General features: G+C 40.6%; 4 protein-coding genes across 5 annotated transcripts; 2 read left to right on the top strand and 2 right to left on the bottom strand.

Moving 5' to 3' along the window:
* Nucleotides 1–12,621: 12,621 nt before the first annotated feature.
* On the top strand, nt 12,622–27,845 carry mars1 (methionyl-tRNA synthetase 1). 2 transcript variants are annotated; one of them, XM_083892192.1, is made up of 22 exons: nt 12,622–12,821; nt 14,248–14,338; nt 14,500–14,578; nt 14,765–14,896; nt 15,643–15,718; nt 15,834–16,021; nt 17,050–17,159; nt 17,284–17,400; nt 17,619–17,822; nt 18,904–19,105; nt 19,252–19,326; nt 19,423–19,593; nt 20,016–20,111; nt 20,922–21,039; nt 21,229–21,442; nt 23,030–23,161; nt 23,372–23,476; nt 24,000–24,195; nt 25,745–25,816; nt 26,056–26,082; nt 26,354–26,506; nt 27,348–27,845. In XM_083892192.1, exons 1-22 carry the CDS (start codon nt 12,701–12,703, stop codon nt 27,498–27,500), a joined length of 2,832 nt encoding a protein of 943 aa, XP_083748318.1. In that variant the 5' UTR covers nt 12,622–12,700; the 3' UTR covers nt 27,501–27,845. The 2 variants fall into 2 exon arrangements, with proteins under 2 accessions (XP_083748318.1, XP_083748319.1); XM_083892193.1 differs by lacking the exon at nt 26,056–26,082.
* Nucleotides 27,846–28,028: 183 nt separating this feature from the next.
* ddit3 (DNA-damage-inducible transcript 3) lies at nt 28,029–32,047 on the bottom strand. Its single transcript, XM_083892194.1, has 4 exons — nt 31,943–32,047; nt 30,602–30,664; nt 30,010–30,218; nt 28,029–29,814 (listed from the first exon to the last, which is right to left on the bottom strand). Exons 3-4 carry the CDS (start codon nt 30,163–30,165, stop codon nt 29,032–29,034), a joined length of 939 nt encoding a protein of 312 aa, XP_083748320.1. The 5' UTR covers nt 30,166–30,218; nt 30,602–30,664; nt 31,943–32,047; the 3' UTR covers nt 28,029–29,031.
* Nucleotides 32,048–38,071: 6,024 nt separating this feature from the next.
* Nucleotides 38,072–48,823, bottom strand: dctn2 (dynactin 2 (p50)). The gene is made up of 14 exons (XM_083892831.1): nt 48,640–48,823; nt 48,247–48,315; nt 45,255–45,351; nt 44,885–44,946; nt 44,603–44,701; nt 43,489–43,649; nt 42,841–43,000; nt 42,507–42,572; nt 42,185–42,223; nt 41,144–41,221; nt 40,781–40,852; nt 40,065–40,167; nt 39,093–39,184; nt 38,072–38,906 (listed from the first exon to the last, which is right to left on the bottom strand). The coding sequence occupies exons 1-14, from the start codon at nt 48,673–48,675 to the stop codon at nt 38,820–38,822; spliced, it is 1,221 nt and encodes a 406-aa protein (XP_083748957.1). The 5' UTR covers nt 48,676–48,823; the 3' UTR covers nt 38,072–38,819.
* A 2,320-nt stretch (nt 48,824–51,143) lies between these two features.
* Nucleotides 51,144–105,802, top strand: kif5ab (kinesin family member 5A, b; the record flags this gene model as incomplete). The annotated part of the gene is made up of 28 exons (XM_083892205.1): nt 51,144–51,272; nt 72,175–72,262; nt 73,611–73,684; nt 74,028–74,132; nt 74,502–74,550; nt 75,987–76,042; nt 76,465–76,552; nt 76,705–76,829; nt 78,187–78,291; nt 79,085–79,233; nt 81,286–81,434; nt 83,492–83,715; nt 84,577–84,645; nt 86,019–86,225; nt 89,469–89,615; nt 90,248–90,436; nt 90,760–90,877; nt 92,593–92,657; nt 94,477–94,586; nt 95,444–95,545; nt 96,003–96,063; nt 96,181–96,252; nt 96,415–96,519; nt 98,454–98,670; nt 100,056–100,320; nt 101,376–101,440; nt 104,506–104,533; nt 105,703–105,802. The coding sequence occupies 28 exons, from the start codon at nt 51,144–51,146 to the stop codon at nt 105,800–105,802; spliced, it is 3,261 nt and encodes a 1,086-aa protein (XP_083748331.1).
* Between the last annotated feature and the right edge of the window lie 4,504 nt (nt 105,803–110,306).

Here is a 110,306-nt window from a genome sequence, read left to right as displayed (position 1 = left end):
AACAGACACACAGCGTAACTAAAAACAATACTTTACTCCCACTCCGTGGGGTGAAGTCATAATAATAATACGGTCATACGGTGCGGTACGGTTGGGGAAGACACCATGATCCGGTTCTCCAGGTCTTCCACTTTCCTCCCACAGTCAAAAAACATGCAGAGGATAATTGGACACTCTAGATTTAATGTGACTGTTAGAGTGGTTTGTTTTGTTTCGTGGAGGATAATAATAATATTACATTGGATTCAGCTCCTAAAATTGGAGGATTTGTTCTCTTTTTCCATTTTGCACAACTGAAAACTGAATAGTTTTGGTTTTTGGACTGTTGACCTTCACTTTTTAACATTAAATCCCCTTAAACTTCCCTTAAATTTGTGTTACTGCACTAATGGGAAATGCCATTGCAGTAATTTGAACACAGCTGCAGTAGACAATATTACTCTTGTTCTTATATCGTAGTAATACTAGGAAACATATGAGTAACAACATAACCTGTGTTTACAGTTGTAAGTGCACTATAACTAAGACAAAACCTTTTCCGTCTCTCTCTACCTTAGCCGGCACTACGTAGCTAAGACCTGACATATAGTAATATTGCTATAGACAGCATGTGCACCCACATACTCACACATACACACACTTATAAATACACGCAAGCATATACACAGAATGCAAAACATCTGAGGAACCTAGCGAGTCAGCTTCAGTCACACTCAAGCCCAACCCAACTTAGTCTAGTGATTAGAGGACATGCAGCAAACATGAGCGATTCCAGAGAATTAATATAAACATCCATGTCATCGCGGAGGCTGGTATACAGACAGGCAGGAATTAGACACTGTGGAAAAAAAGAGGATGGATGCCTTTGGCATATCAAACAGTGCAAAAACACTATATAGTTTATGAGTATATGATACTAGAATAAAAAAAAAGCTGTGGGCCACGCAATGACATTGGAAGCGAGGGCTGCATTAGCTGGCTGAACCTTGATAATCCCACTGTTATTAAGGCAAAGGAGAGAATCTGTGACCCACACAGCTACAGAGAATTACAGTAAAACCCCTTCTGACCAGCATATGGCCTGGTCAGGAGGGGGGTCTGCCTCTGCCTGTGTGCCTGGCTGGCTCACTAACACTAGCAGGAAGATCACTGCGAGGCATACGCAAGCATTTCCAGTGTTTGTTTAACAGTTGACAGGAGCCACACGAGCTAGATAAAACCTCTCAGTGCAAGGCAGCATGTTATTATTTTCTAATAAATTGTTAATGATAAAGGCCATGCCATGATGTTCAAATCAGCACCAGCTTCTCTTCCCACCATCCACTGTCCTGCACCCACAGATACAGTCTTGCCCGGTTTCCTTGGTGAAGTCAATCAGGGGGTGAGTATATTTGGGCTCGCCACCAGAGGGCGACTCTGCTGGTTTCAAAAAGAAGACTTTTTGAATGGAAATATATGGGCAATGCTTTCCAGCTCCTCCAGTGGGATCCCAACGTTTTTGTTAAGACCACAAGGCCAGATAAGATGGACCTATATAATGGTCTGGGTCGACTCATGAGCCTCCTCACACAAACAGTTGTTTAGGGTGTGCCAGAAATATCTTGTTGGACAAGTAAGTGTATGCTGATTTATTTGAGCTTGTTTTTCCAGTTTAATCTAATCTTAGCTAATCTTAAATATATGACAAGGAATTTATTCTAATAAAAACATAAGAATAAATGAAGGAAACATGTTTTTTTGTGTTAATGAGCTGACGTTGCATAACTTTTAGTGCACAAATACATTCCTCTGTGAGTGACAGAGGTACGAGGTGAGCGCGCAAGCAGGAAACCGCACTGAGTTCTTATGTTCAACCATAGTTTGGGTCATATCCTCTCCATCTTGTCATTTGTTTTTCCCTGACTTGAAACAGTTTAGTTACAGGCTGCAACGGCTAATGTAGTCTGCTTTTTCTTTGCTTCAAACAATGAATGAGGTGAAGCTCTGCTGACATATGACTGCAGCATCTGTGAGTCATTCTTAAAAAGCTGCAGAGCCCTGAAACATAAAAGTTATCATTTATTTCTTTGTTTGGCTCAAAACTTCACTCCATGGCTACATCAGTCATGAATTGCAACAAACCCCAGGTCAAACAGAACAATGAGCTTTCATATAACCTGTCAGTTCTTCCTGTCCGCCCACAGACAGGAAGGACTCTTCTGACACTGCTAGTTTCTTTTCACGTGTCTTAACTGTTCAAAAACAAATGGATATTAAAAAAAATGCTGATACTAATAATAGTAATACCTAAATAAGTATTAGGATTTGCTGTATTTAACCAACAGATTGAAAGATATAGAAAAGCTGGGTATCGCACACAATCCCCTCTTAGACACAGAATGCCTCATTGTGTCAAATTAGGTTATTAGAGCAAGTTCCAATCCCAGGTTTTTAGGTTATTATTCAGCACTTGGACATGTTAATCATGACCCAAAAAAGAAAACCAAGTGGGAACAGATAAAGACAAATGTGGCAACTACTTTTAACAATGGTCTGATTTAACCCACCAGGCCAAAGTATATACCCTGCATTTTGCCCTATAAGGAGGATAAAGCGGTAGACAATGGATGGATGGATACACATAACATTAAAAATAGGCCAAACTATGTTTGTATTTGCAGGTGGGTTAGGGTTAGGGTTAGGGTTTAGGGTTAGGATTGGGGCTCGGGTTAGGGTTAGAATTAGGGTTAGGCTTTAGGGTTGGGCTAGGGTTAGGGCCAGTCAAGTACCATACCATTTTACTTTTTGCAAGAAGAGGAAATCCATTCACCCAAACACACACAGAGGCCCATATGGTGTCAGAGACTGGTACAGACATACTGTTACTGCTGCTGATAGGCAGTTTGTGCCAATGGCTGTGGACACAGGGCTTCTGGCACTGTACCAACAACACAATAACACAATTAAAAAAAAAAGTGCAAATGAATTAGATTGAATGCTAACAACGATTTGTCTGTCTGCCTTTGCTTGAGCACAGCCTGTGTGTGTGTGTGTGTGTGTGTGTGCATGCAAGTGAAATTGAGAAGAACTGGTTATCGCATGAAGCAGGAGAGAGAGAGACATAAACAGAGAAAGAGAACAAGAGCGACTCACCACAGGTCCTGCAGAGAGTCAACAAGGCCACCAGCTCACTCTACAGTCACATCCATGTACGTGATGAGCCTGAAACACAAACGAGAGAACCTTTTTAAAACACGTTCAAACAACTGCCTTCGAGCACAAATGGAAGAGGCACTGCTGACTTTGATCAAATTTAGAGCACAAAAACAGAGACGGGATATGAAGAAGGTGGGGCAGAAAACCATTAAAATGAACCCAAGCTAGAAGCTCCCTCCTGCAGAAAAAACACTCACAACAATCTCTCTCTCTCTCTTGCACACACACACACACACACACACACACACACACACACACATACACACACACACACACACACACACACACACACACACACACACACACACACACACACACACACACACACACACAGTTAATCCTATGCTCCAAATGATTCTGCCTCTCCTCCCTGAACCCCATCTGACCCACCTTCCTCCATTCAGCCAGCATTTTGTCCGGGAGATAAAACACAGAGGGAGCGACAGCGGTGGCAAGAGCTTCAGCTGGCTGCTGCTCATTCATACTAATAAACCATATTTGCAACATTTACACAGAGAGAATAATAATAATAATTGCTGCAGAGAATAAGAGAGAGCACTTGCGTGCAGACAAAACAGAAGCAACAGCAGACCCATTTGATTATTGAGATATCGATCCACACGCAGGGCTGACTGGTCAACAGTGTCACTGCACGTCCAAATATCCACAACACAGTTACATAATCGACAGCATGGGACGCTTTGCATCAGCAATTCATATTTTCACAAAAATGTTCATTGTTTTACTTCAGCATTTTTCAAAATCATGCATCAATTTGTAGTAAAGAGGCCACTAAAGTCTGACACTGATTATCCATCACAATAAAAATAAATGGTTGCCTCCCCAAATCGCATGTTGATAAATAGATGGATGTGGGCTCTTCCCTGGCCCATTACCCATTACTCCAACAAATGTGGCACAAATAGTTTAGTGGTTTTTGAAAGCACTCAGGGAGTAAAATGCAAACCTCTGCTATGACCACTCAGTTACTAACAGTCTGATTACACTCCCTTATCTTGCAAGGTTGACAACAGTGATTTGAAATAGGACTAGAATAGAATAGAATAGAATGCCTTTATTGGCATAACGTTGTGCACAACAAGATTTAAAAGAGCTTTAAACGTGTAGATCGTGATCATTTATACAAGAGCTGCAACTAACGACTATTTTCCTAATCGATTAATCTCTCGATTATTTTTGAGCAATCGTTTCGTTCATAAAATGTCAGAAAAAACATTAAAAAAAGGGTTGATCAGTGTTTGTCAAACTTGGAAATGATGATGTTCTTGAATGTCTTGTTTTGTAAAACAATCACAAATCTTGTTTTAATAATGAAAAAAGCAAAATAGTTGACTATTAATTTAGTAATTGTTTAATTATTGATTAATCAAGTAATTGTGTCAGCTCTAATTTGTACCAAAAAAACCTGATTCCGGGTCTGTATGCAGATCACCACCTAAACTGAATCAGTGCACCGGGTTAGGGTAGGTTAACCCTAACTATCAGACCATCTAACCGTAGCAGACCCTCTAACCCTAGCCCAATCAGACCTTCGAACCCTAACCCTTAACCCTAGCCCAATCAGAACCTCTAACCCTAGCCCAATCAGAACCTCTAACCCTAGCCCAATCAGACCCTCTAACCCTAACCCTAGCCCAATCAGCACCTCTAACCCTTAACCCTAGCCATAACCCAATCAGACCCTCTAACCCTAACCCTAGCCCAATCAACACCTCTAACCCTTAACCCTAGCCATAACCCTATCAAACCCTCTAACCCTAACCCTAGCCCAATCAGCACCTCTAACCTTTAATCCTAGTCCTAGCCCTAACCCTATCAGACCCTCTAACCCTAGCAGACCCTCTAACCCTAGCCCAATCAGACCCTTGAACCCTAACCCTAACCCTAGCCCAATCAGAACCTCTAACCCCAACCCCAACCCTAACCCATTGATGAGGTAACAAACAAACCAAAACACAGGTACAAACACAACACTTTGGCAGACTTAAATAACCCCGACTTCTACGACAAACCAGCGTAGGACCAGCTTGGCTCCCACGGAGAGAGTTTTGAACTTTTCAAACTTCACCACACACAGACGCACCACACTTGGGGCGGGAGCGAAGGGTGTTGGTGCAAAATTTAGTGTCATATCATATCCATATTCAGCCCATATGTTTGAAGTTGAAAGAGAGCAGCTTTAAAAATGATAGTTATGTCTTCAAAGAGAGATGAAACATGGGGAAGCTCGGTATAGGATGAATGAGGAACTTCAAACGGCTCTCTGCATGCTCTTCCACATCCGTATACACGAACACACACATACATACATACATGTGTACGAAAAACTGTACTGCTCTCACATAATGTATGTCTCTTACCAGAGGGTAAACAAAAGAGGAGAGGAAGTAACTGAACTTTAAGCACTGCCAAAAAGGTTTTAAAGTAGCCAGGACAGTCAAACAACTGCTCATATCCAAGTTCTTCTCTGTGACATGAGCCATGCTGCTTGTGCATAATCTCCAGTGCAAACAAGCATCATATTTTCTGTCTGCTCAGTGGGTTCACCCTGCTGCTTGAATCCCAGCTTGTAGTATAAGTGTGAGATGAAGTATTGCATCACATCACACAGTCATACATTATGGGTAAAGGAGTTGTAACCCAGTAGTATAAAATATTTTGGCATTGGCACAGAAGTAGTGCCTTGAAATTTCCCTTAAAACCCACGCAGAAGCAAAACTACAGCTGCACCTGAAAGAGATTAAAACACCACACAGCCATTAATATTTATTTCTGGCTATTTATTGACAGTATATGTGCTATAAAAGCATCCGCCCTTAGATGTTCAGTTCAGACAACAACTGTTAAAAAACAAAAACACACTTTCTTCTTTCTGCATAGACCAATTATTCTATCAATTAGTCTGAAATCAGTCCAGCACCAGACTGAGAGGACTGAGGACAGGCGTGTGAAGGAACCCTTACTTTGTCTGTGGACGTACACAGCGCTGATGTCTCTTTCTCCATATGAGACACATGCCTCAAGCAGAAAACAGCCTTTCATCCTCCCAAAGCCATGCATTATTGATGATTAGGATAGAGAGAGAAAGAGAGAGAGACACTGCAACACACACTTTTCCCTGTGTGATGCTGCCTTTGTTAGTGTGTGTGTGTGTGTTTTTGGATTTGTTGCCTCTTTAGGACAATTTTTCTGGCATAAACACTGACCTTGTCAGGACCAGTAGCCTTCCGGGAGAGCACAACCTGGTCCTTATGAGGGAGAACCTCATTTCTGAGGGGACTGGGCTTCAGATTTTAATAGTGGGTGAAGGTTAAGGTTAGGGTTAGATATAACCTAGTTTGGATTGAGATTAGGGATGACACTTTCTTTAGGCTGTCCCAATGATGGTCAATGCAATGACCTAAGACAAAGAGCTGCACAAACCTCACACACACACAGATTGAGAGAGAGAGAGAGAGAGAGACAAAAGCAGGTGGGTTGGGTTCTCTCAGCAATTAGCTGTGTCAGTTGTCAGCGACCCAATCAAACAGCAGATGACGACAGAAAAGCAGCCATTGGCTCATTCCCGCCGCTATCATTATGTCAACAACTTCCCGTGACCGACTACCATCTCCAGCTCGTCTCAAGTATGTGTGTGTGTGAGTGTTGCTGGTGTGTGTGTGTGTGTGTTTTTTTTTATGTTGCGTATAACAATATTTCATATGTGTGTGATGCCATCATTTCAAGTGTTTGCTGATGCAACGCTTGTGTTTACAATGAACCCTGCAGCCTTCATCGACGCAGCAAACTTCCTCAGAGAGCTCACTTTTTCAGAAGCGGTGGCTGGCACTTAGGCAAAGTAGTTGTGGGATTGCTCAGGGGGCCCGATTTAAACACTTGAAAGAATTCATTCAAACGTCGTATTTCATAATTAGCGCGTGCATTTTCATCCAAAAACATTAAAAAGTGCAGCCACGTTCGTTTTAGTTTAAGAATAACGTGCTTTCTTTTAGCAAGAGAAATAAGCTGATGAGAAAAACGTGTTGTTCCAATACACAACGTAAAATATGATTTCACGGTAACACTTTAGATTAGGGAACACATATTCACCATTGACTAGGTGCTTACTAATATAAGTAGCATACTAGCCCTTTATTAGTAATCATTAAGCACGTATTAACACCGTATTCTACCTCTATTATGTCTTGAATTAAGATTTTTCCTACATAAGGTGTTAATATGTGCTTAATATTTACTAATAAAGGGCTACTATACTACTTATATGCATGTTAGTAAGCACCTAGTTAACGGTGAATATGTGTTCCCTAATCTAAAGTGTTACCGATTTTACTTTACTATAACATAGCAGTGATTCATAAACCTAAATGGAATTAGAGAAAATGTAGGAATCCAGCTCATCTACACGCCTATGGTGTCCGATTTGCTTAATCTCCTAATCCAACTGTGGGAGGAAACTGGAAAACCTGAAGAAAACCCACGCACACATGGGGAGAACATGCAAAATCCACACAGAAAGGCCCTTGTTCCGACTGGGTCATAAATCCAGGTCTTCTTGTTCATCAACCATGGACATGGAATTATTTCACCTTTAATGTAACAAAAAAAATCATAAATCAACTGCTCTTTTAAACCCTACATGGATATTTCAAAAGTCTACCTTTCATACTTTTCTCTGAAGAAGAACTACACTGTAGCACTGAAAATCCAACAGAACAACAATGACTTACTTTCTGAATATTAGACTAATGGTTGCTGAGATACGGATTTTGTGCAGTGCATTGATTTTTGTCTGGAGCAGTCAGAGAGAATAAGACGCGTTACCATTATTTGCTATTATATGTGATATAAATCAAAATCAACATCATACTTTGTTCACATGCAATCGTTATATTTGAATGTTGTGTATTTCACTGCTTAAACTCATCTATTCCCTACTTATTAATGACAAACAACAGTCATCTCTCACTGTACATTGAAATCAAGAAATATCTGTTTTCGTGAATAAAAGTAAGTAAATCCTTCCACTCTCTGACCGGGCTCTGGTGAGTAATAGTGCTGAACCTGTGGGAATGTGCCGTACATTGATGTTTCTGATGAAGAGCGCTGAGCTCCATTGATCCACCGGGGATGAGAGTGAGCCGTCAATAGCTATCAGTCAAAGTCAAAGCCCCCACTTTCAGCCTTGCACACAGCTAAAGTGAGCAGCTAAACCTCTGGAGGCAGACGCCGTAGAGACGAGGCACACGTGCAGACACGGCTCTGATGCCTGCAGAGGGTTAAAGTGCTTATTTGTTCAATGACTAGGAACATTAGACAATTAACAATACAGGTTTGGTGCATGGCAAACACTGAAGGAGTGTTAAAGTATTTACAAATGTTATTCTCATAATCTTCTTCAGTGGATGTACTGTATGAGGGCTATGTCTAACGGGTTTTAAGTAAAAAGTATTGCTTTTATCAATCAAAACTATATGAATTCAAATCACAGTGAAAACCAGGCAAAATGTAGCATTATTTCTGTTTAGAAAAATATAACTGAGGCGAGAAAACTATTTTTAAGGTTGTTTCCCTGCAACGTTTCCATCGAGTGAACAACTATTCAAAGTAAACTCTTAGAAATAAGACTTCCAAAAGGGTCCTTCTACAAGGGCTGAGGTTCTACTTGGAACCATTTGCTTCTGAAAAACCTTTTCCCAAAGAAATGGTTTTTCAAGGGTTTTTGGTAACACTAATGGTTCCAATAAGGACCATTCTGATCCACAGAACCCTTTAAAACACCTTTCCCGAATAAAGGGTTTTAAAAGGGTTCTCGGTGGAAACCTCCAAAAGGGGTCCAGGTGGAACTTTTATAAATAGGTTCTACTTGGAGAGTGTAGAGGAGATCGATCGATTGTAGGAGTAAAAACATCATTGTTTATATTTGTAGAATATAAAGTGTAACTTTAAATAAGCAGCTTTTTTAAAAGGAAACTCTGAGTACACTCTTAGAAATAAAGCGCTAAGTATAACCATATAAGGTTCTTCGGCTTGTCCTCATAGGAGAACCCTTTTTGGCTCCAGGTAGAACCTTTTTATAAAGGTTCCACCTGAAACCCTTTTGGAGAACCCATTTGGAACCCTTATTTCTAAGAGTGTACAGTGATGTCTATGCATACAATGCATAATCACAACCTGGTGAAATCATTGCACAAATAAATTAAATGCAGGATTAAAGTGGATTACAACAGAGCTCATATGGGGGAGGGTGTGTGTGGTATACTGTAAATACAACAGGAAGCCTGTTTTGTTGTTGTAATAGGAGCAATTCTGCTATAATGACCAATGAAATATTCTTTACTCAATTATGTAACACTATGTAAACCACAGCCGTCAAATTAATGTGAACTATGAATGTATTTTAAATATGTGTTAAAGGTCACATAGAGTGGTCCTGTTGCACATATATGTGAGTTATGGAGGTCTACTTACATATATTAAGTTGTTTTTATGGTCAAAATCCTCCTAGTTGATGTAAACGAGCCAATTGAAATCTGTCCTTTTCGAAGCGCTTGTCAGTCGCGCTATTTCAGCCATGAATCTCGCCCGAGAAGACAGAGTGTGTTGTGATTGGCCAGCCAGCGTAGAGCCTTCCCACCTGTGTTGTGATTGGCCAGGTATCTGGAAGTGACGTAATCTATCACGTCAGCTCTCAGAAGCGCAGCTCCCTCTCTGGAGCGGCGGATGCACTGCTACTCATTATCAAAACATTGTTTTAACAGTGTTTAAAAATAGCTTCATCACGACTCCTCGCCGCAGTCCCTTTATGACTTTAAACCGGAGTCAGACCCAGAGTCAGAAGACACTGTTGCTCGTGAAACACCTCCACAACGGACGTTATTCTTCTTCTGCGGTTCAATGTACGTAACCGGATGTGCCCGGACTACCGCCCGGAGCAGGACGATCGGTTGTTCAGGAGAACCGCTGCTTACGTAACTAGTACGGGATTTTCAGTGATCTCGTTGAGCCCCGAGATTACAATAAAACACAACGTTCTCAGCAATGGCTGAACTGTTTGTTTCAAACCGTCGGGCTTCATAAACAAGGTAATGACGCAGATACACACCAAAAAAAACAGCGATAATAGGAACTTCCGGTCTAGTTCCGCTTTAATAAGCGTTGGAGCCGGTCCCTGCTCTTAAAAGTGTTCCTGGTAAAATCACATGATAACCTTGGCATCATGAGAATCGTTTAAGTCAGAGAAATGGGGTCATGGGTTAGAAAAAGTGGAGAAAGCGTGTAGTGAGACCATTATTTCAAGAGCATTTTCCACACAATAATGTCATCTGAAGAGCCAAACCACCCTCAACTGCTGAAGTGTTTTAAGTGCCAGATGTCACAAAACAACATGTAGTTGTGGCTTCCAGTTGGTCTGCACAGTACAACGCAAACAACACACACAAAAAAAGGTAAGACGGATTTCATCGGTGCACTTTGATCTAACACAGTTTACGTAAACTGCGTTACACAAATCGCAATCAGAAAAAGGCTACAGAGCAGCAGAAATAATATGACTAATAATAACAAACCACAATGCGAAAGGCCCATTCTCTGAGTCTCACATCCACAACAGCGACAGCAGTAATCACAGCCACCTCGTAACCCTCCTCTGCTAATACTGCACATGGTACAAAGCACATTTAATCAAGCAAAACTTGCAACTGGAGAATAATCTTCCAAGCTTGTGTCGTCACAGGCTGGTGAAAAGGGGAGCAAATCTCCTGCTTTGCATGGACTTAAGACAGATTATGAAAAAGCAAAAATGCAATGCGTCAGTCAAACAGTATCCATCACACACACACACACACACACACACACATGCTGTGGTTAACCCATGCATCCACTTTCTGTGAAACATGTTAGAGAGACAACTCGCATGCAGAAGCACGCAAATATTTCCACACCTAGAGCGGTTTGTGTTAAGATAAGCATTTATTATTTTATTTTTTTGAATCAACGTGACATTCACAGAGATGACAACAATGAGGTCATTGAGTCAGCATCGCTACGGTGATGATGTTTTGTGAGTGGATTATAGTCAGGGTGGACTGTCCTAAAGTCTGACAAAACTTATATTGGAAGACGTAGAAGAGAGAATTCAAAGGCTTTATATCTGCAAGGAAATTCTTCTTTTTCTGGCACTGTGTGTATATATATATATATATACTGTATATGTAGACATACATATATGCTGTATAAACAGAACGTTACATTGATTTGTTCCACAGGAAATAGTAGGTTGACGGGTTTCAAGAGCACGTTTGAGTCTAAACGTTTCCTATTTGTCGCTCGAACTGAGCTGTGGTTTTGACAGAAATAGGTTACATAAAGTTTGACACTGCGGCGTGGAAAAAACATGTTGTTTTGTCAAAGATGGGCTTCTAATTTTAGTCACTGCACAATGCACCACCACACGTTTTGTATCTGCAAAGCTAATATATAGTACTTTGAGACTTGTTTACAAATGTAAAGTGCTTTATATACAGTATATACATACAACACAAAAGAAGGAGTTAGAGCCAGCACACAGCCTACAACTTTTGATGCACAACTTTTTCAACTGTTCATATATCACACAGGTACATTTGTGCAGCTCTAATGATTTTGAATGCATTTGCATGACTTCCACAGTATCTTTAAATATGTTTTATTTTATTTCATTTTATGATCCTGCTCTGCTCTTAAATATTCGTGCAGGAGAACTAACAGGAGTTAACCTCACTGACAGGTCAGACGAGCTCAAGTATTTGTATACGAGGGCCACAGCATCACTTACCTCGCAGCGATGAGATGACAGCTCACTTGCGTTTTTGAAGTGTCTTGAGTTGCTAGGTTAGCTTGAAGAGTTACAACTTCACATACAATGACGAAAATAAAGCACATAGTAATAATAAAATACTCTATCGTGGACTTTTTACAAATAAACAGTCATACAATAGCATTAGGTTGCTCGACACAGTCCTTGTTGGCGGTACCTCCGGTCTCTTTAAGCGGATAAAAAAAAAATGCCAGCAATGAACAGGTTAGATTGGCTAAGATGTGATGTTACACGGAACCAATCGGAGCAGGCGGTGCTGTGGTGCGCACGTTTCGCTACAACGCATCGCCCGCAAAGAAAATGAAGAAACGTGACAGACACATCCCGCTCGGTGGCGCTACGATGAGATTAAAAACAAGTGCGACCACTGTGCGGCGAATCCACGCTCCGGGTGAGGCTTTTGTGGTAGATGTAGTTCTTAAAACATACCGCTGTAGTTTGCGTCAACAACACGAACACGCCACCAAAACTACAACTCCGCCATTTGTACCCGAGCCGCCATTGCTTGCATCAGCTAGTGAGGAGTCGGCATTCGCCGGGAAGTTACTACGAACAGCTGCTGGACTTTTCTCGTAGTGAAATTGCTGCCTTCACACACCGTAGTCTCTCATTCTGTCCCAACACGGCGAAATGGCTTCAAACGGCCAAATAAGGCTCTTCGTGAGTGAAGGTAACCCGCATTGTCTGAAGGTGCTAGCTGCGCTAGAAGAGACTGGAGTTCAGTGTGACGTTCAGTGTGTCAACCACGAAGGTAAGAAAGCAGGGTTAGTCAGCACCACATTTTCTCATGTCAGTCACACAGAAATGACAGATAACAACTGTCCTTAGCTAACGATATTTGAGTTATAGCTGAATTCGGCGAGGGTTAGTACTGTGGTATAGCGCGTTAGCTGTAGGTAATAGTGTAGGTAAGAGTGAATGAACTCTGTGTACAATACACTTATGTTTGAGAGGCAACTAGAAAAGTCTCTCATTTAGGAATCTAACAAACGAGAATTATTTCTGTCAATTAAGCTGTCAAATGTTCTCGATTAACCGGTATGTTGTTTTGTTCGTAAAAATGTTTAAATGGTTGGTTTGTGTTTTTCAAACCCTTTTCAAATATCAAAACTATTTAGCCTCGTGACTTACTTGTAGCTGCTTTGGTATAGCATGCTAGCTACAAGTGACAGTGTATGTAACACAGTTGCACCATGCACCTACCTAGTCATTATCATATAAAATCATTTCTATCAATGATAATAATAATAATAATAAATAATAAAATGTTTATCTGTTTTCCCAATCCTCAAAATAAAATCATCCTTAAAGGTATTTTTCAAAAAAAACATTCTGTATACTATCATGAAAGATAAATGAAACCAGAACATAAAATCACATTTTTAGAAGCGGAGTCAGAAGCTGTACTCATAACAAACCCTCTTTAAATAATTAGGCAGGTATCAAAAGTAATTGTAGATAAATGTAGTAATCGTGTAATAAGTAGGCACCTTACAGCCCTGCTCCAAGTGCCCAGATTCTCATGTATTTATCATAAGGGACATACCTACATCATCTTCCTTACCTTGTATAGTTGGAGACCTAGTAATCCCTTCACAGAAATAAATAATTAGTAATGTGTTCTCAGAACTACACCAATAGGGGTTGCCAAAGTATTGAAGGTAGATCATACAAGTCACAAATGTCCCTTGTTTTTTGACATTTTTCACATTTATTACAGAGAATATCTTTAAAAACGAGTGTTATTTCTGCTGCAAAGGTGCGTTTAATCCTTGAGGCACCATAAAACCAGTCAATTGAACATCAAAGTAAAGGCATCTAAAAGAAAATGCAATTCAGATTGATTATGTGTTCTTCATGGACCATTGAAGTATCTTTTCTGACAAGTATTGTGACTGAGAATTTGGTCACAGGATTATCCTCTAAGTTTTTAAGCACTGGCAGTGTGGTGTTATTAATTTTCTTTGACTGTACAATGTTATGTTTTAAAACAAATAAAACCGTATGTACTGCTAACAACTGTAGATATGAGTTCCCTTTTAAGACAACGCTGTTAGAAAAGGATTTTCTTTTCCAGAATATTCATAACTCCATAGCAGTCTTGTCTGCAGTTGTCTGTTTTATGTAGAATAATTTACACAAACTCACAATCTGTCTTTTTTTTGTTGTGTTTTCAGAGAGAGTGGTGCCCTTTCTTAGCCGTCCAGCTTTGCCAGCCCTCCTCCTGCCCAGTGGTCTGCACATTTTCAGCTCGAATGCAATCTGCCAGTCAGTAGATCATTTCACCCTTTACAATTTTATTCAATTCATAGGACATTTTATTGATTGAATTTGCATTCAGAGATTCATTTTCCTGCTTGTTTTCTTGCTGTGAGCCCTAAAAACTACTTTTTTCCCCCCCACTTTCTTTCTTCCCAACAACACCTCAGATACCTGTTTGAAGTAAAAGGACAAGAATCCAATCCACTTTGCAATCAGTGGCTTGAATGGGAGGCCGCAGAACTTCAGGTAAATGCTACATAAAATAAAAGTCACGCTTTTGTACACAATCCATTTACACTGCTTGAGTGTGTTGCATACCTGTACTTTCTTTGTAGTGCCTAAAGAGAAATCTTACCCTCGTTTGATTTACTGCTTGACTGAATGTCATTAATCAATTCTTAATTAACCTTTTGTTTTGACCTCGTCACACAGCCTGCACTGCTTCAGGCTCTTCACATGGCTGTGGTGCAAGGAAAAGGTTCAGACGGGTTTAAAGTCCTCCAGGCGTCCCTAAACTACCTGGACCAAGGCTTGAGCAAGCAAAACTTGCCATATTTAACCGGGGTACAGTATCAGCCGTTTCATTTGTTTATTTTCCATTGGCCGATCTGCTGCAATAGATAATCAAACGACTTAAGATTAATACAAACATAGGCTGTCAAATTGAATTTTTAATCTGTATGATTTTCATAATGGAGTCACATGTGTCAAGGAGTGTGCATATTTGCACCTCTTGCAACAAGTCATCTGTTTATGTCATGTATTGCACTTGTTCAGAACAACGTGGCTTGAGGGTACTTTCTTCTAATAATTTCCATCAGGCTGTACACTGACAGGTGCAATACTGTCACTTTATATTCTCACAATATGTGAGAATATGCAACTGGTAATATTGCATTAGCACCGTTGCATAAAGAAATGCTTTAAACTGCTTTAATTACAATGTTATGATTCTTCTCAACAATGGAAATTAATTGAAAGGGAAAACATGAAATCCTCAGGTGAGCCAGTTCACTAAACAATAGGTGTCGTACATGACAATAAAGCATGTTCAATTATCTCTGGAAGTCCACAATATTACAGTTTATGTGGGTATTGTTTTATAATTTTTAGATAGCTGGCAAATCTGCTGGCTAATGCCCCAATCTCAGTCTAGTTGAGACAATTTAGGAATAGTGATGGTTTAATTAATGTCACAGAGTTTCCAATTAACCTTTGCATGTTTTTGGACTGTGGGAGGTTTAATTGAATTAAAATTAACTTTTTTTTAAATGTAATTAATTCATATTCTTCAAATGTGTATCGTTTAGGAAGCCATTTCAGTTGCTGATATTGTTTTGTCGTCTGCGCTCTACCCGTTTTTATCGGACTCTTCACTTGCACTGGGTAAGTGACAATAAACGTAAAAGTAATCTGTTGTTGGTCAACCAGTGAACTTGTTTGCATTTTTAAATCTAAATTTTGTACAATTCATTCCTACTGCAATTCTTACTTCACACAGGTGAGTACAAGTCTTTGAAGGCCTGGTTTGACCGTGTGGCTGCCCGGCACAGTTTCCAGTCTGCTGCTCAGAAAGTGCTGCAGGGAAAAGGCCTGCAGGGCATGAAGAGCTACATGCAGAGGCAGCCTCTCCCCCAGAGCAGCGTGTGCCGAGACTCACAACCGACTAACAACGGCACCCCTGCTGAGGTATGTGCCAGATCATCAGGATAACCATTCGACTTACAGCCTTCATACTACACAAAAGGCATTTGGGGTGGTAACTACGTTTGCCTCAGGAAAGCTCCTTTGAAGTTTTCAGGAAAATTCATTGTGTGTGTTTCTCTATTTTTCTTTTTTCTTGAAATTATACTTGCACAAAGAAAACACTTAACAAGACAAGCATTGTTGCTCATGTGTTTATATATATATGTATATGTATATATATATATATATATATATATATATATATACATATATCTTAGCAAAGCACTGTGTTGAAGATGAAACAATATTTCTTGTTTTATGCAAGGAAGGATTCAACAGATGTTCATTACATTTTGCAGCATGAGGTGTGATCTCAGATTGGCAAGTGCCTATACACTTTTGCGCTCTTTTTTTGGTGCTCTATAATTAAATTTTTAATTGGTGTGCTCTTTCTTGTACTTTCTTCTGTAAGTTATTGAGTCTGATATGGAGCAACTGTAACAACATTTTCCAGGATAATAAGATTCTGATTCTGATCAAAAAAGACTTAGCTTTGTCTTTTTGATGGGATGATTCAGTATAAATATTAATTTTGATGACAGTATGTAAGACAAGACAAGTCTTACGAGTTATAAATGTCAAAACAACTGAAGGCAGCTTCCTGTGTGGCTTCTCAATTGTCTGCATGATTTTGAAAATGAATCTGTTTTTAAATTATGGTCAGATTTGGTAAACCCCCAATGACGGTTTGCTCTGAACCATTAAAAACAGACAGATTCAGGTTAGTATTTGGGTCCGTCTTAAAAGATTTTAAAGGTTTTTTGTTTTTTAAGGAAAAGTAGGCATCGTTTTTTTGTCATTTTTGACCATTTATTTTTTCACAGTGTTATAATCTTGCACCGATTAAAACTGGTAAAATGTCATGATTAATGTACAAACACTTTGGTAAAAAAAAAAAAAAAATCTGCTTCATAGACCACAAAACTTACATGAATCACTAAATATTTTCTTTATATCTTTATTATGTTCAGTGTGACGATGGCGAGCGTATGGTTTCTGAGGAGGAGATGGAGGCTGCTGCCCTCACCTGGAGCAAAGGTTTGATCTCCAGCCCGCTGGTTCAAGAGCGACAACACCCAATGTAAGTGCTATTTTCCAATCGAGACGTCAAGCACATACTAATGTTTACTGCATGTTGTTGTTGTTTAGAACCGTTTTCTGGACCAGATTCAAATAAATCCAGCCCTGTTTTTGTTGTTTCTCAGTTTGCCACAGGAGGACAAGAAAAACATCCTGGTTACCAGTGCCTTACCTTATGTCAACAATGTTCCCCACCTGGGTAACATTATTGGATGCGTCCTGAGTGCTGACGTCTTCTCCAGGTAGGGGTTTCTTTCTTTTATCCACACAGGTGCTAGAAAAGTAGCGGTAATTGTGAGTGTAATTTTCTTACTCACAAACATGTTGTCCTTTTATCTCATTTCCACATCAATGTTTTATGAACCATGTGCTTTTTAATTTTAAATTTCCTTGTTTTTATGCTTTGCATATGTCTGCCTCGTCGTCTCACCCGCTCCATCTGTCCGTTATCTGTTTTTAGGTACGGCCGCCTGCGAGGCTGGAACCTGCTGTATGTGTGTGGCACAGATGAGTACGGCACAGCCACGGAAAACAAGGCCAGAGAGGAGGGCCTGACGCCACAGCAGATCTGTGACAAGTATCACGCTGTCCATGCCAGCATTTACAAGTGGTTCCAGATTGACTTTGACTTTTTCGGCAGAACCACCACTGAGAAGCAGACAGAGTGAGTAGAGGTGGGGAAGAAGTCTAATATGTGAAAAAAATTAAAACATGATTTTTCAACAAAGCAAAAAATTAAGATGAAATTACAGACATCTGCTATAATTATTGTTGGTTGAATATGGTTCTGACATTGTTTGGCATTGGTATGGAGAAACAAACAATTACTATACACTGACTGCGCTGTAAAATTACACAACACAGGATTACTATAATCTCACACTAGATACTGGCCGTCTAGCCCTCGCAACCATAAATTCTGCTTTATTTAATCTCGGAGATTATCAAGGATGATTGTGGAATGTAGGTTGTTGCTTACTTTTCAGTTTATCAAGTAAAGAAAAGAAAATCCTATTAAATTACATTTGTCTGTCCTGCTTCTGTAAACACTTTTTAGTTTATTAGTTTGCACAAATATAGTTTTAAGACATATTTTAAAGTAGGCAACGTAAAAGTAGTTAATCCAGTTATTCAGGTATGACTCTCACTGTCCCTAATGAATAAGTCACATATTTGTATATCAAATGTGAACGAAACCAAGGGTTTTTTGTAAGTAAATTTGAACAGTAGCAAGTAGGCAATAAATTATATATTTGTGTGTCTATTTAACCCTTTCTTTTTTCTTTAATGCTGGGCTTACCTTACAAAAGGATATTAAAATCAAAATTGAGGAACTTAATTAAAAAATAGTATTAAACCTTTGAGCTTGTACATTTTTCACTAGCACCACATTCTTAGAAAATCGAAAAACGCCCATAGATTAAATACTTTATACTGGATTCAACTAAAGAATACTCAGTGGTGCTTTTTTTTAGTTAATCAATAACTCAAACTCTAACCTCCATCTTCTTTTGATGGGATACTCGCTCTGCTTCCTGTATTGCTGTATTGACACAGAAAGTTTACATCATTTTCTTTCTTGGGAGGCATAAATGTGGTCAGGTTTAATTATTTATCCTCCACATTCATCAACAACCCTTTTTTGAGACAGGGCGAAAGCAAAAGTAGAAAAATGAAACGTGGACTCGGACTCTTTTAACCAGCTCATCTCTTTTTCTTTTTTTTTTACATTGTTTTGTGTTCAGGATCGCCCAGGACATATTTTGGCGACTCCACAAGCACGGATTCCTCATGGAAGACACCGTGGAGCAGCTACGATGTGAGAGCTGTCAGCGTTTCCTGGCTGACCGATTTGTTGAAGGCATCTGCCCTTTCTGCAACTACCCAGAAGCTCGTGGTGATCAGTGTGACAAATGTGGGCGACTTATTAATGCAGTGGAACTCAGGGTGAGTGAAGAGAGCAGCTTGAATAGCTTAAGTTATTATATAGAACTATTTAATTAGCTAATTTACAGTTGTGGCATTGTAGCTGCACTTGAAAGGCCTTTGCACACCAGATAAAGATCCTCATTTTGTCATTTTTGTCCTCTCAGGAACCTCAGTGTAAAGTCTGCAGGCAGACTCCAAACATTCGCTCGTCCAAACATCTTTTCCTGGACCTGCCAAAGGTATGGAGTTCACGCTAAATATCTATTTACTCTTCTCTAGAGCTGTGATTTAGAGTAAAGACATAAGACATCTCATTCTCTCTTCCTCTCATGCAGCTAGAGACTCAGTTGGAGCAGTGGCTGGACAAGTCGACCAGCGCAGGAGACTGGACGGCAAATGCCAAACAGATCACTCGCTCCTGGCTTAGAGACGGACTCAAACCTCGCTGCATCACCAGGGACCTGCTCTGGGGAACTCCAGTACCTCATCCTGACTTTAAAGAGAAGGTCTGATGCTGTCATATAGAGTAAAATATAATTTCCATCCTACATTACAGATGTTGCTGTTGGATTGCATGTGCTTGTTTTTTTTTCAGGGTGGGTATTTCTGCATTCTTTGGAAGATATTTTCAACCCATATTAATGAAATATACATCTTAACCACTCGGCTGTGTAACGTGTTACATAGATAATGAATAGACACGTTAAATCGAAGGTCAAGTTCCTAATTAAACTTTGAAAATGACTAGGCACTTCATTAAGTGCTACATTGACTGATGACACCACGGTGTTCCCCATTGCCTCACTTGTTCTACTTGGGGAATGTTCTTTTTTTCCACTCATACTGCTACTAATCATTGTACATTAATTAACTTAATGTGATTAAGAAGTATTTTCTGTAACACAAAGCAATCTTTCTGCCTTTGCAGGTGTTCTACGTGTGGTTCGATGCCCCAATTGGTTATCTGTCCATTACGGCCAACTATACCGACCAGTGGCAGAAGTGGTGGAAGAATCCTCATCAGGTACACCACCTCCCACCATACACGTGTTGTCACATTTATTAGCCACACTGAATGTCAAGCATCACACCGATGCTGTCCTCTTTACAACACAGAATGGGGCTGATTACTTAATTCATCTGGAAACTGTGAATTCCCCCAGCCACGCACAAATCTAATGGGAAATATAAGGAATAACCTATTTGATAATGGATAATAAATATACTATACTGTGTGTGTGTGTGTGTATATATACATATATGTATATATGTATATATATATGTGTGTATATGTATATGTATATGTATATGTATGTATATGTATGTATATATATATATATATATATATATATATATACACATACACACACACATATATATATATATATACATACACATATATATATACGAATCTATATTTCAGTTTCCATTCCTCCTTCCATTCTACCGCAGGCTTTCTTGTTTTTGTTGTCCATGATGCGTTTATCATCGTAACACAGACAAGTGGAATTATTGGACATTTTGTTTGTGCATGTCATTTTCATCATTTAAAAAAAAATGTCGCTCCAAACATGCTAGTTTGCTTTTATCACTCGGCTAGACGCACTTTTAAATGCAGCGTGATTTAAAAAGACCCAACATCTGCTTCACTCTCACTGACTCCTCACGTCTCTCCATTTAAATCACCAGGATTGAGCTTGTGAGTGTGTGTGTGAGAGAGAGAGAGAGATGGGGGGTTGGGGGAGAGCTGATAAGTCCTTTTTGAACTGGATGATCTCATGATGATCTAATATGATGTCATCCTCACGGTACGTTGCTGTGTCTCTGCCACTAGGTGGAGCTGTATAACTTCATGGCCAAAGACAATGTGCCCTTCCACAGCGTTGTATTCCCCTGCTCCCTGCTGGGTGCTCAAGACAACTACACTCTGGTCAACCACCTCGTCGCCACTGGTGATCACTTATTCTAACTGACTGCTTGATTTCTTATCTTTTATTCATATTATAAGTGTAACACAGCAGGTCTTACAAAGGCTGTAAAGACTATTTGTTTCTGTTTGACAGTTGATTAATAATCACATGATGACGATGATCTCTGGAAATTGAGCTTTGACGCTAACTTGTGCTCTACCTTACTCTCAGAATATCTGAATTACGAGGACACCAAGTTCTCCAAGAGCCGGGGTGTCGGTGTGTTTGGAGACATGGCAAAAGACACCGGGATCCCATCTGACGTGTGGCGATTTTACCTGTTGTATGTGCGTCCGGAAGGCCAGGACTCTGCCTTCTCCTGGGCTGACATGGCTTTGAAGAACAACTCCGAGCTGCTCAACAACTTGGGCAACTTCATCAACAGGTTGGTAATTATTCAAATATGGATTAAGTTCAGTTCAGTCACCAGTAAAATGAAAAATGGGCCAGTTCACCTGAAGTTGCTCACATTTTCTTCACTTCTTCACAGCGAACTCATCCAGTCCAATTACCAAGTTTAAATGGTTCACTCCAATTTTCTACATTTGTTTGTGGATGGCGCAATTTAGCCCCAATTTCATTGCCTGAAATGATTTTTATAAGATCGGGGGGTTAAATCCCACATCAAAGAATTTTCTCAGCAGTTAAAAGTACCTTGATCTTCAAAATTGGTCTGGGGCAGCAGCGTTGACGCCTAATTGGTTCAAAAATATCTTGTAGATTGCATCCAGCCTAAGGTGTCGGAGGTAAAAAAAAAAAAATGTTCTGCTTCAGAAAAGGAATTCTGTTCTTGTCTGATCCAGTCACTATCACTGCATCATTCACAGCAGTGCATCCATTTTATTTCATTAAAAAAAACCCTGCTATGTTTTATTCCAGCTTATTGCTGTTCATTCTTAACTTTTCGTTGACAATTTCACACATGATCAGCTTCATAATCATTATAGCAGCAAACACTCCATTTTCACAGCGACAATAAATAGCTTAATTTTCCCAGGATTAAGTAAGAGATCTCACTGAGACCAAAACAACAATACTTCGCGTGATGTCGTCAGACTGCCGTCCACTGATTGGTCAGAGACGTCCGACACAAGAATCAAACCGAACAATGCAGAACTGTAGATCAGTTAAAAAGACTAAACAATCCTGAATAACGTGGGGTAATCTCCAACACTTAGCAAGCAAATGTCTAAAATGATCATCGTTTAACAGAGGAGTCTGGTTGTATTTAGCGACGGCACTGCTGAAAGCCGGCGATCAACATCACAAGCCCTGCCACTGAATTTAATTTCGTCAGAGTCTGTGCTCCGGTCATGGAGGAAGTGCAATACTGAACAAGTCTTTTTAATTAACTGATTCTAATGATTCAGCACATCAAAAATAACTGCTTTACAAGTCGTTAGTTTGTGTGTTGTCGTGTATGTTATTATCCATGTGGATTTGTCTTTTTTTGTCATACTGTTTACAGTATGCTGTAAGTGTATGTGTTGTATGTGATGTTTTTAAGCTACTGGGACCTTGAATTTCCCCTTGGGGATATAATCTATCTATCAATCAATCAATAGAACGAAGTCACAGCAGTTTCATGCTATATTATAATGGAAAACCTTCATCAAAAGTTCATTCTCAAACACTAAAATTACAGTTTATTGTAAATTGTACCGGCTTGTCAAAGCGTTGTTGTTTGTTGTATCAGACTGTCACATGACTAAATGTTTTCCACTACAAACATCCCCCTGATTTAGGCAGACTCAGCTCATTTCAATGACGGAACACTCGTATTACATTAAATAACAATATTTATCATTTATAAACAATTAGTCAACGCAACATGACCTTCCCTCATTATCTGACTCCATGTTTCTCTTGCTGTCTTTCTTCTGTTTACACATTTTCCCCCCTGACAGCTCCACTCCACTCTTTATGATCTGTCTCAATCATGTCTCCCTCTCTCTCTCTCTCTCTCCTGCAGAGCTGGTATGTTTGTTACCAGGTTCTTTGAGGGCTGCGTGCCTGCGATGGAGCTGCTGCAGGAAGACAAGAAGCTGCTGGCCGTGGTGAGCTGGGAGCTGCAGCAGTACGTCCAGCTCATGGACAAAGTCAGGTAAGAGCAGTTATTTGTCAAAAGCACTGATGGAGGATACGGTTGAGATTTAGAGGGACATTTACCAATTGAATTGAAATAATTTTTAAGAATTTATTATTAATGGATATAGAAATATCATCATGCATCTTCACATTAAAGTTAAAACGGTAGATGAACACAGATTTCGATACAAATGCATTGTAATGCCAACATTTAATGTTTCGCCAGAATCCGCGACGCTCTCAAGCACATCCTGAACATCTCACGTCATGGCAACCAGTACATTCAAGTCAATGAACCATGGAAGAAGATCAAGGGAGGAGAAACAGACAGGTGAGATGCCATTTGATTGATATTTGTCTTTGCATTTCTATGACCGGTAGATGTATTTCAGTGTCAAAGTGGAAGTAATCATTCTGTATTAAAGCAGAGACCGACCCCATACGATTTGGAAAATGACTAATTGGCTGCAACTAATGATTATTTTTTCATAATCGATTAATGTTTGGTTCATAAAATGTTAACAAACGTTGATCAGTGTTTGTCCAACCTGGAAATGACGTTGTTGTCGAATGTCTTGTTTTGTCCACAAACCAAAATGATCCAGTTTTAATTTGTTTCAGTTTCTTTGTTATATGGAGCAAAGAAACGTTCACATTTAAGAAGCTAGAACAATCAGAAATCTTGTTTTAATCATGAAAAAAGCTACAAAGCGATTAATCGATTATCAAAGTAGTTGAAGATTAATTTAGTAGATTAGTAGATTAAATTAATTGCCTTAAGTTTTAGAAGACGTGTATATATTGGTGATCGGAGCAAACTCGGATAACGATCCGTCTCTGTTTGTCCTCCTCAGGCAGCGTGCAGGCACAGTCACTGGCGTCTCGGTGAACATCGCCTGCTTGCTCTCAGTGATGCTGTCGCCTTACATGCCGACAGTCAGCCAAACCATCAGGGATCAACTCAACGCCCCGCAGTCTTGTATCAGCACCATGTTTCAAGGCAGTGGCACCTTTGTTTGTTCGCTGAGCGCGGGCCACCGCATCGGCGCTGTGAGTATGACCAGTGAACGCCTTACATATGTTGATGCTGGGTGACCCAATGAGGATGCAACAGTCTGTCAATATTTCAGCACACTGGGGGATATTGGAGTCATGTTTACTGACATGGACATGTTTAAGGATAAATAGCCTAAACTGTTTTTCTAAGCTCCAGCTTCTTCCTCTCAGGCCACTTGTCCCTTCAGGCCTAATTGTGGTGGACTGTGTCTGCAGCAGCCTGCCAATGATGCAGTCACTCAGTCACCAATGTCATGTCTCCAAACAAGGAGTAGAAAACAGTGTTCTAATGTCACACCAAGTTTATATACGTGCTTATAAGCTCTCGGATAAATGCCATCCTTGATCGTCAGTGTAATCTCTCATTGTAGAGTGGTAATCAAGATCAAACCTGCAACGTTTTTATAGATATTTGTTCAAAGATCTACACAGAGCGTTCAGCTACATTGGCCTACACTGGGTTAGATTAACAGTTGTTAAGTATTTTCTGCATGTATCTTTTTTTTTTCTTCATTCCCCCCAACATCTTTGTTTGGAAAAAACTGTTTTTATCTAAAAAAAATAACTGCATAAATGTGCAATACTGTGTCTTTTTAAAAAACGGGAGTCTCTAACTCGCGGCCCAGGGGCCACATACGGCCCGCCTGTCGATGTCCTGTGGCCCTACACTTAGTTTAAATGATTAAATTCCACATTTAATTATATATAAGCCTGTCTAGTGTTTTAATTGCAATTGTCTAGATTTAATGTGACGTAATGTTTCACGTCGTTTTGTAAAATTAGTCTCTAAAGTAGCGCTAAACTTTAAAAACAGAGACACACATACGCAGTACACGGGTACGCTGGTTATTTGTAGCGCTGCTCTTTTTTCGTTTAATAAACAGACTGCTCCAGTTCGACTGTAGGCATGCTAACGGCGCTAAAAGGAGCTAATGCAGCTAACGGAGCCAACTGGTAAACGGTGCCTGGACTCCGGTGTCGCGGCACGTAAACATGTCACGCCCGTCTTTTTCCGGTCAGTCATCATGGAAACGTGCCATGCGTTAACCTAGTGCCCAGCACTAATTTTAATACTGAGTGAAGGAGTGAAGTTTTAATACTGTTTTATTTCCGTCTGTTTTTGGTATTTACAGATTCATTTTGTGTCATAAATGTTTGGGGGTTTTTTTGTCTTCCATGAACTATCCATCAAAACAAACACTTTTACTTTGAAATTAAATGGTGTGCAATGTCATCCTAAATATTTGTAATTGCAACATCATAATGATATATCAAGATATAATTCTAATTTCTAATCACCTGACTCGTGGCCCCTCGTGACCAGACGAGAAGTTCACTGGCCCCTAGGTCATTTTGAGTTTGAGGCCCCTGCTTTAAAAGATCTATTGTTTTTTTTTATATACAGTTGTTATCTTATGTAATTTATACTGTGCCTGTTGTCTCTTGTCTCTTGTACATTTATGCACTGATGTGAGGGTTTCTACCTCAATTTCGTTGTACTATGCAATGACAATTAAATATATTCTATTCTATTCTATCACAGGTCAGTCCTTTGTTCCAGAAACTGGAGATGGACCAGATTGAGGCTTTGAAGAAGAAATTTGGTGGACAGCAGGTATATACATATATATATTTGTAATAATAAGGTTGTGTTATAGGTAGACCACTTATAAAGAAGAATTGAAAATACCAAGCCGTGCACTGGCCTCTCTCATGAGGAATAAGAAATTATACTTAATTCCAGTCTTTGTCTAGTGAAGCATGACACAGAGAAAGCACTAATAATGTATCAAGTGTCCCCTCCTATAAATGTAGAATAACTTCTAAACCTTCCCCTCAATTGTCTGCCTTTAGCCTGAAGATGAACCACCAAAGAAAAAGGTATTGAGTAATTTGTGTGTGTGTGTGTGTGCTGTGTCAAACACGCCATCACTAACACTAAGCAGCTCATTTGTGCGTCCTCACACTTTTGGATTTCCTTAGCCGTCTGCGTGTCCTATGTGATTCATTGTCCGTTCACACACGTCGTGTCTCATAAAATCTGGTTTGACATTTGAAGCGATGAGTGTTATTGTCTGAAATTAGGCGAGAGACAACAACCATCAAATCTCCCTCTGTTTCAAAAACATCCTGTGTCTGCTTCTACCCTCAGATGACGGCTCAGCACGCTGCCAGCAGTTCGCCTGCTGCTGCTGCTGCTGCTGCTGTACCAGCCACCGCTGCTCCTGCTGCGGAGGTGGCGACGGCGGTGAACGGCGTGGACCCAGAGAAAGCTAAGCTTCTCACTCAGGCTGTGACGGAGCAGGTGAGACTGCTGGCTGGTGGCAATGCTGTTGCAACTAAAAAAAAACCAACCTGTACAGTTTCTGTCCATCAAATAATACTACAGTTAAAATATTTTAATTCCCTGGCTCTGTTAAATGCGTTTGAGCAATTGATGTACACATAAACAATATAATTCCACAATTTACACAACAAGCGACCAGTCACAGAAATAAACGTCTAATTGTATTAGTGTAATATTCCATTTGTTATTAGTGTAAATAAGTTTAAAAATGTGTACAATTTGTGACTAATGCATCAAAAATGGTCAATGTATAAATATATTTGAATTACACATTCTTTTGTACGCTAAATGTAGTGATAAAATTGGATGTACAGTTTTAAACGCTACTCTAAATGTGTAAAAATTGTAAGTAATCCATCAAAAAACGGTTTGTGTATGAACACATTTGAATTATAATTATTTTTTTTTACATTAAATGCAGTGATTAAATTGGACAGCGTTAAACTCCAAAGGTGTAAAATTTGGAAGTAATGCATCAAAAACAGTTAATGTATATAAACACATTTGAATTATACGTTCTTTTTTACGTTAAATGCAGAGATTAAATCGGACGTACAGTTTTAAACGCTCTAAATGTGTAAATTGTGCGAGTAGTGCATCAAAAACGGTTTGTGTATAAACACATTAGTATTATACATTCTTGTTCAATACAGTGATGAATTTGGACATAGCATTAAACCCTAAACATCTCCAGACCCAGACAGATGTACGTAATTACTTAAAGACTAACTGCTGTTTTGTTTTTTTTGAGATTTGACCAAGCAAATCAGATGAACCGTGTCTTTGTGTGTTGTCGCAGGGGGACAAAGTGCGAACACTCAAAGGCCAGAAGGCCGAGAAGGCGGTGATCACAGCAGAAGTGGCTAAATTGTTGGACCTTAAGAAGCAGCTGGCTGTGGCTGAGGGGAAGAGCCTGGAGCCTGCTGCACCTCAGAAGAACAAGAAGAAGTGAGACTGAAACAAAAGGAGAACAAAACGATGGAGGATCGTCGGAGGAAGGGAGGAAAAAGATGGTTTGAGGTATGAGAGAGAGCAGAATTGGAACAAGATGTACACCAAGAGATGAGGGTATTAGCTTACGGCAAAGCCGTGACAGGATCTAAGACAATGTGGTATTGGCACAGAGGACTAATGAAATGCTGTATAGGCCGACAGGGAAATGAAAACACACAGACTGAGTCAAATGAATGCAGCTACAGAATGGAGGGATTCTGCCAAATCCCTACACCAAAAGAAACTGATTTTATACTCTCCCTGTGATAGAGTCGGCATACGATATTAGCATTGGAAGGTGTGTTGCGCATTTTAAGATTTTTTTTTCTATCATGTGGATTTTTTTTTGCCATTTACAAGTACCCTTTGGAATCAGGTAATAAATTGAGCAGATCTTAAAATTTAATTTCCCCCGTTTTCACTTCTATCAGTCATTCATAAGACAAACAAACATAACGCAACGCCAAAAAATTACATCTGTTATTTTTATTGCAAATTGGAGATAACAATAAAATAAATGGTACTGATGCCATTTATGATAAAACCATGCACATTAGTCTATGATTAACAGCTTATGTAACTACAATGAGGAAAATAACAGGTGATATGTCGGCATATTACAACATGAGCCATTACAGTAAAACTGTATATATTACAGTATCGTATAAAAATAGTATATCAGGGTAGAAGAGGATAATAATTCCACCACAAAATCCCGTATTGATAGAAAAAAGGTCAGCTTAGAAAGTATAGCTGGGTCCTACTTGCTTTTTTTTTTATCTAAATACAGTTGCACATACACACACACACACACAAGCCACGACTTAGAAAAGTAAGAAAGGGTATGAATTTTCTCACGAAAAAATAATTCTCTCATTTTCACACTGCAGTGGGCACTTTCAAACTTTTCCTGAGCTCCTAAACTCTCCACAAATTGGGGGGCAAATAATCTCATTCTCTGCTCGCCAGATTTGCCAGCCCTTTAAAAGTAGGAGTTACAATTTATTGCAAAATGGTGGGAATGGAGGACAATGAAACGCCATCTCTCAATTAACATCCTTCCTGTCCAACATACAAATCATCAAATGCTCACTTCCTAAAATTCCGATCATCCTATGTGACGAAATTCAGGCATTCTTAAACATGACAAACGTTCATCAACACCGCTCTGTATGATATGCACTTGGAGCCGTCCTGTTCTTCTTCCTTTATACATGCTGTGGCTTTTTTTTCCCCCCTCATTTGCCGCAATGCTGTTGCAGCCATTTCTCTCTGTGCCTATTGTCATGACTTTAATCACTTTCCGTCTTCTTGACATCTTTCACTATTTTTTCCCAAAAAAAACCCTCTTATAAAATAGTATCTTTGGTTTCCTTCCTTTCCTGTCTACAGGGCATTTCATCACCACCATGTAACACTTTCCCCCCCACCACTGCGTATTCCAATTCTGTAGGCCCTGTCAACTTTAATTCTCCTCTTCCATTCTATCCTCATTTCCTGGTGTTGACTAGTCTCTCTATCAGAGCTCTACGTGTCCTCTGCACCTCCTCTCCCAACCTTTCAATCTCCGCTTTCAAGCGCTCATTCTGCTCCGTCAGCTCTTGCACCTTCCTTTCATTCTCATGCTCTCTTTCTTTGCGACTCTTTTTGGCAGACGAGTAGGACGAGGGCGTGTGCTGTGTGGAGGAGGCGAAAGAGGACAAGGCACTGTTGTCCCTCTCGCTGGTGGTCCTCTTGCGTTTCCCCAGGCGGGAGGACGGGTAAACGGAAGGAGAGGAGACGGACGAGGAGGGAGAAGAACAATTTTGAGATGGCGACTGGGAAGCTGAGGAGGAGCAGGATGGAGAATCGGGTACACAGGGCAGTTCCTCCTCACTGGCTGAGGGTGAGGCAGGAGGGGCATTATTAGCCTGTTGATGGTGGTGGTGGTAATAATAGCCACCACTGATGACCACTCCGCTCGCGTCCACCATTCCCACTCCTCCTTCACTCAGCAACTCGAAGAACTCTGGAGGCAGCAGGTCACTGCCTCCTCCTGCTGTGCTATCTCCACTTCTCCCACTTTCGCCTTCTCCCCGCCGCTCTTCTGCAACAGCTGGACTCATGCAGGAGGAGGAAGAAGATGAGGATGATGATGATGAGGTGTGATGCAGGGGCTGCGTGATGTGGATCTCCTCCGTTGCTCTCTGGACACCTTCGCCCCACGCCTGGCTTCCGTCCGTCAGCCATGTCAGAGAACAACTCTCCAGAACATCCAGAAACTCCGGCTCTTTCTATAAAACAGAAAATAGAGAAGTCAGCACCTGTCGAAGCATATCAATTATTGAAGTACGAGTACATTTTACCCACACGTGTCTGAAAACGTTAAAATTAAACCTAAAAATGTAGTCGAAATTAAAAACGCTATGGGTGAGGACACTCACACTCATTGTGGGTGTTAAAGTCTTTTCCCTCTTTCAGCTACTGACCTCGGTGCAAGTCGGGGCACGTGCAAGTTTTGCCCCTCCCGTGTCGGAGCCCAGAATATCCTGCAGGTCCTCATACCACGCCTCCAACTCTGCACCACACAACGGCCCCACACCAGGGGGGTACGGCGGGGGCAGGTGAAGCCACTCGGCAGTCATCTCGCCAGTCAGTCGCAGTGCACAGGTACTCGGCCACACGGTTCTCACTGGACCTGAGGGGGGTTAGCAGTCACACAGGACGCTTTAGAAGATGACTGACACTTCACAGTAAGGAAGGACTGCGTGCAAGTCATTGTGAATGTTGCAAGAAACCATCATCTGTATAATTATTTACTCCATTATGAAACATACTAGGCCAAAGTACAGAACATAGTTCAAATCCAGCTAAGTGTGAAATGGAATAACAGTGACACTAAGTGAGGAAATGGCTGTACTGCAGTAACGTTGGAAAAATACAATTATATAGATTTATTAAAAATAAAAAAAAATAAAAGGAAAAGGGAGTTCCGAGACAATTAAAATACAGATATAATCACAATCATAACTTCACAGATGTGCAACATTCAGAATGATAAATATAAGAAAACCAATTTACCTTTGAGAAAGTCTCTGTTAATCAAGTATGCCAATATGTCGGTGATAACTTGTCCCAGCAATTCTGAAAGGAAAAATTTATTTATTAGTCTTAAATTAAAAAAAAAAAAAATCTTAATAGAATTTTATTAAGGCTTCACAATCAAAATGATCAATAAACAAGGCACCTAAAAGGATGACTCTTAAAAATACAGAAATAAATTTTAACTAATAATAACGAAACGAATAAACAAAGAGAAAATGTTAAAATGATCTAATACGGAATTCATCTCACTCCATTCCTGTAAACAAAAGACCCTAACGTTCTCCACTGCGCCCCCTGCTTTCCCCATTCCATAAAACACGCAGGGATCAATAAACAAGTGGTTTGGGGGGGAAACCGACCAGTAAATCCTGATCTTCACGGGGATGACAGTCCAACTAAAACCATCAGAATAACTCAGATTATTCCATTTAAAATCCTAGGAAATATTCTATCTTTAGTGGACACTGTTATTGTAGAGAGAATTAAACCGTATAATTGCTGTGGGGAACTACAAAGGAAAATCCTCAATGAGTAACCAGGCCGACACTGACGTTGAATTCTGACAGGTAGAACGCACATGCACGTGATTTCTTTTTGGAAGGGCTATTTTCGTGTTTTATATAAAAATATAAGACTATGTCATTTTCTTATTTTCTTTTTAAAATGGGGCTCCATGTCCACACTGAGCCAAGACAATTACGTCATGGAAACATAAGTCCAGCAGGAAGAGTGGGGCGAAACAAAAGGAGGCAACACAGACGAGAAAAACAGTGGAGGAAGACAAATAAATAACTGACATAATGTGACTTTATTTAGTCCGTGGAAATGTTTAGTTCACGTGGAAATGACACGAACACGCCGAGCTGTCAGAAACGAAAAAAGCCGTTGGAGAAGTGTCACGCGCCACTCACGGAGGAGAGTAAAAAACCGTGGACACGCGTTCACGTGAAATGACACCGGGGGGAAACTAACAGAATGGTCGTAACTAATGAACAAAAACAGAAATTATTTAAAAAAAAAAAAAAAAACGTGCCGCACTTTGAACAAAAACATCCAAAGTTCCTAATCCAAGTCCGTGTGACCTGAACAAGTTGGCAAACGAAGTAGACAACTCAGAAAAAGCACAAATTGTGATTGATTAAGACAGCTGTTTGTCTAAAAATGACACTGGGATATCTGCCAGAAACATGCCCGGCTCTTTCTTTTTTTTTTTTCCCGTAGTTCCAGGTCAACGCACCGTTTCAAGTAAAAAGTAAAAGAGTCGTTCAGCCAAACACCGACAGACTCCGAGACAAAGCCGTTTTTAACTCCACTTACCCTTTTTCGTTTATTCGCTCGCCTTCTCGACTGTCTTGAGCTTGAATGTGGATAGTTTAGTAAAAATTGTCGATAGCTCATGTTAACCATTGTTCAGTCTTGACGTCTGAATAAGATTTTCGGAAACTCCCGGCGGTGTTTATATTGAGAGCGCGGCCAACCGAACTAGGCACGGGGAGGCGACTTCATCACAACCTAACAGAGACGTCACAGACCGACGCTGCGGTTGTCCAATCAGGAGAGCGCAGGCGAGATCTTCTCCTTGGCGACATCCAATGAGGTGGCGTAGAATCGCGCCGGGGGCGGGCCGTCTGGCTTCGTCTCCGCTGGTTGTTTCATCGCTCCAGTCTGTATAGTTTGTACGAGCAGCAATTGTGATGCAGTCATAAGACGGCCAGGACGAATTTGGGGCGTATGGGAGTCACATGAAAGGAATGATGCAATGCTTGGCAACCGATTTCTAGCTGGGGATAACACCAGCAGAATCAGAACATGTTTTATTAAACACTGTTGGCTCGAACAAAAATCTAAAAATATACATATATGCATGGATTGGATATCTAATGTCGAAGAATTGTTTGTTTCCGGAACACAAATAAGACGAGTCGATTTTTTTTTGTTCTCTCCCGTGAGTCGTTTCATGAAATGTTGCCACCAATTTTATTTGATTACACCCCGATTTTTTATTTGTTTTATTTATTTTAATTACGGGTGGTAATTTGGAATGTAGCGCAAACACCTGACTTCACACACCTCATTTACCCCCCAAACACTGCGGGGCGGGGAGTATAGTTAAAATAACAACCAGCTCCAAGTGGCACATTTCTGCCAGAGCGATGCGCGACTGTGCAGGACAGATGTCTGTTTTATTTGTCCAGGCGTTTGTTTGTAAAAAAAAAAAAATGCCGCACACTTAAAAAGCGCACGTGCTTTGTAAAAGTCGTTTCATAGCGCGCGCCTCGCTGCAGCTCCGCGAGATATGAAAACACCACAGCACGCAGCCCCCGTGGAGCGTCTGTGGATGATATGCTGGGTGGGTTCCAACAACACAGACTACCCCTCCTCCTCCTCCTCCTCCTCCTCCACCACCCTCACCCTCATTCCTCCATCCACACCCCTCTATTATGATGTCCAGTTAAATTGTCAGCTGTTAATGATGAAATTCAGCAGATTTCCTCATTAGTGCGCTTTTATTTCCCCTCTAATTCCCTGTAGAATATACTTTTTTTTTTTTACAAAAAAAGAAAGAAAATGTTTATCAGCATCCACTGATTTATGTGTCTCCTTTTACTGCACCTGCTACAAATACAAGGCTGAAAGAACAATGTCCACATGACACCAAAAAAACAACAATTCCATGTACTGTATATATAACTTTTTATGTCAAGTTTCAGCTCAGTGTTTACTGTCATATAGATCTAAAATAAGCCGGAGCATCACCAAGAAAATATCTGCATTTCTTTTAATTGGCATTAAATACAAATCAATTGAAACACATAATTATGAATGTGTCTCTATATAATACAATATATTGTCTATATAAATGAATTCACTATAAAGTATAAACATATAACATTAAGCATCATGGTGTGTATAGAAAACAGTGTTGTATAGATGTATTGTTGTCTTGATCAGGTGTCTTAAATAAGTACAAACACACAAAGACACAGACACACACATCTATATAACAATAGGTCACCACTGAATTGTTATTCTTCCTTATGTTGCTGACCTATATAGCGCCTATAGCATGACGTGTACATACTGTATATGAATAGTCTTATTATTATTATTATTATTATAATGTCATAATGTTTTATAATATAATATAATAATAAAAGAAAGCGGAAGTCTATGATGATGATGATGATGATGTAACATGGCATCAAAAGCATCGAGTTCAACAAGGTCACCCACTCTCTCTCTGAGACACACGCCCGTCTCACACTGCGTGTTTTTCCTCATCCTGCTTATTGTGTAGAATCACTAGCACGCGGGATGTAAACAAACTGCGTCTGCTGCTGTTGCTGTGGCAGCGACCACAACAACAACAACAACAACAACGACAACACAAAACCAAAGCACCTTTCAGTCAGTCAGTGTCACAGTAAATGTGGTTATCTGCGCCTCACACACTCCTGACACTTTCTCTCTTTTTTTTCTCTTTTTCTTTTTTAAACCCTGCCCTAATCCCAAACTCTGCTCGCGTGAAACTGTTTTCCATGCACTGCGTCTGCATGGCTCGACACGCGCAGCCCCATAGCAACAGCGCCAAGCAGCGAATAGAAAGCTCAAATACTGTCTCTAGGATCCGGGTTAAAGCGCTGCAGGAAGCACCGTGAACGCGTCACCACTTGAGTGGCTGTTGCTGAGTAGTTCAGTACACTTTCTCTCTACACCCGTCCTTCCCTCCTTCCCTCCTTTCCTCCCTCCCTCCCTCCTTGCCGTCTGTTTACTTTGTCAGTCCCATCGTCTGTGTGTGTGTTTGTGTTGTGTTCAGCACAAAAACACCGTTAACAAACTCACATTTAGGTTTTCTCTTGTTTCTAGCCCTGTTTTTCTGTGTCACTTTGTGGTTAAATTAGAATTATATGACCTTATAATATTCTATTGTCTCCTATTTATCATGTGTTTCTTCCCTCTGTGTGTGTTTCCCTCTCTATTGTCTCTTATTTATCTTTGATCTAATTTGATTCAGTCATTACTAATGGTGGTGTTTAACTCCCTTGCATTGTTTTTCCTGCTCGGAGCCTCTTTTAATAACCACATAATTATGACATTTATTACATCACACGTATATTTATACAATACCAGCTGGATCTTTGTAGCATAAAAGCACATTTATATAATATAAATGGCAATGACTAATTTAAAAAAACAAACAAACTCTGAAGGAATTATATTTAATTGGATGTTTAATTATTGTCCTTTATTTCATACAACAAACAGAAAGTCACCATCCATCCTTTCAAGTTCAAATCTTTCATTTTGTTATTGTTCTTTTTGTTTTTCACAGACAGACAGAGTCTGGGGGGAAATTCCAGCCACGACCATGCGTACCCTCGTCTTTCTGTGTTCTGTGCCCTTGGTCAAGGCTCCACACCCAGTTACACACACACACACACACACACACACACACACACACACACACACACACACACACACACACACACACACACACACACACACACACACACACACACACACACACACACCAGCTGTCGGAAATCTTCCCCTTGCTGAACTGAGACCAATTGATACAGCTGTTAACATGTCCCGGTGATACAGTAGAGCCTGTTTTGTCTCTTGCTTCTCGTCCTCTTGCCGCTCTCACTCTGTGTTTCAGCTTCTTTTCTCCGTCTTTTTTTTTTTTTATCCGACACCTCGTCATACCTTATCAAAAATTCTGGCTAATTGTCAGATCTGGGAGACAAAAAACATCCTCTAGAATCTGTGGCAGCGTGTCGAATTAGTGTAGCATCATGGCAGCGACTGTTGTTACTACATTCATCTCTTTTTGTCGACGCCAAAGCCAATTTCTTTAAGTTGTCTATTGTCTCCTGATGCCTCCATTGATCCATTTTATTTCCCATCTATCATTTCCTATACAGCAAAAAAAAAACATCCATTGTTCTCACAACAACAACATTTTCAGTGTGTGTAAAGTTAGACAATCAGTTTATTTATCCTCTCAGAATGTTAATCTAACGGATTAAACGGCTGAATGTCACGTCCACTTGTTGAGATTTCCGTGTTAGGAGCTTTGGAAAAAGAACGACTTTGCCCCAACAATCTTCTTACATTATTAGGTTAAAGCCCGGACTCATCTGTGAGCGTCATCTATCGTTACCCTGCCGTCTCCGTCTTCCCTAGTTTGTCATTCGCTGCAAGCTTCTTTCTGCCCCACAACGGTCTCTCCCGTCTTATTCTACTGCACTTACACCTTCCATCCTCTCTCCTTCTGTCTGTCCCTGTCTCTCTGCTTCTCCTGTCCACAATCACTCAGTGACACCTGAGAGGACTGATGTCGAGGCCTTTGTGCCATTTGCTTTCCAATGTCAGCCTTTATTTCATTTTCTACACCCATTTTCCTTTGTTATTTTCACGATTGTGCTCACGTGCACCACCTAAAACCACTGTAAGTGTCTTGTTTTGTCTTTTATTTTCATACAGGACAGACAGAAAACAAGAATCTACCAGAGGTTGCGAGACCTTAAAGGGCATTAAACTTTAAAAAGCCTGTCTGAACAGGTGAGTTTACTCACAGCGAGACACACACACACACACACACACACCAGGGCTTAGTTTTCCACACATCAGTATACCAGAAACAAAGATTTTAGAGAAATCGTTGCTCTCTACATCCTTTTTTGTTCACTCGTTGCCTGAGGACTGAGGCGTTTGCCCAGTGGAGTAAAGGTTGCTGGATATACAGTACATACACACATGAGTATTTGTATTTTTGACACTGAAATTAAACCTGTGTATATTATTTTTAGAATTTATATATATATACATATCCACCTGTTCACAATTGGCTTTATTTCCTGTCCAGATTTCGTCAATTATTTACTGCATGTTTGTATTCACGGCCACAGTCTGAGACAAAACTCTTAATACTTAACCCCTGTTGTTCACAACATTTTGAGCTGAACCCCTCAGTGAATTCTCAGCTGGTCACTCACTGATGGGCCCTGCACTGACTGACCCAGTCCTGTACACCCCCCCCCCCCCCCCCAAAATAGCAGGACAAATGCAAGTATAACTTGATATACAGTACACACAGTATGTCTCTCTCTGTGCATGTCCGGCTGGAGCAGGGGGCATTCCCTTCTAAGTTGGAGCTCTGGATCTAATTCCCCTGTAAGCCATACTCGATATGTCCTGTCTGAGCAGAAGGTGGGCTTCCTAACCACGGACCGATCCTGTTTTAAATTGAAGGAACATGTCATATTCTCTGCAAACACCAAACTATCCAACACGTCCAAAAACATGTCCATCTAAAGGGGCCGAGATAGGAAATCTGTGGTTCTGCTCTTATTGTCCCACAGTGAACTGAAATGACTTAACCCCGGAGAAGTTTGCTGTTTCCTGGATGACTCATCAGAAACACCTGATCCTTATAAACCTGACGCCGGCGTGTTATCAGTCAGCCTTGGACACCAATACAAACACTTTGTCTGTGTCACCTGACTGCAAACCTGACAGATGGGTTTGGGTTTGAGTCCACAGAGCAAATCACTGATACGTCACACTGAGTGTGTTAGATTAGCCCTGATTCATTTTAAAACCAACTCTTTGGTCATATTGAACTGAGAGTTTTATTATATCTGAGATGTTGTTTTTGGGTTGGAAGGATTTGAATGACTTTAAATCATCTTTCTGGGACATTTGCTTGCTGTTATTGAAGAGCTGACAGTGGAGACTGTAATTGTTCCTACAGTGATGCAATTCATGGTTGTTTTTTCCCCCCAAAAAATGTGATATTATTCATGAAATAATCATTTCATTCATTCGAATTCTGACCGTTTTTAAACATATTTAAAGGCCCACTTAATATATTTTTTAGAGGAGGGGTTAATGAATCAGATAATGTATAAATATCACTATTCTTTTTTCAAATAGTATAATAAACAGTTTGCTTCATTATCCTAGAAAGCTCACAATCAGTGTGTGGCAGTGTGTTTTAATGGCCTTTGTTTTAGTCCATGCTGTGCTGACACCTACTGTTCATAATTGGGCATAACACTTCCTTTATCTTTAAGAGAGGTTTTTATTTTTGTCAAGTTTCCGGGATGTTAGTGTACCGTCATATACTTTAGTTTTGTTTTATTACTTTTTAAATCTCTTTTTGTGGTCCTGATGAACTGTCCAGGTTGTACCACACCTGTCACTCAAAGTCCAATGGAGACGGGCTTTAAATGATAAGCAGTAGATAATGGATACATGGAAGACTGTGTTGGCTGTTGACGTACATAGATTTGCCAGGAATCCATACTGGAGGAATCCTGGGATTAGAGGAATGAGATTGAGTTTGATGGGTTTTTTTTCCATTTGTGAGATTGTTACTGTAACTGCTAAGTCTACACTTTTGTTGTGAGCAATGACACAAAACGAGCGGAGAGCGTATTCACGTCGTTATTTATTTATTGATCGGTTTCCATGACCACAGATGGAGCAGTTACAGTTCACTTGTCGGTAATGATGAAGCAGATTAAAAGTGTCTGTGTCTGTGGGATCTGCGTCTCAGTCATAATAATATAGTTACAAGCGACTGTGCGTGAAAATTAGGTTCACAAGCATTTTTTATTTTTTTATTTACAACCTTTCTGTTTGTGTGTGTGTGTGACTTGGCCCTGACACTTGACAGAAAACAACAGATTTTTTTCTCTTTTTGTACACACCAGGCCACATTTTACTGTGTCAACCATCAATCCAACGCTAACCGTGATCCATTTAATTTTAACAGTACAAATCTAACAATGTAGTAAGGGTCCAGAGGAATGGTTGAATTTGTCTCTTAAGTTTAACACTAATAATTATAAAATCAACCCAGTCTAAAATGCAGTAAGCATGGCGCCTGCTCTCAGCGAGTGGTATATGTATAAAGTGGAGAAATGTGTTTACACTTGCTATCAATTTGACGCGAAAGAAAAGGACGAGAAAGAGGAGGGTGGACAAAAAAACATTTGGTCTCCTTTTTTTTTTGTGATTCCTTCAAACTTTTTCCAAACTAACAGCCGACTCTGTGAGATCCAGAGAGGGATAGTCAGAAAGGACAAAAAAAACAAACAATCCTCTCTCAGTGCCACGAGCCAGCTTTTGTTTGTCCATATTTTCCTCTCTCTCCTGGACCATGCCCAAACTCTGCCATCTCTTATTTAGAGAGCTTCTTCATCCGCTGATCTAGTGAAGCAAAGTTCTCTTCAATAGCCACCAGGTTTTCCTTCATCGTCTGCTGGACCTTGAGGGAAAGAGGAGGGTGAAAAGTTAGCAAAGTTGTGACAGAGACTGAGAGGAGAGAGGAAAGTTGCCTGTAAAAGTGAAAAGTTTTTGATGAGGCAGACCCAACTTAACTACCTTAAGACAATTTCACAGTCCAAAATCTACACTTATTCTCCACTGAGCAATTAAGTATTCTGTTTTTTACCTGTGTTAGCATGGTGTTGTTGTCCTTCAGAGAGTTGTTGATCATCTGCTGAGTGGTGTCCAGGTGGGTCAGCAACTGGCCAAACTGCATGGCTGTGGAACGCGTGGACGAGAGGAGGAGAAAGTAAGTAAGACACAATATCGCTTGTGAAATTTCAACATTTATGGTTGCAAAAAGTGTGCAAACTTGGAATGTTTGAGACGAGGTTTGACTTTATAAAAAAAAACAAAACAGCTTTATCGATGAAAGTGAAGTTCATTGAGCCGAAGGAGACTTTAGGTGCAGACGATGACAGATCGGTGCAAAGGCGAGAGGCTGCGTGATGAACGACCTCGTTCAGCTCTCAGTAAAGCAACGTAATCCATTAGTGCCAAGGTTCTGCTTTCATGTGCTAAATGATAAAAATATGATCGTATACAGTAGAATATAATGCATCTTTGTCCTGCAAGACTGAGTTTAATTCATTACCATTTTGAGCTACTATTTTTCCCTTTGTTATAATATAATGGCTTGATAAAGATGATGATCCATTTGAATCCTTTTTATTTTGCCTAGTTTTTATTTCTTGTCATGAACAGACATTCACGCCCTGTGACGTTTATTTCCTGTATCCGACATATCTGGAGTCTCTTATCCTTTGCCCCTCCCCCACTAACCTAGATATACACAGTCTCTCCTTGAACTCTCATGGGTGTCATTGCAAGGTTATTATCCACCCCCTCACATAAAAGAGAAGCTCATAAATCCTCCGTGTTTTCATTGTTAGTATCCTTACTCGGGTGGAATCTTCTCCGCCCCCCAGAGAAGCATTAGTACAATATTTACTTGTATCGTCCAATAACGCTACTCGTGCATTTATTTAATGACACTGGGTCACGTTACGAGACTGTGAATGTCTCGTTATTTTCACGAGTTATGCGAGGACACAAAAGTCTTAACCTTTCAACGGCCATTCCAGTTGCCGTGCGTTACCTTGCTCGTGCAACTCCTTGACGGCGACGAGTCTCTGCACCACCTGAGGCACAGAGGTGGACATGGCGTCCCACTTCTGCATCACATCGTAGAGCTGCGAGACCTGACGAGACAACATCAGGCGTTTGATATCGAGGCCTACGTTTGTACAGTGTGTTGATTACACTGTTGATACTGCTTTTATACCTATTTTCTTATAATTGCAGTATTTTTTGAACACTATAATCAAAATCTATTTTAAAAACTCATTCTAATCAAATTACTTTGTCCTTCACAATCATGATGTAACCGAAATAGTCTGCCCTCATCTGGTTAAAACTGTTATTTCATATACACCTATATATAAAATATACCATCTCAAAATGGCCAAACTAACAAAAAGATGATACAATCTTGTCCCTAACTTTCACAGGGCTGCATTAGCCATCTATTTAAGACATTATGCTGTGACTCTTCATCATTTAGTCTGACTGCTACAGGTCAGACTCTATAAAATGTAGTCAATAGGAGAAAAGTGGGGACGATTATTTCCCATGAGGCCACAAAATTAATGGATATATTATACAACTTCTGACCAAAACATATCAGCTTTACGTCTACCCTCTTTAAGTACTTTACAATAAAGGAATCGTAGTGTGACTGTGATTAATAAGTGCATAAATACATACGAGATTATTCCAACATTAAAATTCTATGGATGTCTAAGGAGTACAAACCTTGTTCTGTGTATCAGCATCCTCGATTGTTGCCTTGTGTTTTGCAATCTCATTCATCTTCCCAAGGACACTCTGCATGCAGAGGGGAAAAAAAGTCATTTTTCTCACATATTGCAAAGGAGGCATCACTTTAGAAAGCGATAGGAAAAAAGTCAATAGTGTAGTCAACACAAAGTGTTTCACAGCAAGCTGGCACCACACGCAACCCGATCGCCTCGCATATTTCAAAAGTTAAGAAGCTGGGGCTTCTTACTGAAATCTCCATCACGCAGAAAAACAAATTTATCCTTCAAAATATTTCAGTTTCCTTTAGGAACAAAACACATCAGGCACCTATAAGGCCCCTATTCCCCAATAAGTTACCTGCAGTCTCGCCTCCACTTGATCCAGAGTACCAGAGTCCAGTGCATTGACCCTCGCCTGCATCAGGTCGATGGTGTCCTGATACAAACAAACAAACACACACATTGTAAGCTTGGAAACTCCCTTTAAGTGTCTTACTCTAACTGCTGGCACAGCAAATATGAACAACCTTTGCCAACCTAATGAAGCGTGACCCACTTTTATCGCACTACACATGAGATACACAGAGTGGCCCTCATTTATCAAACACGCGCACACGAGAAAAGTGAGCTTACGCTCATTTCCTGTTGGCATAGTGTACGATCACATCTCGGGCCAAGCTCGGACCAGGTGTACCCAAGTTTGAAATCACTGTGGACCCAATGTTTTACCCACTGTAAAAATAATGATGATAGAATAAACTACAGCGATATATTCAGCACTTTGTCGACAGACTGCGTGACATAATTACAGGCATTAATTCAGTGCGCAATTATACACATGGGTGAGATGAGAGTGGAGCTGCATCCGGCTGCTAAAGAGGTGCTGTGTCTGTCAGCAGTGGGGGGAGAAAGTTGCTGTAAACACCTGAGAAGGTGTTTGGCATTATTTTTGGCATGTGAGATTCTGTACAAAGGTGAGGACAGAAGATAAAGTGCAGGAAAGCCACGCTGCACAAGACTGATTTCATTTTTGTATTTATTTGATGTTTGTGTCAAGATTTGTCATCAATCTCTTATAGTGTGTCATTTATTGCAAACGGAGATCGATTTATGTCGGTAATAAACCGACAAATTTCCGTCTGTTTTTTTCAGGACTGCAGTGAGAATCCAGGATATTGGATGTAGATGCGGAGAACTTGAAGAAAGAAATGTCTACCGTATATATATATCTTGAGGGGCTGTGAACTCTACAGACATGCATTTGGTACGAATTTGGCACGTTCAAAAATGTACCATTATCTGGCTCAGACACAGGTACTGCAGATGTTTTGAATCGTACGGTGACATTTTCACCTGAATCTGCAGTTTCTACGCAAGTTTGATAAATGTTTCTTCTTACCACCAAACTGGCTCCTTGTACACCAGCACTCAAAGGTCCCTGCGATAACAACACACAGACAGAAAGCACATTGTCAAAAAGATAATGGCGCCACACTCCATAATTTACATAATTCAAATTTTTCAGATTTTGTTTTAATTAAGTATGTGGATGGCGACACTGCGACATGAGGCATGAATATTCAGCTGGTGCGAGTGTAAAGGAGAAACGGGGATAAATGGAATTAGAGTGAATGAGGCAGAGAAGCATTTAGGAGGGAATGTGTTTGTGTGTGTGTGTGTGTGTGAGTGAGTGAAAAGACTGAATGGTGCTCGCCGTTTACCTGCTTGTCTGATCCTGAGCCAACAGCAGTCTCAAGCTCAGCGAGACGCTTCTCCAGCTCTGCCATCTACAGGGACAGAGCAAGATGACAAATTGCTGTAGTGACAAGAGCATCCCACAAGACATGTGGAAAAAAAACAAAAACTATCCATGCACATAGCGCCGTCTCACTGCTATCCTATTTATAGTCATTAAATACTCCTCTTAACATTCCTTTCCCAACAATGCAAACAAAAAAAACACACTGAGGGGGATTACACCACTGCAACATATGCTCTTTTCATAAGTGCATTCATCCAATACTCTGCCGCCTCTGCCTCCCTTTCCCACTTTACCTTGGCAGACTCATTGAATTTCTCCTGCTCTGGTCTGCTGTGGAGCTCGTAGAGCACGACTCCATCTGGGCCCTTAGCTGCTGCTGCCGTCGCCTTGCCGTCTCCTGCAGCGCCTCCTCCGCGGCTGCCCTTGGCCACTTCCAGCTGAGTGAGCAGACGCCTGCGGGAAGAAAGGAAAGGGGCTCAGAAAAGTTTATATGTTCAATATTTATATAAGGCCTCGTGTTGTGCGGTCTTTGTTCCCCCCCCACCCACCCTCTCGATTGCTTGTGGTCTTTTCAAGCTCTGTTGAAAGCCGGAGGGTCAAAGTGAGCTTGGCTCTTTGCAGAACAGTTTCCCTTCCTTTCTTTCACTATTTACTTGTGTCTCTATTCTCAGCTCTTCATGCTCAGTTGGGTTCCGACATGTTGCAATTCTGTCTTCTCACCTTCTTCAGTATTTATCGCCTTTACTCAATCATCCATCCACTGGTTCTTGTGCTCCCCAGGTAGAGCTTTACTGAGATTGGTGGGGTTTATGTCTGCATCTGATTAATTTTTGTCCAGGGCTCAGTTAACAAAATCTTCAATCATATTTAACTAAATCCAGTTCCTGACTACTAACTCATCACTCCATCATTGTTTTGTTGCGCCCTCCTTTTTAGCTCACCTAGCCAGAGCTCCATCTGGATCGGCCAGGTTGATGTGTGCCTGCGGCCCCAGCAGTGAGTCGAGATGGGCAGAAACCAGCTGCTGTTTGAGTTGAGCTGCCTGCTGAGCAAGCACCACTGGGGTCAGGCGCTCTTCTACATTGCTTTCCTTTGTGGCAGCCTGCAGGTGGAAAAGAAAACAGCAAGGTAACAGCCATGACAGTTTTTTTTCTTTTCTTTTTTGTTTTGGCACAGCATGGAAGAGGTTGATGAAACCTTCAACTAAGAAGCATATCTGGGCCAAACAGGTAAGGAAACTACACGTACCAAGTTAGAAATATAAACTTCATTACTTTTTCATTAGACATGTAAATATCCATCATTTGACATTGTACTTCATATATAGCAGAATAAAGAGGGAATTCCAGTATTTCATAGTTCTATATGTATTAGATTTTTGAAACCAACTACATCAGTAATTATTACTGTTTTGATCCAAGAGTGTTGGAAACACCTTACATAAAGTAGGACAAATAAGGCCTAGAATAATATTTTATGTCATTGAAGTCTGTACTTTAGCAGTATCACAGTATTGTCCAATGATACGTTTAATTAAAGGCGCCATATGTAAGAATGTGGCCAAAAACGATTATTACACTCAAATTCAAAATACCGAGGTCTTTTAGGTTTTCTTTTTCTCCGCCATTGTAGCTCAGGCATAACTGGCAATCCGTGGTTGCTCGGCAGCTGAGACTCTACTGACTGGTAGACGGCGGTAGGTGGCGCCACATATGAAAACATGATTTCAAAACATAAACATGATTTGCGGTCTGCAAAAACAAATGTATGTGAATATTTTGGCTGTACTGTTGTTGTTGGTGAGTTCAGTTTGTTATATAAATATTATTCCTCTGAGTCTCTCTGACATATTAGGAGGATTTTATGGCCAGTTACTTTAGATTTATTACATAATCCACCTTTAAACTGTGAGAAAAACATAGTACCAATATATACACCGACGAGAAAGAGAAAATATTCCACACTTAAAATTTTGTTGGTTAAATTGTATTTTTGTATTCAATTTTCTCTCCAAGTCTTGTGTGTGTGTGTGAGTGAGTTTGTGCATCACTTCACCTGGATTGTATCTACATCCTGAATGAGTTCCTGGATCTCGTTCACCAGGCGCTGGTACTTCTGCTGAGGTGTCTCTTTCACCCCACAGCCCTCTCCGAGCTAAACAGAGACAAAAAGAGGTTGAAAAGGTTCTGAATACAGAGAGTCTCCCAAGACGAGTGCTCATAAAATTGCACCTTAAACTCTGCACCCTTAAGTGTTGTTATGCCCACAATTAAACACCTTCTAAAAATATATATATAAAGTGAAGTAATAAAATTCTGCTTAATTGGATATACTCACAATTTCAAAGTCACCTGATTCATAGCCAACTCTTCTGCTTTTACTAATTCTGTCTGAGAAGTCTGTGAACGGGAAACAAATGGGTGTTGTAATGTTTTGTATTAAATTCAAGTAACTAATAATTCCCCTATACATGTGATAAAATACATAGATGATAAGGAAACAGCAATGGTGCACTTAGAATTAGTATGTGATACAGACTTAAAATAATGTTTAAAAATAGCTAAAAAGTTATATTTTGATTTAGACACACAGACAATGCATTGTAGGACAGCATGGAGACAGCAAAACATCAGATTTAGCACTTTTATTAAAAAGTTAACAAGCACAGACGAGGCAAAAAATGATTTTCCATCCACCACATACTGACCAAGTCCTTTGGTGGCGACATGCTTGTCTTTGAACTTGTCGTAGGCCGCGTTGGGGTTGACCACAATCCTCTCTACGCTGTCACTGCAAAGCTCCTCCTGTCATCGGAAACACCGGGAAATGAAGTAAGATCAACGCAACCGATATCACACAGGGGTATGTAAAAGACTGGTGTAGACGGCAACCCAACCACTTCAAAATGACCCTTGAATTATTGTCAGAAGATTATATCGAAAGCAAAGTTGAAATATGTTGGCAGATTGGTACGATTTGGAAGGAAATCCTACACTTGTTCAGTGCCCAGGAGATAATGCATTGATAATTAATCACACGTGTATTATCACACATCAAGGTCACACACCCAAAGAAACTAAAAAACCATTGAAACCAAAAAAAAAATCATGAAAATCTGCAGGATATTCACAGCGATTACTCAAAGTGGTGTTCAAGTAAACCATTTTGACGTAAATCAGAGCAGCATGCAGGATGACTCAAATGAATTATCACAACTATGTCATCTGGAGACAAATATTTCAAAATGTGCACTAAATTAGAAAAAGATATACTTAATGTGGCATGATTATATAATCGTTCTAAATTCTAAATGATGGTTATTTGATTAGTCATTCTGGGGAGTAAACAAGACTTGTTGCTTTATCAACAACATGTGGTGGTCAAAAATGATGCACTATAGAGGCTATGGGTATGATTACACCACCATACGGAGAGATGACATGAGTCCAGGCGATTTGGATAGAGACACGACACAGAAACAACACAGTTACACAAATGTCAGAATGGAGAGAGGGGGTGGTGGAGGGGGAAGGGGGTTAGTTTGGCTCTTACCAGCTCCTTGGGTTCCCAAAGAGAGTTAGAGAAAAAGTAGTGGAAGAGCAAAGGGAGAGAAAAAAAATAGGGAGGAGAGAGAGAGAGAGAGAGAGAGACAACACATATTAATGTGGTTATCACATGCCATGCACATAATAGGCACAGTTGGCCAGGGTGGGGGCACAATAAGAAAGAAAGCAATGTTCTGAGAGTTGCTGCTGAAAAAACCCTGGAGACACTGCTCACCACATACAGCCTGTGGTGTCTACTGCATACAGTTCTTTCTCTTTGTCCCGATTTACTGTGGTGTAATGACCCAATAATGGAGCAAAGTTACTTTCTCTTTCCAGTCAATACTGCACTTCAGTACTGACGATATGTTCTCATGGAGTGCATTTTCAATAACACAGGGATTGACATTTAGAAATAAATAAAACTCAATCAATGAGTCAGACAGTCTGTTACAGCAACTGGTATCCATTGTAATACTTTCATTAAAACATGCAGTTAACCAAAAATAATCTGCAAGGGCAAACTCCTTCTTCTTTCTCTACAGTAACATGACACCAGGACTAGCTATGGCACGAATAAGAGAAGCACAACATTTGCAATGATAACAAAATATGGACTGATCACATCTGGCCCAATACCTGATCCACTTAGTAAGCTCAATACTGGTGCAGACACCTATCCACAGCTTCCCTACATAAAATAATTAGGCATAAACCAAAAATATTGTGGGCCACACCATGGCCAAATTCAACATTATTCTCTTTTTTTCCATTAAACAATGTGGCATGCAATGACCCAGAAAGATGTTATCACACACATTGAAAACACAGGCCTTTAATATGTTCAGTGAGTAGAAACATTGGGGTTAGTCCATAAGCATTAGTAAGAAAAATGGTGCCAGGTCAAAAAAAGAACATCTCTGAAACAAATAAACAAACACTTGTGATTCTGTTAAAGCTTCAAAACAGACACACATTAAAAGGAGCCTCGACTACGTCGACAAAGCATTACAGAATGGATGAGAGAATTAAAATGTGCCAAAGACCCATCAACATCATTACACCCGTGAAACGTTTGAATAAGCAACAAAAGCAGGAGGAAAAGAATCAATCTCTTGCACTTCAAAACAGTTACAAAAATAGACAAAAAAAAGAGGTCACTCCATTAATCTGATTTCATCCCAGTAAATAGAGGTAGGAAAGTGGATATGAGATTAAAAACATGCATAAAAAGCATGGCATTAAGCTCACTGAGAGTAAAATGTAGCCAGTCTTACTTGTACAAACTAGAGTCCCGGGAAGGGTGGGGAAGAGTCAAAAACAAGGGCAAGGGTATGGGAGGAATGAATGTGGACACACAGAAGGGAGAATGCCATTAGGAATCTCTCAGCTGGTCAGTAAATAAAAGCCAAGAAATATAAATCAAAGTGAGATCAGCATCCCTGGACTGTTTACAAACCGCTTCCCAGTAGCACTGATGGGAAAAAAGACTGAGCGCTAACAACAAAATTCACTCTCGTAAGAAAAGACACTGAACTGACCTCACAAAACAATCAAGTAAGAGCTTTTGAAACCCAGCTCTTTTTATTTTTAAACTTGCGCCTAGATTCTACACTGAGATAACGTTTTATTTGTTCCCTATATTAAGTTTGTGAAAGTAAATTATTAAGTGTTGAGCATATTGATCTTAAAAGGTGATTACATTTTATACTCACTTGTCAGTGTGTAACAGGTGGGCTGAATAAAACCTCCATTAGGTTGAGACTGCAGAGCTTATGCAGCAACCTATATTTATTTAAATTAATGTATAAGCACATAGGAGCTTGATGATGCTCAGAGATTAGATGAGTATTTTTTTATATATATATATAATTTCTTAACCTACAAATTTGAGAAGGACAAAACAAATTAAGGGACAGTTGTTAATATTTGCATGAACTAAAACTACCCCAGTAATTACCATTACCAACTGTTCAGCCATATAAGTAGAAATAGCATGGTTAGGCATTTAATCACGATCAGAAATGATGCACACTGAGCAAAAATGAAGAAGTCAGTGATTGATCAGGTATAAACATGTATTAGCTAATCGTGTTAGCGTGTTAGACACGTCTGCTGATTGTCACATTCAGAGAATATAAAATGTCCACTTACCGACTCAAACTGAGCCTGGTCATCTTCTGGAAGGTCTCCAGTCTCGTAGACGTCCGGCTCGTTAAAGGCCTATTGAAAACATTGAAGTAAACCATGCATCAAACGAGCAGATGACCCGGTTATTGTTAGCCAGGCCAACGCCCCGGCCCATAACACAACACGTACTCAAACAAGCTAACCATTCTGCTATAACGGACTGCATTACACCACGTTACATTGTAAATGTCAGGGAAGTATGTGGAGTTACAAGCTGCATCGTAGCTGCAGACGAGAACAACAAAACATACAACAGGCACAACAGCAGCGATGCAAGGGAATATATCTGTCACAGCTCGTAGCTAGCACTGGAAAGTAGCTGTAAAGCTAACCTGTCTGCTAGCATTAGGTACTTACAATTCCTGGCAAGTTTGCGTATTTAGGATCAGCCATTGTCAGTGGGCGGTGAAGACGAGGCCAACAATTCACGACAGAATATCACGACAGTTCTTAAAACGTGCGAATTGTCGATGGACAAAAGCTAGCAGTAGATGAGCCAGCAGTCTCACAGCCGGCGAACCTTTGCAGGCTGATGTGGTCACTCGCTTGGTTTGACAGCTTGTGCGTTGGGTTTATGTCACGGGTACAGGCGAACGGGCGGTGTTGTGTTCGCTCAAGTGATAGCTAAGGTGGCGGATAGCTCGACGGCCAACCAATGCCAACATAACAAACACCCCAAATGTGACGCATGCGCACCACGTCACTGACACCCACTCCTTTTCTGTTGTTTCTGTCACTTTGTTTGATTTCCCCTTACAATGTAATGTAAGTTTCTTTGTTACACACTGAGTTTACTAAAAAAATACACAACAAATTATTTTATGTAGGTTATTTTTTTTATCGTTCAAGGTTGAAATGAAACATGACCAAGGTAACACAGCAGGGTGGCCACGCGGTGGCGCTCCAGGCACGAGCAAACAACTCAATTAATGGGCCGAAGATACTTAAGACGATGATATACTTAGAAAATCTTAAATGTATTCACTTTGAACGCCTTCTTTCAAAGTGTTGGTGTATTAATGTATTCTTGCATGCAGTTGTGATCGTTTTAAATCTCGAGGTCTAGCAACAAAAAAGAAAAAAGGAGGCTTTGGTGATGATCCAATGGAGAATTGCTATGTCCAGCAAAGAACATGACTCTGCAAACATAAACACATCATGTAGGTCTCTGAAGTTGAATTCTCAGAGCACCTCCCTTAATCCACTTGTAGTCTGTGCATGCCATCTTTCCCAAATTGCATTGCCATGGCGACCACTCTGGTGCCGACTGAATAAAGAGGAGATGCTCTCCTCAACTATAATAAGCCGCAGACATACTGTACATTCACCAGCCACTTTATTAACTTCTTTTTCCACATAAATACCTTTTCAGATTGCATTCTGGCGCGTGGATATGGTCAAGACTTGAGCTGCTGAAGTTCAAACTGAGGATGGAGAATGGAGGAGATTAAAGTGACTTTGAACGTGGCTGGTGCCAGACAGGTTTCAGAAACTGCTGATCTACAGGGATTGGAGAGAATGGTCCAAAATATCCAGTGAGTAGAAGTTCTCTGTGGGGAAAAAAGGCCTTCTTGATTCCAGAGGTCAGGGGTCAGCGGGGTTTGAGATGATGGAACTTCAACAATAACTTTTAATACTACTACTACTACTACTTCTATTCCTACTACTACTGATAACAATAATAGAAAATATAAGAAGGAAAATTAAATAATAAATCAGTCCTTTTAAAGAATTGGGAGCAGTGAGCAGCCACTGAGCAGCGCCATGGGGAGCAATGAGGATTGGGTACCTTGCTCAGGGGTACCCCAGCAACCTTTTTTTAACTGGTGGGGACTCGAACAGGCAACCCTCCAGTTACAAGCTAAGTTCCCTTTCCTAATATATATAAATATATATAAAAATCAAGAAGAAGACCTTTTATATGTATTGCAACTTTCAAAACATAGTTGCAAAGTGATGTAGATTTAAAACCAAAAATATAAAGTATAGGGGAAAACACAACAACAAAATACTGTTAAAAAGCCATCTTCAAAATGTAAAAACGACAACATACCATACAGAAAAATAATCATTTTGCGTAAAGATGGGCAACAATAATACAAAACCACAGCAGGTGCCTCTCCTGCCACTTTATCAAGTGTCTTGTGTCCCTAATAAAGTGGCCAGTGAGTGTATTATCTCAACACCTCATGGTTTGTGCTTTCATACAAGTTGTTTCAATGCGCTCTAAAAACCAAATGTGCCCCACATTTACAGTCAGTCATGTATATGTTGTGGTTGGATGAGGAGGCAGAGTCGGTGCTCGTCATCATCCTCATCCTCTTCTCCTCTCCTCCTCAGTGATGCTGATGAGAGGAGAGGATGCGAGTCGCCGCTCTCACCACGCCCCGCCTCCAGTGAAGGGAGCAAGGGATGGATGATGCGCGCTTGTGACTGTGAGGAGGCTGCAGCCTATCCAGACTCTGCCGACCGGACCAGTGTGTGGAGCGGACTCCTCTGCACATTTTACAACTCTGCATTTGTTGCTCTCCGCTCAGCTGCTGCTGCTGCTGCTGCCTCGAGTTTAGTTTGAAAGAAGGAAAGCCTCTGTGGTTAAATGCAGGTTTTTTTTGTTTTTTTTCACCATTTCTTTCAATGAGTAAATTTGGACGTGGTCTCCTTTAAAACTCGTAGTAGTCCATCCATTCTTCCAAAATGCCTCGCCTGCCAGTGTCGCTTCGCATGTGGGCATAAGCCGATGGTTTCAGCCCGCGTTCAGGTGGTTTTACAGGAAGAGTCTGCACGGGGATATTTCTTAAACACCTCTTTGAATTTTTGGAAACGTGTGCTCGGGGTTTTTTTCTTCTCACGCTCCCTTCACGATGGCTGATGCAAATGCAGAATGCAACATCAAGGTGTTGTGTCGATTTCGGCCCCTGAACCGATCTGAAATCGTGCGCGGAGATAAGTTCATCCCAATATTCCAAGGAGAAGACACTGTCATCTTCGGGGTAAGTTCTTCATTTATTTATTTATTTTTTATTATTTTTAATTATTTATTTATTATCACATTTCCATGCAGTCCATGATCAATAACGCTGGAGGTTACACTTTTCATTTCACATTACTAACACTGACCAGACAAGACTGGAATCTCAGAGGTTTCTATCAATGATCAAACTAAGTATATATATGTTATATATACATATATAAATATTCTATATAATTCAGGTGTGAGCTGCTGCTGCTGCTGCTGCTGCTGCTAAAGAGGCTTCTCTAAATCTGTCAATGGACCTAGTCATCAGCCACAGATGAAAAAAAAAAAAAAAAAGCTCAGTTTGATTTGTCATGTCAAAAAAACAAAAAACATCTCCTCAAATACAAAAAAAATCCAGAGTTTTAGCTAAAATAAGAATTCAAAAACTCACCATTGACTCCACCTTTTGGACTCCCCTCCAGTGTCAGTATTCTGGATATTCGGGGCGTGATTGATGTGAGATAATCCCACAGGATTGATTGACGCCGGCTGCTGAGAGCCTCTAAACGGACACCAGTGGCGTCCTCAGTGGCTGCAGATCTAACACACAGGAGTCATAATTGTGAGTGTGCTCTCTCTCTGTGTGCGGTTTGTTTCAAGTCCACTCAATTTGATCTTTGCTTTTGTGTCATCGCAAATTGAAAAAGCACACGCTGGTGCTGATTATATTGTCACAGACACTTTGAAATTGGACCAAACTATCACGTTTGACAGATGCATTCTGGAGGCTGAGGCTGGGAGGGGGGGGGGGGGGGTTAACGTGGTGATTGCAATCCCTTCATCACTGACACTGTAACAGGATTACTGGACTGCAGGAGGAATATTAGAAAGGCTCTAATGCAAATGCTCTTGTTGCTTAGAGATGTAAAGCACATCTGGGCCAAAGCGAACACATAGCTTTATAGCGTGCATACAGAAACAGACATGCATATACATGTATGTGCACATGTATGAACTCTTATTCACACGTGCATGGAAAGACAGATCCACACCCATTTGGCCTGTCGGGGTTGACTTCAGCACAGCAGGGGAAAAACCTCCCATCAGCTCACTCTCTGCTGCTGTCACATACCTGCAGACACACACATCACACACACACACACACACACACATTGAAATGCAAGACAACATTTCTGTGGTAGATATCCTCACGTGACCGTCTGCTGTAGCAGCAGCAGGACGTCTTCCACAGAGCAGATTGAATTGTCATTATCACATCAGTCTGATGCTATTTGAGAATGGCAGGTTTGGCATTAGGACTGTTTGAAATCATGCATTCTGGCAGCTGTGGTTTACTGTAAATATGTTTTTTGTTTTGTTTTTTCGTTTTCAAAGACTGCAGCATAATCTACATTAAAGGGGTCATATTATACCCTATTTCTCCAAGTTAAACTAGTTCTCTGGTGTCCTAATGAACATGTCTGTGACATGCTTTGGTCAAAATACCATAAGGATGAAGCACCACAGCAGTTCAATCACCCTGCCAAAACAGCCCTGTTCAGAACGCTCTGTTTAGTAGTATCTCTTTAGGTCCACCTTAAAAAAAAAAGTAAAACGAAGCTTAAGGGACACATCAGCCACAGAAGCTACTGGGAGCTAACAGCAGTTAGCATTTGGAAAAGTGATCATTTGCAGGCTCTAGCAGGCACATTGCCGTCATATGTAACATGTACCCACCGGACAGATAAATCCTCTGAGGCTGGAAGTTTGTGTAGAACTCTGTGCTGCACTGTGGAACCAAGAATAGAACATTTTGCGGACTTTGCGGACTTCCGGTTTTCGGGATACCGTTGCCCTCGCCAGCACTCTCGTGTGTTTTACGACTGGTAGGGCCTCCAGAGTCCCAAATATAAGCATTTAAATGATTAAAAGTTGATTTTGCATAATATGTCCCTCTTTAAAAAGGGGTAATTTCTGTAGATTATGCCCGTAAAATCAGTTCAAAATGTAACAGAATATCTTGGAATATCACATTCCTGACATTGCTTCCGCTGTTCCCTGTTTGTTGTTGTCTGGAAGGTTCATATTGGGAGAGTTTGAAAATGATGGAACTCAAGTGAACTCATTCTAGAGGGGAAAGGGAAACGTTAACGCTGCACTTCTGTTGTTTGCTAACAACACTTGTAAGGCAGCAGGAGCCTTCAGAACCGATCATGTCTGGAAACAAACCGTGTGCAGTACTGTGCTTCAACATCCAGACGTGCACTAATCACCCCTCAGTTTCCGCCTGTTTCCGATTAATGCTATCACAAAAGCCGATGTGCACTCGTTTCCCTGTGAATGTAACTCCTCTGGAGGCCTGTTGGATGTCATCTGCTTCTTTTTTTTCTTTCTGGTGTGCAAATTTATTCTGCTTGTGTGTTTTTCGCTGTTTTGCGACTGTGAAATGCTCTCGGAGGAAGTTGTAAAAAAAAAATATATATTTCTCCCGAGAGCTGAAATGCTGCAGACGCCAGATTGAATTATGATTTAAAATATCAGGCTGATCGGCGAGCAGGCGTGCCGCAGCAGCACTGTAGAAACAACTAAGGGCTCACATTCTGACCGGTGATAAAAAACAATTTGGCTCTGGGCAGCGCTGATGGCCCCACATTCATCTGCTCTTTCTCCTCCAGGACTTGTTAACTGACAGAGTCGATGATTTGTGTTGCTGACTGATGGGTCGTCCGTCTGCAGCGGGGGGGGGGGCAGCAGGCGGGAGCAGATTTGGGGGAAAGTACAGATAAAGAAATTGTTTTTGGTGTGTTCTGAATTGATGGTGGAGCGTTGGGTTTCCTGTGGCCTCAGCAGATGGAGAAGGGGACAGTTCTTGGATGTAAAATTTGATTATAGAAACTTGGATCTGCGTTTGCGCTTGGCATGTAAACGTAAATATGAGCTGTGCGTTCTGGTAAGCATCTGAGTCAGGGTTTCTCACTCCTGGTTCCTGGGGAGCCACTATCCTGCATGTTTCCAACACATCTGATTCAAATAAATGGGTCGTTATCAGGCTTCAGCAGAGCTTAGTGACAAGCTGACCATTTGAATCAGGTGTGTTTGAGCAGGGAAAACATCTAAAACATGCAGGACAGTGGCTCTCCAGGACCAGGAGTGAGAAACCCTGCTCTAAGTAAACGTCTCCATGCGAAACCTACTGTTTTAAGTCATTCATTTTTGTTTCTGCGGGAAGAAAAACGCCATAAAATCGTCACATATTCTACTCGGGACGACTTGTTTTGCTCACGACAGAGACAGCGACAGGCTAACGATGCACTGACCCACCTTCGTTATCACAGTCGCAGTCATTCCCCCACATTTTCATTAGTTCATATTTGACAGGCTAAAACACAGTGTATCAGCAGCACACATAGACAAACAGAGAGAGCCATGAAGTCTGTCAACTCTTGCGAAGTTTGCTGCAGCAAAGTCTCCCCAGTTGGATTCAACAGAGCGGAGAAGTTTAATTTCCAACCTTATCTTTTTCACTTTTCATCTGTGTAAGAGAAGAAATGTCATCTTTCTTCTTTCAAAGATGAACTCGGTTTTGGCTTCAAAAACTGCATGAATTGTATAGCAGAGGTGAGTTTTTCCATCGCTTGTGTGATTTCCTCTCCACCGTCTTCTTCTTTGGGAAATATTTGTCTCCTTTGCTGTTGTCGCAAGCCCGTCGTCCTTTCCTAGCAAATGGTCGGACGGAGCGTTTTCTTCTACAGCTGCTGCAGCAATGAGCTCAGAATGAATCGAGAGTGTAATGGCCCACGATTTTATTTGTTTGTTTAAACGGGATTTAATCGGGAAATCCGTTGGAATCACCATACAGACTTTTGTAACGGAACAAATCAAAAGGACACATTTAAAAATCGACAAAGAGCAACAAAGACACACGCACGTCTCCGGCTTATGTTCCACTGTTTTGCAATCATGAAAGTGTTCTGAAGGTTATCTGGTAGCAGCATAAAACACAACAGTGAACTTAAAAAAAAGAGCTAATTTTCTCCATAGAGTGTCAGAGAACATAAATTTGGTTAATAATTCTGTTTAATACTCAAGTTCTTCACTCAGACATTGCAAATAAATCCATTTGAATCATTGACAACTCAGTGACTGAGGTATAAGAAAAAGTGAGGCTTCCAAAGGGTAAAATGAAAAGTAAGCCTTTCTTCCAATAGTAAGCAGTAAGACAGTTCCCAATGAACCTTTCGAATCACCGGCCATCACAATGAATGCCGAACTACCACTGCTTAAAGGTGCCATATGTAAGAATGTGGCCAAAAACGGTTACTACATTCAAATTCAAAATATCGAGGTCTTTTAGGTTTCGTTTTCTGACGTAACTGGCAACCCGTGGTTGCTCGGCAGCTGAGACTCTACTGACTGCAATGATTGGTAGACGGCGGTAGGTGGCGCCACATGCCAAAACATGATTTCAAAACATAAATATGATTTGCAGTCTGCAAAATATTTTTTTTTAATGCAAATATTTTGTCTGTACTGTTGTTGTTGGTGAGTTCAGTTTGTTATATGAACATTATTCCTGAGTCTCTGTGACATATTAGGAGGATTTTATGGCCAGTTGCTTTAGATTTATTACATAATGCACCTTTAATATACAACATTTCATCAATGAGTACCTTTGTCTGTCGGTCTGAGACTGAGCCTCTTCCTTCATCGTTCTCATCATGCCACCTCATATTAATCATCAGGGCTACCCACTGCATGCCCGTTTATGCCGCCGTTGTGCCTTGACGGAGTGGCGGACACTTTTGTGCAGCCGTAGACGATGGAGAAGCTCTCCGACAGGGTCTCCGTCGACGTAGAGGGGTCACCGTAACCTACGTAGAGCACTTTGCGCAGGAGTATAAAATTGGGCTTTACAATTGATAGTAGTCGTTGACTCCCTTCGTATTCTAGAGACTCTTGCAGCAGAAGGCAAAGGGCAGCTCATGGGAAACCCGAAGGCGAGATATGATTTTGACATCCAGAGTCGTGTAAGCTTGAGGTTTGCTGGGGTTCACCCTACTGTAGCATAAGCTCTCGTATATGCTTTATCCTCCTGACATCAGTAGAGGGGTGAATCCATCTCTGGAGCAGCAGTGCAGTATAGTTGTACAGTGAAATCGCTACAAGCACCAGCAGCACAAACACAAATCACTCAGTCAACCCTGAAACCCTGAAGTAGAGCAATCTGATCATAAATGCGGGGGAAGAAGAAAAAAAAAAGCATTTGTGTTGAAATAATACACAAGAAGAAAAGCTCTGCTGCACATCCAGGCAGTTCAGATATTGTGTGACCTGTGTGGCATAAAAAATGCACGTCTATTATTATTATCACAACTATTGTTATTTGTTTCCTCAAGAAATTGACAGCTCGGGCCACCTGTGGAGCCCCGCAGCTCTCTTGCTATGTGACAGTAATAACCACACACTTTTGTTTGCTTTACATTTGAGTGACACATGCTGTCTACGGTCTTTTACTGCCTGGGATAATGCAGAGTCACAGGGGTCATATTGTCCCCCACCCCCCACCCCCTAAAAGGAACCGCCGTGATGAATCACACTCTGGATTCTGCAGATAAATAAATGATCGCCGCTGTACCTCCACGACAGGGAGATAATGGAATGATTGCCCTTTTTGCGCTCACGGGCGATGACATAAAGATATCGCATGTGGACGGTACAGAGGCAGGGCTATTCAAAATAGATTGTATTCACATATGCATCATACCATGTGGCAGCACATGATGATAAGGCATGAATTCAGTGTGCCGTATGGAATGGCTTTCATTCAAAGCAGTGCCTGTTTATTTTCACTTATTATTCTTGTGCTGCAGGAGCTTTTAGACCCTCCCTGATAAACAATCTAATTTTTCCTTTCCCTTTGTCCAAAATAAATCTTAATAATAAATCCTTAATTTTATACTGCTGCAAAACCCTTGTGATTATTTTTAGCCATGCGCGCTCGCCTCTCCGTCCATAAGCGCAGCGATTTTTTAAACGAGCAAAGAACAGACTCTTCCCAGTGTTTCTTACACTGTAGGTCATTGTGTCACCAAAACTGTGGCTCCCTTTTATCGTTGGCCAGTACTTCTAAAAGATTTGAGGCAATTTTTTTAATGAGCCTGGCACTCCAGAGCGGGCCAAGCTGATTTCCTTTTAGACAAAAACATGAGAGCAAAAAAACACGCATCTCCTTCATGTTTGTTAGTCAAGATTTCAGTGAATGACTCGGCTTTGTTTATGAGCGACTGTATATGCTGAGTTTGGAAAGTCTGGTGCAGGGTTATTATACAGTACTGTGCAAAAGTTTCAGGCACAAACCAGCTCTGTTGTTTTTTTTTCTGTCTGTCAAATTCTGTGATCGTTGATGTTTGGAATGAAGTGATGCGACTTGAAGCTGCTCTTATATATTAGCGAGCTGTCAATGAACTGTCAATGGAACATGTGTATGTAACGCTCAAGCATGTCTTGAATAAACCTGGCGTAATAGACTTTATTTTTTTTTACAGCAGATATTTCTTGAAATGAAATAATAGGACAAACACAGGATTTACCAGTAACATTAATGAAGGTTCCACTCCAGTATTAACAGAGCTGTGTTATTTTTCAAGTGTAACGGTGGATCACGCTATAAATAATTGACAAAATAATGGCCACATGCCGCCCCCCAATCGATTACATGCGGCCCCCCCACTCAATATCATGTTATAATGAAAGCATGGCCCACGACATCACCGTCTTTTAAACACAGTGTGTCGCTGAGGCACAGCTGCCAGCGAGGTGATAGAATATAATATATGTTTGCTAGCAATGTTTATTATAACAGTAATAATAAGACATTTTGGTCATAATTATGCCATTATTAAATGTATCATATACAACATTCAATTCCATATAGAAATACGCTTGTTAGGGCCTGAACCATGACTCTAGGCCAGCCTCCTAGATGCTCATTGGCCCCAAGGTTTTTTGTTTTTTTTAAACGACAAAACACTGCATACATATTTTCTGGATGTGTTCCAGTAAAGTGAAATAGAAATAATGATCCTCTATTGTCGTTATAGCATTGCTAAAACAACAAATCTAATGGTCGCCTAAGACTTCTGCACAGTGCTGTAGTTAAAGAAAACTAAGTCTAAAACTAAAATAAAAACAATTAAAAATGAAATATAAACAACAATGAACTAAAACGAAACTGAATTGTAGATAAATTCAGCTACGTCTTCGTTTTTTCCACAACTTCATTCTGGAAGATGCAGGTGTTAAAGGTTAAAGACTGTAATGAAAGGATTTGATCATCCATACTTAGTGTCACACATTCTTTCATTCTTTCAAATTGAAAAACTAAATAAAAATAAAAACGACAAAAAAAAATTCAAAACAACAATAACCTTGGTGCATTCTTAACATGTTTGCAATGAAACTGGTCCCTCGCCTGATGTTAGAGGACCCGTTTGAAATGTGCAGAATAAAGGACTATTGATCCTGTATTTTCTAAACACCATTTATAATTCTATGGATTACCTCTCTCTGGCTGCTGTTTACAAATCTTCTATGGAAACACCAGGGTGTTAAAGGTTATTTATGTTATTCATGGCTGTGACATACACGCAGTTTTTCCAGAATGACCTTTTTTTACTCAAAAGCTTTCCTCTTTTCACCAGAAAGCATGTAAATTCCCCCCTTTTGAGATTTATAATCCTGAACTTAAGCATGCCATGATCGCAGCAAATAGCTTTGTAATGCTGTAAAAATTAACCCATTATTCATCGGCGGCCACTTAGTTCCTGAGATCGCCGTCTGATTTACGGCGCATCTGCTGCAACTCTACCGGAGCTGAGAGATCATCCCCCTATTCTTCACCTCATCTCTTTATCCTAAGTAGGCAGTAGTAAAACAAGAGCTGGAACAAGTAGTTGGCAGTGCACACATGAAGTCATCTACCTGTCTTGCACCTTTTGTTATTTATAGTTCTGCCTCGAGCCGTTTTCTCCTTGAGGATGTGTCTTTACAGTGTCTGTAAAGCAGGCAGAGTTTGAAATGGATGTGCAATGTGCTCTGCTGGCCCGCTACCCTGTGTGCACTTAAATGCTCTAATTCTATCACCGCGGTACACATACCCTATCCAATTAGCCGCTGTAATTGGATTCCTGCAAAAGGGTCAAGATCTGCACTTATTCTTCCTGCTGACACCCTCGTCTGAGCTCATGCCTCAATACAAACCTCACTGTACGTATATGTTTCTGCGTCTGACTGTATCTCCACGGCGGGATTATCTTGCCGCTCATTTCCTTGTTACCCGGCAGCGGTTTATAAATATGAGAGAAGATGTTGACTTTTATATCTCATTAAAGTCAGCGAAGGGTTAGTGCTGCATATATTTTTAATGGCGTCAGGATGGGAAAGCTCCTCCTGACTGTCTGAATATTAGAGGATCAGGTGACTTTTGGTGTGGCTAACGTCATGCTAAAGAGAAATAATTCATCGGCTTTATTTCAAGAGAGGAATTTGATGTTTTCTTTACAACACAGAGCATTTTGGCTGCTTTTTTTTCTCCATTAAACATGCAGTATATACAGAGGCTATAAGCATGTGCAACACAGAGTGTCTTCTTATATCCTTTTTTCCATTCCAACCTTGAGGCAATCTGATGAAAAAGAATGTTCATTTTCACCAAGACACCTGAGCAAAAAGAACTCAAAATGTTTAAGGCTCCAATAGAGTGATCCTATCACACATATATGTGAGTTATGGAGGTCTACTTACATACATTTAACCTGTACCATACATGTACCATAACTTGTTTTTATGGTCAAAAACCTCCTAATTGCTGGAAACGAGCCGATAGAAATCTCTCCTCACTGAAGCTCTCGTCAGTCGCGCTGTTTCAGACTAAAATCTCACCTCCAGGAGACAGAACTGTGTTGTGATTGGCCAGCCAACGACAGCTTTCCCAACTGTCTTGTGATTGGCCAATACCTGGAAGTGACGTAATTAGCACACCAGCTCTCAGAAGCACAGCTCCCCCCTCTATCTGGAACGGTGGCTGCACTGCTACTCATTATCAAAACATTGTTTTAACAATGTTAATAAATAGCTTCGTCCCGACTCCCCTCCGCAGTCCCTTTTTACGACTTTGACCCAGCGTCAGAAGACACTGCAGCTCGTGAAACACCTCCACAACGGACGTTCTTCTTCTGCGGTTCAATATACGCAACCCGATGTGCCCGGACTAGTGCCCGGAGCAGGAGGATCCGCTGTTCAGGAGAAATGCTGTTTACGTAACCGAACTGGGTTTTTTCAGAGATCTTGCTGAGCCCGAGATTACAATACAACACAGCGTTCTCAGCAGTGGCTGAACTGTTTTTTTTTTTTTTTAAACCTTCAGGGCTTCATAAACGAGTTAATGTCGCAGATACACACTAAAAAAACAGCGTTAATTGGAACTTCCGTTCTAGGTCAGCTTTAACATCGGATTTAATTTGTGAACGTCCCGGTTCAAAATTTATTAAAAAGGTCTAATCTAACGCGTTTTTTTAAAGCTTGAATATGTGACCTATAAACACACACCCCCCAGGATGTCCTTATAAGGAGTTGTGTGTTATTTCCACTTCAAATTAGGGTTAAAATCTTTACCAAACCTAAAATCTACCAACAATCCATACCAAGAAGGTCAGTCGAGTCTGCAGCCACAGTCAACGTGATGAGCTGTCATTTCTTTCAGCCCTTCTTCTTATTATTATTTTTTTCTTTTTTTTACTCAGTGTGCATTGGTGCGAGGGTTAGATAAGCTGCTGTCAGTCTTTCTCTGTACTTGCATTATACACGCACATGCCTTTCCCTTTACAACAGAAGTGGTATGTGTGTGTGTGTGACAACCATGCAGGCTTTTAGCTATAGAGAGAGCATTAATGAAGCATCCTCTCCTCATTAAGCACGGCCCTGCCCAGGATGCTGTTTGATCCCCACGGCTAACCCGACCGCACATGGTCTCGCACGTGTACGCACATGTGTCACAACTAAACCCCCCCGAGCTGTTGGTATTGTACCCGCTCTGTTTAAAGAGCAAGCAGGGAAATCTCTCAAGGAGAGCAAAAGATCACACGCTTGTGTGTTTCTTTCAATTAATCACAGATGAGCTTATGGAATCGACACTTTGACACCAACGTATTGACATCTACCTTATTTCGCTGCTTTCCTCCCACTCCCTCATGGGAATTCACGCTGCCAAGCCACTTCCCCTTTACTGGTTAATTTCATTTCCCTACGATTTTTAGGATTTTATTCAAACAACATTACATTAAAGAGAGACTTGCAGATCCTTGGCAAACATATTTCTTCAGGGTTTTTTTTTTTTTACTCCCTCCATCTTGCTGTGGTTCCAATCCAGACTCCACTTCAGGCAAAAGCACTATGAGGTTGCTCCGTGGTGGCTCCCAGTAAAGTCCACTGATAATATCGATATGTTCATGTTTTTTTCCTTCCTTTACTCAATCTCTCACCCTCTTTCGGATTTTCTAATTAATTCAGCTGCATGAAAAAAAGATGTCCTCCTATCTAAATGACCTCTCTGCATGGCTCTGCCATTAGCTGGAGCTGAAAAAGAATCCCATGTTGTTGATTTTTTACCCCTCTCACCTCCAGAGCCCTTTCTTGCTATATGCTGACTATGCATCTGCATAGGGCCCCACAGCCACTAGGGGGCCGCCAAACTGCAAGTTCAGACTCATATTTTATTATATTTTTGAGAATGAAAAGTACCTGTCTTTATTTGCATATATTGGATGCATTCATTATGCAAATATTTGCAAAGCATGCAAGTGTTTGTGGGGTAATCAGAAAAAGTTAGGAATCTCTACCTCGAGTTTGAAAAAATAGGGGCCCCCAAATAGTATCTCGCATAAGGCCCCCAAACAGCTAGAAACGGCCCTGCTCACCTCTCTGGGTTTAGTAATTGCAGCCATCATTTGTATATAATGATAGAAGTGTGTGATTCCATACCCCTTTTATGGTCTGTTCTATTATTCATTCTCTGCTACATGTGGTCATGAACAGGTCTTCTTATGCGTGTGGTGCAATGCATTTTGTCAGCATATAGCCGGTGGATTACTGCACACTCTCCTTTTTTTTCTGGATTACATTTTATTCCTTCCGCAGGCACTTGTGCTTACGAGGATCAGTCACAGTGTCATGACTCAGGATTCCGATTATATTGGCACTGCGGGACCAGGATCTCGCAAATCCCTGTTTCAGTTTGGCACAGCGGTGGAGACGATATCTGCTGCTGTTTGCATTAAAAGCCTCCGATCATTTCATCAAAGCATATTGCTGTATTAGTGAGTTCAGTTGGCTCAGTTTTTATGCACTAATTTAATTGTTGGTCAAGATGGATCGATAGCTCCGGTAAGAGCCGCTCTCTCGAAAAGATCGGGGGCAAAGGATTTGTTTGAAATCATTATTTTCATTTCATAAATGGAACAGTAGGTCCCGTTTGTGATGAGGAAACCTTGCTGATGAAATGATACTTGTGATAAATTGGTGCATTTACCACAAGTGTTGATTGGATTACTTCACACATTCAGGGCTATAACAGGCATGAGGCTTTTTTGAAGTAAGGTTCCTATCCGGGGGAAAAAAAGGGGGATCTCTTCAGCATTAAATGCTAAATGTGTTTGGTTCCTCCCCGTTGTGCGGGAGCAATAGACAAAGCTGCTGTCAGAAATAACCGTGAATCCCGTGTGAATTACGTTTGACTAATGCAAAAATTAATAAACGACTGCAAATTTACCTCAGACCTCAGATATTTCCTTTGACATTAAATATTCCAGTATAACAGCTCAGTTCCCTGACTCTCTCCCGTTCTGATCCAAGCTCGTCGGCCCCCGGGCTAAGGTCGCGGATCCCATTCACGTAATAAGACAACTCTCTTTTTCAGGGTGAATTTCTATATTTGTGTGTGGAGTAAAATTCCGTAAAACCTATAACATAAATAACTATAGCGGGATGCTCGAATGCTGTAGGCTGTAGTCAAATGTGACACCGCAGGCAAGCACAGGAACAAACTGTCACTTACAGGATGAGGTGTCTTTGTCATCGCCTGTCAAGCGTTTCTGTCCTTCTCTTGCTATGACCCTCCCCCCCTCTGTTATTATTCCCCCCTGTGTCTCTGCAGTATATAAACTGCCAGTCCATTTGGGTATAATTTGCTGTGTTCTTTGCAGTCAGTGGATGCTCAGGCCTCTCCTGGGTGTTTATGTGTCTGGTGCTTTTTTCCACTCAGGCACAACAGGGTAGAGCTGGATATTAAATTACATTTTTGGCGATAATGGAGCTGATGCATCACGTTATTCATGGACATTTTTGGTACAGTGTGTAACATTTAGGAGGTTTTAGAGTGAATATACTACCTATAAATATGTTTTTTATATAGCAGTGTATACTAACTTTAGAATAACAGTCATGTGCTTTCCATAGCCTGAGAGGAAGTACTTCAGGCAAGGGCCTTACCTTTATGGAAGCTGTTGATCCCCGCATTTTTATGCACTCCCATGTTTTTTATAGCAGCCAAAAATGGACAAACCCGCCAGAGTGTGTATGTTGTGTTTTGGAACAGAATCTTACTGTACAAATTAAGAAAATCATCATCTTTTTTAGTATGCGGAGGCCACCGTAATTCTGGTTGATCGACTGTTTCTAATTCTGGACATTAAAGTAGGCTGATACTTATTTCATGTATGTATGGCATGAAAGACTACAAATGTATATGTCAATGTAGAGTGTCCAAGTTTCCTTATCCCCATATTGCATATTCTTGGACTGTAGGAGGCAGTGGCGGCCCGCCGTCCATAGAGGGCGCTAGGGCGCCGCCCCACCACACTCACATGAAGAAGAATCTAAAATAGTTTTTAAAAACATGAACAATTTAAATAATTACGCTACACGTTGTACATTTCTGCGACTACCGTATATAATACGCATTAAAATGTAGTTTAAAAACGTTAACTTCGCTCACTCGTTTACAGCGCGTGCCGGTCAAGTGACGTATTTCCGGTTTTCGGGCGCACAAGTAAGTTTTGCTAACTTTACCAGCGCTTAATTGCCGGTTTCGTCATGGAAAAAGAAGCACCAAATTCCTTCTTCTCGCTGCGAAATAAGCCGTTTCGTAGAAGAAAAGCTTCGGCTTATAGAACTTGGACTCTAACCCAGCGGAACGTCGCCATAAAGCAGCAAACGAAAGACGGAGGGAGGAATTACATTCGTGAGCTGGTATGAGAAGAAGCACTGGCTAACTGGTTACCCTGAGACCAGTGCCGTGTTTAGTTTCCACTACCTCCTGTTTAAGAAGCCGGACACCGAACAAGCCTGGATTCAGACAGGTATGACTGACCTAAAACACAAAAAATACGAATCTTTAATCTTTAAAAAATAATGGTATCAGGCATGAGAACGGTGCTTTGGCGTGTCCTAGTGGTGATATGCGGTAACTGCATATCGCCACAATTAAAACGGAGAACACTGAGAAAACCCACGCGCACACGGGGAAACACAGTGCAAAACCATTGAAGACAAAAATCTTTCTAAGTTTTTAATACTTGAATCTTGAACAACATTAAACCTATAATGTATTAATGAGTGCCGCTGGAGATGCTCGTAGCTGGATGATGTTTCTATTAGACACAGAAGCACCACTAAAGGTGTTGGCAGAATAGAGTGGTGTCATTTTTCCAGGTACACTTTATTGTTTAACGTGTTTATAAGTATGTGTGTTTTCAAATGTCTGGGTCTTTCTCTGTCTTCACTGCCCTGAAGTATAACCGTGTTTATGACATGACATGGACCAAATCTCTCCTCTTTTTCCTCCACTCTCATCTTAATGAATTATTTCCAATGAGTAATTCATTTTGATGGGGGATCCACTCATAGATTGCTCCACGTGCATGTGTGTATCTTAAACTTGGTGTGTAATGTTGTGTGGTGAACTTTGGTTACCTTAAGTGAGTGAATTATTCTCAAAGAAATTGCTCTGATAAGTACACGTTAGCCGGAGGAGAGGGAAAAAAAATAAAACCACCACTGCATCCTGGCATTAAATCTTCACTGCTGTATATCTGAGGCACTGAGAGCTGTTTAGCCCTGGGGGCACTGTGCCAGTTGATTCTGCTTAGTCTTGTCGCTAGAGTGAATTAGGAAATATTGTAATATTTTAGTAAGACTCTGTGACCGTAGCTTTTGCACTTGTGAGTGGGTTTCTTTTGCCTCTAATGATGTTGATATCTCGGGCTTGAAGCCTGATTAACTTGAAGGATGCAGCAGACATTTGCAGCCTCTCACTTTGCCTGTGTATGAATGTGAGGATAGAGAGGAGACTTGATGCATTTGCGGGATAGACTGACAGAGACCACAGCACACACACACACACACACACACAGATCCAACACTCAGACACTCTCAGAGTCTGATAATAGGACCCCTCCTGTTTCCTCCTCCTTCTCTGACATCAATTGAGCTCAGACGACATTATCAAACCACTGCAAATGAGCTGAGGAGCAGAAATTGAGCAGCTGACTGTCAGACCACCAATGTGTTGGGAGAAGGAGGAGCACATGTCTAATCTTTTTCTCATTATTATCTCATACAACTCTGCCTCTTACTGCAAGTGGCTGTGCAGCCTTTTGTTGTGGGTCTTCATCATAGAACTGAAGGCATTGGTCATGGTCACCACCTCAGACACTTAAATCAAGTTTGTTTTTATTTCCCCTGACTTTACGTGTTGTGACTCGATAAATGATGCCAGTCAGAAGTAGATTTAGCAGGGTGTAATGATAGTGCTGTGACACCTCACAGGGCTGGAATTAGAAAGACGACAAAGAGCAATGTCGGTGTCGGTTTTACATCCTTTCGCCATGACAACAATCCTTCCTTGAACGTTGAGATGCCACATTCATTTTTATGAAATGAAACAAAGTTTTGACATTCTGTTTTGCTTTAGTGTAATTCATTAGGATTCCTGTTGCACTAGGCAACGGCTGCTCTTCGCATTTATCAATGCGATACAATTAAAAATATCCACAATGCCATAACTAATCACAAGTTTCTCACTTAAAGTGTCTTGTGAGCATCATGATTAAAAAAACAAAATCAACAACAGCATGCAGTAAATCATCAAGACAAGTCATTTGCCTTGAGTGATTGTCCAGGTTTTTCCAACGCTGTTGTGTGCACTGTGAACACAAAGCCATCAGCGAGTCAAAATGGTCATTTGTCAAATAATTTGATTTATGACCAAATATCCGTTAGACTACCAATGCTACAATGCTTCCGTGATGCTTTTGTTTGTTATAGTATTGTGCATTTAAACATCCTATGAGGCATCTTGTCGGTGCCTTCATGGCAAGTGATTGGTGCCATACTGACATGAGGTGACTGTAACTGTAAACTGTACTGTCTGTGAACGCTGTGTGTATGTGTCTGTGAGACACATGGCAAGCCATCTGGTCAGAGAGGAGAATCTTTGGTCCCCCTTTGGTTTGAAACCCTGTCTCCCAGCAGAGCCCACCTGAATTCAAAAGCTGCTGCTGCAACTCTTCTTCCCTGATTTTGCATTTCCTTGTCTTCACTCAGTTGTCCCTGTTGTCTTGTGTTGTCAATCTCCCTTACCTGTCATTATTTGACTACCTGTGCCTTGATCTTTCCACGACCATCACTTCTCACTGCTCCCTGTGCTTGTTTGGTTCAGCTTGGTCTAGTTTTTTCGGCGATTATACAACCAACCCTGATGATTAGCACACTTTCTGTTGATTATTGCAGTTTTTAATTCTGCCTCACTCACTCCCTCTGTCTCTTCCCCTCTCGCTCCTTGCAAAGCTCTCTCCCTCTTTGTCTGGCAGACAGCAGCAGATTGCAGGCTGGACAGGAAATGTTGGTGTTTGACATCGCGCACACACAAAGCTGAGTGCCATGAGCAATGTCTGCATGTACAACATAATTATATTATTTTTATATGGACACATGCACTTTTCATTCCTGCTTCTGCATCAATGTGCTTTCGCATAATTGAAAAGATTTGCATTAAATTATGCAAGCGGAACAAACAACTGGCTCCATACCTGACCAGATGCAGATAGAGCTTACAGGATGTCAATTAAATTAACGCCATTATCATTTGTATGCAGCAGCAACAACAACAAATCAGTACATAAATGGTTGAGCCGGCGGAGCTGTTTCCAATCTACCTTACATAACTGACTCATTTTATTTATTTCAATGGAGACCACGTCACGATGCCACCCCTCCCACTTATTTGCATTCATTTACCATGCAGCATAAGCAGGGACTCATTGGGAACAGAGTCAGCCTTAATCAGCGTGATGGCCTACTTGTTTGTAGCTGCAGCTGTGACTATAGCAGTGTTTGGGGGCAACCTGGAAGTAATACGATACAAAAACTAATGCAGTGCTGTAATTTTATGTGTGTCACGTCCCGCACATCCCCAGTCGAGCTGAAGTAAAATACCGTAGTGAAAACACCTGTGCTGTTCTTGTCGTGGTTGTCTGCCTGTGCAGATATGAGGCTGAATATATCCTCCAATCACCCAAAAGTGAAAGAATGATGAATGAGCAAAAAGTACAAAACGGTAAGGATGAGCATTTTAATGGTCTTTCGGTTTCACACTGCTGATTTTGCGAGGGATAAAACATTGATTGATTTATAAGTCGATTCTCTAGATTACACATGGTCAAACATTTCAATAAAATGAGTTTATCCCTTTCCCATTATCAGTTTATTAGTGGTTATCATGTAAAATGTGTTTGAAAAGGTCTGCACATTAAAATGACATAAATGACTTAACTCGTGTATTTACCCCATTAGTTTTATCCCGATCACTGAAACAGCATGTCTGTGTTGATAATAGTAATATCACATTTTTAAAGTAACTTACCCAACACTATAGACTACAGTTCAATGTATTAAGAAGAAGAAGAGAGAGAAGAGAAATCTACAAAATTGCAACTTTGATCCTGCCAAAATGTCTCCACCCACTGTCACAAACAAATTACATGCATTTTATGCAAAGATAGTGGTAACTGTGGGCAGTCGGTTTGGAAAAGTTCCCACTCTGTGTCTAACTATGGAGGAACAAAAACCTGATGGAGAGCTGGGAGCACTTCGAGTTGCATAAAATTCTATTTCTTTTCAGTGTTTTTTTTAAAAAAAAGCATTACAATACAGAAGCACTAAGTGGCAAGAGAGGACGTTAAATTCACAAGGCTGGATGGATTTTTTTGTTGGTGCATGTGACTTGAAATGTTTAAACGCTGTAGTAGCAGCATTTTATAGTATGGCCAACTTTAAAACAAGACGAGAAAGGGATACGAAATAAAATCGCCATGTTATTTAAAACCAGAATTTGATTATCGGTATAGGTTTAATTATTTTTTTTTATGTCACACTGGTTGTGCTTTCAAGGGACTTTGTGGGCCCTAGGCAAAAAGGACATGAGGCTTCCTACATCAAACATCAAACCAAACACAACACTGCAAACTGAAAGCGATAGCCTTCACTCTCTGTATTTTTGCATGAGACAGAAAGTCTACAGACAAAAGCTGTCATCGACTGACAATCGTACTGTTGTTAGCTTTAAAATGTGAGCCAAATATCTTTTGTCTGCAATGTAAACCCCTGGTATAACTGTCTTGTCCTCCTTTTGCCTTCACTTTCTTGTTTGACCCTGAAACAGTGGCAACATTTAAAGCTCTTAAGTGCACCACTGGACAGATGAATGCAAACTCTTAAATTGAATGTGACATGGAAAAGGCGGCATAATAGGTGTGGTTTTTGGCTTTAAGAAAGGAAACATTTACATTTTGAATTATTATACAAATCACCCATCCTTTACAGTGTGGCACAGAGCCTATTATTCATGCCACTGACAAAATGTGTCTGTGTGCATTGGGATTTCGTGTCTCGCATGTTGTTAACTGTGTCGTTTCAAATAAGAGGCAGAGAAGCAGCACACGGCGCATATGTAATACTGAGAGGTGGAAGAGATTATTGGTTTGTTACAGTATGTGCATTTTTATGTAATGGACTGACTACAATATCATCTTCTTTGTGATTATATAACACAAAAAGGCTGCTACTCAATTGTTGAGTAGCAGCAGAGTCTCATTATTGAATGTTTTAAGTCCTGAATTTCTTTAATTCCCCTGAGGGATAAGCAACGTTTATTTTATCCTCATAATTAAAGCACTAGTCATGGATCTTTTCTTTCCCTGTATAGGGGCAAGGATAGACCAGAACTCATGGAAACTATGGATTTAATGCCCTGCTCATGTAACACGACACTCCCACTAATGCTCACTATATAACCCTCACAAAAGTACAGTATAGAACTGTGTCTGCAACACAAATCCTTTCCATTACACGCCTCATTCTTATTAAAAATGAACTCCTGTTCTATAAAAGGTTGAGATAATACAAATTATACACATTAAAAGATTCAGTAGAGTGTGAAGAGTGTTAATTGGTTTAAGCTAACGAGAAAAAAAGTAAATTTAGTCATGTCATTCACTAGAAAACTGTGCATGGGATGTACAATCTGGTTACTTTCTAAATATATCCATCTGTGTGATTGACTTAATGTCCTGGGTGACTGGCTTTTCTGCAAAAATTATTCTCGATTCATAATGAATTGGCCGACTGGCGATCCAAACCTGTTGAATTAGCGTGCCTCCAGTTGGCAGCGTGATTTGTCTGCTGGGTGGCAGACTTGTTTGTTTCCTTACTGATGAACAGGCTGGTTTTCTGGTCGACCGCCTCGTCGATTGACAACATACCACCTGCTTTAGCCATGAATGCAGAAGACACAATTTTCCTTCCTTTTCCATCATGTGTGTTTTTTTTCCCCTCACGTGTAGACATTGCTTTCAGGTCACGGTCTCAAGCCTTTTCACTCCTCTGCTCTGCTTCTCCAATCCATTATCACTCTTCACTCCATCACTCTGAGTCTTCGAAATTCTCCCTCTAATGGCTTCACCCAAGACGTGATAGCCCTCCCTTTCTCTCTCCCTCTCTCTCGGGGTCACCCAGTCTTTTGCCCAAGGTTTTCATGCTGCACTGCACTCATTCAAAATATTCACTGCCTTTCAATAGCACAGAATATATACTTAAAGCTTACAGTAATGTTCAAAAGAAAAACAGACGAGCCTCTTGAAGGGATTCATGCACTGCTGTTCGAGCTGATATAAAACCAGATGGACATAGCATCTATACAGCATGTTCACTCTGCATAAACAAAATATTGATGTGGTGCTTTTTTTATAGTGGCAATACGGCGTTACATAAGGTTTTAGTGATAAACATGATGAGTGAGGGCAAGTTGCGCCCCATCTGTGGCACACACTCGTACACAAACAGGACTGTGATTCCCTTCTACCGCTTACAACGCTGCTGCTTTTTTCCATTACTAAGTTTAAACATACAGTAAATACAGAGAAGTATGTGCAATATAGAGTGTGTTATATTCTTTTTTTCAGCACAACCTATAGGTAATCTTATGAAACATTCCTTGCATGTTCACATGAGCAAAAGTACTGAAAAAAATTAAAATCGGATTGAATTTGTGAAATTTTGAAATATGTCACAGTTCTCAGAAAAACTAATTTATATCACTAATAAAAATGCGGTGTAAAATGTATCATCAATTTGACTCAACAACACATAAGAAGATCTGAATATGCCTGAATATGTGACCTATAAACACACACACCCGGGGTGTCCATATAAGGAGTTGTATATTATTCCCAAATTAGCCATGGATGCAGCACAGCAACCTTATTAAAGCCTCAACCCTGACTTTAACTATAACCAGTTAATGTCCAACTCTAACCTTAACCTAACCAGCTATTAGCCCAAAGGTTGGCCATTCAGAAGTGGTTAAGTTGAGGAGTACAGGAGCATTAAAAACTGTTTTTATCTCCTGGGCGATTAGAGTCGTTGTCTCATGCACACATAGAGGACAAACCAAGCGCAACAGACAATCTGTGATTATGTGCACTGCAGTCTGTAACTTAATGGTGTGGGGTTTATGTATATCTGTCGTTTTTTACTTCTCCTTTTTATGTGCATTTGTCGCATTTTACTTGCCATACTTGTTTATTAATTAACTTTTACAATGCACTTATCTGGCAACACGTCTGGAATATTGTGCTACACTGGCTGCACAATGGCAAAGGATTTCTATTCCACTGTATTCTATTCTAAATGAAGTTCTGCCTCATTAGGACCAGGTTTTGGTTCCCATTAGGGATATTTGTTATGAAATATTTGGGTTATTTTCCAGGAAAGGTTGTTCAGGGGTAACAAAATTACTAAATGCAGACACACACATTTGTGCAGCATTTGTACATAATGTGTTCCCCAGCACCTAACCTAAACCCAATTCTAACCCTAACCCTAAAACTAGGTCTAAACCCTGAAAAAGCTGTTTTTTGGGGTGATGGAATGTGTGGACCAGTCAAAATGTCCTCACTCATACAAGAACACACACAGACTTCTTGGACAACATTCTTATTGAGGCCACTTATAGACATAATAAAGCCCATTATTAGCCCAATATAAACATAACCATCATAACAAAATGCTTAATCCTAACCCTTAACATAACCTTAGCATAAGTGACCTAAAACCCTAACCCTAAAACCAGGTCTAAACCCATAAACTGATATGTGACGGACCATGAGGATCCCTTTTTCGGACCACTTGTTTTTGCTTCCTCACACTCATAATCCTCCATATGCCGATATTCTATCTATTCTATGAGTCACAGGAGAGCTCCAGGTGTTGACAATAATCTCCTCCGTGTCTTTGCTGTGCTGACTGTTTGTGTTTCGCCTTCACAGGGGAAGTCATATGTGTTTGACCAGGTTTTCCCCACGAACACCACCCAGGAGCAAGTCTACAACACCTGCGCCAAACAGATTGTCAAAGGTGAGTCACACTCACAGCTTATGTCACATGACAGAGAAATTGAGCAAGAAGCTTGTTCACCTCCATGTCACAATAATCATAGGATCTCATCTTATCATTGTCAGATTGCTCTGCGTTTACTAAGTTAATAGCAGCGTCACATGTTCCATGTAAGGCAGGAACCAGTTTTCATGACATGATGCAGTCATGCATAGATAAACATCACTTGTGTTAGAACAAGTCACAGAGGGATTGACAAATCCCCAAATCTCTAGATCAAATCAAACCCATCCTCCCGAGTGTCAAATCCAGTTTCCTTCACGCCTCCTTCCATCTGTATCTGTGTCCACCTTTTTCTCCCACTCTTCGGGGTTGCATATTTCTACCAACCTTCAAAGAGACTCCTCTGAGAGATTTCTCGTGGGATGCGAAAATGAGATTGATTTGGCAGGAGAGGGAACTTATACAGTGTGAGATTACCATATAGACAGAGGAAAGAGAAAGAAAAATAGTGCGATAAGATAAATCATACAGTGCACAGGGGGCTTGGTGATGATGACCTAATGAGAGATGAAGCGAGATTTGAGACCCGTCTCTAAAGGTCTAAAAGGAATTGAGAGGTAAAGCCAGGTCAGTGAATGCAGATTTGGAGAGCCAAGTCTGTTTTCTCACTCTTTTGTCTTCTCTGGCTAGACACTCTGCTATGTAGTGATACAATCTCCTGCTGTCTTTATACACTGTTCTCAAATGTGTTGTGCTCTGTTTTGGTCTCACTGAGGCCAGACCAGTGTAGTGGCAGTGTAAGACAAGTGAGCTGTGACAGTGGACACGGCAAGAGTAGAAAAGAGGAGGAGAGAGGATGAGGGTGTCTCATGGCTTCATCTGGAAAAACCTCCGGGATTAGTCACCAGTCAGGTAACCTGTGGCTTTTGGCCTTTCAGGGTGATGTGGTTGTCTTTATATGCGTTTGACTGTTACCATGAGTGTTTATCAGACTGTCTGCAATGAGGCATTCAGCACTTTGCTGCTTTATGAACTCAACTTGCCAAGTTGCTGTTGTTGTCCTCACCTTAGCAACTACCAGAGGAATGGAATCTATACATGGGTTGGTCCTTCAGTCAATGTCGTGTGGTGACGCTGCAGGTGGGTATTGTTTATTGTGCGCAGCCACAGAGGTCATTCGGCTTCTTAACCGAGTACACCTTGGTGTTTATATAAAGCACCGTTTGATTGTTCCTTTGGAGCAAAGTTGATAGACATTCATCTTGGTTATTTCTCTGCTTTGTTGTTTTATAATCTATCTATAAGACAACTTGAACTTATGTCAGATTATTTTTGTCTGTTCATTTAAAGTGCATGTCTATTTCAGATGTACTGGGTGGATACAATGGGACGATCTTTGCCTACGGGCAGACTTCCTCCGGAAAGACACACACCATGGAGGTACAGTATCACTGTGTAATTTAGGAGGTAAACCTTCTGCTGTGGCACACGTATGCAGTCGTATTTTTCTTCTTTATCCTCTGTAGCATATTCCCCCTCTGCTCTCCCTGACAGCACATCTACCTCCATCACGTTCATCACTCTTTATCTTACTTTCCCAGTCTTCTGTGGCCTGTAACCTCCTTTACAACTCTCTCTGGGAAACCAACCAGTTCCTCTTTAAAGCCAAAAGCTGATCCTCTCTTCTTTTCTTTCACCATTATCTCATCTTTATTCATCCCAGGGTCTTCATTCATCCTACTTCACTCCTCTTCTCTTATTTCATCTCTTTTTTACCTCATAGGGGAGCCTTCACGACGCACAGGGAATGGGAATCATTCCTCGGATCGCTGAGGATATTTTTGAACATATATTTGCCATGGACGAGAACCTAGAATTCCATATCAAGGTGACTGTGCGTTTCAATTTGTGCTTGTTCATGTGTGCAGCTCTGCAGTCACTTACATGTCTGAGTCATGATGCATCCAGTGGGAATTCAACCAGAACGTCTGACATAATCCTCGCATGGATAGGCTCAATAAATTATGATATGTAAACCACAATGATCAGGCCTTGTCAGTTGTGCTTTTCTCCCTTTTTCTACCAGTTTTATAAACGAAGATAATAGCTTGCCAAGCCCATGGAGGGCAGATTACTGCAATCACCTTGTAGCACAATACAATGAGCATTAATCTTTTTTTTTGCCTCATTTATTTGTATCAGTTTTCTCCTTTTATTGAACGATCTAACGTGTCATCGTGTACTTGTTTTGTTGCAGGTGTCCTACTTTGAGATCTACATGGATAAAATCCGGGACCTGCTTGATGGTGAGTCTATATACTGTCAAAATTAAAAACAACATACATGCATATTATAGCCATATATCCTTCTTCTAACACTTCTAATTGGCTGCGCCAATCTTAGCTGACATAGGGCGATAGGCAGGGTACACCCTGGAGAAAACACATGCACACACAGGGAGAACATGCAAAGTCCATGCAGAAAGGCTCTTGTTCTTCTTGCTGCAAAGGCAAGAGTGCTAACTAGAGCTGCAGCTAACAATTACTTTCATAAACCATCTGTCGATTATTTTCTTGATTAATCGAGTAATTGTCCATAAGATGTCCGAAAACTTTAAAAATAGTTAATCAGTGTTTGTCAAACCTGGAAATGATGATGTTCTCAAATGTCTTGTTTTGTCCACAAACCAAAATGAGTCAGTTTTTAGTGATTTTGTTGTTATGTGGAGCAAAATAATTAAGAATATTGACAATCATAAACCATGTTTTAATAATTGATTAATCGAGTAATAGTTTTAGCTCTAGTGCTAACCACTACACCAATTGTGTGGCCCATGCATATCATATGTACAGTATATCCATTATAAAGCACTAAACATAATCTATAAAAAAGTTACAGGCCTCTTACCAGGAAACTATAAATTATATTAATGATGTTGCACCCTTCACTTCTGAAATGATATACCTTCGGTTGCAATGATTGTGAGATATCGTAACAGCGTTTGAATCGATAAAAGCAAATTGAAAAACTTGGAACAATATGCTGAGATCTGTTGTAAGTTTGCTTATCTTCTTCAGAAAATAAAGGGGTCGTGGTTTTCATGACGCGACGGTGCCGTTACAGAAGCTCATAGAATCTTAGAGATAGCACTGTATTATAGCCCCGTCCTGCGTCCTATCAGTTCACTGCAAAAATTAGGGAGAAGCCTTCAGGGAGAACTATAGGCAGCATCACTGTGATTACATCTTAAATGGAGCGAGGAACAGTGGTGAAAGTTCACATCTGTATGCAGCAGAGGTCTCAGCAGTGGCAGAGGACAATTTATACGTACAGGAGAGACAAAAAAGAGTCTAAAACAAGTGAGATGAATTGATTGCAACACTGAATGGAAGTGTTTTCCAAGAGAAAAAGTGACCCTGGGATGCTGAAACACACAACAGTCTCCACAGCACAACAGTCCACGGAAATTCTATTACCATCAAAAAGATAGGAATCTGAAATGACCAATGTTGGAATTTGAGCCAACAAATGACTTGCCAGAAATGAGTATTTTGTGTTTGTTGACATAAGCAGAAGCGCGTATTTGCTTAACCTCTCTGTGACTTTGGCAAAAAAGTTTTTTATAACAGCACATCAGCCAAGTGCGACTGTCAAACATTCTAGTCAGGTGTGATTATTGTTGTCAAGCACACACATTATGCAAACACACACACACTGACAATGACTTTTTTTGCTCTCACAGTGACAAAAAACAACCTTTCAGTGCATGAAGACAAATACAGGGTTCCTTATGTGAAGGTGAGTCAGTCACTGAACATTTTAAATCACTTTTAAACACCCAGCTCTTCTCCTTGGCCTTCACTTCAGGTTAAGAATAGTCAACCCGGACACTTCAGACACACTACTACAGATGTAGTTTTTTTTTTTTACCATCTTAATGTTTTATTATGACACTATTTTACTGTTTTACTTCTGTTGTTATTGATTTTATAACTTTTATGTTGCTGCGGCTTTAAATCTTTAAAGCACTTTGGTCAACCTTGGTTTTTTTTTTTTTTTTTAATGTGCTCTAGAAATAAAGTTGACTTGCCTTGATATAAGTTAAATTTTTTCAAGTTTCTCACAACTTTCCTCTGCTTTCAGCGGCTCGCACACAAAGATTTGTTGGTTTGGCATTTTGTTTTTTCTGTGTGTGTTTGAACGTGTGTTCTTTCATTCAGGGCTGCACCGAGCGCTTTGTCACAAGTCCTGAGGACGTGATGGATGTGATAGATGAAGGAAAGGCCAACCGTCACGTTGCTGTCACCAGTGAGTCACACTGTTTTGTCTTGTCTGGTGTACATTCATGTCAGACCTTTCTTTAAAGTGAGTAAAACAAAAATAAATGTGCATGATATTGTTCTTCACAACTCCTTTCTATCTCTCTCCTCTTTCGTTGTATTATCATTTTGCTCTTTAAGACATGAATGAGCACAGTTCCCGCAGCCACTGCATCTTCCTAATAAACATCAAACAGGAGAATGTGGAGACGGAACAGAAGCTGAGTGGGAAGCTGTACCTGGTTGACCTTGCTGGTAGTGAGAAGGTAGGGCAAATAGAAACGGTTTAAAAACATTAAAATTGCTTTTCACTGCCGCTCACCATGTGTTTCCTCAGTCATGGTGTTATATCGAAGAAGCAGATAAATAATGTAATAAACTTTTGCCCATCAGCTCATTCAAATGATGGTACTGGTTTCCAAATGTCTGCTTTAGAGATTTTAGAGAATTCATTTTTCAGGTGTTGCCTTGGCTTAGTCACCCACTGATTTAAATATAAGGGGTTCAGTGTTTGCTCATTTTTAATACAAAAAACTAATTTCCATGTGTTCTCATTCAGATCAGGGTTTAAATGAGATTTCCGCTGAGACGGAGGTCACACTGAGGGGAACCCACAAACAAATTGTTCTCCTGTTTCAAGGCCTTGTAGGTGAAATCTGAGTCAGCGCCGCTGTGCTCGAAAACAATTTGCACCTGGGGCATAGGTCATACTCTGAGAGGCACACAGGAGAGGCTGAGGGTGGCCATCAGCTCTTTGTTTTGATGTTTACTCATGCAAAATGTAAATTAGGGTATACGTGCAGGTGTGGATTAGTGGTAGGAAGACAGGGGGGTTTGATCCCAGGCTCTGTTTGTCTACATACCCTGAGCAAGTACTTTGAGTGGTCATCAAGACCAGAAAGGCCCTCTATAAACCAATACAGACCATTTATCATTTATAACACAAGCGTAGATGGTCGTAGTATAGGTGAATGCTGATGTATGTAGTTGGATGCTTATAAGTGCTGATGCAGCATCTGTATACTGTGTTGGTTCATCCCCAGGGAGTGAAGAAGGAAATGCTTCAGACTTCCTTCAGACGTGTGTGCAAAAACATTAAGATGGAACAAGAAGTTGTAAAAGGTCGTTGATAGAACAACTTGTTCTCCTCCATAATTAAGCTCCTAGTTATCTCGCTGTAAATAATTGTATCCCGTGGCAATTTTCCTTTCGAGCAGAAACCCTCTGAGCAGTGCGTTTGTAAAAAGTTCAATTTTCTTGGTAAGAACAAAGAGAAATATAGGGAAAATCTAAACGATCCATACATGATTTATGGTGTGTCTGCTAGTGTTTGTCTATAAACAGGTCTAAAATGTTGTTGCTGTTTCACCTAGTATAGAGATTATGTGGAAGTGATTAATTCAGTGTCCACCAACAGAACACTGTCAGCATTCTACCTACAATTAAAACCAAATTACGTTGTCATTTCCAGGGCTCCTCTTACAAATAAATTTACTTTTCAGAAATTATAATAAACTAAGATGCAGCATCCCTAAGAATAAACAATTACAGGAGAATAAACCCAGTGTTTCCTACTGACATTTTTATGCTGACAGTGTTCTTGTGTGTGTTTTTGTGTGTCAGGTCAGTAAGACAGGGGCAGAGGGAGCGGTGTTGGATGAGGCTAAGAACATCAACAAGTCTCTGTCGGCCCTGGGGAACGTCATCTCAGCCTTGGCTGAGGGAACGGTATGTCGGAGAAGCTTGTTTTTTTCTTTTCAACATATGCATAAATCATGCTGTCAAAACAATGGGGGTTTGTTAAGTACCCTAATGACACTAACAGTCAGTCAAAGCCGAATTACAGAGGCACAGGAGCTCAGTAATGGTGTAACTACGCCGGCTGGCTCAGTGTAGCATGAAGAGCAGAAACGGTATGAAATATTTAACAGTAATAAAACCCTTTTTCATAAATTTTTTTTTTTTTTTTCTAGAGGTTTTTGTAGAATCCTTTTGTATGGACAATATCATGTTGTTGGATTAATGCTGTGAGAAATCAGCCACCACGGCTGATAACATTATTACTATTTACTTTTTTATTTTTTCATAATTCAACCAGCAAACTCACCCTCTGTCTGAGCTCCATCATCATTATTAAACCTTTTGCTATCTAGTTTCATATAGCGCTGAAGGCTTGGGGGGGGTGGGGGCTCTTCATAAAGTTAATGGAAAGGCTCACAGGCTGTAAATGACTCGCAAATCTTTCATAAATCTAATGGCATTCATTCTTTATTCGTGCACAAGGACTATCTTTATGAAGGCAAACCAATGGTTAAAAGGTAATTCCGTGAATGATGCAGCAGATGCAGAAAAGCCTCTTCTTGTTTTTGATCCTTGCCGATGCTCACAGTACGTTTCTTTGAAAGTCAAAATGTGCACGCTTGCATAGCAATTCAGAATATGTTACACAGTTTTTTTGTCCTTTCCCCCCCCCCGCCTGTTTTCGTCTCCCCCTTCTTTCCTTTCCTTTATCTATCCGAAGAAATCCCACGTGCCGTACCGTGACAGCAAAATGACTCGCATTCTGCAGGACTCCCTGGGGGGAAACTGTCGCACCACCATGTTCATCTGTTGCTCTCCCTCTAGCTACAACGATGTGGAGACCAAATCCACTTTGATGTTTGGCCAAAGGTAACATGCTTTCATACTATGTATCCATGGTCCGCTGCACTGTACCAGCCAACACATATTCCTCTGCAGCAGCTTTGTGGACACTCCTGAAATACTCTAGATCTGACCCTGACATGCTGGTCACGTGTGACTGCTTCATACTGATAAGATTAAGGTTTTTGGCTGGATATTTAAAGGGTTTTCATGTTTTTGTGTTTTTGTGGTCCGCCTCAGTCTACGTATAGGAGATAAAACATGCAATGTTGACTTGGAATTGTTGTCCCTAAAAACGAAGTGTGCAGGAAAGGTCAATAGTATCCGGAAGAGCAGAACTCTGTGAAGTGTTGTATTTTTGCTGCACAGTGCAGCACAGAGTTCAACACAAACTTCCAGCCTCAGAGGATTTAAGTGTCCAGTGGATACATTTTATATATGACGGCAATGTGCCGGCTAGTCGGCAAATGATGGCTTTTCCAAATGCCAACTGCTGCTAGCTGCCGGAGCCTCAGTGACGCTGACGTAGTTTCCTGTGTCTCATTTGCATTTAAAGAGACAGGAACTCAAAAGCGAGTGTTCTGAACAGGGCTGTTTTGGCAGGGTGATTGAATTGCTGTGGTGCTTCATCCTTATGGTATTTTGACCAAAGCATGTTACAGACATGTTCATTAGGACACCAGGGAACTAGGTTTAGTCCTTTAAATAGGTAAAGGTTAGACGGGAAGGTTCAGAGTCCAGGGGCCAGGGGTAAGACAAGGATGATATTGCAGATGCGAGGCGTTAGCAGAGGTAGTGGCGTTGAGTCCAACGATAAATATAAAATGGTGTGTGTGTGGGGGGGGGGGTCTTTTGTTGCCTGAGCTTGTGCTTATACACGACTGCTTGCTGAAGAACAGGTGAGCAGGTGCCATTGGAGGGAAGCATGACTGTCGTGACGTGAATGCCACATTCACATGCCGCTTAACACACATTTACACGGACGCGGACAGAACACACAAGATGAGGAATGCGGTTGGAAAAGGAACAAGGACGAACAGCAAACACTTTTCTATCACACATTTTTCATACCCATTCACACACTGCCAGCAAAGCTGTCAGGAGCAATGTGAGGTTAGTAAGTGTCTTACTAGCAGAGCTGGGAATCAAACTCACAACCTTCCACTTGAGCTATTGCTACCAACTTAAATCACTACAAGGGCATATAGGGTATATATTTTTAGCGTTATGTCGATATTTTTTAATAGACGGGGTGAAGAAATGCTATGAGAGAGTAGAGGCAGAGGAGTGTGCTGTAAGTAAAATGGTCCCAGCTGGGAGTGAATCCAGGAACCTGGCGCTCAAGGCCAATGTGCGTATGTGGTAAGTGTAGTGTATCTGTTCATACATCGGCCCCAGATGCAGGGTTTATGTTGCAGTTTGGTTGGTGAACAGGATAGGAACTGCTTAAACGGCATCTTTAAGAGTCATCGGCACCCTCAGAAGCTGAGATCCATGGTTTTGCTTTATCTCCCGTTGCACACTGTCTTGAATGCCTCGAAAAGAGACTGACACGATAGTATTGGTTGAAATAAATCATGTATCAGGGAGAGACAGATTTCACAGCAGATATTTGAATTTTTCAGAACATAAGATTTGTTCTGTTATCTCCCTCCGTCAGCCACAATAACTGTTTGAGCGTCACTGCTATGTATTTGAAATCCACTGTTCAGTTTAGTTTAGTTTTGTTTGTTCACCACAAACTAAACCTTTTAAGCTTTTTGGTTAGTGGATGTTTTCTAATCTACATTTCACCGTACCAACACCATAAGGTGTTGCATGTCTACATTTTGACTTCTTGTTGCTGTGTATTGCCTTCTCTCTACATGCACCATAAAGCACAGTTTGTAGAAACCTAATTTGCATAGCAATTAATTAGATGCAAGGCCATTTTCATTGAGCAGCTGAGGCTGAAATACCCTTGTTGACAGTTCCTCTCTCTGTTTGCTTCTGTTCTTTCACACTTTTTTCCCCCTCTCCCTCTCACACCGTTTCCAACCTCCTCTCTCTCTCTGCTTCTCATTACATCCCTCCAATTAGAGCCAAGACCATCCGAAATACTGTGTCAGTGAATCTGGAGCTCACTGCAGAGCAGTGGAAGAAGAAGTACGAGAAGGAAAAGGAGAGGAACAGATCAATGAAGGAGACTGTTCAGAGGCTCGAGGGTGAGCTGAACCGCTGGAGGAACGGTAATAACCGCACTGGTTTAATACTGGCAGCTCACAATAACACTGTGCAGGCACTGTGGAAATTGCTCTCCTGACATGTTTAATGTCTGAATAATTACACATTTGTAGTTTCTGCAATTCAAGAAGGTGGTGGTGAGACAGTGTAGCGTTCTGTCTGACTGTAATTATTCCAACTAAAGAATGACTCACCGTTACATCGGTCCTTCGAGGCAGAACTGTATTTACTATTGCAATCGTATTCACTTCCTGAGGGAAAAGTCTCAATGGGTTGAAATTTAAAGTGGACATTCATGGTCCCCTCGGGATTCATCGTAATGACACGTAATGATCTTATAACTTTATTGAGAGCTATTGTAAGGTCAAGGTTCAGGTTCAAAGGTTTGCCACATTGACAGCCGTGAGGCTACAGGCAAGAAAATATTCTGAATCAGCTGTTTTCATTTGGTAAGAAAAAACTGCCACTATAGAAGTCAGAGGGGAGAGTTTGTGCTGGTATTCCAGTCAAATGACTACAGCCTTTACACACAGTCCCCTACGTATAAAAGTGCTCCACTTCTCTTCATGCACCAAAATGTACTCACTCCACAATCTCCACCATTCTGCCAGCCTGCAGACATTACCTTTCAGACCGCGTACATGCAGATTTAACCTTATTTGATGGAGGCTGAATACACGAGTTTGGAAGGACAGAAGCCAAACAGAATTTATGGACTTTTGCCCAACACACTTAATCCCTTTCCAGCGCTTTTTCTGTTTCATATTATTCAGATTTTTACACTCTGCATTAGTAGATTCCCCTCATACTGAGCTAAAGGGTAAAGACAGGCCGGAGACTTTTTTGTTTTATGAATCCTTAAGTATATGTAATCCTAACAGTAGAAGGAACCTAATCACATCTGATGAAAATTCATAACCTTGTCCTTGTCCACAACACACAGTCCGATGTCAATGTCATTGACTCTCACACAGACTTTACTGCTCCTCGTATTATTGCCCACCTCAGGCCCAGGAACTCCCCAAGGCAGATTTAACCTCCATCCTGCCCCCATATCACCTGATTCTTTAATCAAGGATGGCCCAAAGACAGAAACAACTCTCTCTCTCAGTAAATCTCATGAAACCTCTTGTCTTTTGAGTCTGCACTGAGAAGCTTTATGCTACATTGCTGGTTTTGTGTTACACCTAACCTGACAGCTGCCTTTACTCATTACCTGACCTTCAACTAGACAGGACGGCCCTAATCTATAAAAGGTGTCAGGTAGGTCTATTGTCTCATGTATGGATTACATAATCAATGTATGGTTTGCTTATGGATTACTTTGACTTTGTTTTAAGGGGCACAACACTCAATTTTAAAAATCTGATCCTCCACTTTCCATTTGCAGTGCCTTCAGTCAGTCCGATCAGTACTGTGAGGTGCTGGAGAGGAAGACGGTTTCTTAACCACAAACAAAAACTGATGTAGTAAAGTGACAACGTAGAAAATATGACGCGCTCACAAATAGTATATATACTTAATGAATCTCTAGCATGAACCTCTACAGGCAGCATCGAGAGATTTATGCTGATGTTTCCTCAGAGTTGTGGAAACGGCAGAAAGTGACATGATACATATTTCATGACATTAGTTTTAGTACAGCATAGCCCAGTCTGTCATTTTCTGACACAATGTACTCACCAATCATTTCAGCGATTCATTTTTTATTGGACTGACAGTGCGTGTTGTGACCGATTTAGGTCCCCGTCCTGCGTCTCACCCGCTCTCAAGAGACACATCAGCACAAACCCTTCGGAAGAGTGTTGAATGAATGGGAGAGCAGCTGTCAATGCAGGTTTCTTTCTGCATTCATCTGCTCCTCTTTTATTTTTATTTTTTATTACATTTCTGAAATAAAAGTCAGCTGCAGTCAAACTGACCAGTATTGACAGTATACACACGTGTTGTTCTCGCCTCCTGACATTTAACTGCATCCATGTGTGAAGACATCTGTCAAGGATTAAGCCATGTTTGGGAGTACGATATAAATACGTTCTATTATTTTGTAACTAATTTTTAGGTGAGAATGTTGTCGTTTTGGAGCAGTTGAGTGAGGGATCAGAAGATGTTCCACTGGTGCCTGAGACTGAGGGGCCGGTTCTTGACATCTGCAGCCCATGCACCCCCTGCACGCCCTGCACCCCGTGCTCCATCGCGTCCTCGATCGTGGTTCACATTTCTGAGGAGGAGCGGCAGAAGTACGAGGAGGAGATCCGCAAGCTTTACAAGCAGCTGGATGATAAGGTGATGACGGATTACCACACAAGGACAATTTACAAGCTGATTATTATGCAACATGGCTCGAGCTTTTCATAATTGTGTGCAGAAATGAATACAAAGAGCCCTAAAATACATGTATTATTCATGATAATGAATGCAGAACATTGCCTCCAATAGTGACTAACCCTGAGGAATAGGTTTCATTGGGGAAATTAATTAAGTTAACTAATATCTGCACATATACAGTATGATGTGCTCATTACTGTGCAGTAATGTGCATTTTTTCTTTCCTTTATAGTACATAAGATAACATCTTTAGTAACATCTAAGCCATTTAGCATTTTCTCCACTGTACTGCTCTAGCATTCTACAGTATGTTGTGCAACATATCAATGTGTATTTATTCACAGAACATAACATGTTGAATTTATTCTGGTAATAATAATCTGGTTGAAGGTAGAAAGGCTTTTTCCCCTAGTGTGTTCTTCAGTGTTCAATAAAGTGTATGTGTTTGTCACATGTACTGTTTTTATTCATGGTTGTAGTGCTTATTTCACATTTGTGCAGTTTAATGCAAGCTGAAATATAGCTTACATAATTTTACAGTATATAAAGATGACAGGTCCAGAGTATGATTTTCATTATTGATTTTCTTGATTAATTGAGTACTTGTCTGGTCTGTAAATGTCAGAAAATTATGATGATGATTTCTTTCTTTTATGGAGCAAAGAAACCATAAAATTATTCACGTTTAAGAAGTTAAAATAAAAGACAAACTGATTAATCAATTAGCAAAATAGCTATCGATTAACTTAGTAACTGATCGAATAATCGTTGCAGTCCTAATATATACATATGTACTCTCTTGATTCTTTACCACTAAAGGATGATGATATCAACTACCAGAGCCAGATGGTGGAGAAGCTGAAGGAGCAGATGCTCAACCAGGAGGAGGTAAAAGGCCTTGCTTTTACATTCTTTCATCAGTTTTGGTTAAATGGCCCACAGTGTGCTGCACATCTGAGAACGTGGCCATGAAAGTGTCACTTACGATGCTTACGAGTTTTTTTTTTTCATGTCATGAAGATACTGTGTGAGAGAAAAAAAAGACCTTTCAGATGAGAGATGGTCCAGCCATACTATTACATTACTATACAGCAATTAATGAACTATAGAAACATAACTGACGTGTATGGAGAATAGCAGTGGTATCCTTGGGTTCTTTGTTTTCCAGTTTCCATGTTTCCTGTTTTATTACCTCTTCCTAGTGTGTGTACCTTGTTTAGTTTTACTTCCTGTCCAGTTTTGATTGGCTGCCCTGCCCTAATGTGAGTCACCTGTGTCTACTAGTTTCACCTGTGTTTGAATATCCTTACCTCCCCAATGTCTTTGTCAGTTTGTTTAGTTTTGTTCTTCTTGATGTTTCTGTTGTTTCCCTACGTTCTGGTTCCTGCTCCTGTTTACCATAATTGTTGGCGTTTTGTGTTAAACAGGCATTTCATTTTCTGTTGTTTTTATTTTATCTCCTTCTCTTCTTAGATTTGTTTTTGCATTTGTTATGTTTTTGTTGAATTAAAGACTCTTTTGTTAATTTTGCAACCTCCATTCGGGGTTGTCAAAGGATATGCAGTATGGAGATGATCTTTGTGAATACAGTGACTTTTTAACAGAAAAGAATTAACATTTCTTGATCGCATTTTCATGACAAAGCTTTAGCCATACATTAAAAGATGCATTATAAAGTAAATACAAGTACTTGCAGTAAGTAAAGCAGTGGGTTAAATAACCTAAAACAAGCATTTCTATGTAGTGTATAGCCAGGCTTTTGGATGAGCCATATTCGATGGTCACTTCACAGCCTTAGTGTGTGTGCAGTGACATGAATTTACATATATTTGGCCAAACAGAAGCTGTTTACTACAGTGTAGACATGCAAGCACCCCGCGTGGAGCAGCATCTTAATGACATCGACTCTGTGAAATGACCCACAGAGGGCTGCGGCACTGCAGATCCAATCCAGTACCATGGTGACGGAAATGATGCCAGCTCTCACAGTGCTGAGAAATATTTCATGATGAAATATCTTTTATCTATTAAATGACACCTGCATAACAGTGTGTGTACACATGCTTATCTTTTATTACCAAAAGAACCAGATAAACCTCCCAGTTATCTTCAGCACCACTGAATTGGGAATAAAAATTAAAATTCATAAAGAAACGTTCCTCTCAAGTTGACTTTTACATCTTCTCACCAAATATTTATTTAGTGTGTATATTTAGTTTGGTTTATTTCTGGTATTTATCTTTGGTTTATGTGCCCCACAGCTGCTTGCATCATCCAGGGGTGACAGTGAGAAAGTGCAGTCAGAACTCGGCAGGCTGCAGACAGAAAATGAATCTGCAAAGGCGGAGGTGAAGGAGGTCCTGCAGGCCCTGGAGGAGTTGGCTGTCAACTATGACCAGAAGAGCCTGGAGGTTGAGGAGAAGAGCATCCAGAACAAGCTCCTGGCTGAGGAGCTTGCAAAGAAAATGGTTGGTTGGGCTTTTTAAGAAGCATTTTGTTTTTCCATTTCACTCCGCAGTGCAAAATACTGGGAGAGAAAAAGAGTGAAATGAAACGAAACGTGAAAATAGCAGAAATGATTACCGCAGCTTTGTCAACCACTGTAGTATATATGTAAAAACAAAATAGCTAGTGCCTCATGCTATAATTAGGGAGATATTTTGTTAATGAAGATAATTGTAAGGAGGGAAAGACGAGAGAAAATTCTGATCATGGTGCCACCAATCACTTCAAGAGATACAGATTATTAGGAACCCTTACCTGAACCTACGTTACCACCAGCGTGTGACTTGTGGCCCAGAGTGCACCCTATGTCAGCTGGATCTTCCTCATGTGGAGGATAAAGCGTTAGACAATGAGTGACATGTTGTGCACGACAACCACGAGCAATGACAGCTGCAGCCACAGAGAGCCTGCAGGCCTGATTTTGTCAGGATTAAGGTCAACTCTCAAAAGTCCATACTGCCATTTCTACTGAATAGCTTGTTTGTTCGAAGGGCAACATTCACTGCTTCATATTGCATTATATCTGCCGTAGTTCAGCGTCAAAGCCTGTTGAGCTTTTATGAAACAAGGTTTCTGTCAAACGGTGAAGAGTCGAGCTCTGAATTTTTTATTGAGTGATGGTCTGAAGGTCTCTGAGCCGTGAGGACTTCAAGATTCAGCAGCATTTCTAGTTTCTAAAGTGAGTTGTGTTGTGGTAGATTTACAGGGCCAACAGAGCAGACATTGTACAGTGGAGGTAGGCTTAAAGTCTGTTTGGCAGATAATCCCCCCCCCCAAAAAAACCCAGCAAAATACGGAAGCAAGGCTTTGAAAACACCAGCGCACAAAGCATGAGCAGCAAAATATACATGCTTAATGAGTAAGGAGCACAGAGACTGAATACACGAGGGAAGCAACGATGATTGGGTACAGGTGAAACACAATCACAGAGGTAGAGAACCAGACAGAGACTGGGCGTAAAACAAGCAAAGACGCAAAGTTTAAACAGCCAAAATATACAGTTCCAAAAGTCAAATAAGGTCATTTCAAAGTCTGTCACAGACACACATCCTAGTACTAGTTAATAATTAATACATAAATATCTTTTTTTGTAACTCTGTGGCTTACAAAGTCATGAATATTTAATGTTGTAGAGTGGCAGTGAATCTCAGACAAAAACGACAACCTTTCAGTGAATATTTTACAATATAAAAATAAATATTTGTTAAATTGTCACTGTGGTTTCCATTAGACGTTGAGGATGTATTATAATACTGCAAGTATCACCGTCAGCTTTTTAAGCCGTCTGTTGTTCGGTTCAAATAAAGTATGAGAATAAGGAAAGGAGAAGAAGTCAGACAGAGATAAATCTAAAAGTGCTGGAGTCGGTCAGTCCTTAATAAAGTTACTGTGGCTCAGTGGACAGAGAAGGCCATTATTCACCTTCTTAAAACATAATTAATATTTCATGCATGCTTTGCTTTCTGCCACTGTGTCCTCTCATCCCCCTTTGTCTTTCTCTGTCTTGATATTGATGAACAGCGTTCACAGTGTGAGGCCTGAGTGCATATTTGAGTCAGCTAAAATAAAAGTGAAACCTCTTTAACCCCAATCATATCACTTAGCACGTCGCCTCGACAACCTGTTTTGATCTGACCGCTCACCGACACGTTCTTCTCCGGGTTGCCCCCTGGCAGTGTGACAAGGGTGTGAAGCTTAACACAAGACATCATGCAGCGGACTGAAAAATCCTTCCCTCCTCCCTCACCGAACTATTCCACTCTGTGTCTTGCAGAGAGTGGATTCCATAATGAGCAGCATTACACCTTTTTTTCCCATATCAGCAGTTGAAATGGTGCAGCACTGACCTAGAAAAATATTGTAATGGTGGAGTACATTCATCTCACCATTCACGTGCTTCTTCATGCACCTTCCTTCCTCCATTGGTCCACATTCTATTATTATGAGTATGTCCAAACATCATTAACCAACCTGCACAATATCACTTTATTAATCTGCCTTCAACCAAACTAAACATGTTCCCATTAACCTTTCCTTTTATTTACACACACACAAATAAATATCAATTCATTATTTGCCACCATTTAAGCTCTGTAGATGTTGTGACGTGGGGAAGTGACCTGGAAAATGATCGTGGGGAGAGTTTGAAGTTAATGAAAGAGTTGAAGACGAAGGTAAATGCTAGTGTGTTTATGAGGTGGTTAACGGTGCTTTCAGTTGATATGATCCATGGGGCAATTAGAGTAAAATGCACAGGGCGTTAAAAGTACATTCATTTTGTGATAACGGATGATCCCCTCTGTAAAATTAAATAAATTAAACAAGCGTCAACAAGAGTAAATATCTTCAAACCCTGTACTTACTGTACTGTAGCTGCGTCCGTTCATAAACACAAGACAAGAAAAAATTCCACTTTTTTCACATCTCTAATGAAAATTTTGGATAGCCCACACACAATCACACCAAATCTCTCGAACAAGGTCAGAGTTGTATCTCTCTATGAGCACCAATAATGTTACTGTAGACTCTGTAATAAAATGCTGTGTTTTATATTTCTCAAGAAAAAGGCCAAGTAAAGAAAATACTGTTCAATTTTGTTCTTTTTTCACCAGAATCATTTTCTGGTGAACTGGATAATCCATAATAATATATATATATGATTGTGTATTTAAACAACAATGAGTCATCATCTTGTTTCATGCTCATGTTAACAATGAAGAAAAAGCAATGCACAAATTCACATTGTTGAAGAATGTGTTTCTGCGATGAGAGCTACACTACCGCCGCAATTAAATCCAATTTGTCACATTTGTGTGTAAATGAGCAGGACGACTGTGTTGTTTAAGAGCTATTTTCTACCTGCTGTACAAAATGGAGGAGGCTCGAGTAAGGCCATCATTCACCCTCCCCGATTCCTTTCATCCAGTTCCAACACCATCAACCCCTGGCTCAGTGTTTTATTGATTTGTAATTTAGCAGCCATTACTTGGATGAACATGTGATCCGGGGTTAAAAATGTGTCTCGCAGCTGTGTCTCCTCTCAGGTCAAAGGAATCTGTCACCTTTTATTTCAATCCTCCCACACAATTTTCCCCCTCTTTTTATTATTACCTTGTGGCTTTAACTCTCCTCTTCACTTATTTGATTTCCCCCCCGTCTTGCACAACCTCAACTGACACCTTCTCTTCTTACCCTTCACTCCATAGAGTCACCTGATGGCCTTAGAGGCAGAGCTCTCTCGTATCCAAGAAGTGAGCAGCCACCAGAGGAAACGCATCTCTGAGATTCTCAACGGGCTCATGAGGGATTTGAGTGACTTCAGCACCATCGTTGGAAACAAGGATATCAAGCTGGTGAGTGTTGCAGTGTTTTGTTTTTTACAAAGTGTAAGCAAGGGAACAATCAAAGAACAATAAAACATTAAAACTATGTGTTTGTACTTCTTGTACTACTACTTCTTGTGTGCATCGTAGAAGAGAGAATTTGAAAACCTATTTTTGAGTAAATTAGCAGTATGTGAAATACTTAGTATATACATAAATACAGAGGATTTGGAGCAGAAAGCATAGGGTTCAAATATTCACACTGTGCAACAGTCTCATATTTATATACGACACATACAGTATTCTGCATCTGCATGATCCAAAGCAACAATAACGCTTTATAGCACTTGAGCTTGTTATACAGCATCTGAAGAGGCATCCTATAATGTATGTGCATCACATCTGAGGACTGTATACAGGCATACGAGCTGTCATCTGAAATGCGAATGATTTGATTGATTTTGATCTGGATGTTTTATTCAAGGAGTCTAAATCACATTGCATCAAAAATGTTGCTCCACTTCAATCAATGTTTGTACAAAATGCCAACCGGTGCTTATAAAACGTCTCCCCGCCTCTTTAACTTCCCAGCTGTCTTTACATCCTCCCCCGCTTCATCTTAACCAAAATGTCTCTCGTCCCCCTTCCTCATTCATCTCCAGCCCGTGGAGATTACCGGTGCGATCGAGGAGGAGTTCACCGTGGCTCGCCTCTACGTCAGTAAGATAAAGTCCGAGGTGAAGTCCATGGTGAAGCGCTGCCGCCACCTGGAGAACCTGCAGATGGAGTGTCACCGCAAGATGGAGGAGACAGGGAGAGAGCTGTCCTCGTGTCACCTCCTCATTTCACAGGTTGGAGAAAAAGAATGTTTATCTGTTGCTGCAGAGTCATGGAAAAATTAAGACAATAGACACTCAAACCTCCCCCGTGACAAACTGAGTGACATTTTATGCACAATCCTCTTCATCAATTCAAGTAATATGACGTTTGTAGAAGTGAAATAACTCTGCATGTGCAACCTGTCCTAAATCCTTAAGCACTGCGTGTTTTATTATCTTTGGCATTTTAATTAAATTCCCCTAATGAATAGAAAATAGAAAGTGTTGTCCTGGGTAGAGGTCCATTGCTCATCATTACACTTTCCATATTCTAAACCGCGCACTTCGACTTTCAGCACAGGGCCAGAATCCGCTCTCTGACGGAGTACATGCAGAACGTGGAGATGAAGAAGAGGCAGCTGGAGGACAGCTACGACTCTCTGAGTGAGGAGTTGGCCAAACTCCAAGCACAAGGTGACGTATAATATATAATTATTGGAAAAAAAAAGAAACAAAGAAACTGAAGAACAGTAGAATCTTTCTCCGTGTTTTAATCCAGTTGGGTGCCAAAACATGGATAACTATACTGTTTAAAGCTCTCATAGAGTGGTCCTATCACACATATATGCGAGTTATGAGGACACGAGTGTCTGAAAATCCCATAATTTTAATCAAAAGCAAAAGACTGCTGGTGGCACAAGAATAAAAACCACTGAAAAACCAAGTTTTTTTTATGTTTCATCTGTTGGGCACAATGAATATAATTGATGTTTGCTGGAAAGTCATTTTAATGTTGTTTAGCTATTTCAGTAAATTTAATGCAGAGCACGACCAAGACTAAAAAAAGAAAAAAAGTAAAACGGGTAAAACTTTCGGTGAACTCGAAACACTTAAGTGTTGAAATACACAGCCATCAGAGCTATAATAGTAAGATCAGTCCAGCTTTTGGGTGAAATGTAGCCACATTCAGATCAGTGCTGTAGAAACATGATCACCCCAGTGCAAATAAAATACAAGTACTGTATTTGTAATAAAAGGAAATGTTTGCCTCAGGCACAGATATTCACCCATGAAATACCAGAACAAGGAGATATGTGCAGAATGTCAACATGAGCAGAAAGGGGGAAAAACATCTCTATCTTAAACCAACTAAAAGCAAAATATCATTTTAAATACAGTATATTGTAGGTTTGAGTTGTTTAAGATGGCATTGTGCTACCAAATATTTAAATTATGAATAACGAGATGCTCGACTGTGTCATTTCTTACTCACCACACAGTGAAGGACAATATTTACATTGACCTTCGCTGTAAATTTTGGCAGAACCGCTGACTGGACATGCAAAAGTCAGCTCTAAGGTTAATTTAGACACTGTCAAATTAAACTGTGGCCGAACAAAGTAAAATGTAAAAAAAAAAAAAAACATGACCAAACTGTCACTGTATCTCAGCCTTAACAAGCCGGGGATGTACAGAGGGGACTGGGCGCTCGGCTTAAAATGTGTTCATTGGCTTCAGCAGAGAGTTTCAGTCTGTGCCTTTAGGCCTTTCTATCCTGTTGAGACAAAGAAGAAGAAAGGGGGGGGGGTACTGATACTGATGATGAGTTCAGACTCCCAAACTTTTTAACAGCACCAACACGAATAGATAAATGGTTCATTTGAAATTTGCGCTGAGGTTCAGCTACTCCCATGACACTGACACAATTCAGGCCAAAAGCAAAGGCAAATCAGGCCAGAGGCTATGTGACTCATTCTTCCCACTCACAGATTCTCACACAACCACGTTCAATATCCAGTGGATTTAAGGTCAGATACATACATTTTTTGTGCTAACTGCAGTCCTCAGGTTATTTCAGAGGATGAATACAAAGAGCCGCAGGTCACGTTAACGACACGGCCTCCTGTGAGGTTATACTGCGCTCATAATTTCATCCACCAGACAACAAGAAGAGCAGTGAGCAAACAACAGATCAGCATGATACAGTAGCTGTCGTTATTATTATTACACCCGAGGCATGACATGGGACCACGCTGACCTCGCTGTGAACATCAATCTCCAGCACTGCTCTGCTGACAAAGTCAGTCTCTTGTCTGCCTTTTACTTCCTACTTTCTCTTCCCGTCTTTCCTCTTTCTGTCATGATTTCTTTGATCATTAATCTCTCCAACGTATGTGTGTGTGTTTCAGAGAGTGTGTCACGGATGACCACGGGGGAGAGTGAAAAGTCGGCCCAGGATTACTGTGATATAAAGGTACGGTGACTACAGTGAGAGGCAGTTAGTGTAGTGACCTAAATCAAACCTCAGCGTAGCTGCAGGTGCATGTGTTTTTGATGTGGGGTTCTGTCAGATGGTGACTTCAGGTGCAATCTGGCATCAGTGGACTGTGTCTGTGGTTGTAAGCAACAGAAAAAAATATTTTTATTGAACAGTTGAGACACTTTAGGAAACATAGTTTTTTAATTTTCCCTCACAGTAAGATACGATCAATGCAAGTCCTTCTCATTATGTTATGATAAATTACAGCCAGCAGCCAGTGGCCCAAAAATCCTTTGTCCCCTATCTACAGTCATTATAAAACAGTGAATAGAAATGTCCTTAATGAAATGAGTCATTTTATTGTGATAATTCGATTCATTTGTTCCCCTCCCTAAAAAAAACGTTGCAAAATCTCAAGGTATCTGATTCATGGTTGAGCAATAAGAATAAGAGGTTTGCTCAGTCAACTGGAGTCAAAGTCATGCAGCAAACTGAAATGGACTTTAATGAACTCTCAGCTGAAGAGAAAATTGTGAAATGTGTTATTTTGATGCTGCAGTTGATGGTGCCAAACAAACAAGATGTTATTGAATAGTTGCAAATCTACACTCAAACCAGTGTGTACCAGTCAAAAGTTTGGACACACCACAGAGTAAAGGCAAAAGGTGCTCAGCATCTCTGGGAACTGTTGGAAAAACCTTTCACGTCACGACCTCATAAAGTTCATCAAGAGTGTGCGAGCAGTAATCAAAGCAAAAGGGTGGCTACTTTTTTCTCTTTTTTTGACTTATGTGTTTCATTGTAATTTTAGAATTGTATTTAATTGTTTTAGTCATTAGGGGTGTAAGGAAATATTCTTGACAGTGGTTTTGTGTTCTATTGAAGCCTCTGACCACTCATTGGCATCAGCCTTTTTAATGCTTTAATTCCTCTGCCTGCACAACTGTGTATTGTTTATGCATATAATATTGTTATTTTTATATTTTCTTTCTTAAAATGAAGTATGTTTGGAGGGGAAAACTCGCTACATCTCCATCTCCTTGCCTTTAGTATTATGATACATCCCACTTTATTGTTATTTTTTTATATTATTAGGGACACCTTACATAGCACAGTACAGAAATACAGGTGTTGCCCTATTGTTTTTTCTTTTAACATAATAGGAACACTGAACACTGTATCTTCATTAAGGGTGGCTACTTTTGAGAAATCTAAAATAGTTAACATATTTAGAGTTATTTCACACTTTTTTGTTGACTATATAATTCCATATGTGTTCATTCATAATTTTGATGCCTTCAGTGAGAATCTACAATGTAAATACCATTAAAATGAGAAGGTGTCTCCAAACTTTTGACTGGTAGTGTACACATTTCCAAAACTTAACTGGGACATAATTGTCTTGGGGTTATTGTTTCCTGCCCCTGGACATCTGCTGTCATACCCAGGATTTAAAATATGAGGCACTAAACACGCTTCTGTGCATCTGTCAGTATTTCTTATTTTCATTATCTGAATCTGAATGTGTTTTTTTTTGTGTGTGTGTGGGTGTATTTTTGTGCTCAACTTTTATCAGCCATGTGTCATTTCATTCATAATGACAGTGCCAGGCACAATCTGTGGTGTGTGCAATATGTGTGTGTGTTGAATGCCCATAAGGCTTTTACGTATCCACACTTGCACCTGTGTGTGTGTGTGTGTGTGTAATCGTCTCCTCTCTTGTTATCCTATTGTTGCCTCATGTGGGTACTCGTGCTCTCTTTCTCTTTGCTCATTATATGTCTCTCGCCCACTCTCGTCGCTCGTACCTCAGAGAGTCCTGGAGCAGCAGATGGAGTCGCACCGCGAAAAGCACAGCAAACAGCTCGGCCACCTGCGAGACGAGATAATCGAGAAGCAGAAGATCATTGACGAGTTAACCGAGTTAGTGCTTCATTGTAATTCTCATCTCCTCGCATGCACAATCCTCCAAACTTTCTTGACACGCATCCCTACAGCTATATGCATGCATACATCCATACGTACAAGACACGGCGGTATTTTATAAGCAGAGCAAAATATGACACATCATGTCATGGATAAACATTTGGAACTAGACATTGGAGCAAACATTGTTCCCAGAGGCAAACAGCCTACCCACTGTCTGTCTGTGGAGTCGAATCAGAAATTCAATTCGACTTTCATAAACAGGAAGAAGAAGACAGCAGGACAGATCTGTCTTGAAGGGCTGTAGTAGATTTACTTGCTGGCCTGGAGCAACTGCAGGGAGTCTCTGCATGAATAGATATGTGAGGCTGCTCTGCTCGTTCTGCAAAGTCTGAAAATGTGTCGTTGACAACTGGAACGAGAATTAGGGGGCTCTGAAAAATACGGCATGGATATTGATTTCTGGACCTTGATACCAATTTCTGAACTTTACTACTTTTAATACCAATTGTATGAGATCTGTGAATGTATCTATTTATTTTTTATTCTTTTGTTTCACCTACCCAGTCGTCTTCTCGCAGCCAAACACGGAGCAAAATTTCTTCTCTTACATTTATACCATGCACTAATAAAGTGTTTCACTTTAGATTTTCTTGACATACCTTCAAATATTAAAGTTCGATACCCAGCCTTAGAGTAGAGTGGCAATTTACTCTGGGGAAAAAGCATTTAAAGAAAAATCAAACACCCTGTATTTTGGAAATCAGGATGCGTTCGTACCATATGCTTTGCTTTTGACGTACATTTCTCATGCAATTAATCACTGACTGAATCTGCTTTAATTTTCTTTTTAGCTGTAACCAGCAGCAGCAGCTCGAGCTGGAGCAACTGCACATGGACTTTGAGTGTCTCAGGAGCCAAGAACATCACAAGAGCCGCCAGCTGGAGGAACTGACGTGAGTCCCTGTTTTACTGTGCTGGCCATCTTTCAAACACTCCCCCATATGGAGGCCTGGGGGCAAGCTGCCCCTTCTGATAAACATCTCCCTGTCATTTGCCTTCTTTTCGTCTATGTGTTTTCTTCCCGCTCTGCTGCTCTGACTCTATTTACAGTATGCATCTCTCATGCCGTCATACAGGCTGAGGCTAAATTTAGTTGGAGGCTCTTTTAACCCTGTTTATGCTTCTTACTCTTGCCATCTTCCTCAGTTTGCATCTCCATTTTTTTTTCAACAAGGCAGCAGCTGGCTGTTAATAGGCCTTTTCCTGCACTGACCTTTGCTGCATATTGTATCAGTTGACAGCTGGGCATCACTGGTCCACATTGTGTTTGTTCTTTGTTAATGAGTTATTGTGGAAAGGATGTGTTCATGATAAAAACATTTCTATCAATCTTCTTGTCGATATTTTTAGATTTCTCAATGAGCGACATGAACAGTCAAAGCAGGACCTCAAAGGGCTGGAGGAGACGGTTGTAAGTCATTATTTGCTGTCACGATTCACTCGGCTCCCTTTAAGGCCACTGATCCACTAAATAATCCATAACTGCTTTAATTGCACCACTTACTCTCTCTCTCTCTTCATACTGTAGGCTCGAGAGCTCCACACCCTGCACAACCTCCGCAAGCTTTTTGTGCAAGACCTCACGTCTCGAGTTAGAAAAGTAAGCACACGTTAACCAGGTTGTTAAAAAAAACCAAAAAAAAAAACACCCTATGGCGTCAGTTCTCTACAAGAGTGTGTGTCTCGATCTAGTTTGCAAATTACTTTTCTTTAACTACTGTACTTAATTTTCAGCCATAAAAACGGTCTCTTCTGTTTACAGAGTGCAGGGATGGAGCCTGATCGCACTGGAGGATACATCACCCAGAAACAGAAAATTTCCTTCCTTGAAAACAACCTGGACCAGCTTACAAAGGTCCACAAACAGGTAACAAGCTGCAAGATACGAGGCTGTAAATTAATGATGTAGACGGGAATAAAATTTTTCCTGTCCAGCACCTTTTTAAAATTAGGACAAATGGTCCTGTTTCATTTCGGCTTGCAAGCTTGAGTCGCATTATTCACTGACACAGCACTAAGCCAGAAATGTCAACAGAATATGTAAGGAAGTCTCACAAGACACTAGAAAGGTGTTTCTGCACTGTTAGAACGCACAAACACAAAATGAGCTGAATCAAAGACGTGAAGTAAACAGGAATGTGTCTGCATTCATTACATGGATCCATTATGCATTTACAAAAAAGCCTGTATCTAAGGTAGTGCTATAATGTCAATTTAACAAAAACGTACACTACCGTTCAATAGTTTGGGGTCACTTAGAAATGTGCTTATTTTTGAGGATAAGGCACTTTTTTTCAATGAATATAACATTAAATGAATCAGAAATACACTCTATATGTTGTTAACGTGGTAAACGACAGTTCCAGCTGCAAATGTCTGGTTTTTAATGGAACATGTACATAGGTGTATAGAGGCCCATTTCCAGTGTTCTAATGGTACATAGTGTTTGCTAATCGCATTAGAAGGCTATTGGATGAGTAGAAAACCCTTGAAAACCCTTGTGCAATGATGTTAGCACAGCTGAAAACAGTTTTGCCGGTTCTTTGACGAAAGGGCAAAATGATTATTTTGAATAAAATTAATTATTTCTAATCTCTTCAATGTCTTGACTATATTTTCTATTCATTTTGCAACTCTTTTGATATATAAAAGTGTGACTTTTAATGAACAACTTGGAAAAATGGTATAGGTGACCCCAAACTTTTGAACGGTAGTGTACAGTTACTACAAGAGGCAAGATAACACGTCATCTCTAAGCACAGAAAAACCTCTGCGCTCTACCCAGGTTACATGTGACACACCGGTCTGCATGGTAAACATAATTAATAGGGTATGTTCTCAATTTTTACAATACAGGGAAGAGACAAAGAGTGAGTCAAACTAAAAGGGAGCATGTCGTTTGTCAGTACAAGTAATATTTACACCAAGAGTGATTTCACTCAAATAACTTCACATGAAAGTCTGATTGAATTGACTACAGAGCACCGAGAGGTGATAAACCAAGAAGAAGGCGCTGCCTTCAGGGAGCTGCAGCCACAAATCATAAAACTGCAACTCAGATTTGATAAACACAAATGAATTCATCCTCATGCAGATGTGCCCGAGCACTCTGGGTATTTACCCTCTCTGTAACTGACAACCACTCAATCTCTGAAGCAATCGTGTGCCTGAAAGGATTAGACATGAATATAATCTGCGCATCCTTTTTTAATATCACTGAATGCACTAGAGTCGTCGAGTGAAGTGTTAATGTGCTAAAAGTTCTCCAGCCATACAAATTTACTCGAGCTGAAAAATTGTTGAGAGCTGCAATGCAGCAGTTTGTCAGGCAAAAAAAAAAAAAAAACACAATCCTGTAAGTGGTTGCTGGGAGACTCCTGTCCACCACACGCTGATACTGTGGGGATGGAAGATGAAAGACGAGGTCATAAATCAGCGCAGTCTCAATGTAAAGGCATAAGGTTAACAAAACTTATTTACCTGGAAGTGTTGCCTCCATTTCAGTCACTCAACAATAAGTGAATAATGTCTCGCCTCAGGTGGACCTTTTACATTTTTTGAACATCAGTTTTCCCTGTTCAGTAATTTACTAAACCCTCCAGTTGCTGCATGATCACAAAACTCTCTGTATTTAAAGTTCTGTTTGCCATTTCCACATAAAACAAGAAACTTGATATGTTCAGCATTGCAAAAATCTAGTTTTGTGGACGTTTCATGAATTGTGTTGACCAAGCTTTCCAGTCAACTATTACACAGACGATCCTTTGAAATACTGTAAATGTGTTCTTCTGTGTGTCCCAGCTGGTACGCGACAATGCAGACCTTCGCTGTGAGCTTCCGAAACTGGAGAAACGTCTTCGGTCTACAGCTGAGCGAGTTAAGGCACTGGAGGGTGCACTGAAGGAGGCGAAAGAGGGAGCCATGAAGGACCGCTGCCACTACCAGCAGGAGGTGGAGCGAATCAAGAACGTGATGAGGACCTACAATCCCTTCCGCCGGCCCCATGCTGCACAGATTGGTAATGCGTACACCTCATTCTCAGATTAAACCCTTTGAAAACGAGTCATCTCAGTGGAAGATAATAATCAGATGAAATGATGATAGGCGTCCTCTAATCTATAGGTAGGCTTTAATCCATTTCATCCATCCATTAATATATTTTCTCTTGTTATGACAAAGCGGTTATTGCTATAATCATTCTGTCTCCAACCTTTTTAATTATGTCTAAATGTTTTTAAAACAAAATCATGTTGAAGCTCCAGAGCCCCCTCCTGAGGAATCCTGAGCAGTTACCCCAACACTGACGTCGCCTTTTTATTAAATATGCCACTCTTTGCTCCTCCACTTCCCATTTACTAAGAAGCATTTCTCCTTTAGCTTTAGAATCCATTTGTGTGGGTACTTCTTTATCTTTTTAAGTATAAAACACCACTATTATGAGAAATGCATAGTCATAATCATAGCTGCTAGACTTAATCGGCATTACGTGAACTCATTTTGCAGTGGCTTAAATGTAATAGGCATTCATTTTATATATAAAAGTACATTTGTTATGGATAATAAACCATAGTTTTAACTTAAAAGCTCTCAAATGAATGGAATTTCTAACCAGTATATCTCCATCTCTAATTTTCATCTTCTAATCCTCAGTCCAGTTGTGGCAGCTGATATGTTGATATGATAGTGTTCTGTATATAAATATAAATGTGTATAAATGTGAATCCTCTCTGCGCCACAGTTCTTAATTGTTTGGCATTGAAAAATCCACTGGTGTGAAGCAGCCGTTCTTTTCCATATCTGTGTTGTGATTCCCGCAGGCAACATTCTTATAGTTGGATTTGCCGTCCTTCACTGCTCTGAGATTTCTTTTCTTCCACTTTCCACATCAACATCATTTCATACACACCTGCGTCAGCAGGCAGCTCTCTGATGGAGCTCTGTGTTCCAGCCTGGTTTCTTATAAAGGAATGAAATCCGACACAAACACCACCACCACTGTGGAGCACATAATTATGTTAGAAAACAGATAGAAAGTAAATGAATGTATTTGTTTTCTGTTAAAATAGTTTTTAATGTTACAACTCTCAGCTGGAATGGTTGTGCATGTAGTGATTCCCATGATAAAGAAGCTGAATTGAAGGAAATACATTTGATTAGAAAAGCAATGTAGTGGTTCAGCTAAATGAGACGCGCGTACTGTTGCGAGAAAATTAACTATCGATTAGAGAAGATTGCGAGATTTTTATTTCCGGATTATGATGCTGTGCTGTTTATTAATAGACTCCCAGTGTTGTCGGTGCATGTTGTGCCGTCACAGAGTGTGAAGCAGTACACGGACATGTTCTTGTCTTTTCCTGGATATGTGGCCCAATCAATAAACCAATCGTCTATTACCACTTACAGCCAAGCCAGTGCGTCCTGGCCACTACCCGTCCTGCTCCCCCAACAATCCGTTCTTCATCCGGGGCTACAACGATCACCCCGTTGCCTTCTCCGCTGCTGTTCCCCACAACAGCAACAACCAACAACAAGCAGCTGCTCCTGTTAGTCCTGCAGTGCCAAAGAGTGAGAGCCGTTTACCTGAGGACAACTCCAACCAGAACGTCCCCGTCAAACAGCTGGTCTCGCAAAACGATGACCTGCGCGACAGCAATGCTCAGAAAAACACGTAAGTAAACACATTTACACACGGTTGATCACTTTGTACTGTTCTGTTTATGTAGTAGTCTAACCCTTAGAACACCGTGCATTTTGGCTGCTTTGGTAATGTTTCCATTACTGTATTAAAATGTACAGTAATATACAGTGGTAACAAGAATGTGCAATATAGAGTGTCTTATATACTTTTTTTCAGCACAACCCAGACAATCTAATCAAAAAAACAACACGCCTGAGCAAAAAGTACTCAAATTGTTTAAAATTGGATTGAATTTGTGAAATTTGGAAATACGTCACACTTCAAAGTTCGCTTGGCTCGTTTTTATGAACAAAAATAAAAATAAAAATTGACTTCTGCACAATTATTGCTACTTTATATCACAATTATTGCTACTTTATATCACTACCAAAATGAGTGACATAAAATGAATCTTAATTTGACTAAACAACACATAAGGAGAGGAAAATCTAATTTAAAGCCTGAATATGTGACCTATAAACACAAACACAAACATACACCCAGGATGTCCATGTCAGGTGTTGTGTATTATTCCCTCGGCAAATAACCATGGGAGCACAGATCCGTGCCGCATGAGCACTAACGGTTAACACAAGGAAGTTCACTTCTTTCTGTTGCTTCCACAGCTCTGGAAAAGAGAAAATTGAACCTGTCCTCTTACTCGCTCTTTGTTAGGTCCCTTTCTCCCCCCCCCCCCCCCCCCGTGTTTTTAATAATTTGACCTTTGGCATCGCCCTCTTGTCAGCTGAGATGATCACAACCCTCTGGTGGAGGATAAAGTGGTAGATGATGGATGGATGGACCTTTGGCCATATTTGTTTGATTTGGTTTTATTATTTATTATTAAGTCTCGTATATTATTTACGCATATACACGAGTATCCTGCTATTGATCTGTTTTTGACTTTATTATTTTGTGGTCGAGTGAATGTTTTTAACCGTCCGTTTCTATTTTAGGTCGCTGAATAAACACAGGTGAAGCTTTTGAAAGTGAAAAGCTGCAGCTACGCTTACACCGGTTATTTGTTTGCTTGTTGCTGTTTGCAGACCTCCAGCTGAACCAGCGAGCCAAGCAGACAACAGCACTGCAGAGATGCTTGATTCAGAAAATGGTGAGCTCTGCGCAGATAAAGTCTGTTCAAATAATGAGAAATATCACTATTACAATCAGCAAGAGTGATTTTTTTTTTTTACATATTTTATGGCTATTCCAGTGATTTCCATCAGGCTGTCAAACCAGCCATAATGTTTGAATGTTTTTATATTGTTGGTTGTTAAATGAGTTCACGGTAATTGCCCTTCTGCCACGATAACAGCCTGCTGTTGTTTTTATTTGTCTTCTTTACTTCTGGCTTTCATCTTTGAATAATAAGCTCGGATTAGATACACTGACTGTGATTCTGAACCACCAGTGAATGAAGAAGAGGATTTGGATAAAAAAAACGTCCCTAGATTAGTGGTAGCACAAGCGATTGAGTGTAGATATTCACCAAGAAAAATGCTCCTTTCTGTTGGATGCTGCAGCTCGAGGCTTTTGTGCATCGTCATGTCTTGTGTGTATGTGTGTGTCTGTTCTCATCAGTAGCTCACTGTGGCGAAGATAGATGAGGCTTGCAGTGTCATTACTCAGCCAGACAGATAGAGAACCAGACAGGCAAAGTGCCCAACTCAGCCTCTGACCCAATGGTGACAGTCGTAGACTTGTGTAACAGCGCCACATCTCTTTGATTCTCCAGGAAATATCGATAAAAGTCAGATGCTGTCTCAGAGCCAATGCATCAGTTTTGTGTGACATTACCGGCCTTTTATTACACATCAAATATCACAGATTATCAATCCTGTTTAGTGATCCCTTAAATACAAATCATGAAGATGTTGATGGAAACAAAAGGTGAGGTTTTTGGTGAGAATACTGATAGCTGGCTTTTGGCTTAAATCTCAATAATGGCAGTTTTACAGGAAATACTTCCAAATGATATTTGTAAATACTTGTAATTTTATTGTATCATTATTATTATGTCAGAAAAAGGAAGAGGAGTTCTGGAGTAAGATGGATGAAGTGTTAGTGAGTGTTGGGTAGGTCTGAGGTTAAGGAGATTAATGTGGAAGGACAGATGGTCATGGATTTTGTGAAATATGTATTTCAGGAAGCAAGCATGGGGGATACTATGCAGAAGATGCAATCTGAGGGAGATAAGAGACTGCAACGTGATGCCAGCCGAGAGCATGGCTATGCTTTGGAAACTAAGCAGAGCAAACGAGTGAAGGCAGAGCCACATATTAAATGGTGGAAACTTGAAAAGGGGAAAACGGTTGTGCAAAGTTCAGGTTCTGATCTGGTAGTGAAGACAAAGAAGTTACAATATGACTGGAATTACTGGGGAAAAGTGGTGAGGGATACAGCCAATGAGGTGGGTGGTGTATCTTCTGGACAGAGGAAAGAAGACTAGGAAGCTTGGTGGTGGAATGAGGAAGTACACGATAGTAACCAAAGGAAGAGGATGGACAAAGTGGGACAGCCAGGGAGATGAAAGTAAGCAGGAAGGAAGGAGAGAAGGACATGTATCAATTGACTAGATATAGAGATAGAGATGTTCTAACATAGTGTGTTGAGAAGATGGGAGAAGTATTTTGAGGAGCTGATGAAAGATGGGATTGATATCTAGGTGATCTGTAGTGAGAGCAGGGACAGGTGAGAGAGAGCCTGGAGAGAAGAGGAATGAAATTGTGAAAGTGGATGTATTTAAATGAGAAGTGAGTGCAGGCAGGCAAGAGTGGGCGGAGACGAGTGTCAGGGGTGATGTGTGACAGAAGGATAGCAGCAAAAGTGAAAAAGAAGGCCTACAAGACGGTAGTGAGAGCTGCTATAATGTATGGCTTGGAGACAGAGCAACTGTCTGACAGATAGGAGGCGGAGCTGGATGGATGCTGAGATTTACATTGGGAGCAACCAGGGTAGACAGGATTAGACATTAGCATATTTGAGGGACAGCTGAGGTTGAACGGTTTGGAAATCCAAGTAAGAGAGAGAGACAAGGCTGAGATGGTTTGGTCACAGAGGAGGGATGGTATTTGACAAAGGATGTTGAAGATGTAGCTGGCAGGCAAGAGGAGAGGAGGAAGTCCACAGAGAAGGTGAATGCATGTTGGATGATGGAGGACATGAAGACAGTTGGTGTAACAGAAGAAGACACAAGGGATAGGACGAGATGGAGGCAGAGGATCCGCAGAAAGAACAATTTCAGTAAAAGCTTACAGGAAAGAACAAAACTGATTTACGTCTACATAGCACTGAATACATGCATACAGGTGGATTTCATTGGTCGTAGATTTATTAACAATCCAACCTTATTGACGTGTCTGTTTGTCAATATGCTGTGTCACTTTAAAAGTCATTTGTGAATGAATCCCTGAGAGTTGAGTGAGAACGCAGCCTCTGAGGATTGTCAGAATGCAGCAACAAAACACTTTCAATTCATTAAATTCAATTAACCTTATGAAGCTTTCCACAAATTGTTCTGTAAACCAAGAGCCAGGCACTGCAAGCAGAACCAAGTGCTGTTCTGCTCACTGTGGTCGTAACAGTCTGATCAATAGTGAAGCAGATCAGCAGAGGGTTGTGTTTTGCAAGGATGCAGGGAGCTCTTAGTGCTCGAGTTACTTTTTCTATTATTATTAAGTGTAGTAGAAGTTGTACAAATGAGACAATCTACATCTTAGAAGTGGGGAAGTGGGTTTTGCTTGTTCAGGCATTTTAAAATGACCCATGTTTCAATTTCCCTCCTAAGAAACCTCTTGCAACAAAATCTGTCTGCACAGCTCAGACGTGAAATATGCTATATTCACTTATATATACAAATATACGAGTATACAAATATTTGTATACTCTACTATTATATTATACTATTATATTGGTTGTTTTTACATGAAATGTAATTACTGTACGAGGAGTTTTCATCTGTGACAACTTCGGGACACATTATGCAGCTGCTTGTTCCAATTTGATGAATTTACATTTTTGCTTTTGGCTGTTTAATTTAAGGCCACAGGTATGTGTGTGTTTGTGTATTAGTGTGTGTGTGTGTGTGTGTAGCAAACCCACTTTTCTATCCATGAATGCACACACACCACCAACCCCCCCCTCACTGTGCACCTGCCTGCCTCTTTCTGTTCACAGGAAACACCACTGACATCAATGACAACAGGTAAGAATGGTGCAAAAGTTATGAAACCTGCAAAAAACACTTGCTGCTTTTTGTTGCTGTCTGGACGCAGGCTTTCATGTTGTTATATCGGTGTCGGGCTCAAACCTCCATAGTGCACCATGTGTAGGATTTTTATAGGAGCTACTTTATTTAGGGTTTTCAACGTGTTACAGCTGAATGCCATGATTTATTATCGTCTTTGAAAGTTTTCCTGCAACATTTTAAACATAAACGCAGCAGCCTATTTTCCCTGTAAAGGTATAGTGAAGTGATGGCATTATCCCAGCTTCTCTGTTCTCATTATAGTCCCCGGTACAGCTGCGTGTGCATGTTGTTGCGTGTGCATGACCGTGCATGAGTACCTCTCTGTGAAATTGTTGGCCCCTCTCTGTGTTTATTAAGCGAGATTGGCCGAGTCCAGCAAAGCGCTCAGGTCAAAGCAACCTTCAAGAATTCCCTCCCAACGAAAAAACTACACTTACACCCAATAACCTCTTGCTTCAGTCAAATGGGGGGAAATCTGAAAGGGTACAATCTGCTGTATTCACAGGTCAAATGGCTGTCCTGCAGACACATATTTATCCAATACAATGTGATGTAAGCATGTTATTTATGTTTGCCCATTTACTGTCATGTATTTTGGAGCACTGATATCATACTTGTCACCTGCTCACCACAGTGCTGTTAAAGCAGAAACACTGCAAAATACACCTTTTTTTTTTTAGTATGTCTCACACAGAGGCTCAGGCTGCCAGAAGAGACATTCTTGTGTCCTCAGGGAAACTTAATTCCCTCGTGGTGCCCGTTGCATGTTGAAGCACTGACTTTTTTGCTGAGAACATGAACAGAGGGGTGCAATGAGGGCAACCAAACATTGGTTTGGTCCTAGATGTGTATATCAGTTGGCTGTAAATTCATTGTCAATGCCATGCATAAATAACTGATAGAAGTGTGACTTTTGATTGTCAGTTATATGTAAATAATATGGTAGAGTATGGCACTTTCATCCTACATGCACTGATCTGTGTACTGTCACTGCTTTTCCTTCCACACTGCTGTGTCTTCCTGCTACGTCACTGCCCCCTTGTTGCTGCCGTTGCTACTGCTGCTCCTGCTGCTGCTGGTGATGATGCTGATTCTGCTGCTGTGGCCCCCTGCTATCCTTGTAGCATGTCTCTGAATGTGAATTCTGTGCCCAGAACTGACGTCTGCGACAATCAGGACCCAGCTAAACTGTACAGCCTGCAGCTGGACGCCTCAGCCAGCTAATAGTCCTGAGCAGGTAAGAAGGCACCGGACACAGAGAAAACACTCCCTCCCTCTTAACAAGTTTGTGATTTATAAGCTTCATATGCGAGCACACTCTGGGAATGATTCAATAAGACAATTTCACAGGCAGCTCACAAACGAGTGCACTAAATCTACTCTCAATAGTGCTGAAAAACTGTTCTGCAAAGACGGCTATGAAACTACACTTTTTCTCTCTTGAAAATGTGCCGTCGTCACTCCTTTCATGGTTTGTCAAAAGCACTGCTTACATGCTAACTATCAGATCTCACATACAGTAAATGTGGATACGCTCCTGAGACGCATGGCATTTGTAGCTTGCATGTTTGATAGCACAACATCATGTGCAGAACTGAACTGAAGAAGTGGACATTTGCATTATTTGTGTTCATTGTCTTCAGTCTTTTAGCGAACAGAAAAAAGGGCTATGTTTACAGGTTAAGGTGGATATACTGAGTCAGGAGCCGGCCGTGAACAATGAAACATTATTACGACTTCAGAGGCTGTCTGGGTTTTGGCTCTCTGATGATCTGGTAGTTTGCAGCTGTAAACCTGCCTGCAGCCAGGATGAACACTTACACTCAATTTTTCCTTTACAAAAATACCCAGAAAGAAGGGATATTTGCTTCTGTATCAGATTGGGGTGGCTAAAATCTAAAAAAATCTAGGCTAAATATAAAACCTCCAAATGTGACAACGAGCCTTTTAAGCTCCAAGAGTCGTCATACAGTTTTTCTGCAGTGCAAATATGAGTTTTGCACAGTGCCGCTGCTGAATTTAAAATTTTTATGAAATCTAAATTTGGACCCGGAGTGCTCCGTGCACTTCCCAAACACGGCTAACTCCCAGTGTAGACACCAGAAATAAAATGACTTGAGACACGTTCCTTCTGGCAATGCTCGTATGACTCACCGGCTGCTGCTGTCACTTTTTCTCTGCCCCTGTTTCTTTCAAAAGTATCCGACTTGTCTGTTGGTTTCTAACTTTCTGTTTCTGTGTCTCTGTTTCTCTTTCTCTCTGCAGGCAGATATTTTTCTAAGTCTTCTTGTGTAAATCTGCATGCAGCTAATCCACTCCTCTCCCTCCTGTACCATCCTCACCTGCACCTATAAAAAACACACCTCTGTCTCTCTCATCTCCCCCTTTTGCTCTCTTGGTTTGCTCCCTGGCAAGCACTGCATTGCAAAAAAACCTGGCAGCTCACACCCATATCGCTGCTGCACCCTCCACTACATCACCTGGACTACAAAGAAATGGCAAATTATTGAAAGGTGGGGAAGAGACGGTGCTATGAGTGCTGTTTTCAGAGCGGACACCAAACTAGTACATTAAAACAGAAATTGATCATTACTATAATTATTCAACCCAAGTATGGATCAGCGTGTGTTAAACATGAATAGTGTGGACTTTAGCCTCCCTTTATTAATATTTATATGTTTGACTGTGCATGTTGATGTTGGTCTTCAGATTTTCTTGGAAAAATACATGAGAAAAAGGGAACAAGATAGTAAATCAAACATTTCAGTCGAAACACCAGTGCAAACGAGTCAGAAACCTAGTCATGTTTCTTTAAAGAATGAACAATATTCTGCATGTTTGATATTGTCAGCTCATTCCATTATAAAAGCAAACACAACTGGAAAGAGCACATAGTAAAAATGCCATATCCTGCAGTGTTAAAGGAAAAAGAAAAGAAATCCTGTATCCACCCACTTAATTGAATTCAAATTCAAAATGTATTGGGTCATTAGATTTTCCTTAAGCCAGGCCCTGCACAACATTTCTTTGGGAACAGTTCAGTAGTTTTTGAGTAGTCCTGCTAAGACACAGACAGACAGACTTACTCCCTTTAAAGGTCATTCTGTTATATCATTTGACTGCAAACCTGTCTGTGGCTCTCGGCCACAAGCCTGTGTGTTTGTACTGAGGACATAAATATTTAATAGCAGGCCAAGAATTTATTGTTTCCTTAAAAAAAAAAAAAAAAGAAGGAAAGTATTTGGATGGCAGCAAACATTACTCAAACTGGAGTAAATATAGCCTTTGTGAGGGTAAGGATGCAAACTTAAGTGAGCTTTCACAGGGTGAGCATATGTGGCTATATGGGACTGTCATGAGGAAACATGCTGTTCAGTGTAAGGATGTGGTCCATCTCTGTGTGATAACAGTCTCTGGACACGTGTAAACAACAAAAACAAACCTCATACCATTTCACACTTTTCCTCATCAGGACCTTTTCTGAATTGGATTCATTGCTCAAAAATGAAATTCTGAAACATCCAAAGGTCAAGGCCAGTTGCTACAGCATGTTGTACATTTGTTTGAAATCATATGGAAAGAAAAGTATCTGAACAAGTGAACAAAAAGAACATTTGTAAGAGAAATGAATGGTTGTAAAGCAACTCTCAGATTATCGCTAAAAACTGCCTGAAGGGTAATTTCAAGCAAAAGCATGGCAGTTAAAAAAAATAAAATAAAAAAGGGTACGTGTAGCAACTATTTTTATACTGCTAGTTTGAAAGAAAAACAAATGATTTATCGTTATTTATTTATTTACTTTAGCAGTTAATGTGGAGCATTTGTGTTTGTTCAGGTGTGTAAATGTGTTTGTGTGTCGTATTGTAAGGATGTCGGATCTTTTATTGTTCTGCTGCTGTCAATGAATGAAAATTAATTAGTTGGGGGGGGGGGGGGGTTGAGTTATTACGCAGCTCCTCGTGAGCCGCCTCAGACTGAAACCAAAGCCCCTGATTAGAGTGAATCATTTAAAGATGATCCATAATGAGTCATGAGCTTTTGTTGGACAACGAGGGTTATTGTAGGTTATCAGCAGGTAATTCAGCTTTGACACTGACACACACACACACACACACACTCGGGTGTAGCACCTCACCCACCAGTGAAGTGACCATTGACCCCAAACCACAGTTATATTAGTGCAGTATTAGAGCTGACACACTCTCTCTGTCAACCTCCTGATCGACTAGTCACGATGAGATAATGAAGAAGTGACAATGAAGGGATGAGGTTTTTGTGTGTGTGTGTGTGTGTGTGAGTCTATCTGTCTATTGGCGTGTTTTTCCACCGGCTCGCCACGGTTAAGTTGCGTTTACCACTACCATAGTAACCTGGTACCACCTGTACGCATAGTATAGGTACTATACGCGAGTACCGTCACAGGACGAGACGTCAGACGTCAATTCTCAGAGAAGTCTGGGAATTTGAGTCTGGAAAAGTATGGAATTTTGAAATGGAAAATGTGTAGGAACTCTGAATTACCTGAAAATGTCTAAAATCTATATTTAACAGAGGAGTCTTGTTTTCTGTACTCCGATCATGGAGGACGTACTGAACAAATAGTTTTAATTAACTGATTCTAATGATTCAGTTACACTGAAAACGCATTGACGAAAACCAAGTCACCGCAGTTTCATGCAGCCGTGCAGTGATGACTCGGCCCACATTGAGTAGGTACTATTTTTTTGTCGTGGAAAAGCAACCTAAACCGTGCCGTGTCGAGTTGAGACGAGCTGGGACCATAGTGGAAAAGGGCCATTAGTCACAAATCTACCAGAAACCCTTTTGTACAGACCAGTTGAAGCACTAGATAACAACTAGCAAATGACGTCTAAATATTTACTTGACATCTACTAAATACAGGGAAGAAGCACAAAAGGGAAGATATAGTTATATAATATATATATATATATATATATCAGGGGACCAAGATGTGTAGCCTAAATTCAACAATATGGATGAAAGAAAAACATATGATAAACTTGATGAAGTTAAGATTGTGCACATTTACCTGAAAGAGGGGTAAAGTATAATTCACCCCGCTGCACTTTATAGTGTATGTAACATTTCATACTATGCTCCGAAAGTATATTTTATACAGTTTTATTCCATATCACCATGAATCCAGGATGTTGTGGTGAATTGAAGCAAAAGATTAAATCAGATGCAGTATCATGGAAATTATTTGTTTCTATATTTTATATGAAATATTATCTATTAGTAAATATGATCATTTAAAATTTAGTTTTCTAAAATGGTTTCTCCCTTCCCCTTCGTTTGTTAAAGTGACTTCGTGTTGATCTGTGTGTTCGATGTTGAAGTACAGGGTGGAGTTGATGCAGTACTCTGTGTTCTGTTATACGGAGGTTTATTAAAAATACGTTGTGCACTTTATCATATTATTTCTTTCTGAACACTTTTCCTCCTTTTGTTCTGCTTCGTTTCTTTTTCTCCGAGTATTGCAGCGGTCTAATTTCCAAGAGGGTAAAAAAAAGAAAAGAAAAGTATCTGAACAGTAGAAGACTGTATTTACTGTGTTTAAATAATGCATAGAAACAATGACTTGAATGTAAATGCGTTTATTTTGTTTCCGTCTTTGCAGCTTTTCTCCTCACATGCATTATGGTTGTACACTGAGCTGTAAATGTTTGAACGACTCGAGTGTGGATTTTATTTTCCCATATTTCTG

Source organism: Microchirus variegatus (genome assembly GCF_963457635.1).
Source record: "Microchirus variegatus genome assembly, chromosome: 7".
Lineage (NCBI taxonomy): Eukaryota > Metazoa > Chordata > Actinopteri > Pleuronectiformes > Soleidae > Microchirus > Microchirus variegatus.
Note: the sequence above shows the minus strand (reverse complement) of the source record. Positions and strands in the feature narration are given on the sequence as shown.

Bases quoted from the DNA above. Each gene is read 5' to 3' on its own strand.
- mars1 (XM_083892192.1), top strand. From the start codon at position 12,701: ATGGCTTCAAACGGCCAAATAAGGCTCTTCGTGAGTGAAGGTAACCCG. The intron at 17,401-17,618 runs GTAGGGGTTTCT...ATCTGTTTTTAG, and splicing joins AGTGCTGACGTCTTCTCCAG to GTACGGCCGCCTGCGAGGCT. The intron at 24,196-25,744 runs GTGAGTATGACC...ATTCTATCACAG, and splicing joins CGGGCCACCGCATCGGCGCT to GTCAGTCCTTTGTTCCAGAA.
- ddit3 (XM_083892194.1), bottom strand. From the start codon at position 30,165: ATGACTGCCGAGTGGCTTCACCTGCCCCCGCCGTACCCCCCTGGTGTG. The intron at 29,815-30,009 runs GTCAGTAGCTGA...TCTGTTTTATAG, and splicing joins GTGCCCCGACTTGCACCGAG to AAAGAGCCGGAGTTTCTGGA.
- dctn2 (XM_083892831.1), bottom strand. From the start codon at position 48,675: ATGGCTGATCCTAAATACGCAAACTTGCCAGGAATT. The intron at 42,573-42,840 runs GTAAAGTGGGAA...CTGTCCCTGTAG, and splicing joins AATTCAATGAGTCTGCCAAG to ATGGCAGAGCTGGAGAAGCG. The intron at 38,907-39,092 runs GTAAAAAACAGA...CTTTCCCTCAAG, and splicing joins ACAACACCATGCTAACACAG to GTCCAGCAGACGATGAAGGA.